The sequence below is a fragment of the Procambarus clarkii genome, chromosome 62, assembly GCF_040958095.1.
Source record: "Procambarus clarkii isolate CNS0578487 chromosome 62, FALCON_Pclarkii_2.0, whole genome shotgun sequence".
NCBI classification, from domain to species: domain Eukaryota; kingdom Metazoa; phylum Arthropoda; class Malacostraca; order Decapoda; family Cambaridae; genus Procambarus; species Procambarus clarkii.
Genome location: NC_091211.1, coordinates 30,326,509 through 30,466,508, shown reverse-complemented (window position 1 = coordinate 30,466,508; position 140,000 = coordinate 30,326,509). Strand labels below are relative to the sequence as shown.

Sequence of the window (140,000 nt, the reverse complement as noted above, 5' to 3'; positions counted from 1 at the left end):
AGTAGTTAGTAACAGTTGATTGACAGTTGATAGGCAGGCCGAAAGACCAGAGCTCAACCCTCGCAAGCATAACTAAGTGAATACATGGAGAGTTAAGCCAATAGATGTGGCGACAAGAAACTTTCTAAGCCAATACAACAAGGTACCGACAAGAATGAGAGGGGAAGATGAACCAGCCATGCTTGATCTGGTATTTACCCAAAATGAGTCGGATATAAGGGAAGTTAAGTTGGAAGCCCCCTTGGGAATGAGTGATCACAGTGTATTGATCTTTGAGAACCAGGTAGAGCTAGGATTCATCCCCCCCCCCCCAAAAAAAAAAAGAACTAGGAAACAAAGGGCTGGCATACCGAAAGGGAAATTATGAGGAGATGAGAAGTTTCCTAAGAAATATACACGCAAGGGAACAGGGAAAAGTCAATGTGACGAAATGAAGGAAATGTTCGCCCAAGTTTGGGAGGATATCAGTGTTTGCTGATATAAGTGGAGTGGAGAGAGGGGGAGAGTGGATGGGAGGATAGAGAGGGAGATTGGGAGGGAGGATGGAGAGGGAGATAGGGAGGATGGAGAGGGAGATAGGGAAGATGAGATGAGAGCTGTGAAAGGGGAGAATGCTGGAGAAGGAAAGTGAAGAGTGGCAGAAAGTGGAAAAGAGTGAAGGATAGGAAAAGAGATGTGAGTGAGAGAGAGAGAGAGAGAGAGAGAGAGAGAGAGAGAGAGAGAGAGAGAGAGAGAGAGAGAGAGAGAGAGGGGAGAGAGAGAGAGAGAGAGAGAGAGAGAGAGAGAGAGAGAGAGAGAGAGAGAGAGGGGAGAGAGAGAGAGGAGGGAGAGAGAGAGAGAGAGAGAGAGAGAGGGGAGAGAGAGAGAGAGAGAGAGAGGGGAGAGAGAGAGAGAGAGAGAGAGAGAGAGGGGAGAGAGAGATAGGAGAGAGGGGAGAGAGAGAGAGAGAGAGAGAGAGAGAGAGAGAGGGGAGAGAGAGAGAGAGAGAGAGAGAGAGAGAGAGAGAGAGAGAGAGAGAGAGAGAGAGAGAGAGAGAGAGAGAGAGAGAGAGAGAGAGAGAGAGAGACTGGAAGACAGGATAAGGGAGAGGAGAAGGGGAGAGAAAGAAAGAGAGAGAGAGAGAGAGAGAGAGAGAGAGAGAGAGAGAGAGAGAGAGAGAGAGAGAGAGAGAGAGAGAGAGAGAGAGAGAGAGAGAGAGAGAGAGAGAGAGACCCGGGCACAGCTGGATATCCCTCTAGAGTGAATACAATTATGGGGACCCTTGGCCTCGGAGAAGAGAACAACATTCAAAGATCACTCTTCAGACTCCTTGAGGGGCAGTAATGAGCTAACAAGTGTCACAAGACAAGCACCAAAGGTGCAAGTTATCCCCAACAAATAACACAACACAACTTACCCAAAATGACAAATACATGAAATGTATTAAAGTTCATATGTGGTGAACAGCCACAACAACCTGGATGAACAACCAACAAACGCACAAGAAGACATAGGAAGTAACGACGGTTCTGTCCGTTCTGACTAAGTGTAAAATGTACTAAAGGAAGTTAATAAGGTAAGGAAGGGGGTGAGACGGCTCAGTTTTACCAACCCGGCCTCTTACAAATTATATTGCTCTTCGCTCGTTTACGCTACGGCCGAAAATGGACGTAATTTGAAAATGAAAAGTATTTGAAAACAAATTTTGGATTTTTTTTCTCCAAAACAGCAAGTTCAGGATCCTGTAGCAGGTTAGGAGGGCGGAAAGTTCTCCTACGGTTTCAAAACGTCATGAAAATCCTTAATTGAAAGTTTGCTCTCCTAACCTAACAGCCTAAGCCAGAGGACCCAAAACAGAAAACGGGACAGTACGTCACTTTCGTGAGCCGATTTCATTTTAAATTACGTTCTTTTTTAGCCTGAATGCGCATACGAGCGGAAAGTGACGTCATTTGTAAGAGGACGAGTTGTTACCATAGCACCGAGTTAACGAGAAGGAAGGGAACAGCAGAAGACGTCATGGTGAAGAGAAAGAGGTGTGACAAAGATGAAAACAGAGAGGAAGAGAAGGAGTAAATAAGGAGAGCCCATAGCAGCACAAACGGTAAATGAGATCACGTTTGTGGAGCCTCAGTCAGCGGCGGCTGGAAGGCGAGATTATGGATCGTTAATCATTCCACAGATGAGTCCCGAGCGCTGTCCACTCAGCCGTCAGGCCCCTAAAGACAGCGGATAGGTAAAGGCCAGGCCAGGTAAAGCATATATTATCTCATTATATAGAGCAGCGGGGATCAATATATTAGTACTCACCTAGTTGTACTTGCGAGGGTTGAGCTTCGGCTCTTTGGTCCCGCCTCTCAACTGTCAATCAACTAATGAACAGATTCCTCAATAAAATGATTAGTAATTAATAAAGTCCTGAATTAGTAATGTAGAGCACGCGTATGTGTGTGTGTGTGTGTGTGTGTGTGCATGTGTGTAGGTCTGGGCAGGCCGTAGTCCTCAGGTCAGTCCTTCCGTGGTGTTAAACAAATCATTATCAATCTACTTTTACACGAAACCAGCGTCTATGCTCCACTCCATAGACTACTAATCATGGAAGACTTCAACCATGGGAAGATAGATTGGGGAAACAGAGACCCGCATGGAGGCCCAGACACATGGAGAGCTAAGCTGCTGGACGTGACAACAAGAAACTTTCTAAGTCAACACGTCAAGGGACCGACAAGAATGAGAGGAGGGGATGAACCAGCCTTGTTTGATCTGATATTTACCCTAAATGAGTCGGATATAAGGGAAGTTAAGTTGGAAGCCCCCTTGGGAATGAGTGATCATAGTGTATTGAGCTTTGAGTACCTAGTTGAGCTAGGAATTATCTCCCCCAAAAAAGAACTGGGAACCAAAGGGCTGGCGTACCGAAAGGGAAACTATGAGATGAATAAATTCCTCTGGGATATACATTGGGACATATAACTCAGAACCAAGTCCTTACAAGACATGATGGACTATGTCACCCAACAGTGTCAGGAGGCTGTAAGCAAGTTTGTCCCAGCCCAACAGGAAAAAACAGAGAAGCAAAGGAAGAATCTGTGGTTTACTAGGGAATGTATGAAAGTAAAGGAGCTGAACAAAAGGGCATGGAGGAACTTCCGTAATAACAGAACACCAGAAAGTAGAGAGAGATACCAGAGAACCAGGAACGAGTATGTCAGTGTGAGAAGAGCAGCTGAGAAAAGGTATGAAAATGATATAGCTAATAAAGCCAAGACCGAACCAAAGCTACGACACAGTCACATCAGGAGGAAGACAACAGTGCAGGAACAGGTGATGAAACTTAGGGTGGGCGAGGACAGGTACACAGAGAATGACAAAGAGGTGTGTGAAGAACTCAACAAAAGGTTCCAGGAGGTCTTTACAATAGAACAGGGAGAAGTCACGGAGCTAGGAGAGGTGGCAGCAAACCAGGTGACCTTGGAAAGGTTCGAAATTACAAGAGATGAGGTCAAGAAGCACCTATTGGAGCTGGATGTGAGAAAAGCTGTTGGGCCGGATGGAATCTCACCATGGGTATTGAAAGAGTGTGCAGGAGCACTTTGCTTGCCACTCTCCATAGTGTATAGTAGGTCACTGGAAACGGGAGACCTACCAGAAATATGGAAGACTGCTAATGTAGTACCAATATACAAAAAAGGGTGACCAGATACAAGGTATCATTTGGGAGATGAAATATTTCAGGAGTCAGAGAGAGAGAGAGAGAGAAAAACCTGGGGGTTGATATCACGCCAGACCTGTCCCCTGAAGCTTATATCAAAAAGATAACATCAGCGGCATATGCCAGGTTGGCTAACATAAGAACCGCCTTTAGAAACTTGTATAAGGAATCTTTCAGAACAGTATATACCACATATGTCAGACCAATCCTGGAGTATGCGGCTCCAGCATGGAGTCCATATCTAGTCACGCATAAGACTAAACTGGAAAAGGTTCAAAGGTTTGCCACCAGACTAGTACCCGAGCTGACAGATATGAGCTAGACTACGGAAATTAAACCTCACTTCGTTGGAAGACAGAAGTTAGGGGGGACATGATCACCACATTCAAGATTCCCAAGGGAATCGACAGGGTTAATAAAGACAAACTATTTAACACAAGGGGTCACACGCACTAGGGGACACAGGTAGAAACTGAGTGCCCAAATGAGCCACAGAGATATTAGAAAGAACTTTTTTAGTGTCATAGTGGTTGACAAATGGAATGCATTAGGAAGCGATGTGGTGGAGGCTGACTCCATACACAGTTTCAAGTGTAGATATGATAGAGCCCAATGGGCTTAGGAACCTGTACACCAGTTGATTGACGGTAGAGAGGCGGGACCAAAGAGCCAGAGCTCAACCCCCGCAAGCACAACTAGGCGAGTACAACTTGGTGAGTACTCTCCAGGCCTGGTCGGAGACCGGGTCGCGGGGCCATTGATCCCCGGAAGCTACACAGGGTAGTACCAGAGTACTCAGAGATCCTTACCTAATAACTCCAACAACATTCTCAACATTATAATGGGCTTCATAATATTTACATCGAGGGAAGACAGAGTGTAGGAGGGAGAGAGAGAGAGAGAGACCCGGGCAGTGCCGGATACCCATCCATATCTATAAAAGATAATATCTGTCCATGGATAGAGGTCAGAAGCTTGGGCTAGCCTCACACAACTTATCATGGTGATTGGTGGTTGTATGGAGGGGGTCTCACAGGGGGGCTGGAGCTCGGCCGCTGTGCCACCAGGGCTTCCTTGTGCGTCGAGTAATATTCGGTCAAACATTAAACTCTTAACCATTTCCAGTTGTCACTGTTTTCACAATTTTGGTTAATTAATGTCAGCTTTTCAGTGAACCAGAGTGTGTGTGTAGTTAGTGGCGGGTGACAGAGCTGTTCAGTCCAGCGGCTTGTCATGGATAACAACCCAATAACTACAGCGATAAGGGACAATCTGCCAGATCTGATCTACTTCGCCACAACTATCGCGCGAGATTGTCCCGACAGGCGCACGCTGTTGGTAATATCTATTGGTTGGTAGCGATGATCAGTCCTTTGATGTTTTGTTCTACCAGATTGTGTGATATAACTGTGTGAATATTATTACAACCATAACACACTCACTCACACACTCACACACACACACACACTCACACACTCACACACACACACACACTCACTCACACACACACACACACACTCACACACACACTCACACACACACACACACACACACTCACACACTCACACACACACACACACTCACTCACACACACACACACACACTCACTCACACACACACATACTCACACACACACACACACACACACACACACACACACACACACACACACACACACACACACACACTCACACACTCACACACTCACACACACATACACACACACACACACACACACACACACACACACACACACACACACACACACACACACACACATACACTCACACACACATACACACACACACACACACACACACACACACACACTGAGGGAGCCGGTAGCTGAGCGGACAGCACGCTGGACGCGTGATCTTGTGGTCCCGGGTTCGATCCCGGGCGCCTGCGAGAAACTACAGGCAGAGTTTCTTTCACCCTGATGCCTGTTACCTAGCAGTAAATACGTACCTGGGAGTTAGTCAGCTGTCACGGGCTGCTTCCTGGGGTGTGTGTGGTGTGGGGGAAAATAAGTAATCAGTAACAGTTGATTGACAGTTGAGAGGCGGGACCAAAGAGCCAGAGCTCAACCCCCACAAGCACAAATAAGTGAGTACACACACACACACACACACACACACACACACACACACACACACACACACACACACACACACACACATATGATAAGTGATATCACACATATGGTGATAAGAAAAGAGAGGACACAGAGACAGGGAGGGGGAGTGCCACTCCTAATAAAGCGGAAATGGAAGTTTGAAGACCTGGGAAATCGGGTTACCAATGAGAGCACAAGCTTCATACATGGAACTCTGACAGCAGATGGGAGGAAGATTGTGATCTTGGTAATCTACAATCCCCCACCAAACAGTAGAAGACCCAGGCAGGAGTATGATGACAACAACAAGGCATGAATAGATGAACTGCAGAAGGCAGCAACACTAGCCCAAAGAATGAGAGAGAAGCTGCTGGTCATAGGGGACCTAAATCATGGAGAGATAAATTGCGATTCAAGGAATCCCCATGGTGGGGAGGAAACCTGGGGAGCAAAGTTAGTAGATGTTATAGACAGGAATCTCTTAACACAACATGTGAAGAAAAACACAAGGGAAAGAGGAGATGCACCAAGCCTATTAGACCTGATTTTCACCCAGAGCGTAGAAGACATTGAGAATTTGGAGCATGAAATACCTCTAGGGTCCAGCGACCATTGTGTCCTAGTCTTTGACTACATGATGGAATTCAAACTTATGACCATGGAACAAGAGGTCTGGGAAAGGAGAGTTGACTACAGGAAAGGGGACTATAAGAGGATAAGGGACTATCTGGGAGAAGTGCAGTGGGAGGAAGAAATTAGAGGAAAAACAGTCCAAGATATGATGGACCTAGTCATATGGAAATGCCAGGAGGCCGAAGAGAGATTTGTACCAACTGTAAAGGAAAAAAAAAGAGGGAATATAATAACCCATGGTTTAATAGACAGTGTCAGGAAGCAAAAATGGCCAGCAGGAGGGAGTGGAGGAAGTACAGAAGACAAAGGACAAAGGACAACAGGATCAGATACAACAGAGCTAAGAACGATTACATTAACATAAGACGAACATCGGAAAGGAACTATGAGAACAATAGTGCGATCAAAGCAAAAAAGCAACCTAAGTTACTACGCAGCCATATAAGAAGAAAAATGTCGGTGAACGACCAAGTGACAAGACTAAGGAAAACAGAAGGGACATATACTGAAAGTGACAAGGAAATCTGCGAGGCACTGAATGTCAGTTTCCATGGAGTGTTCACAACCGAGCCTGAGTAGCTCTCACTGTTAGAAGAGATTACCTTAGATGAAAGACTATCAGATATAGAGGTGACAGCAGAGGAGGTAATGAAACAGTTGACAACACTGGATGCAACTAAAGCGGTTGGACCAGACAAAGTATCCCCGTGGATACTAAAAGAGGCAGCGCAGGCCCTCAGCGTGCCTCTGGCCAGGATCTTTAATGAGTCACTTATGTCGGGAGAATTGCCCAGTTGCTGGAAGAAGGCAAAGGTCGTACCAATTTTCAAGAAAGGCGATAGGGAGGAGGCACTGAACTATAGACCTGTATCACTGACAAGCATCCCCTGCAAAATACTTGAAAGAATAATTAGGCTACGATTGGTTGCACACCTGGAGAACGTTAGGTTTGTGAACAAACATCAACATGGGTTCAGGAAAGGTAAATCGGGCCTAACAAACCTTTTGGAATTCTATGATACAATAACGAGGATAAGACAGGACAGAGATGGTTGGGCAGACTGCATATTTCTTTACTGCCAAATAGCCTTTGATACAGTACCGCACATGAGACTGCTGTTCAAACTCGAGAGGCAGGCGTGGGTGGGAGGAAAGGCCCTAGCATGGATAAGGAACTACCTAACAGGAAGGAGCCAAAGAGTTAAGGTAAGGGGCGAGAAGTCGGACCGGCGAACAGTAACAAGTGGAGTACCTCAAGGATCGGTGCTGGGACCAATTCTATTTTTAATATATTTTAACGACATGTTTACAGGAGTAGAGTCCTACATGTTGACGTTTGCGGATGATGCAAAGTTGATGAGAAGAGTTGTGACAGATGAGGATTGTAGGATCCTCCAAGAGGACCTGAACAGGTTGCTGAGATGGTCAGAGAAATGGCTACTGGAGTTCAACACGAGCCAATGTAAAGTTATGGAAATGGAACTAGGCCGTTTTTCTGGTTTTATAGTAGATCGTCAGTTGTATCCTCTGATTTTTGTCTGTAGGGATAACGTTTCTATTAACAATATCTTTCAGGACCCTTTCCTCTGTTTTATGAGCTGTGGAAAAGAAGTTCCTGTAAAATAGTCTAATAGGGGGTATAGGTGTTGTGTTAGTTGTCTCTTCGGAGGTTGCATGGCTTTTCACTTTCCTTTTTATGATGTCTTCGATGAAACCATTGGAGAAGCCGTTATTGACTAGGACCTGCCTTACCCTACAGAGTTCTTCATCGACTTGCTTCCATTCTGAGCTGTGGCTGAGAGCACGGTCGACGTATGCGTTAACAACACTCCTCTTGTACCTGTCAGGGCAGTCGCTGTTGGCATTTAGGCACATTCCTATGTTTGTTTCCTTTGTGTAGACTGCAGTGTGGAAACCTCCGCCCTTTTCCATGACTGTTACATCTAGAAAAGGCAGCTTCCCATCCTTTTCCGTCTCGTAAGTGAAACGCAGCACGGAACTCTGCTCAAATGCCTCCTTCAGCTCCTGCAGATGTCTGACATCAGGTACCTGTGTAAAAATGTCGTCAACATACCTGCAGTATATGGCCGGTCTTAGTCGACATGAACTTGAAACCGAGAGTAAGGACAAGACAAGAAATGTTCTTGTCTTGTCCTTACTCTCATGGTGGGTAGAGTAAATAGTTCCGTGATTTGGGTGTTCATGGTAGGTCGCTCTATTCTTATGGGAATTGCCTCAAGAATTTGTAATCTTCTTGAATCCTGGGTTTTGTCTATTATGCAAGTATTTTTGTTCAACATTTCTCTTGTTAGAGTAATGTCATGGGCTTGTCTCATGTGATTCCTAGGGGCACCAGATTGAAGATGGGATGTCAAACGCCTCGTCAGCTTGGTCGACGTCATACCTATGTACTTACATTGAAGGTTACATCCTTCGTGGGGATGTATGTCATCTACAGATGATATGTCATCTACATAAGCATATGTATTGATTCCTACCCATGAATACATGAACAAAATTAGCGACATCCTAAGTGACGATTCCAAATTTCAACGAATCACGAGGAACCCCGTAGAAGACCTTAAGCGGAAAGTAAACAAAACAATTACAGCAATCAACGCAAAGAAAGGTAGTGTGCATTTCAATAAACTTCAAGGCGACTATGGCTTAGGATATGCCTACGGCAATGTTAAGACGCATAAACCAGGTAACCCACTACGCCCTATAATCAGCCAAATACCAACCCCAACTTATCACCTGGCAAAGAAACTCAATGAACTCCTAACTCCATACACTCCAAGTAAGTTTAGTCTACAATCATCAGCAGATTTCCTAGAATTGATCAAATCTACCCAGCCCGATGGAATCATCGCTTCCCTGGACGTTGAATCCCTTTTTACCAACGTCCCAGTCGACACAACCATAGGAATGATACTGGACAGAGTATACAGAGACGAGAGCACCCCCAAATTAGACATACCTGAGCCACACTTGAAAAGTTTTCTCGAAGCATGTACAAAGGAAGCCCCTTTCATCAGTCCACAAGGAGACATGTATTTACAAATAGACGGAGTAGCAATGGGCTCCCCCTTAGGAGTTTTATTTGCTAATTTTTATATGGGAACCATTGAAGATAGGGTCTTCAGTAACAGACAAAAACCAACTGTATACTGCCGTTATGTAGATGACATATTCGTAATAGTAAAAGACTCAGATGAACTAATTGACCTAAAAAGACACCTAGAGAGAGAGTCAGTACTCCGATTTACACATGAAAATAGTGAAAATAACAGTCTGCCATTCTTGGATGTACTAATAACAAAAACAGGAACCTCTTTAAGCACCAACGTATATACCAAGCCCACCAACATAGGATTATGCCTGAACGGTAGAAGTGAGTGCCCCCAAAGATACAAAGCCAGTGTTCTCAATGCTTATATTCGTCGAGCGCTTACCCACTGCTCTGAATGGAGCAACGTGAGTAGAGAGTTTGAAAGAGTAACTCAGGTATTGGTGAACAACGGATATAGCAACGCGGAAATAAACGCTGCTATAAGAAGACACTTGGAACGTTGGTATAATTCAGAACCTAGAACAGAAACCACAACACCCCCAATAAAATTATATTACAAATCAACCATGCACAGTGAACATATAAAAGAGGAAAGAATAATGAAAGAAATAATCCGTAAAGGAGTAAAAAGCACTACTCCTAACCAAAACATAAACCTGATAATATTCTACACAACCAAGAAGACTTCCGAACTCCTTATCAAAAACAGCCTGAAGCCGACGGAGAACCCTCTACAGCAGTCAAGCGTTGTATACATGTACACTTGCCCCCACGAAGGATGTAACCTTCAATGTAAGTACATAGGTATGACGTCGACCAAGCTGACGAGGCGTTTGACATGCCATCTTCAATCTGGTGCCCCTAGGAATCACATGAGACAAGCCCATGACATTACTCTAACAAGAGAAATGTTGAACAAAAATACTTGCATAATAGACAAAACCCAGGATTCAAGAAGATTACAAATTCTTGAGGCAATTCACATAAGAATAGAGCGACCTACCATGAACACCCAAATCACGGAACTATTTACTCTACCCACCATGAGAGTAAGGACAAGACAAGAACATATCGATGCCAACAATGACAATGATAATGTCCAACATAACAGGCCAATTACACTGGATTAATCTTTGTGTTTAGATAGGAGATGCCTCGTATGGGCCAATAAGCCTTCTGCAGCCCCTATGTTTATCCCTTATGTATCCCCCCATGTTTTCACCTTCATTGTATTATCACCTGACCTAATGCGGGTATAAAATCAACTAGTATTGTAAGATCTGTTCACTTGAGAATGAACCATGGAGGTTCGAAACGTCGTGCAAATTATACAAATAAGTGTAATACACTCTATAGTAAATCACTTCTTTTCTTCACCTTAAAAGTACGAAAATGAGTTTTGGAGAACTCCTATTTCAATTAAGCCCTGATGCTAAGAAAATAGTTAGAGGGATAGAAGCCCTAAACCAGAAAATAATAAATACAGAATATGCGGTCATATTCAATGAAACATGTTTGAAAGAAAACCTGCAACATTGCTACAATGCCCTGGAGTGGGCAACATTGCTACAGTGCCCTGGAGTGGGCAACATTGCTACAGTGCCCTGGAGTGGGCAACATTGCTACAGTGCCCTGGAGTGGGCAACATTGCTACAGTGCCCTGGAGTGGGCAACATTGCTACATTGCCCTGGCGTGGGCAACATTGCTACAGTGCCCTGGAGTGGGCAACATTGCTACATTGCCCTGGAGTGGGCAACATTGCTACAGTGCCCTGGAGTGGGCAACATTGCTACAGTGCCCTGGAGTGGGCAACATTGCTACAGTGCCCTGGAGTGGGCAACATTGCTACAGTGCCCTGGAGTGGGCAACATTGCTACAGTGCCCTGGAGTGGGCAACATTGCTACAGTGCCCTGGAGTGGGCAACATTGCTACAGTGCCCTGGAGTGGGCAACATTGCTACAGTGCCCTGGAGTGGGCAACATTGCTACAGTGCCCTGGAGTGGGCAACATTGCTACAGTGCCCTGGAGTGGGCAACATTGCTACAGTGCCCTGGAGTGGGCAACATTGCTACAGTGCCCTGGAGTGGGCAACATTGCTACAGTGCCCTGGAGTGGGCAACATTGCTACAGTGCCCTGGAGTGGGCAACATTGCTACAATGCCCTGCAGTGGGCAACATTGCTACAGTGCCCTGGAGTGGGCAACATTGCTACAGTGCCCTGGAGTGGGCAACATTGCAACAGTGCCCTGGAGAGGATACTGTATCTTCACCTCACAGCGTCGAACCAACACGGGAAGCGACAGTCTACCGGTTTTAAGACTTCTGCTCGATTGGCGAAGAGTGTGACGCCAGTAGTTGCTTCTGAAGGTGGGAGGGGTCATCGCGCCCCACTGGGCAGCTACCGCCCGCCTCAAGCTGGCCAAACCCCAACCAATAAGGTGTTGCCTCGCCACGGTCCGTTAACCTCACTGGGTGAGTAGGGTTTAGGGGGAAAACCGACAAGCGGCCGACAACTTTGCACCAAGCAATATCAAACTTAAAAAGAAAATATCAACTGCCCTAAAGCTGGGCACATGGAACGTCAGGACAATGACACCTGCAAGAAATCAACGACGTCCAAAAAACAGCAATCATCGATAGGGAGCTGCGCAAACTGCAGATGGATATTGTTTCTCTCCAAGAGACCTGGCTCCCAGGATCAGGATCTGTGAGAGAGGGGGCCTTCTCTTTCTTCTGGCAAGGAGAACCTCCAGATGAGACCAGAGAACATGGTGTGGGATTTGCCACCAGGGAAATCAAGACCGCTCCTCTGAAATAATGTGTCCCAACGTCACTGTTGGGACACATTATGCCACCGACGGGGGGAACACCAAGCGAATTCTGTCTCTGCAACTGCATTCCCTAACAGGACCAGTCAATGTAATTAGTACATATGCACCAACTGCGACTTCTCCAGCAGAGGCAAAGGAAAAATTATATGATGACCTCAACAGAGTCATAGCGAGAATCCCTGTATAGGAGCCACTGCTCATCCTCGGCGACTTCAACGCCAGAGTGGGTGCTGATCACAACTTTTGGCCCACTTGTCTGGATAAATTCGGCATAGGGAGGATGAATGAGAACGGGCAACGTCTGCTAGAACTCTGCTGCCTTCATGGTCTCTGTGTCGCCAACACGTTCTTCGGCACAAAGCCTCAACACTGAGTCTCTTGACACCCCAGATCCAAGCACTGGCAAGAGCTTGACCTGATTCTTACCAGGCGTGCAAGTCTACCCAGTGTCAAGATTACGTGTAGCTACCAGAGTGCTGTCTGTGACACCGTGTGCTCGAGGAAGCTCTCCCTGGCCCAGCCGGGGTCACTACCTGTAAAGGATGGGAGCACTTCAGAGACGCTTTGTTCAACGCTGCCATTTCCATCTTTGGCAAGAAGACCAGCAGGTCGGCAGACTGGTTCGTGGCTCACTCGGAAGAGATGACACCTATCAACGAAGAGAAGAGAAACGCCTTGGCAGCCTACAAAGCCTGCCCAAGTCAGCGCAACTTACAGATCCTTCGGGCCGTCCGCTGCAAAGTGCAGCAGAGTGCCAGGTTATGTGCCAACAACTACTGGCTCCAGGTCTACTCCCAGATACAGATTGCAGCAGATACAGGCAAAGGGGAATGTATGACGGCATCAATCAGGCCCTCGGCCCATTCCAGAAGAAGACCGCTCCTCTGAAATCTGCCACAGGCGAGGTGATTCAGGATCAGACACTGCAGCTGAAGCGCTGGGTCGAGCACTACTCTGAGCTATACGCCAGGGAGAATGTGGTCACCGAAGACGCCCTGAGCGAAATTGAGTGCCTGCCTGTGTTAATGGAGCTCGACAGCGAACCGACCCTCGAAGAACTCAGCGAGGCCCTAGACTCCCTTGCTTCTGGCTAAGCTCCAGGAAAAGACGGCATTCCTACTGAGACCTTGAAGTGCTGCAGAGGTAACCTGCTCATGGAGCTGCATGAAATTCTCTGCCTCTGCTAAGAAGAAGGAGAGGTGCCACAGGACATGAGGGATGCCAACATCGTCACGCTGTATAAGAATAAAGGTGACAAGGGCGACTGCAACAATTACTGTGGAATCTCCCTCCTCAGTATTGTCAGAAAGCTGTTTGCTCGAGTCACATTCAAGAGGCTCCAAGTACTTGCAGAGAGAGTCTATCCAGAATCACAATGCGGATTCAGAGCTAACAGGTCCACCATCGACATGGTCTTTTCCCTCAGACAACTGCAGGAGAAATGCAAGGAACAGAAGCAGCCACTCTTCGTAGCCTTCATAGATCTGACAAAGGCCTTCGACCACGTCAGCAGGGATGGCCTGTTCAAGATCCTCCCCAAGATCGGATGCCCACCCAGGCTCCTCAGCATCATCAGATCTTTCCATGAGAACATGAAGGGCACCGTGGTCTTTGATAGCCTAACATCAGACGCCTTTGACATCCGAAGAGGATTAAGCAGGGCTGCGTCCTGGCTCCAACCCTATTCGGGATTTTCTTTGCAGTTATGCTGCATCACACCTTCAGATCTGCCACGGAAGGCATCTACCTCCAGACCAGATCGGATGGAAAGCTCTGCAACCTTGCCAGGCTGAGAGCCAAGACGAAGGTTCGGTGAGGTGTCTGCGAGACTTCCTTTTTGCCGACGACGCAGTAGTCACTGCCCACTCAGCCGAAGACTTCCAACGGCTCATGACCCGCTTCAGCGGCTTTCGGACTCACCATCAGCCTGAAGAAAACACAAGTCATGGGACAAGGAGTGGACTCCCCACCTGACATTGGCATCTCCAATTCCAAACTGGAAGTCGTTCACGACTTCGTGTACCTGGGCTCCACAATCTCTGACTCCCTCTCTCTTGATACGGAGCATAACAAACGCATCGGTAAGGCATTTACTACCATGTCCAGACTGACAAAGAGAGTGTGGGCCAACAATAGGCTGACTGAGTATACAGAGATTCAGGTTTACAGAGCCTGTGTCCTGAGCACTCTCCTTTATGGCAGTGAGTCTTGGACACTCCGCGCCCGTCAGGAAAGGCAGCTGAATGCCTACCACATGCGCTGCCTTCGACACATCTTGGACATCACCTGGCAGGACAAGGTGAAAAAAACAACATCCTGGGGAGAGCAAGAATCACCAACATGTAGGCAATGTTGAATCGGAGACAAATGCGCTAGCTCGGACACGTTGTCCGAATGAGCGATGGCAGGATCCCCAAGGATCTCCTGTATGGAGTGCTGACGCAGGGAAAGCATCCAACAGGCAAGCCCCAGCTACGGTACAAAGACGTATGCAAGAGGGGCCTGAAAGCCATGGACGTTTATCTTGCTACGTAGGAAACACTGGCCTCAGATAGTTCAGCCTGGGGGCAGTCTGTTCAAAGAGGTCTCTCCAAATTCAAGGAGTCACTTGCCAAGAAATCGGAGGCAGAGACAGAAGGAAAGCCGGTAGCCAGGAAGACAGACCAGAATCGGACTTCGTTTGTGCTCAGTGTGGGATGGACTGCCATTCTCGGATTGGCCTCATCAGTCACACCAAACGCTGCACCAAGACTGATAACCAGGGTGCAACTCCATAGTCTCCTAAGACTGAAGGATGCCTACTAAAGGCTACATTGGTAATACAACTAGTGTTTAACAATTATGGAACTCATGGAGGTCGTCTGTTTCCGGATAGGAACCGAGGACCCAACAGAAGTTTCCATTCTTCATTGCCACACTGAGGGGCTGAAACAAAAAACTGGCAGCCCTTGGGTCTCTGGTGATGTTAGTGAGCCTGGAACCCTATTCTTTGAGAAAGTCCAAGGCACCCCCTACCCCAGGGGCCGAGCGTCTCAGATGCTATGGGAACAAAGGTGTATTGAGACGATGCAACACAATAACGGGGCGGTAGATATGATGACCAAACTACACACCAGAAGATAAAGAAACAACGATATTTCGGTCTGTCCTGGACCATCAAGTCGTATGTGATAGGAAAGAGATGACTGATGAAAATTAAGCCACCCAAGAGATGGCACAGGCATGAACAAGGAAAGAATAAGGTGAGGAATATTGTTGTTTTAGATTCAGCTACTGGAACAAAATTTCAATGTAGTAGGGGCAATGGTGATCCCACAAATGGAGGCTCTTTGGAGCCATTATCTGTAACAATAACTGATACTGGAGTTCTGGGGATGGGGTCCGTGGACCCGTCAGTCCAATCCAAGACCATAAGGCTGGTCAGACCGGTGTGTTGATGGGGTACACACGTCACTCACAGCTGATTGCCACAGGAGTCACCAGGGCTGTCGGCGGGCTGGCCACTGTCGGCCGGTCTAAGGGGAGATGTCCGGGTCTTACAAGAGGAGTCGCTTCCTTATCCCAGTTGCCCAAAGGTCGAATTTCCTTCTTCAAGGTGTCGTAGTCGCAGGTCGAGGTCGAGGCGTTCTTGAGGGATGACCATGCGAAGTATCTGCTAAGAGAATATAAGCCTTTTCAAAAGTATGGAAATTAGTCTTGAGAATGTAAGATAATGTAACCTTGTGAAATGCATCCGTAGGCATCAAACCAAAATAAATAATTGTGAAAATAAACTTTGTAGAGTTAATTTTTCAAATTCCCTCGACCATGAAGAAAAACATAAGTGAAATTGAGAAGATTCATGTTAGAATCATTACTCTTACTCTGTCGGTCCCCCCCCCCCTCCCTTTCTAGCCCGTTGTCGTCGTGAGGGGGCTCTGTGTATTGGCTGCCGGAGTGTGATGCTCCATGGAACAGTCCTCTGTCCTTTTGTAGCCTTATGCTCCTGCTGCTGTCTTCACAATTTTTTCTGGAAGTCTTTTCCTTTTCCTTATGTTTCATTTTTCTCCCTCCTCATCTCCTTTCTAATTATCATTTTCCGCCGACCTTTTACCAGTCTTGATTATTCTTTCGGACATCATCTGTTTTGATGCCCGGGTGTTTGGGGAGACACACTCTCTCACTGGTAGAACTGTGTTACCCAACGTCGCAAGTGAGGGGACACTTTTATTGTCAATCCTTCTTTCATCGCTGAACCCGATCTCGACGGACTGGCGGTTCTTAAGGGGGCGATTGTGAGGCGTATACTCATGACGCACCCCTGGGGGGCCCCAGCCTGTCTCTTGTTGGATGTCCTATCCTCTAATTGTGGCTCCAAGGTGGGTATGGGGACTCATTTGTGAGTGAAAGTATTACCTCCTCCTTTCCATGCTGCTGAATAATGATCTTATGACTTCTCAGGCTTGTGGGGTGAGTGACCAAGCCCGAGTCTGACTGTGCTGGAAGACCGAGCTCTGTAGCCCCCGCTACATTGGGCCCAGACTAAGCTCCTCCTTTGACCCTCCTAACTACCTCTTTCCATTGCCATCCCCTCCCCTCCCCTGTGGTTGGGTCGAGCTCCAAGCCCCCAGTGGTGACCACCTCGACCCCTGGCATGGCTCAGTCTCTCATTGTGACTACTGCGTCTTTGAACCCCTCTCTGGGGGTACTCAACACCGTTCCTGCCACGGCTACACAATCCCTTCCCATACTAATACGTACCACACCTTGTTTGGTCCTGCTTCGTGGGCTAAATACTTTGATCTCCACCATTTGTATTCTACATCTCCTGACGATTTCTCCCTCCAGAAACACCTTGTTGATTTGTTAGATGCCTCTGTTACTGTTAACCCCATTCGTCTTAGTACACGTGTCATCACTGCTCCTTCTCAGGATGTAGCTACCTGCTTAGCCGCATTGTCCTGCATTGGGGAGACCCCTGTTCGGGTCTCCAAAAACGCTCAGTTAAATGCCAGTGTTGGCACTGTTCTCCCTCACCATGTTGCAAATGGTGTTAGGGACCTAAAAGACTGCCACGGGGGATATTAAACATATCCTCGAACCCCAAGGCCATCCTGTCCTCCAGGTGGACACGTTCACTCGACCCACTCGTGGTCGTCGCCGCCATCAGCCCCTTCGAGTTGTGAAAATCACCTTTGATAGTAGGACCCTTCCGCCCTCTATCATTCTTGCTAGTGCCAGGTGCTCCGTTTAGGAGTACATCCCCTCTCCTAGACTTTGTAATAAGTGCTGGAAGTTCGGGCACGGTGCCCTCAAATGCACAAGTACTGTGACTCTATGCCCCATGTGTGGGGGATGAAGGTCACTCTAAGACAGATTGCTCTTTTCCCCAGATGGGGGAGATATGGCCTCAATTGCGGTGAGGTCCACCCTACCTTCTCCTGTGTGTGTATACACTACAAACTTAAGGAAGCCATCCTCAACCTGAAACACCAGGATCGTTTGTCTTTTTCTGAAGCAAGACCCAAATTCGCCATCTCAACCTTTTCACTGGCTCGTGTGGTGTGTTCTACCTCTCCTCGACCTTCCCATGTTACTCACTCCCACAACCATTTCTGGGCCATAGACCCGGACACGCCCACAGCCTCCTTCCCTGTTCCTTTACAATCTGCCCCACGGGGTCCCCCTCTTGGTTCTCCATCTGGTGTTTCCCCCACCCTTCCTACCCAGTCTGCCATATCTCCTGTGTCTTCTTTCCCATCTTCCCCCAGTCCGTCTTCATAACCCTCCTCTCAGTCTTTTGGCTCTCCACGCCGCCTGTCTGTCCAGGCTGTCCATCATCCTCCCAGCAATCTTCTTGTCGTTCATTTCCGTTCTTCTTCACCTGCTGAAAAGATTGAGTCTGTCATCCAGTATGCTGTTGCTGGAACGCCTGTCACTATGAGTCAGAAACGTAAGCCTGGCTCTTCTTCTTCCTCCTCCCTGGCGGGTAAGAAGGCATCGCCTTCTTCCTCGCCCCCCCCCCCCCCCACCTCTGACTATCGCTTCGTCTCCTCCCGTTTCGGTGGTCAAGCCCTTTTTCCCAGCTATGGATGTTTCTTTTGCCCCCGATTCCCTCTCGGTTGCTGCCCTTGCTGAGGTGCGCTCCCCATTTTCTGCCTCCCCCTCCTCCTGCTGTCCTTGACCGCCCCTCTTGGTTGTCTCCTCTCGCTCAGGACCCTGTCCATTTGCCTCTAGTCTGTCCTCCCACTCCCTTCACTCCATCCTTAATAAGTTTACCCATACCCCCTAACCCTGATTTCGCGGATCCTGATCCTTAGCTAATTTAATGTGTTGTGTTCTTCTTTACCTTTGTTTCTTCATTGTTCTCTGTTGCTGTCCTTTCACTTTTTGACAGTCTACTCTTCAATGGAATATTCGTGTTTTTTATGCCAACTTCCAACTTATGCCCATAACTCTACTGCTCTCTTGATTCGTACTGATGTTCCCTTCGTCCCCCTACTTTTTCAGTCGCCTATCCAATGTTCTGCTGCATGTGTCTTTGTGAGTAAATGGTATATGGTCTGTTCCATGCTCCCCCCCCCCCCCAAATGTCCCGCTTTCTTCTCCTGATCTTATGCACTTACTGAACTCCTTACCAGAGCCTGTGCTCTTGTTGGGTGATTTCAACTGTTGACATACCTTCTGGGATGATGTTCTGACAAACACCCGAGTCCGCCTTCTCGGGTGTCCCCTCTTCTTCCCTGTCTCTTCTGAATACTTGTGAGCTCAGTCATGAGGACTCTCGAACTTGCAGCCTTTCCTGTCTTGATCTTTCTCTCTGCTCGTTGTCTCTTTACTTAGATCTCATGTGGCGGGTTCTTGATGACCTCCATAACAGTGACCATTTCCCCATTATTGTTACCTTTTTCTCTTTTCGAAGACCCCTCTCCTACCCTAGTTGGCAGTTTTCCAAGACTGACTGGAACTTATTCACCCTCTGTGCCACTCTCTCCGACCTCTCCACTCTGCCTCTCCCTTGCGCCCAACTCCTTTTTCATGACAGTCTTCGATGCTGCCCTCCGTCCTATTTCTCACTCTACCTCCCAGGGCTGTAGTGCATCCCCTGGTGGAATGCGGACTGTGCTGGGGCTGTCCGCTATAAGCGTGCGGCCTGGAAGAAACACCGACGCCAGCATATGGCTGATTTTTTTATTTTGTTTCGGAAGGCAAGTGCGGTGGCCCGTACGACCATCTGTACAGCTAAACGTGAGAGCTGGAAATCTTCTGTTTCCACCAATATGTCCAATACTCCTCTGTCGTAGGTCTGGAAGAAAATCCGCAAGATAGCGGGGAAGTTCGGTCAAGATGTCTTGCCAGTCCTTCACCTCCATGGTACTCTTGTGGTGGACCCAGTGAAAGTCTCGACCGAACTGGGTTCACACTTTTCGGCTGTTAGCTCCGGTTCTCATCTTTCTTCGCTAGCCTGTTCTTGAATCTCATCCCTTAGATATCTGCACTCATCTCCGACTTCCCTATAACGATCCCTTCTCTCTTTCTGAACTTTAGCTGGCCCCTCCGCGGTTCTACGGCAGTGGGCTCAGATGACATTCATTATGAGATGCTTCACCATCTCCCTCCAAGAACATTTCAGTATTTACTGAATATGTATAACCAGGTCTGGGAGTCGTCGTCAGTCCCTGAGGACTGGCTCGATGCCGTTGTACTCCGTATTCGGAAACCGGGGTCTCTCGGGACATCCCCTAAGGACTTCCGACCCATTGCCCTCAAGAGTTGTGTCTTGTGTCTGCAATCTCTTTGAGCGAATGGTCAATGTTTATCTGATGTGGTTTTTGGAACACTATCACCACCTCTTCCCTTCTCAATTTGGTTTTCGTAAGTGCCGCAGCACGACTGATGTCCTGGTGAACTTGGAGATCTATATTCGTACTGTTTTTTTCTGTGAAGATCTCCATTGTTGCTGTCATTTTTGACCTGGAAAAGGCTTACGACACCACCTGGAGTTACCATATTCTGTCCCAACTTTGTTCTTTTGGCCTTCGTGGTAATCTCCCTCTCTTCCTCCAAAGCTTCTTCTCTCGTCGTTCCTTTAGAGTAAGGCTTGGTGCCACACACTCTCTGCCTCTTTTCAGCAATACGAAGGTGTACCCCAAGGTAGTGATCTGAACACTACTCTTGTTCTGGTTGCCCTCAATGGTCTGATTCACCTCTCCTTCAACGGCGGCTTCAACTTGCGATTGATGCCGTGTCGTCTTGTGCCACCAATCATGGCTTCAAGTTCTCTGCGACTAAGACTTGTACTATGACTTTTACTCGGAAGCAAGTCGTTCTTCATTCCTCTTTATCGCTTTATGGTCATCCCCTTGTATACAAAGATTCCGCTAAGCTTTCGGGGTTAATCTGTGACACTCGTTTGTCTTGGTCACCCCATATTTCTTATCTCTGAGCTGAATGCTCTAAGGTACTTAACCTACTTAAAGTTTTGTTCTCATACTTCTTGGGGAGCAGATAGGCACATGCTCCTCTGTTTACAGTCCTCTCAAGTGCTGTCTTAACTCTATTATGGTTGTCCTGCTTACTCATGTGCTTCTCCTCCTACTCTTCGCTGTCTTGACCCTTAGCACCATATTGGGTTGTGCCTCAGCTCTGGTGCTTTTCGTTCGACTCCTACCCTCAGCTTGTATGTTGACACTGGCTTCATGTCTCTCCAGCTCCGTCGTGATTGCTGCTGTCTTCGCTACCTTGAGTGGTCCTTACAACACCCTCGCTTTCGCCTGTGTCATGCATTGACTTTTACCCCTCCTGTAGTACCTGTTCCCCTTCACAACCTCCCTCTTTCTGTTCGGTTGTCTCGCCTGCAATATTCTATTTCGGTTAGTATTACCAATATTTCTCCTAGTGTTGTTCCGTCCTTGCCCCCATGGAGGGTCCCTCATCCTAAATTTTGTAAATCCCTGACCCACGTCATTAAATCTTTTACCCCTCCTAGAGTTCTGAAACTCCTTTTTTTTTAACACTTTTCTTCACACTCCGGCTCCACTTCCATCTTCACCGATGGGCCTAAGTCTGCAGACAGTGTAGGCTACTCTGTTATTGGCCTGACCACATCTCTGTGTCGCCTGCCTCCGGAGACTAGCGTCTTCTAAGCAAAAATTTATGCTATTCTCTATGCTCTTCGTCTCCTGCTGTCTCGCTGTCAATCCTCCTTTGTGATTGAAGTTGACTCTCGCAGTGCCCTCATGGCTCTGGAGTCCTTTAATCCGGTCCATCCGGTAGTTGTCGTAATTCAACATTGGCTGTTTCTTATCTCAAGTATATTTAAGACAGAAGAGTTTTGCTGGGTTCCCAGCCATATTGGTGTCTCTTTAAATGAGCGTGCGGATGCTGTCGCTAAGGAAGCTATCCCCACTTGTCCCATCTCCCATAAAGGTATTCCTTATTCTGACTTTTACCCAATTATTCATTCCTCCATCCTTGCCCGTTGGCAGGGTTGTTGGTCTTCTGTAACTGATAACAAACTGCGTGCTCTTAAGAGTTAGGGTGTCCCCGTGGCCTTCCTCCTGCCACCGTAACCAGTGGTGGGAAACGGCTCTGGCAAGGTTGCGTATCGGCCATACACGCTTAACTCATGGACATTTAATGGAGCACTGCCCTACTCCTTATTGTCCAATCTGCATTGTCCCTCTTACAGTCGTGCATATCCTTGTTGAATGTCCTGACTTCCAGGACGAGCATGTATCTTGCTTTCCGACCGTCCCTCGTGGCCCCTTGTCCCTCGATAGACTTCTTGGTTAATTGAATACTTTTGATATCGTTCGCCTTATATGTTTCTGTTCTCATATTGGCATCCTTGGTGATATTTAGCACCCTCTATTATTCCACCCATTTGATGGTGCTACATAGCCTTCCCTAGCTATATAGCCTAGCCACATAGCATATATAACGGAAAACTCCACACCCCAGGATTCGAAGCCAGACAGCCAGGAGTATTGTGCACCTTGGCATACCTGGTACCTTAACCACTAAACCACACTGTACAAAAATCGGATCTTGGATAAATAGTCTCACGACTACCAGATTAATAATTCTAACACGAATCTTCTGAATATTTCTTACGTTTTTCGTCACTGTCAGGGGTAATTTAAACATTAACTCTCCAAAGTTCATTTTTACATTTTTTATTTACGTCTAACGCCTATAAGCGTTTCGCAAGACGTCTCTCATTTTCAAAGACTAATTTCTATGTATTCCATTTCATGTTTATATTTGTTTTTGGGTAAGGTGAGAGGAAACAAATCAATGGGAAAAGATAGAACACGAAACAATGGGGTATATATAGGGTATATAAACATGGGTATACATTTTATCTGCTTGCTTCTGTTCTGGCTCAGGGTCTTGAAGTGGGTAGAATATAGTTGTGCATTAATTGGCTGTTGATTGCTGGTGTTGACTTTTTGATGTGTAGTGCCTCGCTGATGTCGAGCCTCCTGCTATCGTTGTTATCGTTGGTCCTGTTACTCGAGCCCCTCATCACGGCTCCATCATCTCTATAGTCCATGACTTTAACCACTTGGCCTGGACGGTAGAACAACTTTCTCGTTTCATGCAGGTCGGCGTTCAACCCCCCCCCCCCTTCCCGACTGTCCAAGTGGTTGGGCACCATTCCTTCCCGCCGTCCCATCCCAAATCCTTATCCTGACACCTTTCCAATGCTATATAGTCGTAATGGCTTGGCTCTTCACCCTGATAGTTCTCTTCGATTCTATTGTCCATAAGGTAACCTATCAATCTGCAACACCCTCCCCCCCCCCTCCCCCCCCCACTCAAAAAAATAGTTCCCTAGTCTTGCTTCATTTATAAACTAACGCCAGCCAAAAATCCCCGTTTAAACAAAATATTATTAAGCCTTTCCCAAAATAATTTTTTTTTGTGATATATAAGTAGATTAGATTTTCAATAAATTAGCATGGAAAACTGTTTTTATTAACTGCAACACAGCTGGGGGATAATATTTGCTGTGGACGCCTATTGTATTCTTAAACACTAAAAGCGTTCATATGACAGGCACGTCACGGCATGACAGGCACGTCACGGCATGACAGGCACGTCTCGACATGACAGACACGTCTCGACATGACAGGCACGTCACGACATGATAGGCACGTCTAGGCATGACAGACAGATCTAGGCATGACAGGCACGTCACGGCATGACAGGCACGTCACGGCATGACAGGCACGTCACGGCATGACAGGGACGTCACGGCATGACAGGCACGTCACGGCACGACAGGCACGTCTAGGTATGACAGGCACGTCACGGGATGACAGGCACGTCACGGCATGACAGGCACGTCACGGCATGACAGGCACGTCACGGCATGACAGGCACGTCTAGGCATGACAGGCAAGTCTAAGCAAGACATGCACGTCTAAGCAAGGTATGCACTACTCTGACACTGAAAAAGTTCTTTCTAACGTCCCTTTGGCACATTTGGGTACACAGTTTCCACCTGTGTCCCCTTATTCGCGTACCATCCGTGTTAAACCTTTTATCCTTATCTACCCTGTCAGTTCCTCTGAGAATTTTGTAAAAGGAGACAAAACATGTCCCCCCTTACTCCTCTGTCTTGCAGCGTCGTTAGGTGCCTTTCCCGCAGCCTTTCCTCGTAACTCATGCCTCTTAGTTCTGGGACTAGTCTAGTGGCATATCTCTGAACTTTTTCCAGCTTCGTCTTGTGCTTGACAAGGTACGGGCTCCATGCTGGGGCCGCATACTCCAGGATTGGTCTTACAAATGTCGTATACAAGATACTGAATGATTCCTTACACAGGTTCCTGAAGGCAGTTCTGATGTTAGCCAGCCTCGCATGCACCACAGATGTTATTCTTTTGATGTGGGCTTCAGGAGACAGGTTTGGTGTGATATCAACTCCTAGATCTTTCTTTCTGTTTCATGAAGGACTTCATCTCCCATTCAGTATCCTGTGTCTGGACTCCTGTTTCCTCTGCCTAGTTTCCTTTCCTTACATTTACTCGGGTTGAACTTTAGTAGTTAGTTGTTGGCTACCTCGTCCCCTGAACCGTGCCAGGGGACGAGGTGGTCACCACTGGGGCTTGGGGCTCGACCCAACCACAGAGGAGGAAGGGGAGCTGAGGGGAGTAGTCAGGAGGGTCAGGAGGAGGAGCAAGGTCAGGGCCCAATGCAGCGGGGGCTACAGAGCCCGGTCTTCCAACACGGTCCGACTCAGAGACTTGATCGCCCACCCCACGAGCTCGAGAAGGTAGAGGAGGAACAGAATTCGACACAAGGGCAAGAGGTCAGACTTTCATTCACGAATGTGCCCCCACACCCACCATGGAGCCACAATTAGAGGCAGGACACCCAACAGGAAGCTATCGCCGATCTTGCCGGGGCCTCCTAGGGGTGCGTCGTGAGTATACGCCCCACAAACACCACCTTAAGAACCGTCAGTCCATAAGAACATAAGAACATAAGAACAAAGGTAACTGCAGAAGGCCTATTGGCCCATACGAGGCAGCTCCTATTCTATAACCACCCAATCCCACTCATATACTTGTCCAACCCGTGCTTGAAACAATCGAGGGACCCCACCTCCACAATGTTACGCGGCAATTGGTTCCACAAATCAACAACCCTGTTACTGAACCAGTATTTACCCAAGTCTTTCCTAAATCTAAACTTATCCAATTTATACCCATTGTTTCGTGTTCTGTCCTGTGTTGATACTTTTAATACCCTACCAATATCCCCCCGGTTATGTCCATTCATCCACTTGTAAACCTCTATCATGTCACCCCTAACTCTTCGCCTTTCCAGTGAATGCAACTTAAGCTTTGTTAATCTTTCTTCATATGAAAGATTTCTAATTTGGGGAATTAACTTAGTCATCCTACGCTGGACACGTTCAAGTGAATTTATATCCATTCTATAATATGGCGACCAAAACTGAACTGCATAATCTAAATGGGGCCTAACTAGAGCAAGATATAGCTTGAGAACCACACCAGGTGTCTTGTTACTAACGCTGCGATTAATAAATCCAAGTGTCCGATTTGCCTTATTACGAACATTTATGCATTGATCCTTTTGTTTTAAATTCTTACTAATCATAACTCCCAGATCCCTTTCGCAATCCGACTTCGCAATCACAACACCATCTAGCTCGTATCTTGTAACTCTATCATCATTACCTAACCTCAGAACTTTACATTTATCAGCATTAAACTGCATCTGCCAATCCTTTGACCATTTCAAAGTCCGTCGAGATCGGGTTCAGCGACGAAAGGGGGATTGACAATAAAAGGTTCCCCTCGCTCTCGACGTCGGGTACTACAGTTCTACGGGTGCAAGAGTATGCCTCCTCAAACACCCTTCTTCTTTTGGACTAGATGAAGTCCAAAAGAGTAATCAAACCAGGCATTTTGACAACTGACAATTAGAAATGACAATTAGAAAGGTGAAGAGGGGAGAGAAAAACGAAACATAAGGAAAAGGAAAAGCGATCCGGCAAAATTAGAGAAGACAGCAGCAGGAGCATAAGGCTACAAAAAGACAGAGGACTGTCCCATGGAGCATCACACTCCGGCAGCCGCCCACCAAGCCCCCCTCACGGCAACAATGGGGCGGACAGGGAGGGGGTTCCGGCCAGTAGCGGTCGTCTGGTTCAAGCAGGTGTTCTTGATGAATAGCGCGAGGTCCCCAGACCCACGCTTGGTGCCCACTGTCAACAGTACCGTTAACATCGTAATGCTTAGGACTTTAACTGGCAGTCCAGTGAAGTACTAATAGTTCAGGATGTGTCGCCACTGTGATGGCTTCAACTGCTGACAACAGGAAGAGTGGCCGGGAGGGACAGCCGCCAACAAGAGTCCTAGCCACAGAAGCACTGACTAGTCATGCTGCTATCCCATGGACTCCCAGAGTCCCAGAGTGCAGGGATAAGAATATCTTTTGAGTGGATACCATCTCAAACACACACACACACACACATATATATATATATATATATATATATATATACACATATATAGGGGTACCACCACTGGTTTAATTAAAAGGACCCACATCCTCGAAGAAGAAAATAAATAGTGTTCAGAGAAGACCTTGTGGATTCTCACTATATATATAATATATATATATATATATATATATATATATATATATATATATATATATATATATATTGGTGTATACTGGCAGCAGGTTTTCTTTCAAACATGTTTCATTGAATATGACCGCATATACTGTATTTATTATTTTCTGGTTTAGGGCTTCTATTCCTCTAACTATTTTCTTAGCATCAGGGCTTAATTGAAATTGTCCTTATTCTCATGGTGAGAGTAAGGACAAGACAAGAACATATCGATGCCAACACAGAAGACAATGTCCAACATAATAGGCCAATTACACTTGATTAATCTTTGTGTTTAGATAGGAGCTGCCTCGTATGGGCCAATAAGCCTTCTGCAGTTACCTCTATGTTTCACCTCACATTTATCCCTTATGTATCCCCCCATGTTTTCACCTTTATTGTATTATCACCTGACCCAGTGCGGGTATAAAATCAACTAGTATTGTAAGATCTGTTCACTTGAGAATGAACCATGGAGGTTCGAAACGTTGTGCAAATTATATAAATATGTGTAATACACTATAGTAAATCACTTCTTTTCTTCACCTTAAAAGTACGAAAATGAGTTTTGGAGAACTCCTATTTCAATTAAGCCCTGATGCTAAGAAAATAGTTAGAGGGATAGAAGCCCTAAACCAGAAAATAATAAATACAGAATTTGCGGTCATATTCAATGAAACATATATATATATATATATATATATATATATATATATATATATATATATATATATATATATATATATATATATATATATATATTGTGACAATAATCTCTTTCAAGAGAGATTGAGCCTGCTCTTCCCTACATCATTACGTCTTTTAAGTACAAGATACTATATAGAAGATACGTCCACCAGTATCGCCAAACGTTTTGCCCAGGAAGCAAATCGTACCATGCACACCCCGACACCTGCTACAGCCGCCGTAACCAGCAAACTGCTTATCCTCCGCCTGCCTGTTGCTGATTGGCTGATGTCTCGCCGCACCTGCACTCACCACCACCACCGAGAGTCGACGTCTGGGCAGCAGTACGCCGTACTCGTCAGAATATCTTTGTGCTCCTTGGAGTTGACATCTCTCGCAAGTAGACTAAGCCTTGGCTTTCGTGTACTAAGGGAGGTGGCAGCTTGAAGCCAGTATTCCAGCACCGCACATATTAATTTATATTGCTATCAATATTTTTGCATTCTGGTCTTAATAACTTTTCATTGCCAGTAATTATTCATGTTATTTTGTTTGTTGACTTGTCCTGCATTTTATGAGATTGCCTTTATTCATGTCTTGTTTTCTAGAGTAATTAAAATTTCATTGTTTATATACTTGTGTTTTGTGTGTCTTCCCATTACCTTACCACAGACGAAAGGACAAACTTTTCTCTTTTTTTTTTGTGATGTGACGAGGCCCTGCCCCCAGCTTTTGAAACAGCCGAACACCAACGCTTTACCGTCACAAAATATATATATATATATATATATATATATATATATATATATATATATATATATATATATATATCATCATAATGAGACAGACAGTGCAGCCAAATTAGTGTGTAACAAGGATGAAGTTGAATAAGATCTAGGTATCCCCATCACTGTTGTCAAAACTATATTATTCCAAACACTCAAGTCTGATAGAAAGGAAATTACTGACTCCCAACGACCTGAAAGCACCAGTATAAAAATCTATGAATTATTCAGATCTGAAACCTATATCTATGGACAGCACAAAACGTGGACCAGACTGTGCGACACAGTGGTTGCCAGGATCAGGTTGGGTTACCGTTACTGTGGCAGGTGGCTGCAGGTGACGGGTCTCCCAATCCTGAGCACTCCAGTTGCAAACTCTGTGAGCAGGAACTACGGCATGATCTCCCACACTACATCACCGAATGTCCAGTTATTAGACCTTTCAGACCAGTTGGCATGAGGTACCTGGAGCTCTGCAATTACTTTATTTACTCTCGTGGTCATGATGATATCCTCATACTACACCCAGAGTCTGTCAATGCTTTCCACTGAACAAGTGCCTCTGTATGACTAACCATCCTGTGTGATGGGGATTTTAGCATCACGCAGCTAGATGTTGACACACACTGTACTCCCCTTCATATAGTCTAGGGCAGCTAGTTCTTGACACACACTGTACTCCCCTTCATATAGTCTAGGGCAGCTAGTTCTTGACACACACTGTACTCCCCTTCATATAGTCTAGGGCAGCTAGTTCTTGACACACACTGTACTCCCCTTCATATAGTCTAGGGCAGCTAGTTCTTGACACACACTGTACTCCCCTTCATATAGTCTAGGGCAGCTAGTTCTTGACACACACTGTACTCCCCTTCATATAGTCTAGGGCAGCTAGTTCTTGACACACACTGTACTCCCCTTCATATAGTCTAGGGCAGCTAGTTCTTGACACACACTGTACTCCCCTTCATATAGTCTAGGGCAGCTAGTTCTTGACACACACTGTACTCCCCTTCATATAGTCTAGGGCAGCTGCCCAAATGTCCACGTATCTAAATATATTATAAAAACAAAAGTTTGATCTTCCTTCTCAATGATTGTGACACTGTCAGGACGCAAGAAGCTTCTACAATGCCTTGAGGAACACTATCTTGAATAGCTTTCCAAATATAAATGTTTATCAAAGATACAGTGATATGGTTCCTATCGTAAAAGTCTATCACAAAGGAAAATGGTTTGACCCACTTTATGAAGAGCAGACATAAGCTGAGGAGGAGGATTATAACGCAGGAAAATCATTGTCTTATCATCGCTAACATCTCTTATTAACATTTAATAAAACACTTCTTCAACATTCACATGTATCAAGAAATATCAACAGATGCAATGGAAACAGTTTTTGAAGAGGGTGAAACAACTGGCACATATATGACATGAACGAAGAGACGCGGAACCATCGTTCATCTCCTTTCCTGTGTGTGTGGGTTGGGATATGTCCTGTGTGTGTGTGGGTTGGGATATGTCCTGTGTGTGTGTGGGTTGGGATATGTCCCGTGTGTGTGTGGGTTGGGATATGTCCCGTGTGTGTGTGGGTTGGGATATGTCCTGTGTGTGTGTGTGGGTTGGGATATGTCCTGTGTGTGTGTGGGTTGGGATATGTCCCGTGTGTGTGGGTTGGGATATGTCCCGTGTGTGTGTGGGTTGGGATATGTCCTGTGTGTGTGTGGGTTGGGATATGTCCTGTGTGTGTGGGTTGGGATATGTCCTGTGTGTGTGTGGCTTGGGATATGTCCTGTGTGTGTGTGGCTTGGGATATGTCCTTTGTATGTGTGGGTTGGGATATGTCCCGTGTGTGTGGGTCGGGATATGTCCTGTGTGTGTGTGGGTTGGGATATGTCCCGTGTGTGTGTGGGTTGGGATATGTCCCGTGTGTGTGTGGGTTGGGATATGTCCTGTGTGTGTGTGGGTTGGGATATGTCCCGTGTGTGTGTGGGTTGGGATATGTCCCGTGTGTGTGTGGGTTGGGATATGTCCCGTGTGTGTGTGGGTTGGGATATGTCCCGTGTGTGTGTGGGTTGGGATATGTCCCGTGTGTGTGTGGGTTGGGATATGTCCCGTGTGTGTGGGTTGGGATATGTCCTGTGTGTGTGGGTTGGGATATGTCCTGTGTGTGTGTGTGGGTTGGGATATGTCCTGTGTGTGTGTGGGTTGGGATATGTCCTGTGTGTGTGGGTTGGGATATGTCCTGTGTGTGTGTGGGTTGGGATATGTCCCGTGTGTGTGTGGGTTGGGATATGTCCCGTGTGTGTGTGGGTTGGGATATGTCCCGTGTGTGTGTGGGTTGGGATATATGTCCTGTGTGTGTGTGGGTTGGGATATGTCCTGTGTGTGTGTGGGTTGGGATATGTCCTGTGTGTGTGTGGGTTGGGATATGTCCTTTGCATGTGTGGGTTGGGATATGTCCCGTGTGTGTGGGTTGGGATATGTCCTGTGTGTGTGTGGGTTGGGATATGTCCTGTGTGTGTGTGGGTTGGGATATGTCCCGTGTGTGTGGGTTGGGATATGTCCTGTGTGTGTGTGGGTTGGGATATGTCCCGTGTGTGTGGGTTGGGATATGTCCTGTGTGTGTGGGTTGGGATATGTCCTGTGTGTGTGTGTGGGTTGGGATATGTCCTGTGTGTGTGGGTTGGGATATGTCCTGTGTGTGTGGGTGGGTTGGGATATGTCCTGTGTGTGGGTTGGTATATGTCCTGTGTGTGTGTTGGGATATGTCCTGTGTGTGGGTTGGTATATGTCCTGTGTGTGTGTGGGTTGGTATATGTCCTGTGTGTGTGTTGGCATATGTCCTGTGTGTGTGTTGGTTGGGATATGTCCTGTGTGTGTGGGTTGGGACATGTTCTGTGTGGGTTGGGATATGTCCTGTGTGTGGGGGTTGGGATATGTCCTGTGTGTGTGTGGGTTGGGATATGTCCTGTGTGTGTGGGTTGGGACATGTCATGTGTGTATGTGGGTTGGGATATGTCCTGTGTATGTGTGGGTTGGGATATGTCCTGTGTATGTGTGGGTTGGGATATGTCTTGTGTGTGTGGGTTGGTGTTACGAACCCGAGCCCAGCGTCTGAGCACAGAGCAGTGACGACCGCGCCATCTGTGGGTCAGCTCCCGAAACCCCCTCCAAATGGACGACGCCATCTAGTGAGGACGAGATATACCGGCCACAAGGGCTAGTTTCCCGTCCTGATCAGCTCATAACATAGCCGCTGCTGACCTCTGGTGAGGTGACGCTTAGACAGCAACGCCATCTACGGAGTTGATAGGTGGGCGTTTGTGTCTAAGCCTGTGAGTGAGGTGCCCTAGAGTGTCATCAGTACTAATGACGTGTCTGATTACAGAGTCGACCTGGGACTGCTGTAATGGACGTTGGATCAGTGTACCCAAGGCAGCCGTAGAAACTCTAAGTGTTAGCTGCAGAAGTTGTGAGTCACCCCCCGGATGAACACTGTTGTGTTAACCTGCCTGTGACGTGGCAGTTGAGGAATTGTCGTACCTGGGGCTGACTGGTGGAGAAGACTAGCCACTGGGGTGTTGTGGTGAGGAGAGTGATCTGTGAAATCACACGAGGCTCCTGCCTAGGGCTCGCAACCCTAGTATCGGTCGTGGAGTGGCCTAACCAGCGGAGCTGATTGGAACCTGCCAGCTACAGGCTGGATTTGTGGTTGAAGGCCTCCACGACGGTGCCCCCAGTGGAACTGTGATTTGGCTGGCCTGTGGCCGGGGTAGACTCGCTAGGAGAATCCAAGGATTAATCGAGAGGCCACGAGACGAGGATCAAGGGCTAAGCATCGTTGAGCACCGTGGAGCATCCCGTGTCTTCGAAGAAGAAGTTATTGTAAATAAGTGTAGTAATAGCAACCCAGATTGTGACGGTTTATATACTTATTTATTGGTGATGGAATAATTATATATTTAAGTTTAAGTGCAGTTTTATCCCTTCCCCTTTAATTTACTTGCGTTACGGAGCACACCCCTTGAAAGCCACTACTAACTTGGGGCCGGATACCCTAACTCTAACAACATCAGAGAAAGAACCCAGTTGCGACCCCAGAGGGCCGTAACAGTTGGTACATGTCTTGTGTGTGTGGGTTAGTATATTTACCAAATTCGATGTAACCACTCACTTTTTAGAACGACATCTCTAACACCAACATTTCTCTACAGGCACACGAAATAATCATGTGCTTGTAGAGAAATATGTGACTATTTGTATGAACACGACACATGTTCTGTCCTGGGGGGGGGGAGGGGGGGAGGGGCATTCATTGCGTGCACCACGACAAACTCCACGACACTGATATCCCAGGCGTCCTGATATCCCAGGCGTCCTGATATCACAGGCGATAGCAATTTGGTAGGTGGTGAGCTTCCCCCTTTTATAAATCGGGCTGAGAGGACATAAAAAAACGCCCTATATCGTGAAGCGAAGCAATCTGTATGCTAAAGTCTGGGCTTAGTTATCTGCCAGTCGCTCCAGTAAGGACAACATGGGGCAAAATATGTTTTCAACACTGCAACACGAGTTATTGTATTGTTGATGTTATACAGTGTGTTGCAGAGGTGATGGTCCGGGCCTGTAGCCACGGCTGACCTGGCCAGCCACGGCTGACCTGGCCAGTCACGGCAGACCTGGCCAGTCACGGCTGACCTGGCCAGTCACGGCAGACCTGGCCAGGTACGGCAGACCTGGCCAGTCACGGCTGACCTGGCTGACCAGTCCTGACTAGAGGCCATGGTGGAGCCTGGTCAGCAGTCATGACGGAGCCTGGTCAGGAGGCATGACGGAGCCTGGTCAGGAGGCATGACGGAGCCTGGTCAGGAGGCATGACGGAGCCTGGTCAGGAGGCATGACGGAGCCTGGTCAGGAGGCATGACGGAGCCTGGTCAGGAGGCATGACGGAGCCTGGTCAGGAGGCATGACGGAGCCTGGTCAGGAGGCATGACGGAGCCTGGTCAGGAGGCATGACGGAGCCTGGTCAGGAGGCATGACGGAGCCTGGTCAGGAGGCATGACGGAGCCTGGTCAGGAGGCATGACGGAGCCTGGTCAGGAGGCATGACGGAGCCTGGTCAGGAGGCATGACGGAGCCTGGTCAGGAGGCATGACGGAGCCTGGTCAGGAGGCATGACGGAGCCTGGTCAGGAGGCATGACGGAGCCTGGTCAGGAGGCATGACGGAGCCTGGTCAGGAGGCATGACGGAGCCTGGTCAGGAGGCATGACGGAGCCTGGTCAGGAGGCATGACGGAGCCTGGTCAGGAGGCATGACGGAGCCTGGTCAGGAGGCATGACGGAGCCTGGTCAGGAGGCATGACGGAGCCTGGTCAGGAGGCATGACGGAGCCTGGTCAGGAGGCATGACGGAGCCTGGTCAGGAGGCATGACGGAGCCTGGTCAGGAGGCATGACGGAGCCTGGTCAGGAGGCATGACGGAGCCTGGTCAGGAGGCATGACGGAGCCTGGTCAGGAGGCATGACGGAGCCTGGTCAGGAGGCATGACGGAGCCTGGTCAGGAGGCATGACGGAGCCTGGTCAGGAGGCATGACGGAGCCTGGTCAGGAGGCATGACGGAGCCTGGTCAGGAGGCATGACGGAGCCTGGTCAGGAGGCATGACGGAGCCTGGTCAGGAGGCATGACGGAGCCTGGTCAGGAGGCATGACGGAGCCTGGTCAGGAGGCATGACGGAGCCTGGTCAGCAGTCATGACGGAGCCTGGTCAGCAGTCATGACGGAGCCTGGTCAGGAGGCATGACGGAGCCTGGTCAGGAGGCATGACGGAGCCTGGTCAGGAGGCATGACGGAGCCTGGTCAGGAGGCATGACGGAGCCTGGTCAGGAGGCATGACGGAGCCTGGTCAGGAGGCATGACGGAGCCTGGTCAGGAGGCATGACGGAGCCTGGTCAGGAGGCATGACGGAGCCTGGTCAGGAGGCATGACGGAGCCTGGTCAGGAGGCATGACGGAGCCTGGTCAGGAGGCATGACGGAGCCTGGTCAGGAGGCATGACGGAGCCTGGTCAGGAGGCATGACGGAGCCTGGTCAGGAGGCATGACGGAGCCTGGTCAGGAGGCATGACGGAGCCTGGTCAGGAGGCATGACGGAGCCTGGTCAGGAGGCATGACGGAGCCTGGTCAGGAGGCATGACGGAGCCTGGTCAGGAGGCATGACGGAGCCTGGTCAGGAGGCATGACGGAGCCTGGTCAGGAGGCATGACGGAGCCTGGTCAGGAGGCATGACGGAGCCAGGTCAGGAGGCATGACGGAGCCTGGTCAGGAGGCATGACGGAGCCTGGTCAGGAGGCATGACGGAGCCTGGTCAGGAGGCATGACGGAGCCTGGTCAGGAGGCATGACGGAGCCTGGTCAGGAGGCATGACGGAGCCTGGTCAGGAGGCATGACGGAGCCTGGTCAGGAGGCATGACGGAGCCTGGTCAGGAGGCATGACGGAGCCTGGTCAGGAGGCATGACGGAGCCTGGTCAGGAGGCATGACGGAGCCTGGTCAGGAGGCATGACGGAGCCTGGTCAGGAGGCATGACGGAGCCTGGTCAGGAGGCATGACGGAGCCTGGTCAGGAGGCATGACGGAGCCAGGTTTCAGGTTGGATGTGAACGTCAAATGGAGAGTCACACACACGCATAATGGACCTCTAAAAACAAAAATTCGAGTAACATCCCTTCTGCAGCAGTTTTATATGACGCTGACCTGTGTACCACCCAGTGATGCACTGTGGCGCACTGTGGCGCACTGTGGTGCACTGTGGTGCACTGTGGCGCACTGTGGTGCACTGTGGCGCACTGTGGTGCACTGTGGTACACTGTGGTACACTGTGGTACACTGTGGTACACTGTGGTCTACAGGACACCCGTCTACAGGTCAAGCCTCAGGGTACCAAGACATCCGTCTACAGTTCTGACAGAGAAAATAATCAGTATGTTGCAATATAGTGGCGCCTCAGCTGCGGCTTAAAGCTGGAAATACCCGCTTTAGCACCAACAAAAGCTGGAAATACCCGCTTTAGCACCAACAAAAGCTGGAAATATCCGCTTTAGCACCAACAAAAGCTGGAAATACCCGCTTTAGCACCAACAAAAGCTGGAAATATCCGCTTTAGCACCAACAAAAGCTGGAAATACCCGCTTTAGCACCAACAAAAGCTGGAAATACCCGCTTTAGCACCAACAAAAGCTGGAAATACCCGCTTTAGCACCAAAATAACTCTCCATTTCTCCCGCAAGTTGTCGCGTGTCGGTATCTCTCAGCGGAACAGAACACGGCCGCCGCCTCACTCTGGCGGGAAAAGTAATGTAACGACAAAATTTCAGCAGAACATCTGTACGAAAAGTCCCGCGCCCCGAGACAGAGGGGAGTCTCAGGGCGTCACCCGTCGTCTTCCCCCGTCACCCGTCGTCTTCCCCCGTCACCCGTCGTCTTCCCCCGTCACCCGTCGTCTTCCCCCGTCACCCGTCGTCTTCCCATGTCACCCGTCGTCTTCCCCCGTCACCCGTCGTCTAACCCCCGTCACCCGTCGTCTTCCCCCGTCACAGAGACGGGAGGGAGACGACCATAACATAAGTACTTATTCACTTTCTCTTCCGTCCCGTGTCGTCGAGGGTATTGTGTCGTGTAGGAGGGAGACTGGAGGCCTGGAGGAGACCGAGCCGCGGGCACGTTGGACCCCCGAAATCATAGCAAGATGGGTCTAAGATATTTGCTAGGCCTCCCTGGCCTGGAGGCCTAGCAAATCCTATGATAAATCCTAACTAATCCTGTCTATCTTGACTATGATACGTCAAGATAGATAATTATCAAGAGGAAAGCGCCAAGCCATTAGGACTATGTAACACTGGGAAGGGATCAGGATAAGGATTTGGGATGGTACGGGGTTCAATCCCCGACCACTTGGACGGTCGGGAGATTGAACGCCGACCCGCATGAAGCAAGACCATCGCTCTACCGTCCAGCCCAAGTGGTTGGGGTCAAGTCAAGGGCATAAAGTTGTGTCTCCATCAGCTGTGTAAAGCTAATATTGCTTCTTCCTCTCGTATCTCTCACTGTGTTTTTTCTTTGGTTGGGGTTTTCACAGCTTTTGTTTTGTTTATCTTTTTATCTGTGTTTCCCAGCAGTGATGGGTATCAGTGGTCGGGCCCCCCGCCCCGAGGGTCCTCCTCCCCCTGCCCTGAGGGCCCCCCAGCCCTGAGGGCCCCCCCTCGCCCTGAGGGCCCCTGACAGATAGTTGTTCCAAGATTTTTTATAGAGAGACCAACAGGCCAACTGATACAGGCAACTCTTCCGCCTACCTGTGTTGTGTTCTGGGTTTCTCTCCTTTTATATATTTTGCGTCCTGCTTCAATATTTATTCTTTGACAGAGCGGGTGATTATATCGGGCTATCGGGAGTCTGTGATTCTTAAGTGTTCCTTCTCAATACACGAGTCTATCTTCACTCTTGTTGAATTTATGGTCTTATTTTTGAAGGCCTGGAGGCTCTCTTCCTCACCTCGACTTGGCACAAGAAGGGGAACCAGTCTCGTTATTCTCGTGGATCTTGCTCTCAGGGCTGGGACTGAGAGTGGAGCTTTCAGGGCTGGGACTGAGAGTGTGCTCTCAGGGCTGGGACTGAGAGTGGAGCTCTCAGGGCTGGGACAGAGTGGAGCTCTCAGGGCTGGGACTGAGAGTGGAGCTCTCAGGGCTGGGACTGAGAGTGGAGCTCTCAGGGCTGGGACTGAGAGTGTGCTCTCAGGGCTGGGACTGAGAGTGGAGCTCTCAGGGCTGGGACAGAGTGGAGCTCTCAGGGCTGGGACAGAGTGGAGCTCTCAGGGCTGGGACTGAGAGTGGAGCTCTCAGGGCTGGGACTGAGAGTGTGCTCTCAGGGCTGGGACTGAGAGTGGAGCTCTCAGGGCTGGGACTGAGAGTGGAGCTCTCAGGGCTGGGACTGAGAGTGGAGCTCTCAGGGCTGGGACTGAGAGTGGAGCTCTCAGGGCTAGGACTGAGAGTGGAGCTCTCAGGGCTGGGACTGAGAGTGGAGCTCTCAGGGCTGGGACTGAGAGTGGAGCTCTCAGGGCTGGGACTGAGAGTGGAGCTCTCAGGGCTGGGACAGAGAGTGGAGCTCTCAGGGCTGGGACAGAGAGTGGAGCTCTCAGGGCTGGGACTGAGAGTGGAGCTCTCAGGGCTGGGACTGAGAGTGTGCTCTCAGGGCTGGGACTGAGAGTGTGCTCTCAGGGCTGGACTGAGAGTGGAGCTCTCAGGGCTGGGACTGAGAGTGGAGCTCTCAGGGCTGGGACTGAGAGTGGAGCTCTCAGGGCTGGGACTAAGAGTGGAGCTCTCAGGGCTGGGACAGAGTGGAGCTCTCAGGGCTGGGACTGAGAGTGGAGCTCTCAGGGCTGGGACTGAGAGTGGAGCTCTCAGGGCTGGGACTAAGAGTGGAGCTCTCAGGGCTGGGACAGAGTGGAGCTCTCAGGGCTGGGACTGAGAGTGGAGCTCTCAGGGCTGGGACTAAGAGTGGAGCTCTCAGGGCTGGGACAGAGTGGAGCTCTCAGGGCTGGGACTGAGAGTGGAGCTCTCAGGGCTGGGACTGAGAGTGGAGCTCTCAGGGCTGGGACTAAGAGTGGAGCTCTCAGGGCTGGGACTGAGAGTGGAGCTCTCAGGGCTGGGACTGAGAGTGTGCTCTCAGGGCTGGGACTGAGAGTGGAGCTCTCAGGGCAGTATTCCGTGATGCCTTTATCCACAGACTGGTTACATTATCCACAGACTGGTTACATTATCCACAGACTGATTACATTATCCACAGACTTGTTACTTTATCCACAGACTGGTTACTTTATCCACAGACTGGTTACTTTATCCACAGACTGGTTACTTTATCCACAGACTGGTTACTTTATCCACAGACTGGTTACTTTATCCACAGACTGGTTACTTTATTCACAGACTGGTTACTTTATCCACAGACTGGTTACTTTATCCACAGACTGGTTATTTTATCCACAGACTGGTTACCTTATCCCCAGACTGGTTACTTTATCCACAGACTGGTTACTGTATCCACAGACTGGTTACTTTATCCACAGACTGGTTATTTTATCCACAGACTGGTTACTTTAGGCTTGAGCTATACTTATGTCAATGGTTTAGTGGTTAATGAAACCTTAATGACCGCGCAGGGATAGGCCTATGCGGGATAGGCCTATGGGGCCCGGCGTCAAACTATCCGCTGCTGTGGAACAGAAACTGTCAATGGGTCCAGTGGTGAACTCTATTGACCTGGCTCTTTTCCATCTATGCTCTTTTCCATCTATGCTCTTTGGTAACTATGCTCTTTGGTAACTATGCTCTTTGGTAACTATGCTCTTTGGTAACTATGCTCTTTGGTAACTATGCTCTTTTGTAACTATGCTCTTTGGTAACTATGCTCTTTGGTAACTATGCTCTTTGGTAACTATGCTCTTTGGTAACTATGCTCTATACCATTAGTTGTATTGTTTCTAATGGTGATTTGACTTTACGGGAGGGAACGCCAAGGACCTCCCCCCCCCTATCCCCCCCCCCACGAAGACTTTAGACTTGACGATTTTCTGTCAAATCAAAATCTTTTGATTTTGATTTGACATCCCTTCTCCACAGTCTTACAAGCCGAAAATACATTTTTCAAGTCACTCTTTTCCATCCCTTGAGAACTATGTTATCGCTCCTCCTGATCCTCCTCGTCCTCCTCCTCCTCAACCTTCCACTCGTCCTCGTCCTCCTCCTCCTCAACCTTCCACTCGTCCTCGTCCTCCTCCTCCTCAACCTTCCACTCGTCCTCCACCTACCACGTCGTCCTCCTCCTCCACCTCCCACTTCGTCCTCGTCCTCCACCTCCCACTCGTCCTCGTCCTCCACCTCGTCCTCGTCCTCCACCTCCCACTCGTCCTCGTCCTCCACCTCCCACTCGTCCTCGTCCTCCACCTCCCACTCGTCCTCCTCCTCCACCTCCCACTTCGTCCTCGTCCTCCATCTTCCACTTCGTCCTCCACCTCCACTTCGTCCTCGTCCTCCACCTCCCACTCGTCCTCGTCCTCCACCTCCCACTCGTCCTCGTCCTCCACCTCGTCCTCGTCCTCCACCTCCCACTCGTCCTCGTCCTCCACCTCCCACTCGTCCTCCTCCTCCACCTCCCACTCGTCCTCCTCCTCCACCTTCCACTCGTCCTCCTCCTCCACCACCCACGTCGTCCTCCTCCTCCACCTCCCACTTCGTCCTCGTCCTCCACCTCCCACTCGTCCTCCTCCTCCACCTCCCACTCGTCCTCCTCCTCCACCTTCCACTCGTCCTCCTCCTCCACCACCCACGTCGTCCTCCTCCTCCACCTCCCACTTCGTCCTCGTCCTCCATCTTCCACTTCGTCCTCCACCTCCACTTCGTCCTCGTCCTCCACCTCCCACTCGTCCTCGTCCTCCTCCTCCCACTTCGTCCTCGTCCAATCTCTCGTCTCTAAAAAAGAATATCTTTATTCTAGGATCACAGAAGACAGTGAATTGTGGGGATTGTGGTGAGAGATAAATCCCTTATCGCGACGGAGAATACCAGATGAGACGCCACCAGAGCGAGCGAGCGAGAGAGAGAGAGAGAGAGAGAGAGAGAGAGAGAGAGAGAGAGAGAGAGAGAGAGAGAGAGAGAGAGGAGAGAGAGAGGAGTGAGAGGAGTGAAAGAGAGGAGTGAGAGGGAGGGTGAATGAGTTAGAGAATGAGTGTGAAAGTCAGCGTGAGAGAGACTGAGAGGAGAGAGAGAGAGACTGTGGGAGTGACAAAGAGAGTGTGTGTGTGAGAGATGAGAAAGTCACCTCCCGAACTGAGGGTCGACCGATGGACTTCGTAATAATTTAGCGACCTCGCAACCACCGCCCCACACCTCACAAAACCACTGTTTACGCTGTTATGTTCCATCAATTATACAATCTTGCGCAACAGTCACCGGATCACTTGGATTAAAACATATATATATATATACACTTTACTCGTCTTCACAAAGCTATATAGTCTGCCAATCTCATAGATCTGTAAGCCACATCTCATCCACAGCCTCTGAATTCCAGGAAAGTCATTGGAATTGTGTTAACACACGCTTGAGCGATGATATACGCTGAGAGGTTACGCTTGAGTGATGAGGGGTCGACGAGGAAAGGCCGCTCACACCAGTAATCAAGGGGAAAACACAGGTTATCAGCACGCTCCACAAGCCCCACTTAACTCCTTGTTCCAATACCTGGCCACAGAGCGCCGGCCTGCAGGTGGAGTAGTAGGCTGCTGGCCTGCAGGTGGAGTAGTAGGCTGCTGGCCTGCAGGTGGAGTAGTAGGCTGCTGGCCAGCAGGTGGAGTAGTAGGCTGCTGGCCAGCAGGTGGAGTAGTAGTAGGCTGCTGGCCTGCAGGTGGAGTAGTAGGCTGCTGGCCTGCAGGTGGAGTAGTAGGCTGCTGGCCTGCAGGTGGAGTAGTAGTAGGCTGCTGGCCTGCAGGTGGAGTAGTAGTAGGCTGCTGGCCTGCAGGTGGAGTAGTAGTAGGCTGCTGGCCTGCAGGTGGAGTAGTAGTAGGCTGCTGGCCTGCAGGTGGAGTAGTAGTAGGCTGCTGGCCTGCAGGTGGAGTAGTAGTAGGCTGCTGGCCTGCAGGTGGAGTAGTAGTAGGCTGCTGGCCTGCAGGTGGAGTAGTAGTAGGCTGCTGGCCTGCAGGTGGAGTAGTAGTAGGCTGCTGGCCTGCAGGTGGAGTAGTAGGCTGCTGGCCTGCAGGTGGAGTAGTAGGCTGCTGGCCTGCAGGTGGAGTAGTAGGCTGCTGGCCTGCAGGTGGAGTAGTAGGCTGCTGGCCTGCAGGTGGAGTAGTAGGCTGCTGGCCTGCAGGTGGAGTAGTAGGCTGCTGGCCTGCAGGTGGAGTAGTAGGCTGCTGGCCTGCAGGTGGAGTAGTAGGCTGCTGGCCTGCAGGTGGAGTAGTAGGCTGCTGGCCTGCAGGTGGAGTAGTAGTAGGCTGCCGGCCAGCAGGTGGAGTAGTAGGCTGCTGGCCAGCAGGTGGAGTAGTAGGCTGCTGGCCTGCAGGTGGAGTAGTAGGCTGCTGGCCTGCAGGTGGAGTAGTAGGCTGCTGGCCTGCAGGTGGAGTAGTAGTAGGCTGCCGGCCAGCAGGTGGAGTAGTAGGCTGCCGGCCAGCAGGTGGAGTAGTAGGCTGCTGGCCAGCAGCTGGAGTAGTAGGCTGCTGGCCTGCAGGTGGAGTAGTAGGCTGCTGGCCTGCAGGTGGAGTAGTAGGCTGCTGGCCTGCAGGTGGAGTAGTAGGCTGCTGGCCTGCAGGTGGAGTAGTAGGCTGCTGGCCTGCAGGTGGAGTAGTAGGCTGCTGGCCTGCAGGTGGAGTAGTAGGCTGCTGGCCTGCAGGTGGAGTAGTAGGCTGCTGGCCTGCAGGTGGAGTAGTAGGCTGCTGGCCTGCAGGTGGAGTAGTAGGCTGCTGGCCAGCAGGTGGAGTAGTAGGCTGCTGGCCTGCAGGTGGAGTAGTAGGCTGCTGGCCTGCAGGTGGAGTAGTAGTAGGCTGCTGGCCTGCAGGTGGAGTAGTAGTAGGCTGCTGGCCAGCAGGTGGAGTAGTAGGCTGCTGGCCTGCAGGTGGAGTAGTAGGCTGCTGGCCTGCAGGTGGAGTAGTAGGCTGCTGGCCTGCAGGTGGAGTAGTAGGCTGCAGGCCTGCAGGTGGAGTAGTAGTAGGCTGCTGGCCAGCAGGTGGAGTAGTAGGCTGCTGGCCTGCAGGTGGAGTAGTAGTAGGCTGCTGGCCAGCAGGTGGAGTAGTAGGCTGCTGGCCTGCAGGTGGAGTAGTAGGCTGCTGGCCAGCAGGTGGAGTAGTAGGCTGCTGGCCTGCAGGTGGAGTAGTAGTAGGCTGCTGGCCTGCAGGTGGAGTAGTAGTAGGCTGCTGGCCTGCAGGTGGAGTAGTAGGCTGCTGGCCAGCAGGTGGAGTAGTAGGCTGCTGGCCAGCAGGTGGAGTAGTAGGCTGCTGGCCAGCAGGTGGAGTAGTAGGCTGCTGGCCAGCAGGTGGAGTAGTAGGCTGCTGGCCTGCAGGTGGAGTAGTAGGCTGCTGGCCTGCAGGTGGAGTAGTAGGCTGCTGGCCTGCAGGTGGAGTAGTAGGCTGCTGGCCTGCAGGTGGAGTAGTAGGCTGCTGGCCTGCAGGTGGAGTAGTAGGCTGCTGGCCTGCAGGTGGAGTAGTAGGCTGCTGGCCTGCAGGTGGAGTAGTAGGCTGCTGGTCAGCAGGTGGAGTAGTAGGCTGCTGGCCAGCAGGTGGAGTAGTAGGCTGCTGGCCAGCAGGTGGAGTAGTAGGCTGCTGGCCTGCAGGTGGAGTAGTAGGCTGCTGGCCTGCAGGTGGAGTAGTAGGCTGCTGGCTTGCAGGTGGAGTAGTAGGCTGCTGGCCTGCAGGTGGAGTAGTAGGCTGCTGGCCTGCAGGTGGAGTAGTAGGCTGCTGGCCTGCAGGTGGAGTAGTAGGCTGCTGGCCAGCAGGTGGAGTAGTAGGCTGCTGGCCTGCAGGTGGAGTAGTAGGCTGCTGGCCTGCAGGTGGAGTAGTAGGCTGCTAGCCTGCAGGTGGAGTAGTAGTAGGCTGCTGGCCAGCAGGTGGAGTAGTAGGCTGCTGGCCTGCAGGTGGAGTAGTAGGCTGCTGGCCTGCAGGTGGAGTAGTAGTAGGCTGCTGGCCTGCAGGTGGAGTAGTAGGCTGCTGGCCTGCAGGTGGAGTAATAGTAGGCTGCTGGCCAGCAGGTGGAGTAGTAGGCTGCTGGCCAGCAGGTGGAGTAGTAGGCTGCTGGCCAGCAGGTGGAGTAGTAGGCTGCTGGCCAGCAGGTGGAGTAGTAGGCTGCTGGCCTGCAGGTGGAGTAGTAGGCTGCTGGCCAGCAGGTGGAGTAGTAGGCTGCTGGCCTGCAGGTGGAGTAGTAGGCTGCTGGCCTGCAGGTGGAGTAGTAGGCTGCTGGCCTCTAGGTGGAGTAGTAGGCTGCTGGCCTGCAGGTGGAGTAGTAGGCTGCTGGCCTGCAGGTGGAGTAGAAGGCTGCTGGCCTGCAGGTGGAGTAGTAGGCTGCTGGCCTGCAGGTGGAGTAGTAGGCTGCTGGCCTCTAGGTGGAGTAGTAGGCTGCTGGCCTGCAGGTGGAGTAGTAGGCTGCTGGCCTGCAGGTGGAGTAGTAGGCTGCTGGCCTGCAGGTGGAGTAGTAGGCTGCTGGCCTGCAGGTGGAGTAGTAGGCTGCTGGCCTGCAGGTGGAGTAGTAGGCTGCTGGCCTGCAGGTGGAGTAGTAGGCTGCTGGCCTGCAGGTGGAGTAGTAGGCTGCTGGCCTGCAGGTGGAGTAGTAGGCTGCTGGCCTGCAGGTGGAGTAGTAGGCTGCTGGCCTGCAGGTGGAGTAGTAGGCTGCTGGCCAGCAGGTGGAGTAGTAGGCTGCTGGCCTGCAGGTGGAGTAGTAGGCTGCTGGCCTGCAGGTGGAGTAGTAGGCTGCTGGCACACACACTACAGGCTGGCCACGGCTACACTTGTCTCGCCTTAACGGGGAGCGTGGTACGGTGTGTGTGTGTGTGTGTGTGTGTGTGTGTTGGGTGTGTGTGTGTTGGGTGTGTGTGTGTGTGTGTGTGTGTGTGTTGGGTGTGTGTGTGCGTGTTGGGTGTGTGTGTGTGTGTTGGGTGTGTGTGTGTGTGTTGGGTGTGTGTGTGTGTGTGTTGGGTGTGTGTGTGTGTGTGTGTTGGGTGTGTGTGTGTGTGTGTGTGTGTGTGTGTGTGTGTGTGTGTGTGTGTGTGTGTGTGTGTGTGTGTGTGTGTGTGTGTGTGTTGGGTGTGTGTGTGTGTGTGTGTGTGTGTGTGTGTGTGTGTGTGTGTGTGTGTGTGTGTGTTGGGTGTGTGTGTGTTGGGTGTGTGTGTGTGTGTGTGTGTGTGTGTTGGGTGTGTGTGTGTGTTGGGTGTGTGTGTGTGTGTTGGGTGTGTGTGTGTGTGTTGGGTGTGTGTGTGTTGGGTGTGTGTGTGTGTGTGTGTGTGTGTGTGTGTGTGTGTGTGTGTGTGTGTGTGTGTGTGTGTGTGTTGGGTGTGTGTGTGTGTTGGGTGTGTGTGTGTGTTGGGTGTGTGTGTGTGTGTTGGGTGTGTGTGTGTGTTGGGTGTGTGTGTGTGTTGGGTGTGTGTGTGTGTTGGGTGTGTGTGTGTGTTGGGTGTGTGTGTGTTGGGTGTGTGTGTGTGTGTGTTGGGTGTGTGTGTGTGTGTGTTGGGTGTGTGTGTGTGTGTGTTGGGTGTGTGTGTGTGTTGGGTGTGTGTGTGTGTTGGGTGTGTGTGTGTGTTGGGTGTGTGTGTGTGTGTGTGTTGGGTGTGTGTGTGTGTGTGTGTGTTGGGTGTGTGTGTGTGTGTTGGGGGTGTGTGTGTGTGTGTGTGTGTGTGTGTGTGTGTGTGTGTGTGTGTGTGTGTGTGTGTGTACTCACCTAGTTGTACTCACCTAGTTGTGTTTGCGGGGGTTGAGCTCTGGCTCTTTGGTCCCGCCTCTCAACCGTCAATCAACAGGTGTACAGATTCATGAGCCTACTGGGCTCTGTCATATCTACACTTGAAACTGTGTATGGAGTCAGCCTCCACCACATCACTTCCTAATGCATTCCATTTGTCAACCACTCTGACACTAAAAAAGTTCTTTCTAATATCTCTGTGGCTCATTTGGGCACTCAGTTTCCACCTGTGTCCCCTTGTGCGTGTTCCCCTTGTGTTAAATAGACTGTCTTTATCTACCCTATCAATCCCCTTCAGAATCTTGAATGTGGTGATCATGTCCCCCCTAACTCTTCTGTCTTCCAGCGAAGTGAGGTTTAATTCCCGTAGTCTCTCCTCGTAGCTCATACCTCTCAGCTCGGGTACTAGTCTGGTGGCAAACCTTTGAACCTTTTCCAGTTTAGTCTTATCCTTGACTAGATATGGACTCCATGCTGGGGCTGCATACTCCAGGATTGGCCTGACATATGTGGTATACAAAGTTCTGAATGATTCTTTACACAAGTTTCTGAATGCCGTTCGTATGTTGGCCAGCCTGGCATATGCCGCTGATGTTATCCGCTTGATATGTGCTGCAGGAGACAGGTCTGGCGTGATATCAACCCCCAAGTCTTTTTCCTTCTCTGACTCCTGAAGAATTTCCTCTCCCAGATGATACCTTGTATCTGGCCTCCTGCTCCCTACACCTATCTTCATTACATTACATTTGGTTGGGTTAAACTCTAACAACCATTTGTTCGACCATTCCTTCAGCTTGTCTAGGTCTTCTTGAAGCCTCAAACAGTCCTCTTCTGTTTTAATCCTTCTCATAATTTTAGCATCGTCCGCAAACATTGAGAGAAATGAATCGATACCCTCCGGGAGATCATTTACATATATCAGAAACAAGATAGGACCGAGTACAGAGCCCTGTGGGACTCCACTAGTGACTTCACGCCAATCGGAGGTCTCACCCCTCACCGTAACTCTCTGCTTCCTATTGCTTAGATACTCCCTTATCCACTGGAGCACCTTACCAGCTACACCTGCCTGTCTCTCCAGCTTATGTACCAGCCTCTTATGCGGTACTGTGTCAAAGGCTTTCCGACAATCCAAGAAAATGCAGTCCGCCCAGCCCTCTCTTTCTTGCTTAATCTGTGTCACCTGATCGTAGAATTCTATCAAGCCTGTAAGGCAAGATTTACCCTCCCTGAATCCATGTTGGCGATTTGTCACGAAGTCCCTTCTCTCCAGATGTGTTACCAGGTTTTTTCTCACGATCTTCTCCATCACCTTGCATGGTATACAAGTCAAGGACACTGGCCTGTAGTTCAGTGCCTCTTGTCTGTCGCCCTTTTTGTATATTGGGACCACATTCGCCGTCTTCCATATTTCTGGTAGGTCTCCCGTCTCTAGTGACTTACTATACACTATGGAGAGTGGCAGGCAAAGTGCCTCTGCACACTCTTTCAGTACCCATGGTGAGATCCCATCTGGACCAACAGCCTTTCTAACATCCAGATCCAGCAGGTGTCTCTTGACCTCCTCTCTCGTAATTTCGAACTCCTCCAAGGCCGCCTGGTTTACCTCCCTTTCTCCTAGCACAGTGACCTCACCCTGTTCTATTGTGAAGACCTCCTGGAACCTCTTGTTGAGTTCCTCACACACCTCTCTGTCATTCTCTGTATACCTGTCCTCGCCTGTTCTATGTTTCAATACCTGTTCTTTCACTGTTGTTTTCCTTCTGATGTGACTGTGGAGTAGCTTTGGTTCGGTCTTGGCTTTGTTTGCTATATTATTTTCAAAATTTTTCTCTGCTTCTCTTCTCACCCTGACGTACTCATTCCTGGTTCTCTGGTATCTCTCTCTGCTTTCTGGTGTTCTGTTATTCCGGAAGTTCCTCCACGCCTTTTTGTTCAGTTTCTTCGCTTCCATACATGCCCTATTATACCATGGATTCTTCTGTTGCTTCTCGGATTTTTCCCTTTGGGCCGGGATGAACCTGTTTACTGCCTCCTGACACTTTTGGGTAACATAGTCCATCATACCCTGTACAGACTTGTCTCTGAGGTCTGTGTCCCAAGGTATTTCACTTAGGAAACTTCTCATCTGTTCATAATTCCCCTTTCGGTATGCCAGCCTTTTGATTCCTAGTTCTTTTTGGGGGGGAGATAAGTCCTAGCTCTACCAGGTACTCAAAGTTCAATACACTGTGGTCACTCATTCCCAAGGGCGCTTCCATCTTAACTTCCCTTATATCCCATTCATTTAGGGTAAATATCAAATCAAGCATTGCTGGTTCATCTTCTCCTCTCATTCTTGTTGGTTCTTTGGTGTGCTGGCTTAGAAAGTTTCTTGTTGCCACGTCCAGCAGCTTAGCTCTCCATGTTTCTGGTCCTCCATGCGGGTCTCTGTTCTTCCAATCTATCTTCCCATGGTTGAAGTCTCCCATAATTAGTAGTCCAGATCCATTCCTGCTAGCAACAGAAGCTGCTCTTTCTATTATGTTAATGGTGGCCATGTTGTTTCTATCATATTCCTGTCTAGGTCTTCTGTCATTTGGTGGTGGATTATATATGACTGCGACTATAATTTTTTTCCCTCCATTTGTTACAGTACCTGCTATGTAGTCACTGAAACCTTCGCAGCCCTGAATATCCATCTCCTCAAAATCCCAGCCTTGTCTTACCAGCAGAGCTACACCACCCCCACCTCTTCCTTCCCTCTCTTTCCTCATAACATAATAGTCCTGTGGGAACACTGCATTTGTTATCGTTTTCGTGATCTTTGTTTCTGTGAGGGCTATTATGTCTGGGTTTTCCTTTAGTACCAGTTCTCCAAGCTCATTTGCTTTATTTGTAATTCCATCTATGTTTGTGTACATCGCTTTGAGGCTCACTTTCTTCTGTCCCTTCTCAAATCGCCTCCTTGGTGAGTGTTCTGCTGGTGGGGGAGGCTGTTCCATGGGTGTGAGGACCTGTGAGGTGGATAACAGGGTCTCAGAGGATACTGGGATGAGGGGCGGGGGATCCAGTGAAGGGGATGTGTGTGTGTGTGTGTGTGTGTGTGTGTGTGTGTGTGTGTGTGTGTGTGTGTGTGTGTGTGTGTGTGTGTGTGTGTGTGTGTGTGTGTGTGTCTGTCTGTCTGTCTGTCTGTCTGTCTGTCTGTCTGTCTGTCTGTCTGTCTGTCTGTCTGTCTGTCTGTCTGTGTGCGTGCGTGTGTGTGCGTGTGTCCCTGTGCGTGTGTTAGCACTCGTGTACAGGTGAAGGCACGCTCACTGTGGGTCAACATACGAGGAGAGTTTACTATTAAGTGTCAAAGTTGTCCCGTATATGGGGAGGTATTTTTAAAGCCTCGGCAATTTTAAGAAATATTTTTGGTCAAGTTAGGAGGTATAGGCCGGCGACTTGCCTCATTAAACTCTCCAAAACTCCAGCTTAATTGGTAGTCCGGGAAAGGGTCGGCTAACTGTTGGTCTCAGAAAAAAATAGAGTATCATTATTTAGGCTGTGACAGACTGGAAATGCATTACCAACAGCCTGGTTGAACAAAACTACATTTTCTCTAAACAACTGTTACCTCGCCCTTTATAAATGTTAATAATGTTACCATACATATATAAGTTAATGTCTCTATGCCTAGACTTTACTTCAGGCGCGTTGATAAATGGATAGAAAATATTTAAATAAAAACTCAAAATCACAAATGGTTTCCAGTTTCTCTCTCGGTAATAGATTTTTTTCCTTTCGAATTGCAGATGTGTCAACTGTGACACATTTCCCATCCAGACCAAAACAGTTAATACGTTTCTCACGCTTCCCAAAATGCCGTCAAATATCTGGCACAAAACGTCGTAAATGGATCGGAAACTCTGAGCAGTACATTAACCTCTCTGGGGCCCTGTGTTTTGGTCCTGGAGGCCGGCCTCCACCTTACTAGTCCTGGAGGCCGGCTTCCACCTTACTCCTGGAGGCCGGTCATCACCTCACTCCTCCTGGAGGCCGGTCATCACCTCACGACTCCTGGAGGCCGGCCTCCACATCACTACTCCTGGAGGCCGGTCATCACCTCACGACTCCTGGAGGCCGGCCTCCACCACACTACCCCTGGAGGCCGGTCATCACCTCACTACTCCTGGAGGCCGGCCTCCACCTTACTCCTGGGGGCCGGCCTCTACTTCACTCCTGGAGGCCGGCCTCCACCTTACTCCTGGAGGCCGGTCATCACCACACTACTAATGGAGGCCTCCACCTCACTCCTGGAGGCCGCCCTCCACCTCACTCCCCCTGGAGGCCGCCCACCACCACACTCCCCCTGGAGGCCGCCCACCATCACACTCCTGGAGGCCGGCCTCCACCACACTCCTGGAGGCCGCCCACCACCTCACTCCTGGAGACCGCCCACCACCACACTCCTGGAGGCCGCCCACCACCACACTCCTGGAGGCCGCCCACCACGACACTCCTGGAGCCGCCCACCACCTCACTCCTGGAGGCCGCCCACCACCACATTCCTGGAGGCCGCCCACCACCACACTCCTGGAGGCCGCGCACCACCACACTCCTGGAGGCCGCCCACCACCACACTCCTGGAGGCCGCGCACCACCACACTCCTGGAGGCCGCCCACCACCACACTCCTGGAGGCCGCCCACCACCTCACTCCTGGAGGCCGCCCACCACCACACTCCCCCTGGAGGCCACCTACCACCACACTCCCCCTGGAGGCCGCCCACCACCACACTCCTGGAGGCCGGCCTCCACCACACTCCTGGAGGCCGCCCACCACCTCACTCCTGGAGGCCGCCCACCACCACACTCCTGGAGGCCGCCCACCACCTCACTCCTGAAGGCCGCCCACCACCTCACTCCTGGAGGCCGCCCACCACCTCACTCCTGGAGGCCGCCCACCACCTCACTCCCCCTGGAGGCCGCCCACCACCACACTCCTGGAGGCCGCCCACCACCACACTCCCCCTGGAGGCCGCCCACCACCACACTCCTGGAGGCCGCCCACCACCTCACTCCCCCTGGAGGCCGCCCACCACCACACTCCTGGAGGCCGCCCACCACCACACTCCTGGAGGCCGCCCACCACCTCACTCCTGGAGGCCGCCCACCACCTCACTCCTGGAGGCCGCCCACCACCTCACTCCTGGAGGCCGCCCACCACCTCACTCCCCCTGGAGGCCGCCCACCACCACACTCCTGGAGGCCGCCCACCACCACACTCCTGGAGGCCGCCCACCACCACACTCCTGGAGGCCGCCCTCCACCTCACTTCCCCTGGAGGCCGCCCACCACCACACTCCTGGAGGCCGCCCACCACCTCACTCCTGGAGGCCGCCCACCACCACACTCCTGGAGGCCGCCCACCACCACACTCCTGGAGGCCGCCCACCACCACACTCCTGGAGGCCACCCACCACCACACTCCTGGAGGCCGCCCTCCACCTCACTTCCCCTGGAGGCCGCCCACCACTTCACTCCCCCTGGAAGCCGCCCACCACCTCACTCCCCCTGGAGGCCGCCCACCACCTCACACCCCCTGGAGGCCGCCCTCCACCTCACTCCCCCTGGAGGCCGCCCACCACCACACTCCTGGAGGCCGCCCACCACCTATCTTCATTACATTACATTTGCTCGGGTTAAACTCTAACAACAACTTATTCGACCATTCCTGCAGCTTGTCCAGGTCTTCTTGAAGCCTCAAGCTGTCCTCCTCTGTCTTAATCCCATAATTTTGGCGTCGTCGGCAAACATTGAGAGGAATGAGTCTATACCCTCTGGGAGATCATTTACGTATATCAGAAACAGGATAGGACCGAGTACAGAGCCCTGTGGGACTCCACTGGTGACTTCACGCCATTCTGATGTCTCACCCCTCACTGTAACTCTCTGCTTCCTATTGCTTAGGTACTCCCTTATCCACTGGAGCGCCCTACCAGTTACTCCTGCCTGTTTCTCCAACTTATGCATCAATCTTTTATGGGGTACTGTGTCAAAGGCTTTCCGACAGTCCAAGAAAATGCAGTCCGCCCATCCTTCTCTTTCTTGCTTAATCTTTATCACCTGATCGTAGAATTCTATTAAGCCTGTATGGCAAAATTTACACCACGCTAGATATCGACACCACGTCACACTCCAGGGCCACCATGGGGGCCAGCCACACACCAGGGCCACCATGGGGGCCAGCCACACACCAGGGCCACCATGGGGGCCAGCCACACACCAGGGCCACCATGGGGGCCAGCCACACACCAGGGCCACCATGGGGGCCAGCCACACACCAGGGCCACCATGGGGGCCAGCCACACACCAGGGCCACCATGGGGGCCAGCCACACTCCAGGGCCACCATGGGGGCCAGCCACACACCAGGGCCACCATGGGGGCCAGCCACACACCAGGGCCACCATGGGGGCCAGCCACACACCAGGGCCACCATGGGGGCCAGCCACACTCCAGGGCCACCATGGGGGCCAGCCACACTCCAGGGCCACCATGGGGTCCAGCCACACACCAGGGCCACCATGGGGGCCAGCCACACACCAGGGCCACCATGGGAGCCAGCCACACTCCAGGGCCACCATGGGGGCCAGCCACACACCAGGGCCACCGTGGGGGCCAGTCACACTCCAGGGTCACCGTGGGGGCCAGTCACACTCCAGGGCCACCATGGGGGCCAGCCACACTCCAGGGCCACCATGGGGGCCAGCCACACACCAGGGCCACCATGGGGGCCAGCCACACACCAGGGCCACCATGGGGGCCAGCTACACTCCAGGGCCACCATGGGGGCCAGCCACACACCAGGGCCACCATGGGGGCCAGCCACACTCCAGGGCCACCATGGGGGCCAGACACACACCAGGGCCACCATGGCGGCCAGCCACACACCAGGGCCACCATGGGGGCCAGCCACACACCAGGGCCACCATGGGGGCCAGCCACACACCAGGGCCACCATGGGGGCCAGCCACACACCAGGGCCACCATGGGGGCCAGCCACACACCAGGGCCACCATGGGGGCCAGCCACACACCAGGGCCACCATGAGGGCCAGCCACACTCCAGGGGCCACCATGGGGGCCAGTCACACTCCAGGGGCCACCATGGGGGCCAGCCACACTCCAGGGCCACCATGGGGGCCAGCCACACTCCAGGGCCACCATGGGGGCCAGCCACACTCCAGGGCCACCATGGGGGCCAGCCACACTCCAGGGCCACCATGGGGGCCAGCCACACTCCAGGGCCACCATGGGGGCCAGCCACACTCCAGGGCAATCATGGGGGCCAGCCACACACCAGGGCCACCATGGGGGCCAGCCACACTCCAGGGTCACCATGGGGGCCAGTCACACTCCAGGGCCACCATGGGGGCCAGCCACACTCCAGGGCCACCATGGTGGCCAGCCACACTCCAGGGCCACCATGGGGGCCAGCCACACTCCAGGGCCACCATGGGGGCCAGCCACACTCCAGGGCCACCATGGGGGCCAGCCACACTCCAGGGCCACCATGGGGCCAGCCACACTCCAGGGCCACCATGGGGGCCAGCCACACTCCAGGGCCACCATGGGGGCCAGCCACACTCCAGGGCCACCATGGGGGCCAGCCACACTCCAGGGCCACCATGGGGGCCAGCCACACTCCAGGGCCACCATGGGGGCCAGTCACACTCCAGGGGCCACCATGGGGGCCAGCCACACACCAGGGCCACCATGGGGGCCAGTCACACTCCAGGGCCACCATGGGGGCCAGCCATACTCCAGGGCCACCATGGGGGCCAGCCACACTCCAGGGCCACCATGGGGGCCAGCCACACACCAGGGCCACCATGGGGGGCCAGCCACACACCAGGGCCACCATGGGGGCCAGCCACACTCCAGGGCCACCATGGGGGCCAGCCACACTCCATGGCCACCATGGGGGCCAGCCACACTCCAGGGCCACCATGGGGGCCAGCCACACACCAGGGCCACCATGGGAGCCAGCCACACACCAGGGCCACCATGGGGGGCCAGCCACACACCAGGGCCACCATGGGGGCCAGCCACACTCCAGGGCCACCATGGAGGCCAGCCACACTCGAGGGCCACCATGGGGGCCAGCCACACACCAGGGCCACCATGGAGGGCCAGCCACACACCAGGGCCACCATGGGGGCCAGCCCCACTCCAGGGCCACCATGGGGGCCAGCCACACTCCAGGGCCACCATGGGGGCCAGCCACACTCCAGGGCCACCATGGGGGCCAGCCACACTCCAGGGCCACCATGGGGGACAGCCACACTCCAGGGCCACCATGGGGGCCAGCCACACTCCAGGGCCACCATGGGGGCCAGCCACACACCAGGGCCACCATGGGGGCCAGCCACACACCAGGGCCACCATGGGGGGCCAGCCACACAATAGGGCCACCATGGGGGCCAGCCCCACTCCAGGGCCACCATGGGGGCCAGCCAAACTCCAGGGCCACCATGGGGGCCAGCCACACTCCAGGGCCACCATGGGGGCCAGCCACACTCCAGGGCCACCATGGGGGCCAGCCACACTCCAGGGCCACCATGGGGGCCAGTCACACCCCAGGGCCACCATGGGGGCTAGCCACACTCCAGGGCCACCATGGGGGCCAGCCACACACCAGGGCCACCATGGGGGCCAGCCACACTCCAGGGCCACCATGGGGGCCAGCCACACACCAGGGCCACCATGGGGGCCAGCCACACACCAGGGCCACCATGAAGGCCAGCCACACAGCAGGGCCACCATGGGGGCCAGCCACACAGCAGGGCCACCATGGGGGGCAGCCACACTCCAGGGCCACCATGGGGGCCAGCCACACACCAGGGCCACCATGGGGGCCAGCCACACTCCAGGGCCACCATGGGGGCCAGCCACACTCCAGGGCCACCATGGGGGCCAGCCACACTCCAGGGCCACCATGGGGGCCAGCCACACACCAGGGCCACCATGGGGGCCAGCCACACACCAGGGCCACCATGGGGGCCAGCCACACTCCAGGGCCACCATGGGGGCCAGCCACACTCCAGGGCCACCATGGGGGCCAGTCACACTCCAGGGCCACCATGGGGGCCAGCCACACACCAGGGCCACCATGTGGGCCAGCCACACACCAGGGGCCAGCATGGGGGCCAGCCACACTCCAGGGTCACCACGGGGGCCAGCCACACTCCAGGGCCACCATGGGGGCCAGCCACACACCAGGGCCACCATGGGGGCCAGCCACACACCAGGGCCACCATGGGGGCCAGCCACACACCAGGGCCACCATGGGGGCCAGCCACACACCAGGGCCACCATGGGGGCCAGCCACACACCAGGGGCCAGCATGGGGGCCAGCCACACACCAGGGCCACCATGGGGGCCAGCCCCACTCCAGGGCCACCATGGGGGCCAGCCACACTCCAGGGCCACCATGGGGGCCAGCCACACTCCAGGGTCACCACGGGGGCCAGCCACACTCCAGGGCCACCATGGGGGCCAGCCACACACCAGGGCCACCATGGGGGCCAGCCACACACCAGGGCCACCATGGGGGCCAGCCACACACCAGGGCCACCATGGGGGACTAGCCACACACCAGGGCCACCATGGGGGGCCAGCCACACACCAGGGCCACCATGGGGGCCAGCCACACACCAGGGCCACCATGGAGGGCCAGCCACACACCAGGGCCACCATGGGGGCCAGCCACACACCAGGGCCACCATGGGGGCCAGCCACACACCAGGGCCACCATGGGGGCCAGCCACACACCAGGGCCACCATGGGGGGCCAGCCACTCACCAGGGCCACCATGGGGGCCAGCCACACTCCAGGGCCACCATGGGGGGCCAGCCACACACCAGGGCCACCATGGGGGCCAGCCACACACCAGGGCCACCATGGGGGGCCAGCCACACACCAGGGCCACCATGGGGAGCCAGCCACACACCAGGGCCACCATGGGGGGCCAGCCACACACCAGGGCCACCATGGGGGCCAGCCACACTCCAGGGCCACCATGGGGGCCAGCCACACTCCAGGGCCACCATGGGGGCCAGCCACACTCCAGGGCCACCATGGGGGCCAGCCACACACCAGGGCCACCATGGGAGCCAGCCACACACCAGGGCCACCATGGGGGGCCAGCCACACACCAGGGCCACCATGGGGGCCAGCCACACTCCAGGGCCACCATGGGGGCCAGCCACACTCGAGGGCCACCATGGGGGCCAGCCACACACCAGGGCCACCATGGAGGGCCAGCCACACACCAGGGCCACCATGGGGGCCAGCCCCACTCCAGGGCCACCATGGGGGCCAGCCACACTCCAGGGCCACCATGGGGGCCAGCCACACTCCAGGGCCACCATGGGGGCCAGCCACACTCCAGGGCCACCATGGGGGACAGCCATACTCCAAGGCCACCATGGGGGCCAGCCACACTCCAGGGCCACCATGGGGGCCAGCCACACACCAGGGCCACCATGGGGGCCAGCCACACACCAGGGCCACCATGGGGGGCCAGCCACACACCAGGGCCACCATGGGGGCCAGCCCCACTCCAGGGCCACCATGGGGGCCAGCCACACTCCAGGGCACCATGGGGGCCAGCCACACTCCAGGGCCACCATGGGGGCCAGCCACACTCCAGGGCCACCATGGGGGCCAGCCACACTCCAGGGCCACCATGGGGGCCAGTCACACCCCAGGGCCACCATGGGGGCCAGCCACACTCCTGGGCCACCATGGGGGCCAGCCACACACCAGGGCCACCATGGGGGCCAGCCACACTCCAGGGCCACCATGGGGGCCACCCACACACCAGGGCCACCATGGGGGCCAGCCACACACCAGGGCCACCATGAAGGCCAGCCACACAGCAGGGCCACCATGGGGGCCAGCCACACAGCAGGGCCACCATGGGGGCCAGCCACACTGCAGGGCCACCATGGGGGCCAGCCACACACCAGGGCCTCCATGGGGGCCAGCCACACTCCAGGGCCACCATGGGGGCCAGCCACACTCCAGGGCCACCATGGGGGCCAGCCACACTCCAGGGCCACCATGGGGGCCAGCCACACACCAGGGCCACCATGGGGGCCAGCCACACACCAGGGCCACCATGGGGGCCAGCCACACTCCAGGGCCACCATGGGGGCCAGCCACACTCCAGGGCCACCATGGGGGCCAGCCACACTCCAGGGCCACCATGGGGGCCAGCCACACTCCAGGGCCACCATGGGGGCCAGCCACACACCAGGGCCACCATGGGGGCCAGCCACACTCCAGGGCCACCATGGGGGCGAGCGACACACCAGGGCCACCATGGGGGCCAGCCACACACCAGGGCCACCATGGGGGCCAGCCACACACCAGGGGCCAGCATGGGGGCCAGCCACACTCCAGGGTCACCATGGGGGCCAGCCACACTCCAGGGCCACCATGGGGGCCAGCCACACACCAGGGCCACCATGGGGGGCCAGCCACACACCAGGGCCACCATGGGGGCCAGCCACACACCAGGGCCACCATGGGGGGCCAGCCACACACCAGGGCCACCATGGGGGCCAGCCACACACCAGGGCCACCATGGGGGCCAGCCACACACCAGGGCCACCATGGGGGGCCAGCCACACACCAGGGCCACCATGGGGGGCCAGCCACACACCAGGGCCACCATGGGGGGCCAGCCACACACCAGGGCCACCGAGTACACATCACAATAACTAACTGATGAATACCTAATGACACCATTGATCTTAAAATTATTACACACGATGGAACTATCGTTACCAGGAATACGAATTTGAACTCTGAATGGCAAGATGGCAGTTTACCGAGGCGGAGAGCCACTCAGGCTGTATACCTCTGAGTGCTGTATACACTCTGTATGTTGGCTCTATACACCGAGGCACGAAAATACATGATTGGGATACTTTCACTGAAGCAACAAACAGAACTGGTCAATAACTTCTCACGGATTTAATAACCACCCCAAAAAATGCATGAATTTTAAAGAGGAGTTATTAATCGGTAAATGTTCAGAGCTTCGCTTCAATCACTCTATTTCCCCTCCGTGGAGATGTTGTGCCCACGGTCAATATGCTCACACCGAGGTTTTCAATAATATACATTAAACAGTACACGGCGCTGGCTGCCTGGATGGTAGTGTGGTTGGGGGGGGGGATTGGTATGGGGGCATGGTTGGGAGGTGGGGGTGGTTGGTATGGGAGCATGGTTGGGGGTGGGGGGGGGTGGTTGGTATGGGAGCATGGTTGGGGGTGGGGGGGTGGTTGGTATGGGAGCATGGTTGGGGGTGGGGCGGGTGGTTGGTATGGGAGCATGGTTGGGGGTGGGGGGGGGTGGTTGGTATGGGAGCATGGTTGGGGGTGGGGGGGGGGGTGGTTGGTATGGGAGCATGGTTGGGGGTGGGGGGGGTGGTTGGTATGGGAGCATGGTTGGGGGTGGGGGGGGGTGGTTGGTATGGGAGCATGGTTGGGGGTGGGGGGGGGGTTGGTATGGGAGCATGAGCCCACACCAAGGCCCCCATGAGCCCACAACAGTCCCCCATGAGCCCACAAGAGGCCCCCCCATGAGCCCAACCTGCTACGTTAAGGCTCATGTCACTTGCCTCTCATAACTAAATCATTTATCAAAAGGCAGAATTTATCAAAATTTACTTTAAAAGAGCCGCTGCTCTCCTCACTATAAGGATAAAAGTAACTTGTAAACATCAATAATGTCTCTGCAAAGATCTTTTATTTTCCTAATTTATGCGAGGCGGTCGCAGGCGTCCAGCACCTTAGTGAAGTAACCACTTGGCGAGGCTGAACACCACTTAACTAATGTTCAAAAGAATTACTCGGAAGAAATCCACAATCTGAGCCCCAGAGATCAAGCCCAACTCCTGCTCAACCCTGAGAACTGCAAGATCAGAACGGAGTTCAAACCCCAAAAATACCAAAATATAACCAATCTGTGTTCATTAGTACCAAGAGTTGAAGCTTCTAGCATCAGTGTTACTAAATATGATGGAGATATCGGCTGGGTCAGAGTCAATCGTGTGTGCTTGCGTGGGTCAGGCGCTGGAGTACAGGTGACCTCATGGAAACTTTGTGACCGTAAAGCGTTTGCTTCTGAAAGTGGGTCAAAGTCTTGATCGACCGGATAAAAATGTGAAAGCTATCAGAAGACAGAGCGGCTTTGATCTCTGTTGGTCATTTTTATCTGAGAAGAAACAAACGTCGTTGCGATCATTCCTGCCTTACATGGCACAGAAAAAGCGTCCGAAGCTGGTTTTGATCGGGAGAGTAAATCTCTGGTGCGTTTCAGGTTGAGAAGTGCAGCCTTGTTAAGGCGGCCAGACTGCGACAGCTCTGTCTTTCATAGCCGAAGCCAGCACCACCACAGTGCAAGTGTTGCACCACCATACAGTCTTGCACATTTGACTAACGATTATGCTGCATATTCCAATTTTGGTCTCACAAAAGTTAGACAATGTGTTGCTTGCTGATGGGCTGTAGGCATTTACAATTATCAGTTTATCATCCAGATTCCAGAACTGCAATGCCATTATGTCAACTTCTCGAGGGTTGTCGTTTATTAGCTCTCTTACCTTCAGGTGTTCTTTCACCAGCACAGCCCTTCCTCCCTCCTACCTAGTAATCTTGTCACGTCTCCAAACTGAGTAATCCCTTGGGAACAAATCCACAAGGGCCGTGACGAGCATTCAAACCAGCGTCCGAGAGCATCCCAGACGCTGCCTTAAGCGACTGAGCTACGACATGGTCATTTGATGCATAACACAATTGTGATTTCTGTGTGTAGTGTAGTCCCTTGGGAATACGACCTTATTTAAGACTGTCTTCAAGTTTTGTCTCTGTTATTGCAACAATATCTGGGACCTTAAGCTGAATTATATCTTTTAGTTCCAGTATTTTTTATCTCACTCTATCTATGTTAGTATATCCTATTTTCAGGAACATGTTCTCCTTCCTTTTGTCCTTTATTCCCCCTTCCACTAATAATTTTGATGCTTAGTTTTTTATGTACCATTCCACTGGCTTTCCAGTCCCTATCACTTTGTATAAAAAAAATATCTTCTTATTCATTACTATTCCAATTTAGACGTTTTGCTTCATTAAGGTTTATTTTCTCCTTTTCTCTGTCTTCCTTTGAGAGGTCTTGTCTTAATGGCCAAGGTTTGCCATCCTCATCACTCTGCAATTTCCTGGCACTCCAGAGCACTTTCGTCATTGGTTTCACTTTTAAATGTCACCTTTAAGGGGCGATTCTTGTCTTTCTCATTTTTTCCTATCCTAAAATCAATGACATTTTCCTTTGAATTAAGGTCATCCCCATAATCTACTATTTTCTCTATGATTTTCATCTCATCTGCTGCTCTGTCCACCATACATGATATTTCCTTTTCTTAACATTCAAAAATTATTATGGACTTACTTCTATCTGCAGTGTTTTGTACTAATTTTCTGTTAGTAACCAGTTCTTTCCTAATTCCTTATCTAATTTCTGCTTCTTGTTGGTTATTTCTAGTTTTGACTTCCAAACACACTTCGTTGATCGTCTCTTTTACAACTTGCTCATATGTTTCTTTTATTTCCTCTTTGTACTTTTCTAGTTCTTTATTAACCTTCTCTATTTGAGTTGTCCGTAAAGTTTCTCTTAGAATATGCTTGTCTAACTCCATATTGGCCTGTTGGGTTCCTTGGAGTTGTTCACTATGAGTCTATGTCCTTGTTAATTTCTTCAAGTTCACCACTCTTCACTTTCCATACCTCATTTTCTTTCACTAGTTCTTTGATTTGTTCCTCCTGTCTTTACCTTGTCGGCTAAGGCGGTAATTTTGTTACGATGCAGACGAATACTTCCTTTTAGAGTGTGAAACTTACTCCTGACAGCTCCATTTTTTGTTCTAATTCAAGTACTTTTTCTTCACACACACACTGCCTTAACATGTCTTCAATACCCTCTAACCTCCCAAGAAAACCTCTTTTCCATATATATTTTGGTGGGATTCCTTCGAGATAGTTCTCTGTTGGTGTGTGCGTGTGTGTGTATTAAACTATTTGTATTTACTATTTGTGTCTGCAGAATCGAGCAATTAGCTCTTGGACCCTGCCTTTCTAACCAATCAATTTTTCTTCTACTATATTTACTACATGTATTTGTATCACATACACACATACATCCCCAGGAAGCATACCGTAACAGCCTGTCTAACTCCCAGTTACCTCTTAACTGCTAGGTGAACAGATGCATCAGGGAGAAAGAAACTGCCCATTTGTTTCTGCTTCGGCCGGGAATTGAACCCGGGCCCTTAGGACTACGACCCCCAAGCGCTGTCCACTCAGCCGCGAGGCCCCCTGTGTGTGTGTGTGTGTGTGTGTGTGTGTGTGTGTGTGTGTGTGTGTGTGTGTGTGTGTGTGTGTGTGTGTGTGTGTACTCACCTTATTGTGCTTGCGGGGGTTGAGCTCTGGCTCTTTGGTCCCGCCTCTCAACTGTCACTCAACTGGTGTACAGGTTCCTGAGCCTATTGGGCTCTATCATATCTACACTTGAAACTGTGTATGGAGTCAGCCTCCACCAGCAGTAGCAGGCATCCATCAGTCATGGGAGACTATGGAGTTACAGTCTTGTTGTCTGGCCTCTCCAGGGCGCAAAGTTATGTGGTGATGCCTCCACCACATCACTGCCTAATGCATTCCATTAGCTAACTACTCTGAAAAATGAAAAAGTTCTTTCTAATGTGTCTATGTGAGTATACTCACCTAGTGTGTGTGTGTGTGTGTGTGTGTGTGTGTGTGTGTTTACTAGTTGTGTTTTTGCGGGGGTTGAGCTTTGCTCTTTCGGCCCGCCTCTCAACTGTCAATCAACTGTTTTTAACTACTACTACTACTATTCCCCCCCCCCCACACACACACACATAACACACACAACACACACATACACACACATACACACACACACACACACAAATTCTTCAGGAATCAGAAAAGGAAAAAGACTTGGGGGTTGATATCACGCCAGACCTGTCTCCTGCAGCACATATCAAGCGGATAACATCAGCGGCATATGCCAGGCTGGCCAGCATACGAACGGCATTCAGAAACTTGTGTAAAGAATCATTCAGAACTTTGTATACCACATATGTCAGGCCAATCCTGGAGTATGCAGCCCCAGCATGGAGTCCATATCTAGTCAAGGATAAGACTAAACTGGAAAAGGTTCAAAGGTTTGCCACCAGACTAGTACCCGAGCTGAGAGGTATGAGCTACGAGGAGAGACTACGGGAATTAAACCTCACTTCGCTGGAAGACAGAAGAGTTAGGGGGGACATGATCACCACATTCAAGATTCTGAAGGGAATTGATAGGGTAGATAAAGACAGTCTATTTAACACAAGGGGAACACGCACAAGGGGACACAGGTGGAAACTGAGTGCCCAAATGAGCCACAGAGATATTAGAAAGAACTTTTTTAGTGTCAGAGTGGTTGACGAATGGAATGCATTAGGAAGTGATGTGGTGGAGGCTGACTCCATACACAGTTTCAAGTGTAGATATGATAGAGCCCAGTAGGCTCAGGAACCTGTACACCTGTTGATTGACGGTTGAGAGGCGGGACCAAAGAGCCAGAGCTCAATCCCCGCAAACACAACTAGGTGAGTACACCAGGAAGCAGCCCGTGACAGCTGACTAACTCCCAGGTACCTATTTACTGCTAGGTAACAGGGGCATAGGGTGAAAGAAACTCTGCCTATCGTTCCTTGCCGGCTCCCGGGATCGAACCCGGGACCACAGGATCACGTGCCCAGCGTGCTGTCCACTCGGCCGGCCGGCCCCAATATGTGTGTGTGTGTGTTTGTGTGTAATCACCTAGTTGTACTTACCTATTTGTGCTTGCGGGGGTTAAGCTCGGCTCTTTGGTTCCGCCTGTCAATTGTCAATCAACTGGTGAGGTGTTTGTGTTTATAAACTATTTATATGTACTATTCGTGTCTGCAGAATCGAGCTATTAGTTCCTGGACCCCGCCTTTCTAATCAATTTATTTTACCTCTATTATGTCTGCTTCATATATTTCTTTCTAACATACACACGCACACATATCCAAAGGAAGCAGCCCGTAGCAGCTGTCTAACTCCCAGGTACTTATGTTCTGCTAGGTGAACAGACCCATTAATGTGAAAGAAACTCTGCCCATTTGTCTCTGTGCGTGTATGTGTGTGTGTGTGTGTGTGTGTGTGTGTGTGTGTGTGTGTGTGTGTGTGTGTGTGTGTGTGTGCACTCACCTAGTTGTACTCACCTAGTTGTGTTTGCGGGGGTTGAGCTCTGGCTCTTTGGTCCCGCCTCTCAACCGTCAATCAACAGGTGTACAGATTCCTGAGCCTATCGGGCTCTGTCATATCTACACTTGAAGCTGTGTATGGAGTGAGCCTCCACCACATCACCCCCTAATGCATTCCATTTGTCAACCACTCTGACACTAAAAAAGTTCTTTCTAATATCTCTGTGGCTCATTTGGGCACTCAGTTTCCACCTGTGTCCCCTTGTGCGTGTTCCCCTTGTGTTAAATAGACTGTCTTTATCTACCCTATCAATCCCCTTCAGAATCTTGAATGTGGTGATCATGTCCCCCCTAACTCTTCTGTCTTCCAGCGAAGTGAGGTTTAATTCCCGTAGTCTCTCCTCGTAGCTCATACCTCTCAGCTCGGGTACTAGTCTGGTGGCAAACCTTTGAACCTTTTCCAGTTTAGTCTTATCCTTGACTAGATATGGACTCCATGCTGGGGCTGCATACTCCAGGATTGGCCTGACATATGTGGTATACAAAGTTCTGAATGATTCTTTACACAAGTTTCTGAATGCCGTTCGTATGTTGGCCAGCCTGGCATATGCCGCTGATGTTATCCGCTTGATATGTGCTGCAGGAGACAGGTCTGGCGTGATATCAACCCCCAAGTCTTTTTCCTTCTCTGACTCCTGAAGAATTTCCTCTCCCAGATGATACCTTGTATCTGGCCTCCTGCTCCCTACACCTATCTTCATTACATTACATTTGGTTGGGTTAAACTCTAACAACCATTTGTTCGACCATTCCTTCAGCTTGTCTAGGTCTTCTTGAAGCCTCAAACAGTCCTCTTCTGTTTTAATCCTTCTCATAATTTTAGCATCGTCCGCAAACATTGAGAGAAATGAATCGATACCCTCCGGGAGATCATTTACATATATCAGAAACAAGATAGGACCGAGTACAGAGCCCTGTGGGACTCCACTGGTGACTTCACGCCAATCGGAGGTCTCACCCCTCACCGTAACTCTCTGCTTCCTATTGCTTAGATACTCCCTTATCCACTGGAGCACCTTACCAGCTACACCTGCCTGTCTCTCCAGCTTATCTACCAGCCTCTTATGCGGTACTGTGTCAAAGGCTTTCCGACAATCCAAGAAAATGCAGTCCGCCCAGCCCTCTCTTTCTTGCTTAATCTGTGTCACCTGATCGTAGAATTCTATCAAGCCTGTAAGGCAAGATTTACCCTCCCTGAATCCATGTTGGCGATTTGTCACGAAGTCCCTTCTCTCCAGATGTGTTACCAGGTTTTTTCTCACGATCTTCTCCATCACCTTGCATGGTATACAAGTCAAGGACACTGGCCTGTAGTTCAGTGCCTCTTGTCTGTCGCCCTTTTTGTATATTGGGACCACATTCGCCGTCTTTCATATTTCTGGTAGGTCTCCCGTCTCTAGTGATTTACTATACACTATGGAGAGTGGCAAGCAAAGTGCCTCTGCACACTCTTTCAGTACCCATGGTGAGATCCCATCTGGACCAACCGCCTTTCTAACATCCAGATCCAGCAGGTGTCTCTTGACCTCCTCTCTCGTAATTTCGAACTCCTCCAAGGCCGCCTGGTTTACCTCCCTTTCTTCTAGCACAGTGACCTCACCCTGTTCTATTGTGAAGACCTCCTGGAACCTCTTGTTGAATTCCTCACACACCTCTCTGTCATTCTCTGTATACCTGTCCTCGCCTGTTCTAAGTTTCAATACCTGTTCTTTCACTGTTGTTTTCCTTCTGATGTGACTGTGGAGTAGCTTTGGTTCGGTCTTGGCTTTGTTTGCTATATCATTTTCAAAATTTTTCTCTGCTTCTCTTCTCACCCTGACGTACTCATTCCTGGTTCTCCTGTGTGTGTGTGTGTGTGTGTGTGTGTGTGTGTGTGTGCGTGCGTGTGTGTGTGTGTGTGTGTGTGTGTGTGTGTGTGTGTGTGTGTGGAAGAGAGGAAGGGGATGTTTGTGAGTGCTGGAAGTGAAGGTCTTAACACCATAAAGTATAAGGAAATATAGAGATATCTGATATGATTTATGCCGCTCTTGTGACTTAAGTTGTTCATGGAAATGTGCGGGGAGGTTTTCCCTCTAATTCAACAGAGTTCTTGGTAAAGCAATCACTGTGAGAGTAGATGGACTGGCCGAGACAGAGGGCGCCTGGGAGTCAATCACTAGGGAAGATGTCCAGATTACCACTTCCGCTTGAGATATAGTGACAAGAACATAAAACTAAATTGGTGCAGAGGGAGAGGGAGAGAGAGAGAGGGAGAGAGAGAGAGAGAGAGAGGGAGAGAGGGAGAGAGGGAGGGAGAGAGAGAGAGAGAGAGAGAGAGAGAGAGAGAGAGAGAGAGAGAGAGAGAGAGAGAGAGAGAGAGAGAGAGAGAGAGAGAGAGAGAGAGAGAGAGAGAGAGAGAGAGGGAGAGAGGGAGGGAGAGAGAGAGAGAGAGAGAGAGAGAGAGAGAGAGAGAGAGAGAGAGAGAGAGAGAGAGAGAGAGAGAGAGAGAGAGAGGAAGAGAGAGATAGACAGACAGGCAATCACCTAAACAAACAAACAAGATGGCTACCTTTTTATTCACAGTATTAATGTGAGAGAATTAGAAAGAGGAAGAAATACAGAGACTGATAGACACAGTGTTGCCAGCGTGGAGGTCATCTTTACTGCCAGTGTTGCCAGCGTGGAGGTCATCTTTACTGCCAGTGTTGCCAGCGTGGAGGTCATCTTTACTGTCAGTGTTGCCAGCGTGGAGGTCATCTTTACTGTCAGTGTTGCCAGCGTGGAGGTCATCTTTACTGCCAGTGTTGCCAGCGTGGAGGTCATCTTTACTGCCAGTGTTGCCAGCGTGGAGGTCATCTTTACTGCCAGTGTTGCCAGCGTGGAGGTCATCTTTACTGTCAGTGTTGCCAGCGTGGAGGTCATCTTTACTGCCAGTGTTGCCAGCGAGGAGGTCATCTTTACTGTCAGTGTTGCCAGCGTGGAGGTCATCTTTACTGTCAGTGTTGCCAGCGTGGAGGTCATCTTTACTGCCAGTGTTGCCAGCGTGGAGGTCATCTTTACTGCCAGTGTTGCCAGCGTGGAGGTCATCTTTACTGTCAGTGTTGCCAGCGTGGAGGTCATCTTTACTGCCAGTGTTGCCAGCGTGGAGGTCATCTTTACTGCCAGTGTTGCCAGCGTGGAGGTCATCTTTACTGCCAGTGTTGCCAGCGTGGAGGTCATCTTTACTGCCAGTGTTGCCAGCGTGGAGGTCATCTTTACTGCCAGTGTTGCCAGCGTGGAGGTCATCTTTACTGTCAGTGTTGCCAGCGTGGAGGTCATCTTTACTGCCAGTGTTTCCAGCGTGGAGGTCATCTTTACTGCCAGTGTTGCCAGCGTGGAGGTCATCTTTACTGCCAGTGTTTCCAGCGTGGAGGTCATCTTTACTGCCAGTGTTGCCAGCGTGGAGGTCATCTTTATGGTCAGTGTTGCCAGCGTGGTCATCTTTATGGTCAGTGTTGCCAGCGTGGAGGTCATCTTTACTGCCAGTGTTGCCAGCGTGGAGGTCATCTTTACTGCCAGTGTTGCCAGCGTGGAGGTCATCTTTATGGTCAGTGTTGCCAGCGTGGAGGTCATCTTTATGGTCAGTGTTGCCAGCGTGGAGGGCATCTTTACTGCCAGTGTTGCCAGCGTGGAGGTCATCTTTATGGTCAGTGTTGCCAGCGTGGAGGTCATCTTTATGGTCAGTGTTGCCAGCGTGGAGGGCATCTTTACTGCCAGTGTCAGGCACACTCACACTCACACACACACACACACACACACACACACTCACACACACACATACACACACACACACACATACACACACACACACACACACACACACACACACACACACACACACACACACACACACACACACACGTGATTAGACAATCGAGGGTCCAAGAGCCGAAGCTCGATCTTGCAGGCACAAATAGGTAGAACACAACTAGGGCAATACCCACTCCAAACCCCCCAAGTGCCCTCCGTAACAAGGAGTGAGAACCGACGCTCCCAAACACACACTTCCGGGGATTCAAATGGACTCGAATCAAATTTTTGCTACTTTACAGTAATTGTTTGTAGTGAAAAATGTCCTCTTTGTGCAGCTGAGCCTTGAGAGAGTGGCTCAAGAAGCCGGCAACACTCACTCAAGGGGGGGGGGGCTGGAAGCCGGCTATCCACTCACTCAAGAAGGGGGGGGAGCCGGGGAGCCGGCTACATTTAAGAGGAGCCGGCTACATTTAAGAGGAGCCAGTTACATTTAAGAGAAGCCAGTTACATTTAAGAGGAGCCGGCTACATTTAAGAGGAGCCGGCTACATTTAAGAGGAGCCGGCTACATTTAAGAGGAGCCGGCTACATTTAAGAGCCGGCTACAATTAAGAGCCGGCTACATTTAAGAGGAGCCGGCTACATTTAAGAAAGGGGAGTCGGCTACATTTAAGATAGGGGGACCCGGCTACATTTAAGAGAGGGGGAGCCGGCTATCTACTCATTCAAGGAGGGGGGGCGGGGAGCCGGCTACATTTAGTAGAGGGGAGCCGGCTACATTTAGGAGAGAGGAGCCGGCTACATTTAAGAGAGGGGGAGCTGGCTACATTTAGGAGAGAGTAGCCGGCTACATTTAAGAGAGGGGAGTCGGCTACATTTAGGTGAGGGGAGCCGGCTACATTTAAGATTGGGGGAGCCGGCTACATTTAAGAGAGGGGGAGCCGGCTACATGTAAGAGAAGGGGAGCCGGCTATATTTAAGAGAGGGGGAGCCGGCTACATGTAAGAGAAGGGGAGCCGGCTACATTTAAGAGAGGGGGAGCCGGCTACATTTAAGAGAGGGGGAGCCGGCTACATGTAAGAGAAGGGGAGCCGGCTATATTTAAGAGAGGGGGAGCCGGCTACATTTAAGAGAAGGAGAGCCGGCTACATTTAAGAGGAGAGCCGGATACATTTAAGAGAAGGGGAGCCAGCTACATTTAAGAGGAGCCGGTTACATTTAAGAGAAGGGGGAGCCGGCTACATTTAAGAGGAGAGCAGGCTACATGTAAGAAAAGGGGAGCCGGCTATATTTAAGAGGAGCCGGTTACATTTAAGAGAAGGGGGAGCCGGCTACATTTAAGAGGAGAGCCGGCTACATGTAAGAGAAGTAGAGCCGGCTATATTTAAGAGAGGGGGAGCCGGCTACATTTAAGAGAAGGGGAGCCGGCTACATTTAAGAGGAGAGCCGGCTACATTTAAGAGGAGAGCCGGCTACATTTAAGAGAAGGGGAGCCGGCTACATTTAAGAGAAGGGGAGCCGGCTACATTTAAGAGAAGGGGAGCCGGCTACATTTAAGAGAGGGGGAGCCGGCTACATTTAAGAGAGGGGGAGCCGGCTACATTTAAGAGAGGGGGAGCCGGTTACATTTAAGAGAGGGGAGCCGGCTATATTTAAGAGAAGGGAGCCGGCTACATTTAAGAGAATGGAGCCGGCTACACTTAAGAGAAGGGAGCCGGCTACACTTAAGAGAAGGGAGCCGGCTACACTTATGAGAAGGGGAGCCGGCTACATTTAAAGAGAGGGGGAGCCGGCTACATTTAAGAGAGGGGGAGCCGGCTACATTTAAGAGAGGGGGAGCCGGCTACATTTAAGAGGGGGGAACCGGCTACATTTAAGAGAGGGGAGCCGGCTACTTTTAAGAGAAGGGAGCCGGCTACATTTAAGAGAAGGGAACAGGCAACATTTAAGAGAAGGGAACCGGCTACATTTAAGAGAGGGGAGCCGGCTACATTTAAGAGAGGGGGAGCAGGCTACATTTAAGAGAGGGGGAGCCGGCTACATTTAAGAGAGGGGGAGCCGGCTACATTTAAGAGAAGGGGAGCCGGCTACACTTATGAGAAGGGGAGCCGGCTACATTTAAAGAGAGGGGGAGTCGGCTACATTTAAGAGAGGGGGAGCCGGCTACATTTAAGAGAAGGGAACCGGCTACATTTAAAGAGAGGGGGAGTCGGCTACATTTAAGAGAGGGGGGAGCCGGCTAAATTTAAGAGAGGGGGAGCCGGCTACATTTAAGAGAGGGGGAGCCGGCTACATTTAAGAGAGGGGGAGCCGGCTACATTTAAAGAGAGGGGGAGCCGGCTACATTTAAGAGAAGGGGAGCCGGCTACACTTATGAGAAGGGGAGCCGGCTACATTTAAGAGAGGGGGAGCCGGCTACATTTAAGAGAGGGGGAGCCGGCTACATTTAAGAGAGGGGGAGCCGGCTACATTAGCCGGCCAGCAAGTGGAGAGACAGACAAGTTTATATTCGAAGAATTCTCCCAAAAAACATATTATAGATGAATTAATTATAAATAGGAATTCAGTAAGAAAACTCAACAACTGGCCAACCGCAACAAGTAAATGGATCAACTCTGGACAAATGTTTAATTTACATTATTGGCAACTACATGTTTTAAACATCTGAGGGGTTGGTACCTCTTATGAGAGGTTGGTACCTCTTATGAGGGGTTGGTACCTCTTATGAGGGGTTGGTACCTCTTATGAGGGGTTGGTACCTCTTATGAGGGGTTGGTACCTCTTATGAGGGGTTGGTACCTCTTATGAGGGGTTGGTACCTCTTATGAGGGGTTGGTACCTCTTATGAGGGGTTGGTACCTCTTATGAGGGGTTGGTACCTCTTATAAGGGGTTGGTACCTCTTATGAGGGGTTGGTACCTCGTATGAGGGGTTGGTACCTCTTATGAGGGGTTGGTACCTCTTATGAGGGGTTGGTACCTCTTATGAAGGGTTGGTACCTCTTATGAGGGGTTGGTACCTCTTATGAGGGGTTGGTACCTCTTATGAAGGGTTGGTCTGTGACACAGGCCTGTGATACAGGCCTGTGTCACAGGTCTGTGACACAGACCTGTGACACAGGCCTGTGATACAGGTCTGTGACACAGACCTGTGACACAGGCCTGTGATACAGGTCTGTGACACAGACCTGTGACACAGGCCTGTGATACAGGTCTGTGACACAGACCTGTGGCACAGCTCCACACATACCCTCCCCGAGGCGCCCCACTGTCTGTATATACCGTCAAAGGTGACTTGAGGGCCACGGGGGAGATCTACATATTATTATAACCTGTTAGTCTCCTGCTTGTGTCTGTCTGTCTCAGCCTTACCACGTGCAAGGGACGCCCAGAGTCCCTCGGGGCCCCCCTCACCTCAAAGGCCCTGTTCCTGGTAACCATTTGTGTAAGTTGTTATGAATAAAGCTGCTTTCTGTCTCTGTCTGTGTCTGTCTGTCCTCATTGCTTTATTTATGAACGAAGATCGTTGATTCACGTGCAGACAGGTGTTGCTTGACGCAACACCTGTCATTGCTTGACGCAACAGGTGTGGAGACAGGTGTTTGTGTTGTTTCTTGACGCAGCAGGTGTGGAGACAGGTGTTTGTTCCTTCACGCAGCAGGTGTGGAGACGAGTGAACAGAGGCATCAGAAGCCACTAACGAGGCACATGTTCCACTTGTAGGGAGGCTACCTGTAGGGAGGCTACCTGTAGGGAGGCTACCTGTAGGGAGGCTACCTGTAGGGAGGCTACCTGTAGGGAGGCTACCTGTAGGGAGGCTACCTGTAGGGAGGCTACCTGTAGGGAGGCCACCTGTAGGGAGGCCACCTGTAGGGAGGCCACCTGTAGGGAGGCTACCTGTAGGGAGTCTACCTGTAGGGAGGCTACCTGTAGGGAGGCTACCTGTAGGAGGCCACCTGTAGGGAGGCTACCTGTAGGGAGGCCACCTGTAGGGAGGCTACCTGTAGGGAGGCTACCTGTAGGGAGGCTACCTGTAGGGAGGCTACCTGTAGGGAGGCTACCTGTAGGGAGGCTACCTGTAGGGAGGCTACCTGTAGGGAGGCTACCTGTAGGGAGGCCACCTGTAGGGAGGCTACCTGTAGGGAGGCCACCTGTAGGGAGGCTACCTGTAGGGAGGCCACCTGTAGGGAGGCTACCTGTAGGGAGGCCACCTGTAGGGAGGCCACCTGTAGGGAGGCTACCTGTAGGGAGGCTACCTGTAGGGAGGCTACCTGTAGGAGGCTACCTGTAGGGAGGCTACCTGTAGGGAGGCTACCTGTAGGGAGGCCACCTGTAGGGAGGCTACCTGTAGGGAGGCTACCTGTAGGGAGGCTACCTGTAGGGAGGCTACCTGTAGGGAGGCCACCTGTAGGGAGGCTACCTGTAGGGAGGCTACCTGTAGGGAGGCTACCTGTAGGGAGGCTACCTGTAGGGAGGCTACCTGTAGGGAGGCCACCTGTAGGGAGGCTACCTGTAGGGAGGCTACCTGTAGGGAGGCTACCTGTAGGAGGCTACCTGTAGGGAGGCCACCTGTAGGGAGGCTACCTGTAGGGAGGCTACCTGTAGGGAGGCTACCTGTAGGGAGGCTACCTGTAGGGAGGCTACCTGTAGGGAGGCCACCTGTAGGGAGGCTACCTGTAGGGAGGCTACCTGTAGGGAGGCTACCTGTAGGAGGCTACCTGTAGGGAGGCTACCTGTAGGGAGGCTACCTGTAGGGAGGCTACCTGTAGGGAGGCCACCTGTAGGGAGGCTACCTGTAGGGAGGCTACCTGCAGGGAGGCTACCTGTAGGGAGGCTACCTGTAGGGAGGCTACCTGTAGGGAGGCTACCTGTAGGAGGCTACCTGTAGGGAGGCTACCTGTAGGGAGGCTACCTGTAGGGAGGCTACCTGTAGGGAGGCCACCTGTAGGGAGGCTACCTGTAGGAGGCTACCTGTAGGAGGCCACCTGTAGGAGGCTACCTGTAGGAGGTTACCTGTAGGGAGGCTACCTGTAGGAGGCTACCTGTAGGAGGCCACCTGTAGGAGGCCACCTGTAGGAGGCCACCTGTAGGGAGGCTACCTGTAGGAGGCTACCTGTAGGAGGCCACCTGTAGGAGGCCACCTGTAGGAAGCTACCTGTAGGAGGCCACCTGTAGGAGACCACCTGTAGGGAGGCTACCTGTTGGAGGCCACCTGTAGGAGGCTACCTGTAGGAGGCCACCTGTAGGAGGCCACCTGTAGGGAGGCAACCTGTAGGAGGCCACCTGTAGGAGGCCACCTGTAGGAGGCTACCTGTAGGAGGCCACCTGTAGGAGGCCACCTGTAGGGAGGCTACCTGTAGGAGGCCACCTGTAGGAGGCCACCTGTAGGAGGCCACCTGTAGGAGGCCACCTGTAGGGAGGCTACCTGTAGGAGGCCACCTGTAGGAGGCCACCTGTAGGAGGCTACCTGTAGGAGGCCACCTGTAGGAGGCCACCTGTAGGGAGGCTACCTGTAGGAGGCCACCTGTAGGAGGCCACCTGTAGGAGGCTACCTGTAGGAGGCTACCTGTAGGAGGCCACCTGTAGGAGGCTACCTGTAGGAGGCAACCTGTAGGAGGCCACCTGTAGGAGGCTACCTGTAGGAGGCTACCTGTAGGAGGCCACCTGTAGGGAGGCTACCTGTAGGAGGCCACCTGTAGGAGGCCACCTGTAGGAGGCTACCTATCCTCACATGCCATAAGTTTGACGCTAACGAGCCCAGCGCCCAAAATGTTGTGTTTGAGAGGGCTTGAAGCACCACAATTTGAACGTTGCCTCGCGCTTGTTGACAAACCAGCCTGTTTACACCCTGTCAACCGTACATTATGTGGTGGTTGTGCGGACCCAACGAGGGTCATGGGTCAAGGGTCAAGGGTCAAGGGTCAAGGGTCATGGGGACACCAAAGACGAGGCGATTATCTCATTTACCTGGACGACCAAACACGCGTCCTAGGTAAATATTCGCCGCGCGCGCGTGTTTGTGTGTACTCACCTAATTGTGCTGCGGGGGTTGAGCTCTGGCTCTTTGGTCCCGCCTCTCAACCGTCAATCAACAGGTGTACAAGTTCCTGAGCCTATTGGGCTCTATCATATCTACACTTGAAACTGTGTATGGAGTCAGCCTCCACCACATTACTTCCTAATGCATTCCATTTATCAACCACTCTGACAAGAATTTCCTCTCCCAGATGATACCAGATGAGGCATTAGAAGAGAAACAGAATGCTGATGTGATATACACGGACTTCGCAAAGGCCTTCGATAAATGTGACCATGGCGTGATAGCACAAAATGAAGTCAATGGGAATAACCGGTAAAGTAGGACGCTGGATACTCAGTTTTCTGTCAAACAGGACTCAGCGAGTAACTGTCAACCATATAAAATCTAGTCCAAGTGCAGTGAAAAGCTCTGTACCTCAAGGTACAGTCCTTGCACCACTGCTTTTCCTTATTCTCATATCAGATATAGACAAAAATACAAGTCACAGCTTCGTATCATCCTTTGCAGATGACACAAAAATCAGTATGAAAATTACCTCGGCTGAAGACATTGAAAAACTTCAAGCTGATATTAATAAAGTTTTCGACTGGGCATCAGAAAATAACATGATGTTTAACAGTGATAAATTCCAGGTACTCAGGTACGGTAAAAATGAGGACCTTAAACATAATACAGGGTACAAAACACAATCAAATGTACCGATAGTAGGAAAACAGCATGTAAAGGATTTGGGAATAATAATGTCTGACGACCTAACGTTTAAGGAGCATAACCAAGCAAATATTGCGACAGCCAGAAAAATGATCGGATGGATTACGAGAACTTTCAAATCCAGGGATCCCATCACAATGGTTGTACTCTTCAAGGCACTTGTGTTGTCCCGTCTTGAGTACTGCTCAGTACTCACTTCCCCCTTCAAAGCAGGAGAGATTGCTGAAATAGAGGGAATACAGAGAACATATACGGCACGCATAGACGCAATAAAGCACCTAAATTATTGGGATCGTCTCAAAGCCCTCCAAATGTACTCACTAGAAAGAAGACGAGAGAGATATCAAATAATATACACCTGGAAGATACTGGAGGGCAAAGTACCAAATCTACACAGTAAAATAACAACGTACTGGAGTGAAAGACATGGAAGAAAATGTAGAATAGAACCAATGAAGAGCAGAGGTGCCATAGGCACAATCAGAGAACACTGTATAAACATCAGAGGTCCGCGGTTGTTCAACGTCCTCCCAGCAAGCATAAGAAATATTGCCGGAACAACCGTGGACATTTTCAAGAGGAAACTAGATTTATTCCTCCAAGGAGTGCCGGACCAACCGGGCTGTGGTGGGTATGTGGGCCTGCGGGCCGCTCCAAGCAACAGCCTGGTGGACCAAACTCTCACAAGTCGAGCCTGGCCTCGGGCTGGGCTTGGGGAGTAGACGAACTCCCAGAACCCCATCAACCAGGTATCAACCAGGTATACCTTGTATCTGGCCTTCTTCTCCCTACACCTATCTTCATTATATTACATTTGGTTGGGTTAAACTCTAACAACCATTTGTTCGACCATTCCTTCAGCTTGTCTAGGTCTTCTTGAAGCCTCAAGCAGTCTTCCTCTGTTTTAATCCTTCTCATAATTTTGGCGTCGTCAGCAAACATTGAGAGAAATGAATCTATACCCTCCGGGAGATCATTTACGTATATCAGAAACAAGATAGGACCGAGTACAGAGCCCTGTGGGACTCCACTGGTGACTTCACGCCAATCTGAGGTCTCACCCCTCACCGTAATTCTTTGCTTCCTATTGCTCAGGTACTCCCTTATCCACTGGAGCACCTTACCAGCTACACCTGCCTGTCTCTCCAGCTTATGTACCAACCTCTTATGCGGTACTGTGTCAAAGGCTTTCCAACAATCCAAGAAAATGCAGTCCGCGCAGCCTTCTCTTTATTGGTACCTGTAGGAGGTATCCCCGACCGTCCAAGTGGTTGGGCACTATTCCTTCCCCCAGTCCCAACCCAAATCCTTATCCTAATCCCGGCCCAGTGCTATATAGTCACTGGCTTGGCACTTTCCCCTGATAATTCCCTTCTCTTTCTTGCTTAATCTTTGTCACCTGGTCGTAGAATTCTATCAAGCCTGTAAGGCAAGATTTACCCTCCCTGAACCCATGTTGATGTCCCTTCTCTCCAGATGTGTTTCTAGGTTTTTTCTCACGATCTTCTCCATCACCTTGCATGGTGTACAAGTCAAGGACACTGGCCTGTAGTTCAGTGCCTCTTGTCTGTCGCCCTTTTTGTATATTGGGACCACATTCGCCGTCTTCAATATTTCTGGTAGTTCTCCTGTCTCCAGTGACCTACTATACACTATGGAGAGTGGCAAGCAAAGTGCCTCTCCACATTCTTTCAGTACCCATGGCGAGATCCCGTCTGGACCAACACCGTTGGCCTGCACCCATTGTGTGTTTGGGCGCGTTGTGTGTAAGCGCGTGTGTTTGGAATTACGCCAGCAGGTGTTTACGCTGGTGTTTGCTAGGAAACATACACACACACACACACACAAAGCGTTATATGACAAAGAGTGCTGGGAAGACGAGACACCACGAGCGTAGCTCTCATCCTGTAACTACACTTAGGTAATTACACTTAGATAATTACACACACACACACACACACACACACACACACACACACACACACACACAGGTCTCGTAGCCTGGTGGATAGCGCGCAGGATTCGTAATTCTGTGGCGCGGGTTCGATTCCCGCACGAGGCAGAAACAAATGGGCAAAGTTTCTTTCACCCTGAATGCCCCTGTTACTTAGCAGTAAATAGGTACCTGGGAGTTAGTCAGCTGTCCCTGTCACGGGCTGCTTCCTGGGGTGTGTGTGTGTGTGTGTGTGGTGTGGGGGAAAAAAAAAAAAAAAAAAAAAAAAAAAAAGTAGTAGTTAGTAAACAGTTGATTGACAGTTGAGAGGCGGGCCGAAAGAGCAAAGCTCAACCCCCGCAAAAACACAACTAGTAAACACACACACACACACACACACACACACACACACACACACACACACACACACACACACACACACACACACAGGGTCGGGAGCCGCGGGGAGTGGCGTGCAGGACACCTGTACTGCGGTCCAGCGGTCAATAGGTAACATGAGTGTGTCTCACCGTCCGCTACACTTTACCTCAAGATGGTGGCTATTGGTGATGGTACTGCCGCTATGCACGCACACACGCAGTCACGCACACGCACACACGGGTCTGGAAGCTGAGTGGACAGTGCGCCGCACTCGTAATTCAGTGGCCCGGGTTAGGATCCCGGACTAGGCAGAGACAAATGGGCAGAGGTTCTTTCATCCTGATGCCCCTGTTACCTAGCAGTTAATAGGTACCTGGGAGTTAGATAGCTGTTACGGGCTGCTTCCTCTGTGTGTGTGTGTGTGTGTGTGTGTACTCACCTAATTGTGCTTGCGGGGGTTGAGCTTTGGCTCTTTGGTCCCGCCTCTCAACCGTCAATCAACAGGTGTACAGGTTCCTGAGCCTACTGGGCTCTATCATATCTACACTTGAAACTGTGTATGGAGTCAGCCTCCACCACATCACTGCCTAATGCATTCCACCTGTTAACTACTCTGACACTGAAAAAGTTCTTTCTAACGTCTTTATGGCTCATTTGGGTACTCAGTTTCCACCTGTGTCCCTTAGATTATTTAATACAAGAAGCACACTCACTGTCTTTATCTACCCTATCAATTCCTCTGAGAATCTAGTATGTGGTGATCATGTTCCCTCTAACTCTTCTGTCTCCCACTGACGTGAGGTTTAATCCCCATAGTCTCTCTTCGTAGCTCATACCCCTTAGTTCGGGTATTAGTCTGGTGGCAAACCTTTGAACCTTTTCCAGTTTAGTCTTATGCTTCACTAGATATGGACTCCATACTGGAGCTGCATACTCCAGGACTCGTCTGACATATGTGGTATACAAAGTTCTGAATGATTCTTTACACAAGTTTCTGAAGACGGTTCTTATGTTGGCCAACCTGGCATATGCTGCTGATGTTATCCTCTTGATATGAGCTTCAGGGGACAGGTCTGGCGTGATATCAACCCCCAGGTCTTCTCTCTCTCTCTGACTCTTGAAGTATTTCATCTCCCAAGTGATACCTTGTATCTGGTCTCCTGCTTCCTACCCCTATCTTCATTACATTACATTTGCTTGAGTTAAACTCTAACAACCATTTGTTCGACCATTCCTGTTTCATTCCATAATTTTGGTGTCGTCAGCAAGCATTGAGAGGAATGAGTCTATACCCTCTGCGAGATCATTTACGTATATCAGAAACAGGATAGGTCCAAGTACAGAGCCCTGTGGGACTCCACTGGTGACTTCACGCCAATCGGAGGTCTCACCCCTCACTGTAACTCTCTGCTTCCTATTGCTTAGGTAGTCCCTTATCCACTGGAGCGCCCTACCAGTTATTCCTGCCTGTTTCTCCAGCTTATGCATCAGGGTCTTATGGGGTACTGTGTCAAAGGCTTTCCGACAGTCCAAGAAAATGCAGTCCGCCTATCCTCCTTTTTCTTGCATAATCTTTGTCACCTGATAGTAGAATTCTATTAAGTCTGTAAGGCAAGATTTACCCTCCCTGAACCCATGTTGATGGGTTGTCACGAAGTCCCTACTCTCCAGATGTGTTACTAGGTTTTTTCTCACAATCTTCTCCATCACCTTGCATGGTATACAAGTTAAGGACACTGGCCTGTAGTTCAGTGCCTCTTGTCTGTCACCCTTTTTGTATATTGGTACTACATTAGCAGTCTTCCATATTTCTGGTAGGTCCCCTGTTTCCAGTGACTTACTATACACTATGGAGAGTGGCAAGCAAAGTGCTCCTGCACACTCTTTCAGTACCCATGTTGAGATTCCTTCCAGCCCAACAGCCTTTCTCACGTTCAGATCCACCAAGTCTCTCTTGACCTCATCTCTTGTAATTTCGAACCTTTCCAAGGTCACCTGGTTTGCTGCCACCTCTCCTAGCGCCGTGACTTCTCCCTGTTCTATTGTAAAGACCTCCCGGAACCTTTTGTTGAGTTCTTCACGCACCTCTTTGTCATTCTCTGTGTACCTGTCCTCGCCCATCCTAAGTTTCATCACCTGTTCCTTCACTGTTGTCTTCCTCCTGATGTGACTGTGTAGTAGCTTTGGTTCGGTCTTGGCTTTATTAGCTATATCATTTTCATACTTTTTCTCAGCTGCTCTTCTCACACTAACATACTCGTTCCTGGTTCTCTGGTATCTCTCTCTACTTTCTGGTGTTCTGTTATTCCGGAAGTTCCTCCACGCCCTATTGTTCAGTACCTTTGCTTCCATACATGCCCTATTATACCATGGATTCTTCTTTTGCTTCTCGGTTTTTTCCTTTTGGGCCGGGATGAACCTGTTTACTGCCTCCTGACACTTTTGGGTAACATAGTCCATCATGTCTTGTGTGTGTGTGTGTGTGTGTGTGTGTGTGTGTATGTGTGTGTGTGTGTGTGTGTGTGTGTGTGTGTGTGTGTGTGTGTGTGTGTGTGTGTGTGTGTGTACTCACCTAGTAGTACTCACCTAGTTGTGTCTGCAGGATCGAGCATTGACTCTTGGATCCCGCCTTTCGAGCATCGGTTGTTTACAGCAATGACTCCTGTCCCATTTCCCTATCATACCTGGTTTTAAAATTATGAATAGTATTTGCTTCCACAACCTGTTCCTGAAGTGCATTCCATTTTCCCACTACTCTCACGCTAAAAGAAAACTTCCTAACATCTCTATGACTCATCTGAGTTTCAAGCTTCCATCCATGTCCCCTCGTTCTGTTACTATTCCGTGTGAACATTTCGTCTATGTCCACTCTGTCAATCCCTCTAAGTATCTTATACGTTCCTATCATGTCCCCCCTCTCCCTTCTTCTTTCTAGTGTCGTAAGGCACAGTTCCCTCAGGCGCTCCTCATACCCCATCCCTCGTAGCTCTGGGACGAGTCTCGTTGCAAACCTCTGAACCTTTTCCAGTTTCATTATATGCTTCTTCAGATGGGGACTCCATGATGAGGCGGCATACTCTAAGACTGGCCTTACGTAGGCAGTGTAAAGCGCCCTAAATGCCTCCTTACTTAGGTTTCTGAATGATGTTCTAACTTTTGCCAGTGTAGAGTACGCTGCTGTCGTTATCCTATTTATATGTGCCTCAGGAGATAGATTAGGTGTTACGTCCACCCCCAGGTCTCTTTCACGCGTCGTTACAGGTAGGCTGTTCCCCTTCATTGTGTACTGTCCCTTTGGTCTCCTATCTCCTAGTCCCATTTCCATAACTTTACATTTGCTCGTGTTGAATTCCAGTAGCCATTTCTCTGACCATCTCTGCAAGCTGTTCAGGTCCTCTTGGAGGATCCTGCAATCCTCATCTGTCACAACTCTTCTCATCAACTTTGCGTCATCCACAAACATCGACATGTAGGACTCTACTCCTGTAAACATGTCGTTAACATATACAAGAAATAGAATTGGTCCCAGCACCGATCCTTGTGGTACTCCACTTGTTACTGTTCGCCAGTCCGACTTCTCGCCCCTTACCGTAACTCTTTGGCTCCTTCCTGTTAGGTAGTTCCTTATCCATGCTAGGACCTTTCCCCCCACCCCCGCCTGCCTCTCGAGTTTGAACAGCAGTCTCATGTGCGGTACTGTATCAAAGGCTTTTTGGCAGTCCAGAAATATGCAGTCTGCCCAACCATCTCTGTCCTGTCTTATCCTCGTTATTTTATCATAGAATTCCAGAAGGTTTGTTAGGCACAATTTCCCTGTCCAGAACCCATGTTGATGTTTGTTCACAAACCTAATGTTCTCCAGGTGTGCAACCAGTCGTTGCCTAATTATTCTTTCCAGTATTTTACAGGGGATGCTTGTCAGTGATACAGGTCTATAGTTAAGTGCCTCCTCCCTATCGCCTTTCTTGAAGATCGGCACGACATTTGCCTTCTTCCAGCAACTGGGCAATTCTCCTGACATAAGTGACTCATTAAAGATCATTGCCAGAGGCACGCTGAGGGCCTGTGCTGCTTCTTTTAGTATCCACGGTGATACTTTGTCTGGTCCAACTGCTTTAGTTGCATCTAGAGTTGTCAACTGTTTCATTACCTCCTCTGCTGTCACCTCTATATCTGATACTCTTTCATCTAGGGTAACCCCTTCCAACAATGGGAGCTGCTCAGTCTCGGTAGTGAACACTCCATGGAAACTGGCATTCAGTGCCTCGCAGATTTCCTTGTCACTTTCAGTATATGCCCCCTCTGTCTTCCTTAGTCTTGTCACTTGGTCGTTCACCGACATTTTTCTTCTTATATGACTGTGTAGTAACTTAGGTTGTTTTTTTGCTTTGATTGCAATATCGTTCTCATAGTCCCTTTCCGATGTTCGTCTTATGTTAATGTAATCGTTCCTAGCTCTGTTGTATCTGCTTCTGTTGTCCTCTGTTCTTTGTCTTCTGTACTTCCTCCACTCCCGCCTGCTGGCCATTTTTGCTTCCTGACACTGTCTATTAAACCATGGGTTATTATATTCCTTCTTATTTTTTCCCTTTACCGTTGGTATAAATCTCTCTTCGGCCTCCTGGCATTTCTGTATGACTAGGTCCATCATATCTTGGACTGTTTTTCCTCTAATTTCTTCCTCCCACTGCACTTCACCCAGATAGTCCCTTATCCTCTTATAGTCCCCTTTCCTGTAGTCAGCTCTCCTTTCCCAGATCTCTTGTCCCATGGTCATAAGTTTGAATTCCATCAAGTAGTCAAAGACTAGGACACAATGGTCACTGGCCCCTAGAGGTATTTCATGCTCTAAATTCTCGATATCTTCTACGTTCTGGGTGAAAATCAGGTCTAATAGGCTCGGTGCATCTCCTCCTCTTTCCTTTGTGTCTTCCTTCACATGTTGTGTCAGGAAATTCCTGTCTATAACATCTACTAATTTTGCTCCCCACGTTTCGTCCCCTCCATGGGGATTCCTTGATTCCCAATTTATCTCTCCATGATTTAGGTCCCCCATGATCAGCAGCTTCGCTCTCATTCTGTGGGCTAGTGTTGCTGCCTTCTGCAGTTCATCTATACATGCTTTGTTGTTGTCATCATACTCCTGTGTGTGTGTGTGTGTGTGTGTGTGTGTGTGTGTGTGTGTGTGTGTGTGTGTGTGTGTGTGTGTGTGTGTGTGTGTGTGTGTGTGTGTGAAATATATATAGTAGGTATGACAGCTATAGATTGAAAGTTGGGCAAATAGGTTGTTTGCCCGAAACGCTATGCGTGCTTTACAAGAAGGTAATTTCAACTTAAACTCTATATTTTCTGTTTAACCTCCCCAATGTACCTTCTTGTATTCATATACACAAATAAAGTGGTACATCAGACAACCGATGGTTAGAAAGGTGGGGTCCAAGAACTAGCACCTGGATCTTGCAGGCACCAACAATGCGAACAAAATACAATGGAGGCCTGGCGAGGACCGGGCCGCGAGGATATTGAGCCCCGAAATCATCGTAAGGTAGGACTCTCCTCTCTCTCAGCCACTTTATCACAAGTCCTCCCGCTGCTGGAAGGAACGACTCCTGCAGTATCGACGTGTTTAATGATTAATGATTGATCGTAGTTAGGTTCCTGTGACATCCAGACAGCATATATTGACCTCTCAGGTTCCTGTGACATCCAGACAGCCTGTATAGATCTCTCAGGTTCCTGTGACATCCAGACAGCCTGTATAGATCTCTCAGGTTCCTGTGACATCCAGACAGCCTGTATAGATCTCTCAGGGTCCTGTGACATCCAGACAGCATATATAGACCTCTCAGGTTCCTGTGACATCCAGACAGCATATATAGACCTCTCAGGTTCCTGTGACATTCAGACAGCCTGTATAGATCTCTCAGGTTCCTGTGACATCCAGACAGCCTGTATAGACCTCTCAGGTTCCTGTGACATCCAGACAGCCTGTATAGATCTCTCAGGTTCCTGTGACATCCAGACAGCATATATAGACCTCTCAGGTTCCTGTGACATCCAGACAGCATATATAGACCTCTCAGGTTCCTGTGACATCCAGACAGCCTGTATAGATCTCTCAGGTTCCTGTGACATCCAGACAGCATATATAGACCTCTCAGGTTCCTGTGACATCCAGACAGCATATATAGACCTCTCAGGTTCCTGTGACATCCAGACAGCCTGTATAGATCTCTCAGGTTCCTGTGACATCCAGACAGCATATATAGACCCTCAGGTTCCTGTGACATCCAGACAGCATATATAGACCTCTCAGGTTCCTGTGACATCCAGACAGCCTGTATAGATCTCTCAGGTTCCTGTGACATCCAGACAGCATATATAGACCCTCAGGGTCCTGTGACATCCAGACAGCATATATAGACCTCTCAGGTTCCTGTGACATCCAGACAGCATATATAGACCTCTCAGGTTCCTGTGACATCCAGACAGCATATATAGACCCTCAGGGTCCTGTGACATCCAGACAGCATATATAGACCTCTCAGGTTCCTGTGACATCCAGACAGCATATATAGACTTCTCAGGTTCCTGTGACATCCAGACAGCATATATATACCCTCAGGGTCCTGTGACATCCAGACAGCCTGTATAGACCTCTCAGGTTCCAAGGGAACTCTTTGATCAGAGTTTATTTATAACAAAAAAAAAATTAATTCCTCTGTAACACTATAATATAATTTAAACTGTATGACAGAACTTGCTTATCCCATGACAAAATTTTTTTTATATAAAAATCCTATGAAATATGCTGATTTAAAAGGCCTAAATAATTACCTTTTGACGGAAGCATGTCCGGAATATTTAATGATTTCAAAGTTTGTTTATTATATTAAACATATTTATAAATATTAAATATGCATTCATTGTACATATGCATTCTCGTTCATTATATATTCACCGCTTATACATGTGTGCCTCCTGACACACACACACACACACACACACACACACACAAACACACACACACAATGAATGCCAGGAATGAATATGTCAGGATGAGAAGAGAGGCAGAAAGACAATACGAAAATGACATCGCAAGCAAGGCAAAGACTCAGCCTAAATTGTTGCATAGCCACATTAGGAGAAAAACAACAGTAAAGGAACAGGTTATGAGATTAAGGATAGGGGCGGAAGGATTCACTACAAATGACAAGGAAATGTGTGACGAATTGAATAAGAAATTCCAGGAGGTCTTCACCTTAGAGCAAGGAGAAATTCCAGAGGTAAGTGAGGGAATAGCTAACCAGGAACCACTGGAAGAGTTTGAGATTACCAGTGGGGAAGTAAGGAAGTCTTTACTAGAGTTGGACGTGACGAAGGCTATAGGCCCAGATGGAATCTCCCCTTGGGTTCTAAAGGAAGGAGCAAGAGAACTGAGCCTACCACTCTCCATAGTGTATAACAAATCACTGGCAACAGGGGAACTGCCAGATATTTGGAAAGCAGCTAACGTAGTCCCGATATACAAGAAAGGGGATAGACAGGAGGCACTGAACTACAGGCCAGTGTCCCTAACCTGCATACCATGCAAGCTGATGGAGAAGATTGTGCGAAAAAAACTAGTGGAGCATCTGGAGTGAAGGAACTTTGTAACACAGCATCAACATGGGTTCAGGGATGGCAGGTCCTGCCTCACAGGGTTACTTGAATTCTACGACCAGGCAACAAAAATAAGGCAAGAAAGAGAAGGGTGGGCAGACTGCATATTTTTGGATTGTCAGAAAGCCTTTGATACAGTGCCACACAAGAGGCTAGTGCGAAAGTTGGAGATGCAGGCTGGAGTGAGAGGGAAGGTACTCCGGTGGATAGAGGAGTACCTAAGCAACAGGAGACAACGAGTCTGTGTGAGGGGTGAGGTCTCAGATTGGCGAGACGTCACAAGTGGAGTCCCGCAGGGGTCAGTCCTTGGACCTATACTGTTTCTGGTATATGTAAATGATCTCCCAGAGGGTATAGATTCGTTCCTCTCAATGTTTGCCGACGATGCAAAAATTATGAGGAGGATTGAAACAGAGGATGATAGTAGGAGGCTACAAGATGACCTGGATAGACTGAGTGAATGGTCCAACAAATGGCTGTTGAAGTTCAACCCGAGTAAATGCAAAGTAATGAAACTAGGCAGTGGAAACAGGAGGCCAGACACAGGATACAGAATAGGAGATGAAGTACTTAATGAAACAGACAGAGAGAAAGATCTAGGAGTTGATATCACACCAAACCTGTCTCCTGAAGCCCACATTAAGAGAATAACGTCTGCGGCATATGCGAGGCTGGCTAACATCAGAACGGCGTTCAGGAACCTGTGTAAGGAATCATTCAGAATCTTGTACACCACATATGTAAGACCAATCCTGGAGTATGCGGCCCCAGCATGGAGCCCGTACCTTGTCAAGCACAAGACGAAGCTGGAAAAAGTCCAAAGGTATGCTACTAGACTAGTCCCAGAACTGAGAGGCATGAGTTATGAGGAAAGGCTGCGGGAAATGCACCTTACGACACTGGAAGACAGAAGAGTAAGGGGGGACATGATCACAACCTACAAAATCCTCAGGGGAATCGACCGGGTAAACAAGGATGAACTATTCAACACTGGTGGGACGCGAACAAGGGGACACAGGTGGAAGCTGAGTACCCAAATGAGCCACAGAGACGTTAGAAAGAACTTTTTCAGTGTCAGAGTAGTTAACAGATGGAATGCATTAGGAAGTGATCTGGTGGAGGCTGACTCCATACACAGTTTCAAATGTAGATATGATAGAGCCCAATAGGCTCAGGAATCTGTACACCAGTTGATTGACGGTTGAGAGGCGGGACCAAAGAGCCAGAGCTCAACCCCCGCAAGCACAATTAGGTGAGTACAATTAGGTGAGTGAGTACACACACACACACACACACACATGTACGTACTTATGTGTGTTATTAAAATATTTCATTATTCACACACAAATCTTGAAACAGAGACGTGAGTAATCACAGAGAGACAGGTGAGTAACCACACAGCAGAGGTGAGTAACAACAGAGACAAACGGAGGTGAGTAACCACAGAGACACAGGTGAGTAACCACAGAGACAGACGGATGTGAGTAACCACAGACACACAGATGAGTAACCACAGACACAGGTGAGTAAAGACGAATATTTACAGACTTTAATGCAGAAAGAACAGAACTTTAATAATAGTTTTGGAGGACAAATTCGTGGCGAGAAAGCAAGGAGCCTTTGAGGATATTGAGAGTACCAGAGATGAGGTGAGGAGGTGTCTGCTTGAACAAGACCTGAATAAGGCTGTTGGACCTGATGGAATGTCACCATGGGTGGTTAAAGAGGGGGCAGAAGCTCTTTGTGTGCCACTCTCTATGGTGTATAACAAGTCACTGGAAACAGGAGACCTACCAGAGAGTTGGAAGACAGCTAATGTAGTCCCAATATACACAAAGTGTGATTGGCAGGAGGTCCTAAACTACAGGCCGGTCTTTAACTTGTATACCATGCAAGGTGATGGAGAAGATCGTGAGGAAAGCCTGGTAGCACATCTGGAGAGAAGGGACTTTCTAACACGTCACCAGCATGGGTTCAGGGATGGTAAATCGTGTCTCACAGGTTTAATAGAATTCTATGACCAAGCAACAAGCATCATGCAAGAAAGAGATGGATGGGCTGACTGCATTTTCTTGAACTGTCAAAAAGAGTTTGACACAGTACCCCATAAAAGGCTGTTACATAGGTTAGGGAGCCGGTCGGCCGAGCGGACTGCACGCTGGACTTGTGATCCTGTGGTCCCGGGGTCGATCCCGGGCGCCGGCGAGAAACAATGGGCAGAGTTTCTTTCACCCTATGCCCCTGTTACCTAGCAGCAAAATAGGTACCTGGGTGTTAGTCAGTTGTCACGGGCTGCTTCCTGGGGGTGGAGGCCTGGTCGAGGACCGGGCCGCGGTGACACTAAAGCCCCGAAATCATCTCAAGATAACCTCAAGATATAGGTTGGAGAAACAAGCTTGAGTGAGTGGTAAGGTGCTCGAATGGATAAGGGAGTACCTAAACAACAGGAAGCAGAGAGTTACAGTGAGGGATGAGACCTCAGACTGGCGTGATGTCATCAGCTGAGTCCCACAGGGTTCTATACTCGGTCTTATCCTCTTTCTGATATACATGAATAATCTTCCAGAAGGTACACACTCATTCCTCTCAATATTTCTTAATGATGCTAAAATTATGGGAATGATTAAGACTGAAGAGGACGGCAAGAGGCTATAGGATGACCTGGAAGGATTGAAGGAATGGTCCAACAAATGTCTACTAGAGTTTAACTAGAGCAAGTGCAAAGTTATGAAGACAGGAGTAGGGAGTAAGAGGCCAAACACAAGGTATCAGTTGGGAGAGGACATCCTTCAGGAGTCAGGAAGAGATAAAGTTCATGGGGTTGATATCACACCAGACCTCTCCCCTGAAGCACACATCAAAAGAATAACATCTGCGGCGTATGCAAGGCTGGCTAACATAAGAAGTGCCTTCAGAAACTTGTGTAAGGAATCATTCAGAACATTGTATACCTCATATGTTAGACCAATACTGGAGTATGCGGCCCCAGCATGGAATCCACAGGTAGTCAAATACAAAATGAAGTAAGAAAAGGTTGATAGGTATGCCACCAGGCAAGTCCCCGAGCTGAGGGGTATGAGCTACGAGAAAAGATAACTGAATTGAAGTCAGAGGAGACACGATCACTACCTATAAAATTCTCAGAGGAATTGACAGGGTAGAAAAAGATAAACTGTTTCGTAAGGGTGGGACACGAACAAGGGGACACAGGTGGAGACTGAGTACCCACATGAGCCACAGAGACGTTAGAAAGAACTTTTAAGTGTCAGAGTAGTTAACAGGTGGAATGCATTAGGCAGTGATGTGGTGGAGGCTGACTCCATACACAGTTTCAAGTGTAGATATGATAGAGCCCAATAGGCTCAGGAACCGGTACACCAGTTGATTGACAGTTGAGAGGCTGACCAAAGAGCCAGAGCTCAACCCCCGCAAGCACAATTAGGCGAGTACAATTAGGAGAGTAGACACACACACATGTAAAACCTCCAAATATGTAGAGAGCGTGTACATATGTGGTGTAAGGAGTAGACAGTACACTCCCCAGGCAGGCAGTAGAGCTGCTGGTAATGGGAGACCTTGACCCTGGCCAGATTGACTGGGAACCATGCCCAAGACGGGACCGGCATCCTGTAATGGAAACAAAAGGAAAATGAAGCGATTTTAATTTAGCTGTCATCAATGAAGGTCATCAATCCCTGCAGGTCACGCCAATATAGGTCATCAATCCCTGCAGGTCACGCCAATATAGGTCATCAATCTCTGCAGGTGACACCAATATAGGTCATCAATCCACGAGGACACCAATAGAGGTCAACAATCCCTGGAAACACCAATAGAGGTCATCAATCCCTGGAAATACCAATAGAGGTCATCAATCCCTGGAAACACCAATAGAGGTCATCAATCCCTGCAGGTGACACCAATATAGGTCATCAATCCCTGCAGGTGACACCAATATAGGTCATCAATCCCTGCAGGTGACACCAATATAGGTCATCAATCCCTGCAGGTGACACCAATATAGGTCATCAATCCCTGCAGGTGACACCAATGTAAGTCATCAATCCACGAGGACACCAATAGAGGTCAACAATCCCTGGAAACACCAATAGAGGTCATCAATCCCTGGAAATACCAATAGAGGTCATCAATCCCTGGAAACACCAATAGAAGTCATCAATCCCTGCAGGTGACACCAATATAGGTCATCAATCCCTGCAGGTGACACCAATATAGGTCATCAATCCCTGCAGGTGACACCAATATAGGTCATCAATCCCTGCAGGTGACACCAATATAAGTCATCAATCCACGAGGACACCAATAGAGGTCAACAATCCCTGGAAACACCAATAGAGGTCATCAATCCCTGGAAATACCAATAGAGGTCATCAATCCCTGGAAATACCAATAGAGGTCATCAATCCCTGGAAATACCAATAGAGGTCATCAATCCCTGGAAACACCAATAGAGGTCATCAATCCCTGGAAATACCAATAGAGGTCATCAATCCCTGGAAACACCAATAGAGGTCATCAATCCCTGGAGGTGACACCAATATAGGTCATCAATCCCTGCAGGTGACACCAATATAGGTCATCAATCCCTGCAGGTGACACCAATATAGGTCATCAATCCCTGCAGGTGACACCAATATAGGTCATCAATCCCTGCAGGTGACACCAATATAAGTCATCAATCCACGAGGACACCAATAGAGGTCAACAATCCCTAGAAACACCAATAGAGGTCATCAATCCCTGGAAATACCAATAGAGGTCATCAATCCCTGGAAACACCAATAGAGGTCATCAATCCCTGGAAACACCAACAGAGGTCATCAATCCCTGGAAATACCAATAGAGGTCATCAATCCCTGGAAACACCAATAGAGGTCATCAATCCCTGGAAACACCAATAGAGGTCATCAATCCCTGGAAACACCAACAGAGGTCATCAATCCCTGGAAACACCAACAGAGGTCATCAATCCCTGGAAACACCAATAGAGGTCATCAATCCCTGGAAACACCAACAGAGGTCATCAATCCCTGGAAACACCAACAGAGGTCATCAATCCCTGGAAATACCAATAGAGGTCATCAATCCCTGGAAACACCAATAGAGGTCATCAATCCCTGGAAACACCAATAGAGGTCATCAATCCCTGGAAACACCAACAGAGGTCATCAATCCCTGGAAATACCAACAGAGGTCATCAATCCCTGGAAATACCAATAGAGGTCATCAATCCGTGCAGGTGACACCAATATAGGTCATCACTCTCGGACAACACTGTCAAATGTTAAAGGTAGAACAAGTTGTTAAGAACACAGGAAGTTGTTAAATCACTTTCGTTATGAGTTTTCTCGTTTGATTTCCAGTATGCCTCAGGGAAGTGAAATTATTACTCGATTACTCCCTCCCACTCCCTCTCTCGCTCCTTTCCCCCTCCCTCTCTCTATCCCTCTCTCCCTCCCTTCTCTCCTTCCCCCTCTCTATCCCTCCCTGTATCCCACCTCTCTATCCTAGTGAAAGTTGTAGCATTAAATATTATGATAGATATCGTGAGGAGACATTCACATATGGTGTCGGAAAATCCGACACCATTTAATAATCATACAGATAATAACTGTATTACCAACAAGTTACCCATAGAAAACGTAACTTGTAGTGGAATTACCGTCTATAGAAAACGGGATATCATCACCACATACTATTATAATTCACCACCTATTATGGTGGGAATTATTCTTAAATACATAAGTCTTTGGACTTTACCATCATAAAAACATCTTATATAAATTAACTTAATTATCAATATTAAAGTAGAGTAAATGTGACCCTTCTATCACTTTCTGAAATCTGGACAAAGTAGGCCAGGCGTCAGGGAGGAGGAGGGCAGCCATTGTTGAGGAGACCAGAGGCTCACACGGGAGCAAATACGGCTCCTGTTAATTTTACTTGGACGTAGTGTTATGGATACCAAAGGTGTACCATCTGTCAACACGCTGTCAACAAATCAAGTTAAGTGTTCTTTCCGAAACCCATTATCTATCATTAGTGGCCATTAATGTCATTATATAGGGTGACCCGGTTAGAACGCGAAATCGCCTCATACTAAAGGTAATTAAGCCAGGTCTTTAATGTTCCATGTACTGTATAGTGTTTTCTCTGATATACTTGTCATATATAGGTATCTGGCTTCACAGCTAGCGCACTTTTGACAGGTCAAGACGAGGATGCAAGATTTGTGCACCAGTTACTGGGTGATATGGAAGCTACCTCAAAGAGGATAATTTGGTGTCTACACCCTAGTTATACCTGGTGGACTAACCTGCTGTACTATAAGATAAGGAACCTCTTCAATGTATGTAGTTACTGTAGTTTGATTGGCTGCATACATATAAATATAAACCCCCCTAATGTGTAGAGGATCGATTTGTGAGATTAAGAGATTATTGCAGAAATACAGTCCACTTAACATTATACAAATTGCTATCGAAGTATATAAATTAACGTAAATATAAATTCATATAAATTAAATAAATATAAATCTCACAGGTCGGTTCCCACATATGGGACTAATAGAACAAGAACCCGGCAATGTGATGTTATAGTGGCCAGAATACGCCTGGGATATAGACGTATCTGGCAGCTTTCTCAAAACCCAAATGTCCAATACACAATGTGTCAACTTTGTGAAAGTGTACAATACGTCATGTGTCAACTTTGTGAAAGTGTACAATACGTCATGTGTCAACTTTGTGAAAGTGTACAATACACAATGTGTCAACTTTGTGAAAGTGTCCAATACACCATGTGTCAACTTTGTGAAAGTGTACAATACACCATGTGTCAACTTTGTGAAAGTGTCCAATACACCATGTGTCAACTTTGTGAAAGTGTCCAATACACCATGTGTCAACTTTGTGAAAGTGTCCAATACACCATGTGTCAACTTTGTGAAAGTGTACAATACACTATGTGTCAACTTTGTGAGAGCGAAAACATGAACTCCCTTGAACATTATATTGTAGACTGTCCCATACTGACTGACTTTCGCCCTCCTGGGCTAAGGTATGCTGAACTCTGTAGTTACTATATGAACATATGAACACTAGAACATCCCTAACCTGTCCATGGAGGACAGAAGATCATTCATATATGCTGGTTAGCAACTGTAAATGTCTGGCCACGTCTGTGGTAAAAAAAAAATAATTATCCCTTCTTTCTACCTCTCTCCATCCCTCAGTCCTTCCTCCTTTCTATCCTTTCCCCCTCTCCCCTTATCAGCCCTCTCTATCCCTCCCTATCCATCCCTCCGCCTTAAACGAGGAGAAGAGAGCGCGGGTTTAGCCAAAGCGCGTGAGTACGTTGAATATAAATGTGAAATGTTTGAACTATGTTTAGCCGCAGCCCCACACCTACACCAGCACCATACCTGCAGCACCACACCTACACCAGCACCATACCTGCAGCACCACACCTACACCAGCACCATACCTGCAGCCCCACACCTACACCAGCACCATACCTGCAGCACCACACCTACACCAGCACCATACCTGCAGCCCCACACCTACACCAGCACCATACCTGCAGCCCCACACCTACACCAGCACCATACCTGCAGCCCCACACCTACACCAGCACCATACCTGCAGCCCCACACCTACACCAGCACCATACCTGCAGCACCACACCTACACCAGCACCATACCTGCAGCCCCACACCTACACCAGCACCATACCTGCAGCACCACACCTACACCAGCACCATACCTGCAGCACCACACCTACACCAGCACCATACCTGCAGCACCACACCTACACCAGCACCATACCTGCAGCCCCACACCTACACCAGCACCATACCTGCAGCCCCACACCTACACCAGCACCATACCTGCAGCCCCACACCTACACCAGCACCATACCTGCAGCACCACACCTACACCAGCATCATACCTGCAGCACCACACCTACTCCAGCACCATACCTGCAGCACCACACCTACACCAGCACCATACCTGCAGCACCACACCTACACCAGCACCATACCTGCAGCACCACACCTACTCCAGCACCATACCTGCAGCCCCACACCTACACCAGCACCATACCTGCAGCACCACACCTACACCAGCACCATACCTGCAGCACCACACCTACACCAGCACCATACCTGCAGCACCATACCTGCACCAGCACCATACCTGCAGCACCACACCTACACCAGCACCATACCTGCAGCCCCACACCTACACCAGCACCATACCTGCAGCACCACACCTACACCAGCACCATACCTGCAGCCCCACACCTACACCAGCACCATACCTGCAGCACCACACCTACACCAGCACCATACCTGCAGCACCACACCTACACCAGCACCATACCTGCAGCACCACACCTACACCAGCACCATACCTGCAGCCCCACACCTACACCAGCACCATACCTGCAGCCCCACACCTACACCAGCACCATACCTGCAGCCCCACACCTACACCAGCACCATACCTGCAGCACCACACCTACACCAGCACCATACCTGCAGCACCACACCTACTCCAGCACCATACCTGCAGCACCACACCTACACCAGCACCATACCTGCAGCACCACACCTACACCAGCACCATACCTGCAGCACCACACCTACTCCAGCACCATACCTGCAGCCCCACACCTACACCAGCACCATACCTGCAGCACCACACCTACACCACCATACCTGCAGCACCACACCTACACCAGCACCATACCTGCAGCACCATACCTGCACCAGCACCATACCTGCAGCACCACACCTACACCAGCACCATACCTGCAGCCCCACACCTACACCAGCACCATACCTGCAGCCCCACACCTACACCATACCTGCAGCACCACACCTACACCAGCACCATACCTGCAGCACCACACCTACACCAGCACCATACCTGCAGCACCACACCTACACCAGCACCATACCTGCAGCACCACACCTACACCAGCACCATACCTGCAGCACCACACCTACACCAGCACCATACGTGCAGCACCACACCTACACCAGCACCATACCTGCAGCACCACACCTACACCAGCACCATACCTGCAGCACCACACCTACACCAGCACCATACCTGCAGCACCACACCTACACCAGCACCATACCTGCAGCACCACACCTACACCAGCACCATACCTGCAGCACCACACCTACACCAGCACCATACCTGCACCAGCACCATACCTGCAGCACCACACCTACACCAGCACCATACCTGCAGCCCCACACCTACACCAGCACCATACCTGCAGCCCCACACCTACACCAGCACCATACCTGCAGCACCACACCTACACCAGCACCATACCTGCAGCACCACACCTACACCAGCAAAATACCTACAGCACCACTACCACACTAGCACCATACCTGCAGCACCACACCTACACCAGCACCATACCTGCAGCACCATACCAGCAGCACCACACCTACACCAGCACCATACCTGCAGCACCACACCTACACCAGCACCATACCTGCAGCACCACACCTACACCAGCACCATACCTGCAGCACCACATCTACACCAGCACCATACCTGCAGCACCACACCTACACCAGCACCATACCTGCAGCACCACACCTACACCAGCACCATACCTGCAGCACCACCACTACACCAGCACCATACCTGCAGCACCACACCTACACCAGCACCATACCTGCAGCACCACACCTACACCAGCACCATACCTGCAGCACCACACCTACACCAGCACCATACCTGCAGCACCACACCTACTCCAGCACCATACCTGCAGCACCACACCTACACCAGCACCATACCTGCAGCACCACACCTACACCAGCAAAATACCTACAGCACCACACCTAATCTAGCACCATACCTGCAGCACCACACCTACACCAGCACCATACCTGCAGCACCACACCTACACCAGCAAAATACCTACAGCACCACTACCACACTAGCACCATACCTGCAGCACCACACCTACACCAGCACCATACCTGCAGCACCACACCTACACCAGCACCATACCTGCAGCACCACCACTACACCAGCAAAATACCTACAGCACCACTACCACACTAGCACCATACCTGCAGCACCACACCTACACCATACCAGGTGTTCACGCTAATATGACCTTACCTTACACTGGGGCCAAGTAAACACTATATCAATACACATTACCACTACACCTCACAACCACACCATAAGTTACGAGCCCCGCCACCATAATATAGTGCTCCCAGGCCAGATATGAGCAGTCGGGTCGGAGCGGTAAAACCCCCCGAAGAAGGTGAACGAGAATAGTCAAACAAACCTCTGGGCCAACAGGCAAAGCAGAGAAGCAGTGGAGAGTAGAGCAACTTACCATGGGGAAATACAGTCAACTAGGAGTAGAGGTCATAGATCTATCTTGAGATGGTTATTTTGAGATGATTTCGGGGCTTTAGTGTCCCCGCGGCCTGGTCCTCGACCAGGCCTGCACCCCCAGGAAACAGCCGTGACAGCTGACTAACACCCAGGTACCTATTTTACTGCTAGGTAACAGCACCATGCATACAAGATAACAGCACCATGCATAATAGATGCATACAAGCATACATTAATACACTGTAATTAGGAGAGAAGCTGAAAGGCAGTTTGAGAACCACACGGCGCTGTAAGCTGGGTACCAACCAAAGCTGTTTTAATGCCACCAGAAGATGATAATAAAAAAAAACAGGGAGGGGGGCCTGACGGCTGAGTGGACAGCGCTCGGGATTCGTAGTGCTAAGGTTCTGGGTTCGACAGCGCTCGGGATTCGTAGTGCTAAGGTTCTGGGTTCGACAGCGCTCGGGATTCGTAGTGCTAAGGTTCTGGGTTCGACAGCGCTCGGGATTCGTAGTGCTAAGGTTCTGGGTTCGACAGCGCTCGGGATTCGTAGTCCTAAGGTTCCGGGTTCGATCCCCGGCATAGGCGGAAGCAAATGGGTTGAGGTTCTTTCTCCCTGTTGCACCCGTTCATCTAGCAGTAAATAGGTACCTGGGAGTTAGACAGCTGCTGCGGGCTGCTTCCTGGGGATGTGTAACAAAAAGGAGGCCTGGTCGAGGACCGGGCCGCGGGGACGCTAAGCCCCGAAATCATCTCAAGATAACCATGTGATCAGGTTGAAGAGACAAGAGGAAAATCTCACAGAGAATGAGGCGAGGAACTCCACAAAATATTTCAGGTCATTACTATCAACCACGAATCACTGTGAAGACTTGAGTTGTGAGATAAAAAGCCAGAGGAAACACTGGATGACATAGCACGCATTGTGACAGTGATTAAATAACACAGGGAGGAACTAGATGTACCAAAATGAACAGGACCAGACATAATATCACCAAGGTTGTTGAAGGACTCTGCGGAGGTATTTCGTCACCCATTGATGTTTTTAATAAAACATTTGAAACAGGAAATCTCCCAGACCTGTGGAAAAAGGCAAATGTTTTCTTAATAAAAAAAAACGGGGTAAGAAAGGAGGCTCTAAATTAAAGACCAGTGTCACTAACAACAATTCCATATAAAGTACTGAAGAGAGTAAACAGGTTGAGAATAGTGGAGCATTTGTATAGGATAAACTTTGTTACCAAAGGGCAGGTTGGAGCAACATGGGGTAAGTCGAGCCTGACAAACCTGGTCGAATTATATCCCAAAGTTCCAAAAATACGACAGGAAAAGATATAGGCTGGGTAGACTGTATTTTCCTCGACTGCCAGAAAGCGTTTGATACAGTTCCTCACCCAAGCCTGGCACAGAAGATGGAGAAGCAGCTGGCATAGTTTGGTGGACACTAAACTGGGCGAGGGGGGAGAGGCTTCAGAGGCTCAGTCTAGGAAATGCTGATGTTACTGACTTATGAGTGACCTGCCCGAGGGAGTGAGGTCACTCATGCCAATGTTGGCAGACGAGGCCAAGATAATAAAGAATGTAAAATCAGAGGATGACTGCAGAATGTTACAACAAGACCTCGACAAACTCCTATAGGCAAACAAATGGTTGCTTAAATTCAACCTCCAACAAGTGTAAGTAATGAAGAAGGAAGAGAGAAGATCACAAGGTGTCTACGCCATAACCTTACCTTGAGGTTACCTTGAGGTGCTTCCGGGGCTTAGCGTCCCCGCGGCCCGGTCGTCGACCAGGCCTCCTGGTTGCCGGACTGATCAACCAGGCTGTTGGACGCGGCTGCTCGCAGCCTGACGTATGAGTCACAGCCTGGTTGATCAGGTATCCTTTGGAGGTGCTTATCCAGTTCTCTCTTGAACACTGTGAGGAATCGGCCAGTTATGCCCCTATAAGCCATAAGGGCAAAGATATTACGCGAATCAGAGACAGATTTGGGAGTGGATGTAATTCCATCACTATCACCAGAGGCACACACAGACAGGCTGACACCAGCAGCATGTGGGACGCTGCTAAACATGCGAACATCAATAGCCACCTAAATCAGGACTATCACTCTACACACCATTTATAAGACCAGTGAGCCGAGCGGGACAGCACACTGGACTTGTGATCCTGTGGTCCCGGGTTCGATCCCGGGCGCCGGCGAGAAACAATGGGCAGAGTTTCTTTCACCCTATGCCCCTGTTACCTAGCAGTAAATAGGTACCTGGGTGTTAGTCAGCTGTCACGGGCTGCTTCCTGGGGGTGGAGGCCTGGTCGAGGACCGGGCCGCGGGGACACTAAAGCCCCGAAATCATCTCAAGATAACCTTTCATAAGACCAATATTGGAATTGTCAACACCGGCCAAGAATCCACCAAGCATAAGATAACAATTGACAACATTACACATGATAACAAGGAGATTGGTGCCAGAGCTAGGAGTAAAGTTAGAGGATAGGTTGAGGGAGCAGGATATCACAAGCCTGGAGAACACAAGAAACAGAGATGACATGATTACGACATTCGAGATACTGAGGGTGAATATACAACGTGGTTAAGCAGTGACTCTTTAATTTGTGACAGATTACGACGAAAATAAACACGTCCAGAAAGTTGTTGCGGGGGAGTTGTGGCGGGGGAGTTGTTGCGGGGGAGTTGTGGCGGGGGAGTTGTGGCGGGGGAGTTGTTGCGGGGGAGTTGTGGCGGGGGAGTTGTGGCGGGGGAGTTGTTGCGGGGGAGTTGTGGCGGGGGAGTTGTGGCGGGGAAGTTGTGGCGGGGAAGATGTGGCGGGGAAGTTGTGGCGGGGAAGGTGTGGCGGGGAAGTTGTGGCGGGGAAGTTGTGGCGGGGAAGTTGTGGCGGGGAAGTTGTGGCGGGGAAGTTGTGGCGGGGAAGTTGTGGCGGGGAAGTTGTGGCGGGGAAGTTGTGGCGGGGAAGTTGTGGCGGGGAAGTTGTGGCGGGGAAGGTGTGGCGGGGAAGGTGTTGCGGGGAAGTTGTGGCGGGGAAGTTGTGGCGGGGAAGTTGTGGCGGGGAAGTTGTTGCGGGGAAGGTGTGGCGGGGAAGGTGTGGCGGGGAAGTTGTGGCGGGGAAGTTGTTGCGGGGAAGTTGTGGCGGGGAAGTTGTGGCGGGGAAGTTGTGGCGGGGAAGTTGTGGCGGGGAAGTTGTGGCGGGGAAGTTGTGGCGGGGAAGTTGTGGCGGGGAAGTTGTGGCGGGGAAGTTGTGGCGGGGAAGGTGTGGCGGGGAAGTTGTGGCGGGGAAGATGTGGCGGGGAAGTTGTGGCGGGGAAGTTGTGGCGGGGAAGGTGTGGCGGGGAAGGTGTGGCGGGGAAGTTGTGGCGGGGAAGTTGTGGCGGGGAAGTTGTGGCGGGGAAGGTGTGGCGGGGAAGGTGTGGCGGGGAAGGTGTGGCGGGGAAGTTGTGGCGGGGAAGTTGTGGCGGGGAAGGTGTGGCGGGGAAGTTGTGGCGGGGAAGTTGTGGCGGGGAAGTTGTGGCGGGGAAGTTGTGGCGGGGAAGTTGTGGCGGGGAAGTTGTGGCGGGGAAGGTGTGGCGGGGAAGTTGTGGCGGGGAAGTTGTGGCGGGGAAGTTGTGGCTACACAGACCTCACTATGTTGGTCTGACGTCCCCGTTGTCACTAACGGGGATCATCGCCGTTACCGTTAACGGTCTGTTCGCTCCGAACAGTACCAGGCCGTGACAGGCCGAAGGAACAGATGTAAATTAACAGATGTGTGCGTGTGTTTAGTTCATAAAACAACGGGACCAACAGTATCAGTATACGGCCTGCGTGACCACAAACAGATGTGTGTGTAATGTACAATGCAACGGGAGCACCACAGCAACGGGAGCACCACAGCAACGGGAGCACCAGAGCAACGGGACCACCACAGCAACGGGAGCACCACAGCAACGGGAGCACCACAGCAACGGGAGCACCACAGCAACGGGATCACCACAGCAACGGGATCACCACAGCAACGGGAGCACCACAGCAACGGGAGCACCAGAACAACGGGAGCACCAGAACAACGGGAGCACCAGAACAACGGGAGCACCAGAACAACGGGAGCACCAGAACAACGGGAGCACCACAGCAACGGCAGCACCACAGCAACGGCAGCACCACAGCAACGGGAGCACCACAGCAACGGGAGCACCAGAGCAACGGGAGCACCACAGCAACGGCAGCACCAGAGCAACGGCAGCACCAGAGCAACGGGAGCACCAGAGCAACGGGAGCACCAGAGCAACGGGAGCACCAGATCAACGGGAGCACCAGAGCAACGGGAGCAGCACAGCAACAGGAGCACCACGGCAACGGGAGCACCAGAACGGGACCACCAGACCAACGGAAGCACCAACAACAGTAGACAGCAAGACCCGCGCCTGGCCCCCACCACACTACCCCAACCACACAGGCTGGCCCCCACCACACTACCCCCACCACACAGGCTGGCCCCCACCACACTACCCCCACCACACAGGCTGGCCCCCACCACACTACCCCCACCACACAGGCTGGCCCCCACCACACTACCCCCACCACACAGGCTGGCCCCCACCACACTACCCCCACCACACAGGCTGGCCCCCACCACACTACCCCCACCACACAGGCTGGCCCCCACCACACTACCCCCACCACACAGGCTGGTCCCCACCACACAGGCTGGCCCCCACCACACAGGCTGGTCCCCACCACACTACCCCCACCACACAGGCTGGCCCCCACCACACAGCCTGGCCCCCACCACTCAGGCTGGCCCCCACCACACTACCCCCACCACACAGGCTGGCCCCCACCACACAGGCTGGCCCCCACCACACAGGCTGGTCCCCACCACACTACCCCCACCACACAGGCTGGCCCCCACCACACAGGCTGGTCCCCACCACACTACCCCCACCACACAGGCTGGCCCCCACCACACAGGCTGGCCCCCACCACACAGGCTGGCCCCTACCACACAGGCTGGTCCCCACCACACAGGCTGGTCCCCACCACACAGGCTGGCCCCCACCACACAGGCTGGCCCCCACCACACAGGCTAGCCCCCACCACACAGGCTGGCCCCCACCACACAGGCTGGTCCCCACCACACAGGCTGGCCCCCACCACACTACCCCCACCACACTACCCCTACCACACAGGCTGGTCCCCACCACACAGGCTGGCCCCCACCACACAGGCTGGCCCCCACCACACAGGCTGGCCCCCACCACACAGGCTGGCCCCTACCACACAGGCTGGTCCCCACCACACAGGCTGGTCCCCACCACACAGGCTGGCCCCCACCACACAGGCTGGCCCCCACCACACAGGCTGGCCCCCACCACACAGGCTAGCCCCCACCACACAGGCTGGCCCCCACCACACAGGCTGGTCCCCACCACACAGGCTGGCCCCCACCACACAACCTGGCCCCCACCACACAACCTGGCCCCCACCACACAACCTGGCCCCCACCACACAACCTGGCCCCCACCACACAGGCTGGCCCCCACCACACAGGCTGGCCCCCACCACACAGGCTGGCCCCCACCACACAGGCTGGCCCCCACCACACAGGCTGGCCCCCACCACACAGGCTGGCCCCCACCACACAGGCTGGCCCCCACCACACAGGCTAGCCCCACCACACAGGCTGGTCCCCACCACACAGGCTGGCCCCCACCACACAGGCTGGCCCCCACCACACAGGCTGGCCCCCACCACACAGGCTGGCCCCCAGCACACAGGCTGGCCCCCACCACACAGGCTAGCCCCCACCACACAGGCTGGTCCCCACCACACAGGCTGGCCCCCACCACACAGGCTGGCCCCCACCACACAGGCTGGCCCACCACCAAACGACACGCCAAGACGCTTGTTCTTCCAGTCCTCAGAAGAGGAAACAGCCGCTGAGTACTTCAGGTTAAGCCGGAGATCTGTGACAAGAAACATTAACCTGCGGATGGTGGCCCCGGGTGTCGTTGAGCGGTGAGGCACCTTGGCCGCTTCCCACGTATCTTGCACCAAGCTGTGGCCAGCACACAGGTGACACTCTCTCATCTGCGAGCTGGAGGACGAGCTCCACTAGTACTTGAAGAGGTGCTGGGAGGGATCTGGAGTCGCAGCTGCGGGCCTGGAGTCACAGCACTGCTCTGACATTCTACCACTGCTCTAACATTCTACCACTGCTCAAAGTCTACCACTGCTCTAGCATTCTACGACTGCTCAAAGTCTACCACTGCTCTAACATTCTACGACTGCTCAAAGTCTACCACAGCTCTAACATTCTACCACTGCTCAAACATTCTACCACTGCTCTGACATTCTACCACTGCTCTGACATTCTACCACTGCTCTGACATTCTACCACTGCTCAGACATTCTACCACTGCTCAAACATTCTACCACTGCTCAAACATTCTACCACTGCTCTAACAACTCTCTACCACTGCTCTGACATTCTACCACTGCTCTGACATTCTACCACTGCTCTGACATTCTACCACTGCTCTGACATTCTACCATTGCTCTAACATTCTACCACTGCTCTGACATTCTACCACTGCTCTGACATTCTACCACTGCTCTGACATTCTACCACTGCTCTAACATTCTACCACTGCTCTGACATTCTACCACTGTTCTAATAACTCTCTACCACTGCTCTGACATTCTACCACTGCTCTGACATTCTACCACTGCTCTGACATTCTACCACTGCTCTAACATTCTACCACTGCTCTGACATTCTACCACTGTTCTAATAACTCTCTACCACTGCTCTGACATTCTACCACTGCTCTGACATTCTACCACTGCTCTAACATTCTACCACTGCTCTAACAACTCTCTACCACTGCTCTAACATTCTACCACTGCTCTAACAACTCTCTACCACTGCTCTAACAACTCTCTAGCACTGCTCTAGCATTCTACCACTGCTCAAAGTCTACCACTGCTCAAAGTCTACCACTGCTCTAACAGTCTACCACTGCTCAAACATTCTACCACTGCTCTAACAGTCTACCACTGCTCAAACATTCTACCACTGCTCAAACATTCTACCACTGCTCTAACAGTCTACCACTGCTCTAACATTCTACCACTGCTCTAACATTCTACCACTGCTCAAACAGTCTACCACTGCTCTAACAGTCTACCACTGCTCTAACAGTCTACCACTGCCCAAACATTCTACCACTGCTCTGACAGTCTACCACTGCTCAAACATTATACCACTCCTCTAGCATTCTACCACTGCTCAAAGTCTACCACTGCTCTAACAGTCTACCACTGCTCAAACATTCTACCACTGCTCTAACAGTCTACCACTGCTCAAACATTCTACCACTGCTCAAACATTCTACCACTGCTCAAACATTCTACCACTGCTCTAACAGTCTACCACTGCTCAAACATTCTACCACTGCTCAAACATTCTACCACTGCTCAAACAGTCTACCACTGCTCAAACATTCTACCACTGCTCAAACATTCTACCACTGCTCAAACATTCTATCACTGCTCAAACATTCTACCACTGCTCAAACATTCTACCACTGTTCAAACATTCTACTACTGCTCAAACACTCTACCACTGCTCAAACATTCTACCACTGCTCAAACATTCTACCACTGCTCTAACATTCTACCACTGCTCTAACATTCTACCACTGCTCTAACAGTCTACCACTGCTCTAACAGTCTACCACTGCTCAAACATTCTACCACTGCTCTAACAGTCTACCACTGCTCTAACTGTCTACCACTGCTCTAACATTCTACCACTGCTCTAACATTCTACCACTGTTCAAACATTCTACCACTGCTCAAACATTCTACCACTGCTCTAACAGTCTACCACTGGTCTAACATTCTACCACTGCTCTAACAGTCTACCACTGCTCAAACATTCTACCACTGCTCTAACATTCTACCACTGCTCTAACATTCTACCACTGCTTTAACATTCTACTACTGCTCTAACATTCTACCACTGCTCTAACATTCTACCACTGCTCAAACATTCTACCACTGCTCAAACATTCTACCACTGCTCTAACAGTTTAGCACTGCTCTAACATTCTACCACAGCTCTAACATTCTACCACTGCTCAAACATTCTACCACTGTTCTAACATTCTACCACTGCTCTAACAGTCTACCACTGCTCAAACATTCTACCACTGCTCTAACAGTCTACCACTGCTCAAACATTCTACCACTGCTCAAACATTCTACCACTGCTCAAACATTCTACCACTGCTCTAACAGTCTACCACTGCTCAAACATTCTACCACTGCTCAAACATTCTACCACTGCTCAAACAGTCTACCACTGCTCAAACATTCTACCACTGCTCAAACATTCTACCACTGTTCAAACATTCTACCACTGCTCAAACATTCTACCACTGCTCAAACATTCTACCACTGTTCAAACATTCTACTACTGCTCAAACACTCTACCACTGCTCAAACATTCTACCACTGCTCAAACATTCTACCACTGCTCTAACATTCTACCACTGCTCTAACATTCTACCACTGCTCTAACAGTCTACCACTGCTCTAACAGTCTACCACTGCTCTAACAGTCTACCACTGCTCTAACATTCTACCACTGCTCTAACATTCTACCACTGCTCTAACATTCTACCACTGCTCTAACAGTCTACCACTGCTCTAACAGTCTACCACTGCTCTAACATTCTACCACTGCTCTAACATTCTACCTCTGCTCTAACATTCTACCACTGCTCTAACATTCTACCACTGCTCTAACAGTCTACCACTGCTCTAACAGTCTACCACTGCTCTAACAGTCTACCACTGCTCTAACAGTCTACCACTGCTCTAACAGTCTACCACTGCTCTAACATTCTACCACTGCTCTAAAAGTCTACCACTGCTCTAACAGTCTACCACTGCTCTAACAGTCTACCTTTGCTCTAACAGTCTACCACTGCTCTAACAGTCTACCACTGCTCTAACAGTCTACCACTGCTCTAACAGTCTACCACTGCTCTAATGGAGCTCCGGCACTCACAGTTCACATGTCGTCAGATCTGGGTGAAGAAAACATACATTATACATCATATTTGTTGTCCTATGCAACCGAGGTGAAGCGAGGAGCCTGCATCTTGGTTAGTGTGGGGGCCCACAGTTTAGTGTGGGGGCCCACAGTTTAGTGTGGGGGCCCACAGTTTAGTGTGGGGGCCCACAGTTTAGTGTGGGGGCCACAGTTTAGTGTGGGGGCCACAGTGTGGGGGGCCACAGTTTAGTGTGGGGGCCACAGTTTAGTGTGGGGGCCACAGTTTAGTGTGGGGGCCACAGTTTAGTGTGGGGGGCCCACAGTTTAGTGTGGGGGCCCACAGTTTAGTGTGGGGGCCACAGTTTAGTGTGGGGGCCACAGTTTAGTGTGGGGGGCCCACAGTTTAGTGTGGGGGCCCACAGTTTAGTGTGGGGGCCCACAGTTTAGTGTGGGGGCCCACAGTTTAGTGTGGGGGCCCACAGTTTAGTGTTGGGCCCACAGTTTAGTGTGGGGTCTCCACAGTTTAGTGTGGGGGGTCCACAGTTTAGTGTGGGGGCTCCACAGTTTAGTGTGTGGGGCCCAGTTTAGTGTGGGGTCCCACAGTTTAGTGTGGGGTCCCACAGTTTAGTTTGGGGGGCCACAGTTTAGTGTGGGGGCCACAGTTTAGTGTGGGGGCCCACAGTTTAGTGTGGGGGCCCACAGTTTAGTGTGGGGGCCCACAGTTTAGTGTGGGGGCCCACAGTTTAGTGTGGGGGCCCACAGTTTAGTGTGGGGGCCCACAGTTTAGTGTGGGGGCCCACAGTTTAGTGTGGGGGCCCACAGTTTAGTGTGGGGGCCCACAGTTTAGTGTGGGGGCCCACAGTTTAGTGTGGGGGCCCACAGTTTAGTGTGGGGGCCCACAGTTTAGTGTGGGGGCCCACAGTTTAGTGTGGGGGCCCACAGTTTAGTGTGGGGGCCCACAGTTTAGTGTGGGGGCCCACAGTTTAGTGTGGGGGCCCACAGTTTAGTGTGGGGGCCCACAGTTTAGTGTGGGGGCCCACAGTTTAGTGTGGGGGCCCACAGTTTAGTGTGGGGGCTCCACAGTTTAGTGTGGGGGCTCCACAGTTTAGTGTGTGGGGCCCAGTTTAGTGTGGGGCCCACAGTTTAGTGTAGGGGGCCACAGTTTAGTGTGGGCGGGGCCACAGTTTAGTGTGGGCGGGGCCACAGTTTAGTGTGGGGGGCCATAGTTTAGTGTGGGGGGCCACAGTTTAGTGTGGGGGGCCACAGTTTAGTGTGGGGGGCCACAGTTTAGTGTGGGGGGGCCACAGTTTAGTGTGGGGGACCCACAGTTTAGTGTGGCGACCCACAGTTTAGTGTGGCGACCCACAGTTTAGTGTGGCGACCCACAGTTTAGTGTGGCGACCCACAGTTTAGTGTGGGCGGGGCCACAGTTTAGTGTGGGGGCCCACAGTTTAGTGTGGGCGGGGCAACAGTTTAGTGTGGGGGCCACAGTTTAGTGTGGGGTCCCACAGTTTAGTGTGGGGGCCCACAGTTTAGTGTGGGGGCCCACAGTTTAGTGTGGGGGCCCACAGTTTAGTGTGGGGGCCCACAGTTTAGTGTGGGGGCCCACAGTTTAGTGTGGGGGCATACAGTTTAGTATGGGGGCCCACAGTTTAGTGTGGGCGGGCCACAGTTTAGTGTGGGCGGGCCACAGTTTAGTGTGGGCGGGCCACAGTTTAGTGTGGGCGGGGCCACAGTTTAGTGTGGGGGGCCACAGTTTAGTGTGGGGGGGCCACAGTTTAGTGTGGGGGGGCCACAGTTTAGTGTGGGGGGGCCACAGTTTAGTGTGGGGGGGCCACAGTTTAGTGTGGGGGGGCCACAGTTTAGTGTGGGGGGGCCACAGTTTAGTGTGGGGGGGCCACAGTTTAGTGTGGGGGGCCATAGTTTAGTGTGGGGGGCCACAGTTTAGTGTGGGGACCCACAGTTTAGTGTGTGGCGACCCACAGTTTAGTGTGGCGACCCACAGTTTAGTGTGGGCGGGGCCACAGTTTAGTGTGGGGGCCCACAGTTTAGTGTGGGCGGGGCAACAGTTTAGTGTGGGGGGCCACAGTTTAGTGTGGGGGCCCACAGTTTAGTGTGGGGGCCCACAGTTTAGTGTGGGGGCCCACAGTTTAGTGTGGGGGCCCACAGTTTAGTGTGGGGGCCCACAGTTTAGTGTGGGGGCCCACAGTTTAGTGTGGGGGCCCACAGTTTAGTGTGGGGGCCCACAGTTTAGTGTGGGGTCCCACAGTTTAGTGTGGGGGCCCACAGTTTAGTGTGGGGGGCCACAGTTTAGTGTGGGGGGCCACAGTTTAGTGTGGGGGCCCACAGTTTAGTGTGGGGGCCCACAGTTTAGTGTGGGGGCCCACAGTTTAGTGTGGGGGCCCACAGTTTAGTGTGGGGGCCCACAGTTTAGTGTGGGGGCATACAGTTTAGTATGGGGGCCCACAGTTTAGTGTGGGCGGGCCACAGTTTAGTGTGGGCGGGCCACAGTTTAGTGTGGGCGGGCCACAGTTTAGTGTGGGCGGGCCACAGTTTAGTGTGGGCGGGGCCACAGTTTAGTGTGGGCGGGGCCACAGTTTAGTGTGGGGGGCCACAGTTTAGTGTGGGGGGGCCACAGTTTAGTGTGGGGGGGCCACAGTTTAGTGTGGGGGAGGGCCACAGTTTAGTGTGGGGGGAGGGCCACAGTTTAGTGTGGGGGGGCCACAGTTTAGTGTGGGGGGGCCACAGTTTAGTGTGGGGGGGCCACAGTTTAGTGTGGGGGGCCATAGTTTAGTGTGGGGGGCCACAGTTTAGTGTGGGGACCCACAGTTTAGTGTGGCGACCCACAGTTTAGTGTGGCGACCCACAGTTTAGTGTGGGCGGGGCCACAGTTTAGTGTGGGGGCCCACAGTTTAGTGTGGGCGGGGCAACAGTTTAGTGTGGGGGGCCACAGTTTAGTGTGGGGGCCCACAGTTTAGTGTGGGGGCCCACAGTTTAGTGTGGGGGCCCACAGTTTAGTGTGGGGGCCCACAGTTTAGTGTGGGGGCCCACAGTTTAGTGTGGGGGCCCACAGTTTAGTGTGGGGGCCCACAGTTTAGTGTGGGGGCATACAGTTTAGTATGGGGGCCCACAGTTTAGTGTGGGCGGGCCACAGTTTAGTGTGGGGGGGCCACAGTTTAGTGTGGGGTCCCATAGTTTAGTGTGGGGGCCCACAGTTTAGTGTGGGGGCCCACAGTTTAGTGTGGGGGCCCACAGTTTAGTGTGGGGGCCCACAGTTTAGTGTGGGGGCATACAGTTTAGTATGGGGGCCCACAGTTTAGTGTGGGCGGGCCACAGTTTAGTGTGGGCGGGCCACAGTTTAGTGTGGGCGGGCCACAGTTTAGTGTGGGCGGGCCACAGTTTAGTGTGGGCGGGGCCACAGTTTAGTGTGGGGGGGCCACAGTTTAGTGTGGGGGGCCACAGTTTAGTGTGGAGGGGCCACAGTTTAGTGTGGGGGGGCCACAGTTTAGTGTGGGGGGGCCACAGTTTAGTGTGGGGGGGCCACAGTTTAGTGTGGGGGGCCACAGTTTAGTGTGGGGGGCCACAGTTTAGTGTGGGGACCCACAGTTTAGTGTGGCGACCCACAGTTTAGTGTGGCGACCCACAGTTTAGTGTGGCGACCCACAGTTTAGTGTGGGCGGGGCCACAGTTTAGTGTGGGGGCCCACAGTTTAGTGTGGGCGGGGCAACAGTTTAGTGTGGGGGGCCACAGTTTAGTGTGGGGGCCCACAGTTTAGGGTGGGGGGCCACAGGTTAGTGTGGGGGGGCCACAGTTTAGTGTGGGGGGCCACAGTTTAGTGTGGGGGGCCACAGTTTAGTGTGGGGGGCCACAGTTTAGTGTGGGGGGGCCACAGTTTAGTGTGGGGGGCCACAGTTTAGTGTGGGGGGCCACAGTTTAGTTTGGGGGGGCCACAGTTTAGTGTGGGGACCCACAGTTTAGTGTGGCGACCCACAGTTTAGTGTGGCGACCCACAGTTTAGTGTGGCGACCCACAGTTTAGTGTGGCGACCCACAGTTTAGTGTGGCGACCCACAGTTTAGTGTGGCGACCCACAATTTAGTGTGGCGACCCACAGTTTAGTGTGGCGACCCACAGTTTAGTGTGGCGACCCACAGTTTAGTGTGGCGACCCACAGTTTAGTGTGGCGACCCACAGTTTAGTGTGGCGCCCCACAGTTTAGTGTGGCGACCCACAGTTTAGTGTGGCGACCCACAGTTTAGTGTGGCGACCCACAGTTTAGTGGCGGCCCACCCACACACCAGCACACCCACACCAACACACCCACACACCAACACACCCACACACCAGCACACCCACACAACCTCCGGTAGCGTCAACACACACAACCAACACTTTATCATGCTGAGCTTTGACCCCTGACGTACTCGCCAGGTTCTTTAACCCACTCACTTTATAACGTAATATATACACACAGTAACCACAATGACTCTGTCAACACGCCACAAGCCCCTGACGTCTGATGTTTAGAGCTAAGTGTGTGGTCCTGACGTTGCTGAGTGGTCTACAAGGTGCGTCTAGGAACGCACCAGGTCCTGGTACGTCTGAGGGTGTGGGCTTGACGTTGCTGAGTGGTCTACAAGGTGCGTCTAGGAACGCACCAGGTCCTGGTACGTCTGAGGGTGTGGGCTTGACGTTGCTGAGTGGTCTACAAGATGCATCAAAAAACGTACCAGGTCCTTGTACGTCTGAGGGTGTGGTCTTGACGTTGCTGAGTGGTCTACAAGGTGCGTCAAGGAACGCACCAGGTCCTCACTACGTCTGAGGGTGTGGGCTTGACGTGGCTGAGTGGTCTACAAGGTGCGTCTAGGAACGCACCAGGTCCTGCTACGTCTGAGGGTGTGGGTTTGACGTGGCTGAGTGGTCTACAAGGTGCGTCAAGGAACGCACCAGGTCTTGCTACGTCTGAGGGTGTGGGCTTGACGTGGCTGAGTGGTCTACAAGGTGCGTCAATGAACGCACCAGGTCCTCACTACGTCTGAGGGTGTGGGCTTGACGTTGCTGAGTGGTCTACAAGATGCATCAAAAAACGTACCAGGTCCTAGTACGTCTGAGGGTGTGGTCTTGACGTTGCTGAGTGGTCTACAAGGTGCGTCAAGGAACGCACCAGGTCCTCACTACATCTGAGGGTGTGGGCTTGAAGTGGCTGAGTGGTCTACAAGGTGCGTCAAGAACGCACCAGGTCTTGCTACGTCTGAGGGTGTGGGTTTGACGTGGCTGAGTGGTCTACAAGGTGCGTCAAGGAACGCACCAGGTCTTGCTACGTCTGAGGGTGTGGGCTTGACGTGGCTGAGTGGTCTACAAGGTGCGTCAAGAACGCACCACTACACCTTGACTACTGGTCACACAGTGGACACTGGATAATACACAACTTGTACAGTTTTATAACGTGAGGATTAAAGCAAATAATTTCTCGCTCGACCATAACAAAAATTACACTTCCAATTCCCAAAATATTTCGATATGTAACTTTTCAAATAATTAAAACTGGAATATAAATGTATTGGACGTTGAAAAAATCATAGTATTTTTTTTATATCAAACTTGATGCTCTATATTTCAACACAAAATGTATTAAGCACTGCTTAAAGGTTATTAATTTATCCATTTTATTTATTAAATAATCAAAAAATTTGGATGCATTTTATTTGTTTTATAGATATATGTTTGTAGATTTTAACTCCTTGACCAAATACATTGTTGATGCCATTTAATTTTTAAATTTAATATCAATGTCGATATGAAAACGTGAGAATCCGCCAAACACCGAAACTACGACGTTGGTACAACGTTCGAACAAGATTTAACATTTCCTAACCAGTTATAACAACCAATATAGCAAGTTGTAACAACGTTCTAATACGTCATAAACACGTTAAGCCAAAATGTAACAACTTTATTACAAGTTGTAACAAGCGGAAAATAGAGACAGTTTCGGTTTGTGTTTCAAGGGATTGTGTTTCCAGGGTTTGTGTTTCCAGGGTTTGTGTTTCCAGGGTTTGTGTTTCCAGGGTTTGTGTTTCCAGGGTTTGTGTTTCCAGGGTTTGTGTTTCCAGGGTTTGTGTTTCCAGGGTTTGTGTTTCCAGGGTTTGTGTTTCCAGGGTTTGTGTTTCCAGGGTTTGTGTTTCCAGGGTTTGTGTTTCCAGGGTTTGTGTTTCCAGGGAATTGAAAAACATGTTGATTAAAAAACAAGTTTTATTAGAAGATGTGTCTTCTATATCCCTTAATGTGTTATTTGGACAGAGAGGCAAGTGCTTGGAACACCGCGAGATGCAGTACAAGTAGTCACTGAACACACCAACCTTCGAAATATGTTTTGTTATGTAAGGGATAGCGATACAATCTGGTTCATTGTAAAGCGATTATTATTAAGCGCATGTCACCGAAAGGAATATGATTAAATGGAGACTAATTATTTAAAATATTAGCTCGGGCCTATTTAAATCGGACCCATTTTTGGCTGTAAAAAAACTTGTAAGATCAAAGATATTCTCTAAATGTTTATGTTGTAAATTATTATTTTAATGAATTCCTCTCAACTGTAGACCAATATAAATTGGTTTAAAAGACTTGTGGACTGGTGCATGGGGGAGTCCACCACCCTGGTGCATGGGGGAGTCCACCACCCTGGTGCATGGGGGAGTCCACCACCCTGGTGCATGGGGGAGTCCACCACCCTGGTGCATGGGGGAGTCCACCCTCCCCCCTGGTGCATGGGGGAGTTCACCACCCTGGTGCATGGGGGAGTTCACCACCCTGGTGCATGGGGGAGTCCACCACCCTGGTACATGGGGGAGTCCACGTATCTGGTGCATGGGGGAGTCCACCACCCTGGTGCATGGGGGAGTCCACCCCCCTGGTGCATGGGGGAGTCCACCCCCCCCCCTGGTGCACGGGGGAGTCCACCACCCTGGTACATGGGGGAGTCCCCATGTACGTGGGAGCACTCTGCCTGACCTGGCCATAATCATCAGCACATAAAGCCAGATAAACTACAGATAATGCGATAACAAATTATCACCTAATGCTCTTAGCCTTGCAGTGGTCAATTAAATTAGCAACCTCGCTGTTAGCATAACAAATACTGATTGTTTACACCCATCCTCACAATGTTGCACACTTTTATTCTCTCCTCAAATCGGTTTTTATAATATGAATACAACTTTTTTTTTCATTTTTTGCAAGGATATTCCTGCGCGGGCCCTAAGCCTCTGGCTGGCCCACTGCGCGGGCCCTAAGCCTCTGGCTGGCCCACTGTGCGGGCCCTAAGCCTCTGGCTGGCCCACTGCGCGGGCCCTAAGCCTCTGGCTGGCACACTGCGCGGGCCCTAAGCCTCTGGCTGGCCCACTGCGCGGGCCCTAAGCCTCTGGCTGGCACACTGCGCGGGCCCTAAGCCTCTAGCTGGCCCACTGCGCGGGCCCTAAGCCTCTGGCTGGCCCACTGCGCGGGCCCTAAGCCTCTGGCTGGCCCACTGCGCGGGCCCTAAGCCTCTGGCTGGCCCACTGCGCGGGCCCTAAGCCTCTGGCTGGCCCACTGCGCGGGCCCTAAGCCTCTGGCTGGCCCACTGTGCGGGCCCTAAGCCTCTGGCTGGCCCACTGCGCGGGCCCTAATCCTCTGGCTGGCCCACTGCGCGGGCCCTAAGCCTCTGGCTGGCCCACTGCACGGGCCCTAAGTCTCTGGCTGGCCCACTGCGCGGGCCCTAAGCCTCTGGCTGGCCCACTGCGCGGGCCCTAAGCCTCTGGCTGGCCCACTAAGTGTTGCTTGTTTCTGTTTTACTTGGGCGGAGTATGAGTATTTATGACTCGTATGGTCGCTTCAGTAAGATTTTGTCCCATGTGTTTAACAACTTCTTCTGCTCTGTTGAATCTAAGTTGAAATCTTAATGGGTTTGTAAATCTGAACTGTTTCTTATATATATATATATATATATATATATATATATATATATATATATATATATATATATATATATATATATATATATTGATGGGAAAATAGGCGATTTGGTAAATGCGGGTTAGTCTAACATCCGGTTAATTAAGTTAACTACTCACCTAGTTGTACTCACCTAGTTGTGCTTGCCGGGGTTGAGCTCTGGCTCTTTGGGCTCGCTTCTCAACTTGACAAATATTGTCCGGTGTTGATTGTGACTGGATGGGTGAACAAAAGAATCAGTCGGTGGGTAGATGCACTGTAAGCTTGGTTATACTGCACATACCTAGGTTACACTGCACATACCAAGGTTATACTGCACATACCTAGGTACTAATTGACTCTTCCTGGAGACTACACAATTATTTGAACTTACACACACACACACACACACACACACACACACACACACACACACACACACACACACACACACACACACACACACACACACACACACACGCAGAAGTGTAAGGAGGCAGCAGACAAGTTTATCCCAGTCCAAAAGGGAAAAAAATGAATTGCAGATGAGAAACCCATGGTTTAATAGGAGATGTAAGCTAGCTAAACAACAAAGTAAAAGGGCATGGAGAAACTACAGGAATAACAGTACACCAGAGAGCAGAGAAAGATACCAGAATGCCAGGAATGAATATGTCAGGATGAGAAGAGAGGCAGAAAGAAAATATGAAAATGACATCGCAAGCAAGGCAAAGACTCAACCTAAATTGCTGCACAGCCACATCAGGAGAAAAACAACAGTGAAGAAACAGATAATGAAACTGAGGATAGGGGTAGACAGATTCACTACAAACAACAAGGAAGTGTGTGAGGAATTCAATAAGAAATTCCAGGAGGTCTTCACATTAGAGCAAGGAGAAGTTCTAGAGATAAGAGAGGGAATAGTTAACCAGGCACCACTAGAGGAGCTTGGGATTACGGGATTACAGTGGTGATGTAAGGAAATTTTGCTAGAGTTGGATGTGACAAAGGCTATAGGCCGGGATGAGGTACTGGCGGGGTATTGTTGCTACCAGCCCGGAGGAGGAGTAGGGAAGGCGGGTGATGGGTGCATCAGGAGCTGGCTGTGACCGGAAAGTAATACCTGTACCAGATACGACATTATTATGAGGTCAGAGTGATGGTGCATTCCCCCCACCACCAGTGGCCTCCCCCCACCACTCCCCCACCACCAGCGGCCTCCCCCCAACACTTCCCCCCCCCCACCAGCGGCCTCCCCCCAACACTTCCCCCCCCCCACCAGCGGCCTCCCCCCAACACTCCCCACCACCACCAGCGGCCTCCCCCCAACACTCCCCACCACCACCAGCGGCCTCCCCCCAACACTCCCCACCACCACCAGCGGCCTCCCCCCCAACACTCCCCACCACCACCAGCGGCCTCCCCCCAACACTTCCCCCCCCCCACCAGCGGCCTCCCCCAACACTCCCCCACCACCAGCGGCCTCCCCCCAACACTTCCCCCCCCCACCAGCGGCCTCCCCCCAACACTCCCCTCCCCCCACCAGCGGCCTCCCCCAACACTCCCCACCACCAGCGGCCTCCCCCCAACACTCCCCTCCCCCCACCAGCGGCCTCCCCCAACACTCCCCACCACCAGCGGCCTCCCCCAACACCCCCCACCACCAGCGGCCCCCCCAACACTCCCCCCCACCAGCGGCCTCCCCCAACACCCCCCACCACCAGCGGCCTCCCCCAACACTCCCCACCACCAGCGGCCTACCCCAACACTCCCCCCCATCAGCGGCCTCCCCCCAACACTCCCCACCACCAGCGAGTATAATGACCAAGTATAATGCGTGAATGCATCAAGCTGCCAACAACAATCAAGTTGTTTGGCAGCTTAATGCTTGAGGAAAGCTGGGAACGTGACGCTTCAGGACGTCAGGTGACGCAGTGACCCAGGGAGGGTGTTTTTCCTGACGCAACACTGGCCACACTGGAGCTCTTGACGCAAGACTGGCCACACCGGACCTCTTGACGCAAGACTGGCCACACTGGAGCTCTTGACGCAAGACTGGCCACACTGGAGCTCTTGACGCAAGACTGGCCACACCGGACTTCTTGACGCAAGACTGGCCACACTGGAGCTCTTGACGCAAGACTGGCCACACCGGACCTCTTGAAGCAAGACTGGCCACACCGCGGACCTCTTGACGCAAGACTGGCCACACCGGACCTCCTGACGCAAGACTGGCCACACCGGACCTCGTGACGCAACACTGGCCACACTGGAGCTCTTGACGCAAGACTGGCCACACTGCACCTCTTGACGCAACACTGGCCACACTGGCGCTCTTGACGCAAGACTGGCCACACTGGAGCTCTTGACGCAAGACTGGCCACACCGGACCTCTTGACGCAACACTGGCCACACTGGCGCTCTTGACGCAAGACTGGCCACACTGGAGCTCTTGACGCAAGACTGGCCACACTGGACCTCTTGACGCAAGACTGGCCACCCCGGACCTCTTGACGCAACACTGGCCACACTGGAGCTCTTGACGCAAGACTGGCCACACTGGACCTCTTGACGCAAGACTGGCCACACTGGACCTCTTGACGCAAGACTGGCCACACTGGACCTCTTGACGCAAGACTGGCCACGCTGGACCTCTTGACGCAAGACTGACCACACTGGACCTCTTGACGTAAGACTGGCCACACCGGAGCTCTTGACGCAAGACTGGCCACACCGGACCTCTTGAAGCAAGACTGGCCACACCGGACCTCTTGACGCAAGACTGGCCATACTGGACCTCTTGACGCAAGACTGGCCACACTGGACGTTTTGACGCAAGACTGGCCACACTGGACCTCGTGACGCAAGACTGGCCACACTGGACCTCTTGACGCAAGACTGGCCACACCGGACCACTTGACGCAAGACTGGCCACACTGGAGCTCTTGACGCAAGACTGGCCACACCGGACCTCTTGACGCAAGACTGGCCACACTGGACCTCTTGACGCAAGACTGGCCACACTGGACCTCTTGACGCAAGACTGGCCACACCGGACCTCTTGACGCTAGACTGGCCACACTGGACCTCTTGACGCAAGACTGGCCACACTGGACCTCTTGACGCAAGACTGGCCACACTGGAGCTCTTGACGCAAGACTGGCCACACCGGACCTCTTGACGCAAGACTGGCCACACCGGACCTCTTGACGCAAGACTGGCCACACCGGACCTCTTGACGCAACACTAGCCACACTGGAGCTCTTGACGCAAGACTGGCCACACTGGACCTCTTGACGCAAGACTGGCCACACTGGACCTCTTGACGCAAGACTGGCCACACTGGACCTCTTGACGCAAGACTGGCCACACCGGACCACTTGACGCAAGACTGGCCACACTGGAGCTCTTGACGCAAGACTGGCCACACCGGACCTCTTGACGCAAGACTGGCCACACTGGACGTCTTGACGCAAGACTGGCCACACTGGACCTCGTGACGCAAGACTGGCCACACTGGACCTCTTGACGCAAGACTGGCCACACCGGACCACTTGACGCAAGACTGGCCACACTGGAGCTCTTGACGCAAGACTGGCCACACCGGACCTCTTGACGCAAGACTGGCCACACCGGACCTCTTGACGCAAGACTGGCCACACTGGACCTCTTGACGCAAGACTGGCCACACCGGACCTCTTGACGCAAGACTGGCCACACTGGACCTCTTGACGCAAGACTGGCCACACTAGACCTCTTGACGCAAGACTGGCCACACTGGAGCTCTTGACGCAAGACTGGCCACACCGGACCTCTTGACGCAAGACTGGCCACACCGGACCTCTTGACGCAAGACTGGCCACATCGGACCTCTTGACGCAACACTGGCCACACTGGAGCTCTTGACGCAAGACTGGCCACACTGGACCTCTTGACGCAAGACTGGCCACACTGGACCTCTTGACGCAAGACTGGCCACACTGGACCTCTTGACGCAAGACTGGCCACACTGGACCTCTTGACGCAAGACTGGCCACACTGGACCTCTTGACGCAAGACTGGCCACACTGGACCTCTTGACGCAAGACTGGCCACACCGGACCACTTGACGCAAGACTGGCCACACTGGAGCTCTTGACGCAAGACTGGCCACACCGGACCTCTTGACGCAAGACTGGCCACACCGGACCACTTGACGCAAGACTGGCCACACTGGACCTCTTGACGCAAGACTGGCCACACCGGACCACTTGACGCAAGACTGGACACACTGGACCTCTTGACGCAAGACTGGCCACACCGGACCTCTTGACGCAAGACTGGCCACACCGGACCACTTGACGCAAGACTGGCCACACTGGACCTCTTGACGCAAGACTGGCCACACCGCACCTCTTGACGCAAGACTGGCCACACCGCACCTCTTGACGCAAGACTGTCCACACTGGACCTCTTGACGCAAGACTGGCCACACCGGACCTCTTGACGCAAGACTGGCCACACCGGACCACTTGACGCAAGACTGGCCACACTGGACCTCTTGACGCAAGACTGGCCACACAGCACCTCTTGACGCAAGACTGGCCACACCGCACCTCTTGACGCAAGACTGGCCACACTGGACCTCTTGGCGCAACACTGGCCACACTGGACCTCTTGACACAAGACTGGCCACACTGGACCTCTTGACGCAAGACTGGCCACACTGGACCTCTTGACGCAAGACTGGCCACACTGGACCTCCTGACGCAAGACTGGCCACCCCGGACCTCTTGACGCAAGACTGGCCACACTGGACCTCTTGACGCAAGACTGGCCACACCGGACCTCTTGACGCAAGACTGGCCACACCGGACCTCTTGACGCAAGACTGGCCACACCAAACCTCTTGACGCAAGACTGGCCACACCGGACCTCTTGACGCAAGACTGGCCACACCGGACCTCTTGACGCAAGACTGGCCACACCGGACCTCTTGACGCAAGACTGGCCACACCGGACCTCTTGACGCAAGAATCTCCCCAACCCCGGCCGGGGAGCCGGTCGGCCGAGCGGACAGCACGCTGGACTTGTGATCCTGTGGTCCCGTGTTCGATCCCGGGCGCCGGCGAGAAACAATGGGCAGAGTTTCTTTCACCCTGATGCCCCTGTTACCTAGCAGTAAAATAGGTACCTGGGTGTTAGTCAGCTGTCACGGGCTGCTTCCTGGGGGTGGAGGCCTGGTCGAGGACCGGGCCGCGGGGACACTAAAGCCCCGAAATCATCTCAAGGTAAAAGAAAAAACCCTCAACCTGGCCCCCCCCCTCAACACCCCACTACCCCCCACACCCCCACAACACCCCACTACCCCCCCCCCGCACCCCCCACCGAACCCCACTACCCCCCACCGCACCCCACTACCCCCCACACCCCCTCAACACCCCACTACCCCCCACACCCCCACAACACCCCACTACCCCCCCCCCCCGCACCCCCCACAACACCCCACTACCCCCCACAACACCCCACTACCCCCCACACCCCCACAACACCCCACTACCCCCCCCCCCGCACCCCCCACACCCCCACTACCCCCCACCGCACTCCCCACACACCCCACTACCCCCCACCGCACCCCCCTCAACATCCCACTACCCCCCACACCCCCACAACACCCCACTACCCCCCATACCCCCACAACACCCCCACTACCCCCCACACCCCGCAACCCCCACAACACCCCCACTACCCCCCACACCCCGCACCCCCCACAACACCCCACTACCCCCCACACCCCCACAACACCCCACTACCCCCCACACCCCCACTACCCCCCACTACCCCCCACACCCCCCCCCCCATCACATCTCTCCTCTCCATAAAATAAAGCAACATAAATAATTAATAAATGTCAGGTGTGGAGCACACGGCCGGACGGGAGAAAACAGCTTTAACCTCTCCACCGCGTCTCCCGGACCCTAAATACTTAACCGGACTTAGTTCAGGTCCCTCATTACCGCTTCACTGATTAGAGACTTTCGCCGCCGTGGAGAGGACCTGCTGCATGGGTGACAGCTTCTTCCCCCGTCTCAACCTACCCTGATTCACTGATGCAGTAGGGCCAGGCACCAGGAATATACTGTTATGTGACCAATCACTTGGGAGGCTGGACGGTAGAGTGACGGTCTCGCTTCATGCAGGTCGGCGTTCAATCCCCGACAGTCTTTCAGTGGTTGGGCACCATTCCTTTTCACCCGTCCCATCCCAAATACTTATCCTGATTCCTTCCTAGTGATCCACCCACAGGTGGCCAACGATCCACCCACAGGTGGCCAACGATCCACCCACAGGTGGCCAACGATCCACCCACAGGTGGCCAACGATCCACCCACAGGTGGCCAACAATCCACCCACAGGTGGCCAACGATCCACCCACAGGTGGCCAACGATCCACCCACAGGTGGCCAACGATCCACCCACAGGTGGCCAACGATCCACCCACAGGTGGCCAACGATCCACCCACACGTGGCCAACGATCCACCCACACGTGGCCAACGATCCACCCACACGTGGCCAACGATCCACCCACAGGTGGCCAACGATCCACCCACAGGTGGCCAACGATCCACCCACAGGTGGCCAACGATCCACCCGCAGGTGGCCAACGATCCACCCACACGTGGCCAACGATCCACCCGCAGGTGGCCAACGATCCACCCACACGTGGCCAACGATCCACCCACACGTGGCCAACGATCCACCCACACGTGGCCAACGATCCACCCACACGTGGCCAACGATCCACCCACAGGTGGCCAACGATCCACCCACAGGTGGCCAACGATCCACCCACAGGTGGCCAACGATCCACCCACAGGTGGCCAACGATCCACCCACAGGTGGCCAACGATCCACCCACAGGTGGCCAACGATCCACCCACAGGTGGCCAACGATCCCCCCCACAGGTGGCCAACGATCCCCCCACAGGTGGCCAACGATCCCCCCACAGGTGGCCAACGATCCCCCCACAGGTGGCCAACGATCCCCCCCACAGGTGGCCAACGATCCCCCCACAGGTGGCCAACGATCCCCACACAGGTGGCCAACGATCCCCCCACAGGTGGCCAACGATCCCCCCACAGGTGGCCAACGATCCACCCACAGGTGGCCAACGATCCACCCACAGGTGGCCAACGATCCACCCACAGGTGGCCAACGATCCACCCACAGGTGGCCAACGATCCACCCACAGGTGGCCAACGATCCACCCACAGGTGGCCAACGATCCACCCACAGGTGGCCAACGATCCACCCACAGGTGGCCAACGATCCACCCACAGGTGGCCAACGATCCACCCACAGGTGGCCAACGATCCACCCACAGGTGGCCAACGATCCACCCACAGGTGGCCAACGATCCACCCACAGGTGGCCAACGATCCACCCACAGGTGGCCAACGATCCACCCACAGGTGGCCAACGATCCACCCACAGGTGGCCAACGATCCACCCACAGGTGGCCAACGATCCACCCACAGGTGGCCAACGATCCACCCACAGGTGGCCAACGATCCACCCACAGGTGGCCAACGATCCACCCACAAGGCTTTTCCCTTTTACATGTTAATTTAGACAAAAAGATCTCGACATAGGTTAGTGAAGAGTTTAAGGAAGAGCGCCACACTCTGGCAGGACGCGGGACCACGTCAGCCCAGAGACGAGAAAATCACCGCCTGTCCCGCCACCATGTTACGAAACGCTCAATTCACGGAGACGTCAACAATTTTATAGCGAGGAGGAGGAGGGTGTAGGTCCCCCCAGGTCCATCACCCCCGGAGGAGGAGGGTCAAGGTCCCCAGGTCCATCACCCCCGGAGGAGGAGGGTGACGGTCCCCAGGTCCATCACCCCCGGAGGAGGAGGGTGAAGGTCCCCAGGTCCCTCACCCCCGGAGGAGGAGGGTGAAGGTCCCCCCCCCCCAGGTCCATCACCACCGGCTGGGGCACGACACACACTCTCAGGGGGTCGAAATAGTGAACATGATCGAGAATATGAACACGACATGAAGCTGAGAGGAATCCTCAGATGTCACAGGACTCCAGGAATGTATAGTGATGCCCTGAGAACGAATTGGAATGTTCAGGTGAACATGGCCGGTTCTGGACACTGTTCTCTCTGGCTTAACGTAAAACGTGTTCACTGGTGTAGACGGCTTGTTCTTCATGATGGGGGAATAGTGCGCTTAGTGTCCGTGTCAAGTGCGCTTAGTGTCTGCGTCAAGTGCGCTTAGTGTCTGCGTCAAGTGCGCTTAGTGTCCGTGTCAAGTGCACTTAGTGTCTGTGTCAAGTGCGCTTAGTGTCCGTGTCAAGTGCACTTAGTGTCTGTGTCAAGTGCGCTTAGTGTCCGTGTCAAGTGCACTTAATGTCCGTGTCAAGTGCGCTTAGTGTCCGTGTCAAGTGCACTTAGTGTCTGTGTCAAGTGCGCTTAGTGTCCGTGTCAAGTGCACTTAATGTCCGTGTCAAGTGCGCTTAGTGTCCGTGTCAAGTGCGCTTAGTGTCCGTGTCAAGTGCGCTTAGTGTCCGTGTCAAGTGCGCTTAGTGTCCGTGTCAAGTGTGCTTAGTGTCCATGTCAATTGCGCTTAGTGTCCGTGTCAAGTGCGCTAACAGAGTGCGCTAGGTGTTGCGCGGGTCTGCAAAGTTCAGCGAGCGCCAGTACGCGAGAGATTAGCGCCGCGACATTTCCAAAGCTGCAGTTTTCGTTGCTATGATTGATTGCGAAGGTCACCCCGCCTGCATACTGGGGGCACCACTGTGTACTGGGGAGCACCACTGTGTACTGGGGAGCACCACTGTGTACTGGGAGCACCACTGTGTACTGGGAGTAACACTGTGTACTGGGAGTAACACTGTGTACTGGGAGCACCACTGTGTACTGGGGGCACCACTGTGTACTGAGAGCACCACTGTGTACTGGGGGCACCACTGTGTACTGGGGGCACCACTGTGTACTGAGAGCACCACTGTGTACTGGGGGCACCACTGTGTACTGAGAGCACCACTGTGTACTGGGGGCACCACTGTGTACTGAGAGCACCACTGTGTACTGGGGGCACCACTGTGTACTGAGAGCACCACTGTGTACTGGGGGCACCACTGTGTACTGGGAGCACCACTGTGTACTGGGGAGCACCACTGTGTACTGGGAGGTACACTGTGTACTGGGAGCACCACTGTGTACTGGGGGCACCACTGTGTACTGCGGAGCACCACTGTGTACTGGGAGCACCACTGTGTACTGGGAGCACCACTGTGTACTGGGAGCACCACTGTGTACTGGGGAGCACCACTGTTTACTGGGAAGTACACTGTGTACTGGGAGCACCACTGTGTACTGGGGGCACCACTGTGTACTGGGGAGCACCACTGTGTACTGGGAGCACCACTGTGTACTGGGAGCACCACTGTGTACTGGGAGCACCACTGTGTACTGGGGAGCACCACTGTTTACTGGGAAGTACACTGTGTACTGGGGGCACCACTGTGTACTGGGGGCACCACTGTGTACTGGGGAGCACCACTGTGTACTGGGGGCACCACTGTGTACTGGGGAGCACCACTGTGTACTGGGAGCACCACTGTGTACTGGGAGCACCACTGTGTACTGGGAGCACCACTGTGTACTGGGAGAACCACTGTGTACTGGGGAGCAACACTGTGTACTGGGGAGCACCACTGTGTACTGGGGAGCACCACTGTGTACTGGGGAGCACCACTGTGTACTGGGGAGCACCACTGTGTACTGGGAGCACCACTGTGTACTGGGGAGCACCACTGTGTACTGGGGAGCACCACTGTGTACTGGGGAGCACCACTGTGTACTGGGGAGCACCACTGTGTACTGGGGAGCACCACTGTGTACTGGGGAGCACCACTGTGTACTGGGGAGCACCACTGTGTACTGGGAGCACCACTGTGTACTGGGAGCACCACTGTGTACTGGGAGCACCACTGTGTACTGGGAGCACCACTGTGTACTGGGAGCACCACTGTGTACTGGGAGCACCACTGTGTACTGGGAGCACCACTGTGTACTGGGAGCACCACTGTGTACTGGGGAGCACCACTGTGTACTGGGGAGCACCACTGTGTACTGGGGCAGGCAGGTAATTAGGCTCCTCCAGCCTCCTCCCTAACTATCAAACTACCAATGTTTACCTTTAACAGTCAAGTGTAATCTGATATATTGTTTAATTAAAAATTTATAATTAAGTTTATTATATTACAAACTGACATGAGCTGCTGCTGTGTGTACGTTAGCAGACATGAACTGCTGCTGTGTGTACGTTAGCAGACATGAACTGCTGCTGTGTGTACGTTACTAGACATGAGCTGCTGCTGTGTGTACGTTACTAGACGTGAGCTGCTGCTGTGTGTACGTTACTAGACGTGAGCTGCTGCTGCTGTGTGTATGTTACTAGACGTGAGCTGCTGCTGTGTGTACGTTACTAGACGTGAGCTGCTGCTGTGTGTACGTTAGCAGACATGAACTGCTGCTGTGTGTACGTTACTAGACGTGAGCTGCTGCTGCTGTGTGTATGTTACTAGACGTGAGCTGCTGCTGTGTGTACGTTACTAGACGTGAGCTGCTGCTGCTGTGTGTATGTTACTAGACGTGAGCTGCTGCTGTGTGTACGTTACTAGACGTGAGCTGCTGCTGTGTGTACGTTAGCAGACATGAACTGCTGCTGTGTGTACGTTACTAGACGTGAGCTGCTGCTGCTGTGTGTACGTTACTAGACGTGAGCTGCTGCTGTGTGTACGTTACTAGACATGAGCTGCTGCTGTGTGTACGTTACTAGACGTGAGCTGCTGCTGCTGTGTGTACGTTACTAGACGTGAGCTGCTGCTGTGTGTACGTTACTAGACATGAGCTGCTGCTGTGTGTACGTTACTAGACGTGAGCTGCTGCTGAGTGTACGTTACTAGACGTGAGCTGCTGCTGTGTGTACGTTACTAGACATGAACTGCTGCTGTGTGTACGTTACTAGACATGAGCTGCTGCTGTGTGTACGTTACTAGACATGAGCTGCTGCTGTGTGTACGTTACTAGACATGAACTGCTGCTGTGTGAACGTTACCAGACATCAGCTGCTGCTGTGTGTACGTTACTAGACATGAACTGCTGCTGTCTGAACGTTACTAGACATGAACTGCTGCTGTGTGAACGTTACTAGACATGAACTGCTGCTGTGTGTACGTTAGTAGACATGAACTGCTGCTGTGTGAACGTTACTAGACATGAACTGCTGCTGTGAGTACGTTACTAGACATGAACTGCTGCTTTGTGTACGTTACTAGACATGAGCTGCTGCTGTGTGTACGTTACTAGACATCAACTGCTGCTGTGTGTACGTTACTAGACATGAACTGCTGCTGTGTGAACGTTACTAGACATGAGCTGCTGCTGTGTGAACGTTAGCAGACATGAACTGCTGCTGTGTGTACGTTACTAGACATGAGCTGCTGCTGTGTGTACGTTACTAGACATGAACTGCTGCTGTGTGTACGTTAGCAGACATGAACTGCTGCTGTGTGAACGTTACTAGACATGAGCTGCTGCTGTGTGAACGTTACTAGACATGAACTGCTGCTGTGTGAACGTTACTAGACATGAGCTGCTGCTGTGTGTACGTTACTAGACATGAACTGCTGCTGTGTGAACGTTACTAGACATGAGCTGCTGCTGTGTGAACGTTAGCAGACATGAACTGCTGCTGTGTGTACGTTACTAGACATGAGCTGCTGCTGTGTGTACGTTACTAGACATGAACTGCTGCTGTGTGAACGTTACTAGACATCAGCTGCTGCTGTGTGTACGTTACTAGACATGAACTGCTGCCGTGTGAACGTTACTAGACATGAACTGCTGCCGTGTGAATGTTACTAGACATGAGCTGCTGCTGTGTGTACGTTACTAGACATCAGCTGCTGCCGTGTGAACGTTACTAGACATGAACTGCTGCCGTGTGAATGTTACTAGACATGAGCTGCTGCTGTGTGAACGTTACTAGACAGCTTCTCCTTAAGTATATGTTTCATATATGCTATACGTCACAGTCACAGCTCAGCTGATCATGTGACAAATCTGGGAGCCTTACCAGGCCTCAAGGTGACTCATTGTCTGCAAAGTCAATGTCTGCTTATTTTTTGTTGGCTGGGTTAGTTTTTGTTGTGGTGGAGGGTTGTGGTGGTGGAGGGTTGTGGTGGTGGTGGGTTGTGGTAGTGGAGGGTCGTGGTGGTGGAGGGTCGTGGTGGTGGAGGGTCGTGGTGGTGGTGGTGGGTTGTGGTGGTGGTGGAGGGTTGTGGTGTTGGTGGGGGTTGTGGTGGTGGAGGGTTGTGGTAGTGGAGGGGGTTGTGGTGGTGGAGGGTTGTGGTGGTGGTGGTGGGTTGTGGTGGTGGTGGAGGGTTGTGGTGGTTGTGGAGGGTTGTGGTGGTTGTGGGGGTTGTGGTGGTGGAGGGTTGTGGTAGTGGAGGGGGTTGTGGTGGTGGAGGGTTGTGGTGGTGGAGGGTCGTGGTGGTGGTGGGGGTTGTGGTGGTGGAGGGTTGTGGTAGTGGAGGGGGTTGTGGTGGTGGTGGAGGGTTGTGGTGGTGGTTGTGGGTTGTGGTGGTGGTGGGGGTTGTGGTGGTGGTGGAGGGTTGTGGTGGTGGTGGAGGGTCGTGGGTGGTGGTGGGGGTTGTGGTGGTGGTGGAGGGTTGTGGTGGTGGTGGAGGGTTGTGGTGGTGGTGGTGGGTTGTGGTGGTGGTGGGGGTTATGGTGGTGGTGGGGGTTGTGGTGGTGGTGGTGGGTTGTGGTGGTGGGGGGGTTGTGGTGGTGGTGGGGGTTGTGGTGGTGGTGGGGGTTGTGGTGGTGGGGGTTGTGGTGGTGGTGGGGGTTGTGGTGGTGGTGGTGGGTTGTGGTGGTGGTGGGTTGTGGTGGTGGTGGGTTGTGGTGGTGGTGGGTTGTGGTGGTGGTGGGTTGTGGTGGTGGTGGGTTGTGGTGGTGGTGGTGGGTTGTGGTGGTGGTGGTGGGTTGTGGTGGTGGTGGTGGGTTGTGGTGGTGGTGGGTTGTGGTGGTGGTGGGGGTTGTGGTGGTGGTGGTGGTTGTGGTGGTGGTGGGGGTTGTGGTGGTGGTGGGGGTTGTGGTGGTGGTGGTAGTTGTGGTGGTGGTGGTGGGTTGTGGTGGTGGTGGTGGGTTGTGGTGGTGGTGGTGGGTTGTGGTGGTGGTGGGGGTTGTGGTGGTGGTGGTGGGTTGTGGTGGTGGTGGTGGGTTGTGGTGGTGGTGGGGGTTGTGGTGGTGGTGAGGGTTGTGGTGGTGGTGGGGGTTGTGGTGGTGGTGGTGGGTTGTGGTGGTGGTGGGGGTTTTGGTGGTGGTGGTGGGTTGTGGTGGTGGTGGTGGGGGTTGTGGTGGTGGTGGTGGGTTGTGGTGGTGGTGGTGGGTTGTGGTGGTGGTGGGGGTTGTAGTGGGGGGGGGGTTGTGGTGGTGGTGGGGGTTGTGGTGGTGGTGGGGGTTGTGGTGGTGGTGGTGGGTTGTGGTGGTGGTGGGGGTTGTGGTGGTGGTGGAGGGTTGTGGTGGTGGTGGAGGGTTGTGGTGGTGGTGGGGGTTGTGGTGGTGGTGGGGGTTGTGGTGGTGGTGGGGGTTGTGGTGGTGGTGGGGGTTGTGGTGGTGGTGGTGGTTGTGGTAGTGGTGGGGGTTGTGGTGGTGGTGGGGGTTGTGGTGGTGGTGGGGGTTGTGGTGGTGGTGTGGGTTGTGGTGGTGGTGGGGGTGGTGGTGGTGGGGGGGGTTGTGGTGGTGGTGGTGGGTTGTGGTGGTGGTGGTGGGTTGTGGTGGTGGTGGTGGGTTGTGGTGGTGGTGGTGGGTTGTGGTGGTGGTGGGGGTTGTGGTGGTGGTGGGGGTTGTGGTGGTGGTGGTGGGTTGTGGTGGTGGTGGTGGGTTGTGGTGGTGGTGGGGGTTGTGGTGGTGGTGGGGGTTGTGGTGGTGGTGGGGGTTGTGGTGGTGGTGGGGGTTGTGGTGGTGGTGGGGGTTGTGGTGGTGGTGGTGGGTTGTGGTGGTGGTGGGGGTTGTGGTGGTGGTGGTGGGTTGTGGTGGTGGTGGGGGTTGTGGTGGTGGTGGTGGGTTGTGGTGGTGGTGGTGGGTTGTGGTGGTGGTGGGGGGGTTGTGGTGGTGGGGGGGGGGTTGTGGTGGTGGGGGGGGGGGTTGTGGTGGTGGTGGGGGTGGTGGTGGGGGTTGTGGTGGTGGTGGGGGTTGTGGTGGTGGTGGGGGTTGTGGTGGTGGTGGTGGGTTGTGGTGGTGGTGGGGGTTGTGGTGGATGGTTGTGGTGGTGGTGGGGGTTGTGGTGGTAGTGGGGGTTGTGGTGGTGGTGGTGGTTGTTGTAGTGGTGGGGGTTGTGGTGGTGGTGGGGGTTGTGGTGGTGGTGGGGGTTGTGGTGGTGGTGGGGGTTGTGGTGGTGGTGGTGGGGGTTGTGGTGGTGGTGGTGGGTTGTGGTGGTGGTGGGGGGTTGTGGTGGTGGTGGGGGTTGTGGTGTGGTGGTGGGTTGTGGTGTGGTGGTGGGTTGTGGTGTGGTGGTGGGTTGTGGTGTGGTGGTGGGTTGTGGTGTGGTGGTGGGTTGTGGTGTGGTGGTGGGTTGTGGTGGTGGTGGGGGTTGTGGTGGTGGTGGGTTGTGGTGGTGGTGGGTTGTGGTGGTGGTGGGGGTTGTGGTGGTGGTGGTGGTGGGTTGTGGTGGTGGTGGGGGTTGTGGTGGTGGGGGGGGGGGTGGTGGTGGTGGTGGTGGGGGTTGTGGTGGTGGTGGGGGTTGTGGTGGTGGTGGTCGGTTGTGGTGGTGGTGGTGGTCGGTTGTGGTGGTGGTGGGGGTTGTGGTGGTGGTGGGGGTTGTGGTGGTGGTGGGGGTTGTGGTGGTGGAGGGTTGTGGTGGTGGAGGGTTGTGGTGGTGGGGGGTTGTGGTAGTGGTGGTGGGTTGTGGTGGTGGTGGTGGGTTGTGGTGGTGGTGGTGGGTTGTGGTGGTGGTGGGGGTTGTGGTGGTGGTGGGTTGTGGTGGTGGTGGGTTGTGGTGGTGGTGGGGGTTGTGGTGGTGGTGGTGGGGGTTGTGGTGGTGGGGGGGGTTGTGGTGGTGGTGGGGGTTGTGGTGGTGGTGGGTTGTGGTGGTGGTGGGGGTTGTGGTGGTGGTGGTGGGTTGTGGTGGTGGTGGGGGTTGTGGTGGTGGTGGGGGTTGTGGTGGTGGTGGTGGGTTGTGGTGGTGGTGGTGGGTTGTGGTGGTGGGGGGGGGGGGTTGTGGTGGTGGTGGGGGTTGTGGTGGTGGTGGGGGTTGTGGTGGTGGTGGGGGTTGTGGTGGTGGTGGGGGTTGTGGTGGTGGTGGGGGTTGTGGTGGTGGTGGGGGTTGTGGTGGTGGTGGGGGTTGTGGTAGTGGTGGTGGTGGGTTGTGGTGGTGGTGGGGGTTGTGGTAGTGGTGGTGGTGGGTTGTGGTGGTGGTGGGGGTTGTGGTGGTGGTGGGGGTTGTGGTGGTGGTGGTGGGTTGTGGTGGTGGTGGGGGTTGTGGTGGTGGTGGGGGTTGTGGTGGTGGTGGAGGGTTGTGGTGGTGGTGGGGGGTTGTGGTGGTGGGGGTTGTGGTGGTGGGGGTTGTGGTGGTGGGGGTTGTGGTGGTGGGGGGTTGTGGTGGTGGGTGGTTGTGGTGGTGGGGGTTGTGGTGGTGGGGGGTTGTGGTGGTGGGGGGTTGTGGTAGTGGGGGTTGTGGTGGTGGGGGTTGTGGTGGTGGGGGGTTGTGGTGGTGGGGGGTTGCGGTGGTGGGGGGTTGTGGTGGTGGGGGTTGTGGTGGTGGGGGTTGTGGTGGTGGGGGGTTGTGGTGGTGGGGGTTGTGGTGGTGGGGGTTGTGGTGGTGGGGGGTTGTGGTGGTGGGGGTTGTGGTGGTGGGGGTTGTGGTGGTGGGGGGTTGTGGTGGTGGTGGAGGGTTGTGGTGGTGGGGGGTTGTGGTGGTGGGAGGTTGTGGTAGTGGGGGGTTGTGGTAGTGGGGGGTTGTGGTAGTGGGGGGTTGTGTACTTACCTAGTTGTGGTAGTGGGGGGTTGTGGTAGTGGGGGGTTGTGGTAGTGGGGGGTTGTGTACTTACCTAGTTGTGCTTGCGGGGGTTGAGCATCGGCTCTTTGGTCCCGCCTCTCAATTGTCAGTCAACTGGTGTATACAAATTGTGGAACTTATTGGGCTCTATGAGTGCATCATACTGGTATGTGTGGGAGAGGCCGAGCGTGGGAGAGGGAGAGGCCGAGCGTGGGAGAGGGTGAGGCCGAGCGTGGGAGAGGGTGAGGCCGAGCGTGGGAGAGGGAGGAGGCCGAGCGTGGGAGAGGGAGGAGGCCGAGCGTGGGAGAGGGAGGAGGCCGAGCGTGGGAGAGGGAGGAGGCCGAGCGTGGGAGAGGGAGGAGGCCGAGCGTGGGAGAGGGAGGAGGCCGAGCGTGGGAGAGGGAGGAGGCCGAGCGTGGGAGAGGGAGGAGGCCGAGCGTGGGAGAGGGAGGAGGCCGAGCGTGGGAGAGGGAGGAGGCCGAGCGTGGGAGAGGGAGGAGGCCGAGCGTGGGAGAGGGAGGAGGCCGAGCGTGGGAGAGGGAGGAGGCCGAGCGTGGGAGAGGGAGGAGGCCGAGCGTGGGAGAGGGAGGAGGCCGAGCGTGGGAGAGGGAGGAGGCCGAGCGTGGGAGAGGGAGGAGACCGAGCGTGGGAGAGGGAGGAGGCCGAGCGTGGGAGAGGGAGGAGGCCGAGCGTGGGAGAGGGAGGAGGCCGAGCGTGGGAGAGGGAGAGGCCGAGCGTGGGAGAGGGGGAGAGGCCGAGCGTGGGAGAGAGGGAGAGGCCGAGCGTGGGAGAGAGGGAGAGGCCGAGCGTGGGAGAGAGGGAGAGGCCGAGCGTGGGAGAGAGGGAGAGGCCGAGCGTGGGAGAGGGAGAGGCCGAGCGTGGGAGAGGGAGAGGCCGAGCGTGGGAGAGGGAGAGGCCGAGCGTGGGAGAGGGAGAGGCCGAGCGTGGGAGAGGGAGAGGCCGAGCGTGGGAGAGGGAGGAGGCCGAGACACGGAAAGGTCAAGCAGGACAGGACTAACAACAATAACATCCCACAACATCCCACAACATCCCACAACATCCCACAACATCCCACAACATCCCACAACATCCCACAACATCCCACATCATCCCACAACATCCCACAACATCCCACATCATCCCACATCATCCCACAACATCCCACAACATCCCACATCATCCCACAACATCCCACATCATCCCACAACATCAGGAGGCTCACAAGACACTGACAAGTTCAACTAATCTCAACTAATTATCCCCCGCCTCACCCTCACCATCTATATCAAAGTTCGTCTAACAATGGAACACAAAGAAGGATAGTAACTAAAGAAACTAATATAATGGCTGAAGTCAAGGGACAAAGATAAGGGAAAGGACGGGGGTGATAGAGATAAGGGAAGGGATGATAAGGGGGGGTGGGGGGGCAGGAGGATGGTGATACAACCAGGAACATCTGGTTGATGTCTGTAGGTTATTAACTAATGAGGAGTCCATCAGTGGGTGTGTAGTGGAGCTGTTGTAACGACTCTATCAACGTCGTCATGAAATATTCCTTATATCACATTAAATGTTATCATGTCAACATGTTCCCATCATGCACTAGTCAAGTGAGGTTACCGTGATGCCGCCGACACACACATGGACAATATACAGACACAGCAAATAATTACATATACAAATATACATATAAATACATATACAAATACCAAATATTTACATATCCTCAAACACCGTCTAGCGTCTTAATTAAGCCCTTAGTCCTCAGTCAGCTAACCACCTGTTCACAAAATCCTACTCACTATACCATCCTGGTCTCCAGAGAACCACTTATCTCTCTCATATTACTGGCCCAGTTAATGACTTCATAACACATAATATATATACTTATGATATATGTTTCTATCATATATATTTATGATATAAACTAACGAATGTTACCATAGGTCTGACCTGTCTACAGTGTGACCTTTGGACCTGGCTACAGTGTGACCTGTGGGACCTGGCTACAGTGGGACTTCTGGGACCTGGCTACAGTGTGACCTGTGGGACCTGGCTACAGTGTGACCTGTGGGACCTGTCTACAGTGAGACCTGTGGACCTGGCTACAGTGGGACCTGTGGGACCTGTCTACAGTGTGACCTGTGGGACCTGGCTACAGTGAGACCTGTGGGACCTGACTACAGTGGGACCTAGCTACAGTGTGACCTGTGGGACCTGTCTACAGTGTGACCTGTGGGGCCTGACTACACTGGGACCTGGCTACAGTGGGACCTGTGGGACCTGGCTATAGTGGGACCTGTGGGACCTGGCTACAGTGGGACCTCTGGGACCTGGCTACAGTGTGACCTGGCTACAGTGTGACCTGTGGGGCCTGGCTACAGTGTGACCTGTGGGGCCTGGCTACAGTGGGACCTGTGGGACCTGTCTACAGTGTGACCTGTGGGACCTGGCTACAGTGGGACCTCTGGGACCTGTCTACAGTGTGACCTCTGGGACCTGGCTACAGTGTGACCTGTGGGACCTGGCTACAGTGTGACCTGTGGGACCTGACTACAGTGGGACCTGTGGGACCTGACTACAGTGGGACCTGTGGGACCTGACTACAGTGAGACCTGTGGGACCTGACTACAGTGAGACCTGTGGGACCTGGCTACAGTGGGACCTGGCTACAGTGTGACCTGTGGGACCTGGCTACAGTGGGACCTGTCTACAGTGTGACCTCTGGGACCTGGCTACAGTGTGACCTGTGGGACCTGACTACAGTGGGACCTGTGGGACCTGACTACAGTGAGACCTGTGGGACCTGTGGGACCTGACTACAGTGAGACCTGTGGAACCCGGCTACAGTGTGACCTGTGGGACCTGGCTACAGTGTGACCTGTGGGACCTGGCTACAGTGGGACCTCTGGGACCTGTCTACAGTGTGACCTCTGGGACCTGGCTACAGTGTGACCACTGGGACCTGGCTACAGTGTGACCTGTGGGACCTGACTACAGTGGGACCTGTGGGACCTGACTACAGTGGGACCTGTGGGACCTGACTACAGTGAGACCTGTGGGACCTGGCTACAGTGGGACCTGGCTACAGTGTGACCTGTGGGACCTGGCTACAGTGGGACCTGTCTACAGTGTGACCTCTGGGACCTGGCTACAGTGTGACCTGTGGGACCTGACTACAGTGGGACCTGTGGGACCTGACTACAGTGAGACCTGTGGGACCTGGCTACAGTGTGACCTGTGGGACCTGGCTACAGTGTGACCTGTGGGACCTGGCTACAGTGGGACCTCTGGGACCTGTCTACAGTGTGACCTCTGGGACCTGGCTACAGTGTGACCTGTGGGACCTGACTACAGTGGGACCTGTGGGACCTGACTACAGTGAGACCTGTGGGACCTGGCTACAGTGGGACCTGGCTACACTGTGACCTGTGGGACCTGGCTACAGTGTGACCTGTGGGACCTGGCTACAGTGTGACCTGTGGGACCTGGCTACAGTGGGACCTCTGGGACCTGGCTACAGTGGGACCTCTGGGACCTGGCTACAGTGTGACCTCTGGGACCTAGCTACAGTGTGACCTGTGGGACCTGGCTACAGTGGGACTTCTGGGACCTGGCTACAGTGGGACTTCTGGGACCTGGCTACAGTGTGACTTCTGGGACCTGGCTACAGTGTTACCTGTGGGACCTGGCTACAGTGTGACCTGTGGAACCTGGCTACAGTGTGGCCTCTGGGACCTAGCTACAGTGTGACCTGTGGGACCTGGCTACAGTGGGACCTGGCTACAGTGGGACCTGGCTACAGTGTGACCTGTGGGACCTGGCAACAGTGTGCCCTGTGAGACCTGGCAACAGTGTGACCTGTGGGACCTGGCTACAGTGGGACCTGTGGGACCTGGCTACAGTGGGACCTGTGGGACCTAGCTACAGTGTGGCCTGTGGGACCTGGCTACAGTGGGACCTGTGGGACCTGGCTACAGTGGGACCTGTGAGACCTGGCAACAGTGTGCCCTGTGAGACCTGGCAACAGTGTGACCTGTGGGACCTGGCTACAGTGGGACCTGTGGGACCTGGCTACAGTGGGACCTGTGGGACCTGGCTACAGTGGGACCTGTGGGACCTGGCTACAGTGGGACCTGTGGGACCTGGCTACAGTGGGACCTGTGGGACCTGGCTACAGTGGGAACTGTGGGACCTGGCTACAGTGGGACCTGTGGGACCTGGCTACAGTGGGACCTGTGGGACCTGGCTACAGTGGGACCTGTGGGACCTGGCTACAGTGGGACCTGTGGGACCTGGCTACAGTGGGACCTGTGGGACCTGGCTACAGTGGGACCTGTGGGACCTGGCTACAGTGGGACATGTGGGACCTGGCTACAGTGGGACCTGTGGGACCTGGCTACAGTGGGACCTGTGGGACCTGGCTACAGTGGGACCTGTGGGACCTGGCTACAGTGGGACCTGTGGGACCTGGCTACAGTGGGACCTGTGGGACCTGGCTACAGTGTGACCTGTGGGACCTGGCTACAGTGGGACCTGTGGGACCTGGCTACAGTGGGACCTGTGGGACCTGGCTACAGTGGGACCTGTGGGACCTGGCTACAGTGGGACCTGTGGGACCTGGCTACAGTGTGACCTGTGGGACCTGGCTGCAGTGGGACCTGGCTACAGTGGGACCTGTGGGACCTGGCTACAGTGTGACCTGTGGGACCTGGCTACAGTGGGACCTGGCTACAGTGGGACCTGTGGGACCTGGCTACAGTGGGACCTGTGGGACCTGGCTACAGTGGGACCTGTGGGACCTGGCTACAGTGGGACCTGTGGGACCTGGCTACAGTGTGACCTGTGGGACCTGGCTACAGTGGGACCTGTGGGACCTGGCTACAGTGGGACCTGTGGGACCTGGCTACAGTGGGACCTGTGGGACCTGGCTACAGTGGGACCTGTGGGACAGGTCACTAATGCAATGTGCAGCATGCTTCCTCACAAATTGCTCAGAGGAGCCTGCAGATCAGATCTGCTTGCTCCACTCGTTTGGTCGCTGTCCCAGCTCCTGTCCCACAACTGTGACATGCTCTCTGGCCCTCCCCACACCTGTGACAAGTCCTCAGACCCTCCCCACATCTGTGACATGCTCTCTGGCCCTCAGCACATCTGTGACATGCTCTCTGGCCCTCAGCACATCTGTGACATGCTCTCTGGCCCTCAGCACATCTGTGACATGCCCTCTGGCCCTCCCCACATCTGTAACATGCTCTCTGGCCCTCCCCACATCTGTGACATGCCCTCTGGCCCTCCCCACACCTGTGACATGCTCTCTGGCCCTCCCCACATCTGTGACATGCTCTCTGACCCTCCCCACACCTGTGACATGCTCTCTGGCCCTCCCCACACCTGTGACATGCTCTCTGGCCCTCCCCACACCTGTGACATGCTCTCTGGCCCTCCCCACTCCTGTGGCATGCCCTCTGGCCCTCCCCACATCTGTGGCATGCCCTCTGGCCCTCCCCACATCTGTGACATGCTCTCTGGCCCTCCCCACATCTGTGACATGCTCTCTGGCCCTCCCCACATCTGTGACATGCTCTCTGGCCCTCCCCACATCTGTGACATGCCCTCTGGCCCTCCCCACATCTGTGACATGCTCTCTGGCCCTCCCCACATCTGTGACATGCTCTCTGGCCCTCCCCACATCTGTGACATGCTCTCTGGCCCTCCCCACATCTGTGACATGCCCTCTGGCCCTCCCCACATCTGTGACATGCTCTCTGGCCCTCCCCACATCTGTGACATGCTCTCTGGCCCTCCCCACATCTGTGACATGCTTTCTGGCCCTCCCCACATCTGTGACATGCCCTCTGGCCCTCCCCACATCTGTGACATGCTCTCTGGCCCTCCCCACATCTGTGACATGCTCTCTGACCCTCCCCACACCTGTGGCATGCCCTCTGGCCCTCCCCACATCTGTGACATGCTCTCTGGCCCTCCCCACATCTGTGACATGCTCTCTGGCCCTCCCCACATCTGTGACATGCTCTCTGACCCTCCCCACACCTGTGGCATGCCCTCTGGCCCTCCCCACATCTGTGACATGCTCTCTGACCCTCCCCACATCTGTGACATGCTCTCTGGCCCTCCCCACACCTGTGACATGCTCTCTGACCCTCCCCACACCTGTGACATGTCCTCCCACACCCTCGTTCCTCCAGCTGTTAGAGTATCCTTGTACTGGCTTACTGCTCGTGGTAATTACCTTACCACACCTGCTATTGGTGCCCGCCACACGTGGTACCTGTGCTGGCGTGATGTCATTCAGAAACTGTTCATGTTCAATACCTGACTGAACAGTTACCTCATGTTCTCCAGAGCCAATTAAAACAGCTGTGTTGTCCTACAAAATATGCAGAGGGGGGGAGGGATTGTTCTCGGCCCGTTAATTGGACGTTATCCATACTACTTGGATTACTCTGGATTCAATAAAAACTAGGGTTATTTATCTTCCAATTACTCAATGGTGCAATTAACCAATCAAACAGCAATTAAGTCGGGATATCCAAAGCAGTGGTAATCCTAGACTGAATATCATACGACTGATGGATAACTAAGTTATCCTAGTTAGTGTTAAGCGTTAATTTAAGCTGTGTTTACAGAAATCATTTTAAGCTGAACACCGGAGAACAAGGTTGAGAACGCACTCCCTGGTCGGTCACTCGACGGCTTAAGCCAAGATATACCAAAGTAACATTACAATCACCCAAGGATAGCGTGGAAGAGGGATAACATAACCTAGATAGCCACTTTAGCAATGAGAACCTGGATAATAAACGCCAGAAAGCTGGGATAGCTGAACTTCTGGTTATCCAGCGTGTGGATTGATATCCACAGGTTTGATTATAGAGTCTTTAAATACTTTTCAACATTGAATACTGAATATTCTCTCTGTCTCTGTCTCTCCCTCCCTCTCTGTCTCTCTCTCTCCCTGTCTCTCTCTGTCTCTCTCTCTCTCTCTCTCTCTCTCTCTCTCTCTCTCTCTCTCTCTCTCTCTCTCTCTCTGTCTCTCTCCCTCTATCTCTCTCTCTCTGTCTCTCTCTGTCTCTCTCCCTCTCTCTCTCTCTCTCTCTCTCTCTCTCTCTCTCTGACTATCTTTCTCTGTCTCTCTCTCTCTGCCCCCCTCTCTCTCTCTCTCTCGCTCTCTCTCTCTCTCTCTCACTATCTTTCTCTGTCTCTCTCCCTCTCTCACTCTCTCTCCCTCTCTCTGACGAGTGTGTGTTCAATGTTCATATTTATCCCAGACAAAGTTCAGTGAGGCTGTCAATGACCCATGACTAATTAGCCCAATGCTCAATCACCGTGGTCCAATTAGGTTGTCTACTGAGGAGCTGATCAGTCGCCAGTTTTGTTGCTCAAAGGTCCCGACGTGGCCCCCCCCCCTGCGTTCTCAAGCAACCAAGCTGTTCCTGTTTGCCTCCTGCCAAAGCATTCGAATCAGGGGTGTGTGTACTCACCTAGTTGTGCTTGTGGGGGTTGAGCTCTGGCTCTTTGGTCCCGCCTCTCAACTGTCAATCAACTGGTGTACAGGTTCCTGAGCCTACTGGGCTCTATCATATCTACACTGTAAACTGTGTATGGAGTCAGCCTCCACCACATCACTGCCTAATGCATTCCACCTGTTAACTACTCTGACATAAGCATTAATGTGATTGAGCATAATGTGTTTTGTTTGTTTGTCGGTCAATTCTCTTTCTGTCCGCTTTGGTTGTCGGTCAATTCTCTTTCTGTCCGCTTTGGTTGTCGGTCAATTCTCTTTCTGTCCGCTTTGGTTGTCGGTCAATTCTCTTTCTGTCCGCTTTGGTTGTCGGTCAATTCTCTTTCTGTCCGCTTTGGTTGTCGGTCAATTCGCTTTCTGTCCGCTTTGCTTGTCGGTCAATTCGGACATAAATCAATCTCATATTATAGTTAGCATTAAGTTAATCCACACAGCAAACACTGCCCCAGCGCGCCCACCGCGGCTGTGGGGTAATCAGCTAATATGTTAACAAAAAACCCGCCTTCAATTGTTGAATCCGGTAATGAGTTGTTCTTTCCCGTCTGAGTTAAAAAGTACTTTTTTGTTAAGCATATTACATACATCAGTACAAGAAAAAAGTAACACCATTGAGATCATTGTTAAAAGTGATAAGATTCCTCTATAAAAAGACAATTAAAATGTTGAATAATTAATTTAACAGTAGAAAACAATGAAATATAATTAATGTGTTATTTTCACCGTGTTGTGATGTGTCACTGTTGTGTTGCTGGGTGTTGTGATGTGTCACTGTTGTGTTGCTGGGTGTTGTGATGTGTCACTGTTGTGCTGCTGGGTGTTGTGATGTGTCACTGTTGTGTTGCTGGGTGTTGTGCTGTGTCACTGCTGTGTTGCTGGGTGTTGTGCTGTGTCACTGCTGTGTTGCTGGGTGTTGTGCTGTGTCACTGCTGTGTTGCTGGGTGTTGTGATGTGTCACTGTTGTGTTGCTGGGTGTTGTGCTGTGTCACTGTTGTGTTGCTGGGTGTTGTGCTGTGTCACTGCTGTGTTGCTGGGTGTTGTGATGTGTCACTGCTGTGTTGCTGGGTGTTGTGGTGTGTCACTGTTGTGTTGCTGGGTGTTGTGATGTGTCACTGTTGTGTTGCTGGGTGTTGTGCTGTGTCACTGTTGTGTTGCTGGGTGTTGTGATGTGTCACTGTTGTGTTGCTGGGTGTTGTGATGTGTCGCTGTTGTGTTGCTGGGTGTTGTGATGTGTCACTGTTGTGTTGCTGGGTGTTGTGATGTGTCACTGTTGTGTTGCTGGGTGTTGTCATGTGTCACTGCTGTGTTGCTGGGTGTTGTGATGTGTTGCTGGGTGTTGTGATGTGTCACTGTTGTGTTGCTGGGTGTTGTGATGTGTCACTGTTGTGTTGCTGGGTGTTGTGATGTGTCACTGTTGTGTTGCTGGGTGTTGTCATGTGTCACTGCTGTGTTGCTGGGTGTTGTGATGTGTTGCTGGGTGTTGTGATGTGTCACTGTTGTGTTGCTGGGTGTTGTGCTGTGTCACTGTTGTGTTGCTGTGTGTTTGTGATGTGTCACTGTTTGTTGCTGGGTGTTGTGCTGTGTCACTGCTTGTGTTGCTGGGTGTTGTGATGTGTCACTGTTGTGTTGCTGGGTGTTGTGATGTGTCACTGTTGTGTGCTGGGTGTTGTGATGTGTCACTGTTGTGTTGCTGGGTGTTGTGATGTGTTGCTGGTGTTGTGATGTGTTCACTGCTGTGTGCTGGGTGTTGTGATGTGTCACTGCTGTGTTGCTGGGTGTTGTGCTGTGTCACTGTTGTGTTGCTGGGTGTTGTGATGTGTCACTGTGTGTTGCTGGGTGTTGTGCTGTGTCACTGTTGTGTTGCTGGGTGTTGTGATGTGTCACTGTTGTGTTGCTGGGTGTTGTGCTGTGTCCACTGTTGTGTTGCTGGGTGTTGTGCTGTGTCACTGTTGTGTTGCTGGGTGTTGTGATGTGTCACTGTTGTGTTGCTGGGTGTTGTGATGTGTCACTGTTGTGTGCTGGGTGTTTGATTGTCACTGTTGTGTTGCTGGGTGTTGTGATGTGTTCACTGTTGTGTTGCTGGGTGTTGTGATGTGTCACTGTGTGTTGCTGGGTGTTTGTGATGTGTCCCTGTTGTTGCTGGGTGTTGTGATGTGTCACTGATTGTGTTGCTGGGTGTTGTGATGTGTCACTGCTTGTGTTGCTGGGTGTTGTGCTGGTCACTGTGTGTTGCTGGGTGTTGTGATGTGTCACTGTTGTGTGCTGGGTGTTGGCGTGTCACTGTTGTGTTGGCTGGGTGTTGTGATGTGTTGCTGGGTGTTGTGCTGTGTCACTGTTGTGTTGCTGGGTGTTGTGCTGTGTCACTGTTGTGTTGCTGGGTGTTGTGATGTGTCACTGTTGTGTTGCTGGGTGTTGTGATGTGTCACTGTTGTGTTGCTGGGTGTTGTGATGTGTCACTGTTGTGTTGCTGGGTGTTGTGCTGTGTTGCTGGGTGTTGTGATGTGTCACTGTTGTGTTGCTGGGTGTTGTGATGTGTCACTGTTGTGTTGCTGGGTGTTGTGATGTGTTGCTGGGTGTTGTGCTGTGTCACTGCTGTGTTGCTGGGTGTTGTGCTGTGTCACTGCTGTGTTGCTGGGTGTTGTGCTGTGTCACTGCTGTGTTGCTGGGTGTTGTGATGTGTCACTGTTGTGTTGCTGGGTGTTGTGCTGTGTCACTGTTGTGTTGCTGGGTGTTGTGATGTGTTGCTGGGTGTTGTGCTGTGTCACTGTTGTGTTTGCTGGGTGTTGTGCTGTGTCACTGTTGTGTTGCTGGGTGTTGTGATGTGTCACTGTTGTGTTGCTTGGTGTTGTGATGTGTCACTGTTGTGTTGCTGGGTGTTGTGATGTGTCACTGTTGTGTTGCTGGGTGTTGTGCTGTGTTGCTGGGTGTTGTGATGTGTCACTGTTGTGTTGCTGGGTGTTGTGATGTGTCACTGTTGTGTTGCTGGGTGTTGTGATGTGTCACTGTTGTGTTGCTGGGTGTTGTGATGTGTTGCTGGGTGTTGTGATGTGTCACTGTTGTGTTGCTGGGTGTTGTGATGTGTCACTGTTGTGCTGCTGGGTGTTGTGCTGTGTCACTGTTGTGTTGCTGGGTGTTGTGCTGTGTCACTGTTGTGTTGCTGGGTGTTGTGATGTGTCACTGTTGTGTTGCTGGGTGTTGTGATGTGTCACTGTTGTGTTGCTGGGTGTTGTGATGTGTCACTGTTGTGTTGCTGGGTGTTGTGATGATGTGTCACTGTTGTGTTGCTGGGTGTTGTGATGTGTCACTGTTGTGTTGCTGGGTGTTGTGATGTGTCACTGTTGTGTTGCTGGGTGTTGTGATGTGTCACTGTTGTGTTGCTGGGTGTTGTGATGTGTCACTGTTGTGTTGCTGGGTGTTGTCATGTGTCACTGTTGTGTTGCTGGGTGTTGTGATGTGTCACTGTTGTGTTGCTGGGTGTTGTGCTGTGTTGCTGGGTGTTGTGATGTGTTGCTGGGTGTTGTGATGTGTCACTGTTGTGTTGCTGGGTGTTGTGCTGTGTTGCTGGGTGTTGTGATGTGTTGCTGGGTGTTGTCATGTGTCACTGTTGTGTTGCTGGGTGTTGTGATGTGTCACTGTTGTGTTGCTGGGTGTTGTGATGTGTCACTGTTGTGTTGCTTGGTGTTGTGATGTGTCACTGTTGTGTTGCTGGGTGTTGTGCTGTGTTGCTGGGTGTTGTGATGTGTTGTTGGGTGTTGTGATGTGTCACTGTTGTGTTGCTGGGTGTTGTGCTGTGTCACTGTTGTGTTGCTGGGTGTTGTCATGTGTCACTGTTGTGTTGCTGGGTGTTGTGATGTGTCACTGCTGTGTTGCTGGGTGTTGTGATGTGTTGCTGGGTGTTGTGATGTGTCACTGTTGTGTTGCTGGGTGTTGTGCTGTGTCACTGTTGTGTTGCTGGGTGTTGTGATGTGTCACTGTTGTGTTGCTGGGTGTTGTCATGTGTCACTGTTGTGTTGCTGGGTGTTGTCATGTGTCACTGTTGTGTTGCTGGGTGTTGTGCTGTGTCACTGTTGTGTTGCTGGGTGTTGTCATGTGTCACTGTTGTGTTGCTGGGTGTTGTGGTGTGTCACTGTTGTGTTGCTGGGTGTTGTGATGTGTCACTGTTGTGTTGCTGGGTGTTGTGATGTGTCACTGTTGTGTTGCTGGGTGTTGTGATGTGTCACTGTTGTGTTGCTGGGTGTTGTGATGTGTCACTTGTGTTGCTGGGTGTTGTGCTGTGTTGCTGGGTGTTGTGATGTGTCACTGTTGTGTTGCTGGGTGTTGTGATGTGTCACTGTTGTGTTGCTGGGTGTTGTCATGTGTCACTGCTGTGTTGCTGGGTGTTGTGATGTGTTGCTGGGTGTTGTGATGTGTCACTGTTGTGTTGCTGGGTGTTGTGATGTGTCACTGTTGTGTTGCTGGGTGTTGTGATGTGTCACTGTTGTGTTGCTGGGTGTTGTCATGTGTCACTGCTGTGTTGCTGGGTGTTGTGATGTGTTGCTGGGTGTTGTGATGTGTCACTGTTGTGTTGCTGGGTGTTGTGCTGTGTCACTGTTGTGTTGCTGTGTGTTGTGATGTGTCACTGTTGTGTTGCTGGGTGTTGTGATGTGTCACTGCTGTGTTGCTGGGTGTTGTGATGTGTCACTGTTGTGTTGCTGGGTGTTGTGATGTGTCACTGTTGTGTTGCTGGGTGTTGTGATGTGTCACTGTTGTGTTGCTGGGTGTTGTGATGTGTTGCTGGGTGTTGTGATGTGTCACTGCTGTGTTGCTGGGTGTTGTGATGTGTCACTGCTGTGTTGCTGGGTGTTGTGCTGTGTCACTGTTGTGTTGCTGGGTGTTGTGATGTGTCACTGTTGTGTTGCTGGGTGTTGTGCTGTGTCACTGTTGTGTTGCTGGGTGTTGTGATGTGTCACTGTTGTGTTGCTGGGTGTTGTGCTGTGTTGCTGGGTGTTGTGATGTGTTGCTGGGTGTTGTGATGTGTCACTGTTGTGTTGCTGGGTGTTGTGATGTGTCACTGTTGTGTTGCTGGGTGTTGTGATGTGTCACTGTTGTGTTGCTGGGTGTTGTGCTGTGTTGCTGGGTGTTGTGATGTGTCACTGTTGTGTTGCTGGGTGTTGTGATGTGTCACTGTTGTGTTGCTGGGTGTTGTGATGTGTTGCTGGGTGTTGTGCTGTGTCACTGCTGTGTTGCTGGGTGTTGTGCTGTGTCACTGCTGTGTTGCTGGGTGTTGTGCTGTGTCACTGCTGTGTTGCTGGGTGTTGTGATGTGTCACTGTTGTGTTGCTGGGTGTTGTGCTGTGTCACTGTTGTGTTGCTGGGTGTTGTGATGTGTTGCTGGGTGTTGTGCTGTGTCACTGTTGTGTTGCTGGGTGTTGTGCTGTGTCACTGTTGTGTTGCTGGGTGTTGTGATGTGTCACTGTTGTGTTGCTTGGTGTTGTGATGTGTCACTGTTGTGTTGCTGGGTGTTGTGATGTGTCACTGTTGTGTTGCTGGGTGTTGTGCTGTGTTGCTGGGTGTTGTGATGTGTCACTGTTGTGTTGCTGGGTGTTGTGATGTGTCACTGTTGTGTTGCTGGGTGTTGTGATGTGTCACTGTTGTGTTGCTGGGTGTTGTGATGTGTTGCTGGGTGTTGTGATGTGTCACTGTTGTGTTGCTGGGTGTTGTGATGTGTCACTGTTGTGCTGCTGGGTGTTGTGCTGTGTCACTGTTGTGTTGCTGGGTGTTGTGCTGTGTCACTGTTGTGTTGCTGGGTGTTGTGATGTGTCACTGTTGTGTTGCTGGGTGTTGTGATGTGTCACTGTTGTGTTGCTGGGTGTTGTGATGTGTCACTGTTGTGTTGCTGGGTGTTGTGATGATGTGTCACTGTTGTGTTGCTGGGTGTTGTGATGTGTCACTGTTGTGTTGCTGGGTGTTGTGATGTGTCACTGTTGTGTTGCTGGGTGTTGTGATGTGTCACTGTTGTGTTGCTGGGTGTTGTGATGTGTCACTGTTGTGTTGCTGGGTGTTGTCATGTGTCACTGTTGTGTTGCTGGGTGTTGTGATGTGTCACTGTTGTGTTGCTGGGTGTTGTGCTGTGTTGCTGGGTGTTGTGATGTGTTGCTGGGTGTTGTGATGTGTCACTGTTGTGTTGCTGGGTGTTGTGCTGTGTTGCTGGGTGTTGTGATGTGTTGCTGGGTGTTGTCATGTGTCACTGTTGTGTTGCTGGGTGTTGTGATGTGTCACTGTTGTGTTGCTGGGTGTTGTGATGTGTCACTGTTGTGTTGCTTGGTGTTGTGATGTGTCACTGTTGTGTTGCTGGGTGTTGTGCTGTGTTGCTGGGTGTTGTGATGTGTTGTTGGGTGTTGTGATGTGTCACTGTTGTGTTGCTGGGTGTTGTGCTGTGTCACTGTTGTGTTGCTGGGTGTTGTCATGTGTCACTGTTGTGTTGCTGGGTGTTGTGATGTGTCACTGCTGTGTTGCTGGGTGTTGTGATGTGTTGCTGGGTGTTGTGATGTGTCACTGTTGTGTTGCTGGGTGTTGTGCTGTGTCACTGTTGTGTTGCTGGGTGTTGTGATGTGTCACTGTTGTGTTGCTGGGTGTTGTCATGTGTCACTGTTGTGTTGCTGG

General features: G+C 52.1%; 4 protein-coding genes across 4 annotated transcripts; 2 read left to right on the top strand and 2 right to left on the bottom strand.

Moving 5' to 3' along the window:
- Nucleotides 1–24,527: 24,527 nt before the first annotated feature.
- LOC138354398 (uncharacterized protein DDB_G0282077-like) lies at nucleotides 24,528–37,362 on the top strand. The gene is made up of 3 exons (XM_069308585.1): nucleotides 24,528–24,644; nucleotides 34,858–34,928; nucleotides 36,870–37,362. The coding sequence occupies exons 1-3, from the start codon at nucleotides 24,528–24,530 to the stop codon at nucleotides 37,360–37,362; spliced, it is 681 nt and encodes a 226-aa protein (XP_069164686.1).
- Nucleotides 37,363–38,677: 1,315 nt separating this feature from the next.
- LOC123748360 (nascent polypeptide-associated complex subunit alpha, muscle-specific form-like) lies at nucleotides 38,678–58,030 on the bottom strand. The gene is made up of 6 exons (XM_069308584.1): nucleotides 57,911–58,030; nucleotides 42,611–43,445; nucleotides 40,220–42,526; nucleotides 39,296–39,468; nucleotides 39,000–39,188; nucleotides 38,678–38,803 (listed from the first exon to the last, which is right to left on the bottom strand). The coding sequence occupies exons 1-6, from the start codon at nucleotides 58,028–58,030 to the stop codon at nucleotides 38,678–38,680; spliced, it is 3,750 nt and encodes a 1,249-aa protein (XP_069164685.1).
- Nucleotides 58,031–64,400: 6,370 nt separating this feature from the next.
- On the bottom strand, nucleotides 64,401–96,408 carry LOC123766667 (uncharacterized). The gene is made up of 2 exons (XM_069308582.1): nucleotides 96,368–96,408; nucleotides 64,401–65,550 (listed from the first exon to the last, which is right to left on the bottom strand). The coding sequence occupies exons 1-2, from the start codon at nucleotides 96,406–96,408 to the stop codon at nucleotides 64,401–64,403; spliced, it is 1,191 nt and encodes a 396-aa protein (XP_069164683.1).
- A 164-nt stretch (nucleotides 96,409–96,572) lies between these two features.
- Nucleotides 96,573–97,130, top strand: LOC123766666 (coiled-coil domain-containing protein 85A-like). Its single transcript, XM_045755945.2, has one exon. The coding sequence runs from the start codon at nucleotides 96,573–96,575 to the stop codon at nucleotides 97,128–97,130; it is 558 nt and encodes a 185-aa protein (XP_045611901.2).
- The last annotated feature ends 42,870 nt before the right edge of the window (nucleotides 97,131–140,000 follow it).

Excerpts from the sequence above, each read along its gene's own strand:
- LOC123748360 (XM_069308584.1), bottom strand. The coding sequence starts at position 58,030 with ATGGCATTGCAGTTCTGGAATCTGGATGATAAACTGATAATTGTAAAT. Across the intron at positions 39,189-39,295 it reads AGGAGGAGGACGAGTGGAAG|GAGGACGAGTGGAAGGTGGA; the intron begins GTGGAGGAGGAG and ends GTGGTGGAGGAG. Across the intron at positions 38,804-38,999 it reads AAGTGGAGGTGGAGGACGAA|GTGGAGGACGAGTGGAAGGT; the intron begins GTGGAAGATGGA and ends ACGACGTGGTAG.
- LOC138354398 (XM_069308585.1), top strand. The coding sequence starts at position 24,528 with ATGCAGCGGGGGCTACAGAGCCCGGTCTTCCAACACGGTCCGACTCAG. Across the intron at positions 24,645-34,857 it reads ATTCGACACAAGGGCAAGAG|GACACCCGTCTACAGGTCAA; the intron begins GTCAGACTTTCA and ends TGTGGTCTACAG. Across the intron at positions 34,929-36,869 it reads TCTGACAGAGAAAATAATCA|GGCTGGGACTGAGAGTGGAG; the intron begins GTATGTTGCAAT and ends GTGTGCTCTCAG.
- LOC123766666 (XM_045755945.2), top strand. The coding sequence starts at position 96,573 with ATGTACAATGCAACGGGAGCACCACAGCAACGGGAGCACCACAGCAAC.
- LOC123766667 (XM_069308582.1), bottom strand. The coding sequence starts at position 96,408 with ATGATCCCCGTTAGTGACAACGGGGACGTCAGACCAACATA. Across the intron at positions 65,551-96,367 it reads GGGGACGTCAGACCAACATA|TAAAGATGCCCTCCACGCTG; the intron begins GTGAGGTCTGTG and ends TGACACTGGCAG.